Here is a 144,179-nt window from a genome sequence, read left to right as displayed (position 1 = left end):
CAGGTTGTCCCACGTGAGGCTCACAGTTAATCCCCATTTTACAGATGAGGGAACTGAGGCACAGAGAACTTAAGTGACTTGCCCACAGTCACACAGCTGACAAGTGGCAGAGCCAGGAGTCGAACTCATGACCTCTGACTCCGAAGCCCAGGCTCTTTTCCACTGAGCCACGCTGCTTCCCAAATCCCCAAGAATACCACCTTTTGTTTTCTCTTTGAGATAGCTGGTGCCTCATGGTTACCTAAATGAACTTTATGGAGGCATCCTGTACCTGGCTTTTAGAAAACAATGATAAGATAATTTCTTTCTTTAATAGAAGTGGGTGTATAGTAATCCCTCTCTAGTTAGCCGTAACAAGCCATTGCCAAGATAATGGTACAGTCTGCTCTTCTGTAAACCTATACCCACTACAATGTGTGTGATTTTCCTGATGACTAAAAACTAATAAAAATTACTTTAAACGTGTTATCTGTTTCTGTGATGCTTCTCTTTAGATTCTGAACAGTCATTTCCTTAAACATATGATAACACTGCTCTGTTAGTGAATCATTAAATTCCTGTAATTACTCTTGATCATACCATATTACACTGAGTTCAAGTGCAAAATGAGTTCACAAGCTACTTGAATACTTTGCTTCATGTGACATTTGAAGTTATCATTTTAGGTACACCCGGGTCCTGAGTCATTCTCCTAGGATATTACAAATCTTGAGAAACTGCAGAGATACTTTATAACCTAGGGCCTCCTCATGTTAATATGTTAATGGAGGAGAGCTTAGGCACAGCCCAAAAGTGAAACACATCCCTGAGTTTGAGATCTGTTCTGAATAACCAGTACAGGAATCCTAGACAAGAAGATGGAAGCAATCTGAAACATACTCAAGCCCCAGAAAGAACCTACACCCTAAACTCTGGGTGGCATTTTAAAGTAATCCAAAATATTAACAGTGCTATTGTCAATGAAAATAACTCAGGAATATATACAGAGAAGATAAGCAAGCGGTGTCAGGTAGAGATAAAAAATGAAAAATGAAGTATAGTCAAGTAAAAATGCTTAATAATGAGGTGGGAAGGTTCAGGACATACTAAAACATCTTGAGAAACTTTGGATTCATTTTCTACTGGCCTCAGATCAAAAAATGATGATATCTGTATATCTTTAACATCCCAGGAGGCTTCCTCTTAACAATAACTTATGATAATGTCCTATGATAATGCAAATAAACTTAGAATGTTGTAAAGGTCAAATAAATCTGGGAAACAGTAATAACGTTGATGAGCTAGAATCCACCATCCACTCTAAGTCATGTACTGGAGAAGGATCTCCATTTCACCTCTCTCTTCTTCTTCATATGGAGTTTAAACACCCCTGCTTCAGGTGGCAAATAACTAACTGCCCAGGCAGAAGAGTTCAGCATTGTCCACCCATTCTGCTGCCACCCACTGCTGCTCCTTAAGCAATGTCCAAGAGCTGATGATGAGACCTTCAGGTCTGCCTGATAGGAAAATCTATGCTCCTTGCTGTCTGGAATTTCCCCAAATAGGACTAGTCATTCCCAGGTGCTTGACTTGCACAAGGAGGAGCCCTAGAACTCTTTTGATGATATGCATCCCACACCAAGTCTGTGGACACTTCTCTACTTGGAATTAAAGAACATGAGGGAGGACTGGCTTTAATAATGACAATGGGGATGCCTTTCGTTTCTAACCTCCCAGTGCACCACTAGGAACTATGGAGTAGATAAGGACCTAGCTCATTCCTTATCAATCAATATCAGTACTGTCATTTATTTAGCCATTTCCTTCTGCAAAGCACTGGAAAAAGCACAAGAGTAAAAAAAAAGGGGGGGCATTAAATCAAATGTGGTTTCTCATAATCTAAAGAGGTCAAGAGAAAAGTCCAAGCATAATTCTAGATAGATATCTAGAGACGCATGAAAGATAGGATGTAAATTCCCTGAGAGTAAAGATCAAATTTATAAACTCTATGATATTTTACTCTCCCCAGTGTTGTACACACAGTAGGTGCTCAATAAATACCATTGATTGATTGATTTTTCATTCTAAGTAGGCAGGAGAACAGGAGAACTGAGGTACCAAGAAGTTAAGTGATTTGCCCAAGCTCACATAGCAAGCACTTGACAGAGCTAGGATTAGAACCCTGGTCCTCTGACTTTCAGGGCCATGCTCCTTCCACTAGGCCATCATGCCGAGGGTTGATGGCATGTCACTAACCTGGTGATTAAGGGATTCTGTTTGATTCTGAGAAAAATGGGCAAACACTGGGGAGTTTTGAAGAGTGGAGAGATGTATACAGAAGGATGTTTTAGAAAAATGATCTGTGCAGTGGAGTATGGATGGTGGCAGGATTATCAGCGAGAGAGCTGATATAACAGTCTCGAGCAATTTTGAATTTCACTTATTTATTAAAGACCACATCTTCTGTCACTCTCTTTCTTGGTGGTCACCTTTATTTGAAGAATCCCAGCCAAGAAGGTTACTTTTGAATGAGCTTTAATAATCTCTCTAGGCAGCTTTATTCAATGGTTATATTTTAAAGACAAAAGTTGAGCAAATGTTGGGTTGAATATTAACTATCTCTATGGGATTAATTTCCTCAACCAGACTGTTTAATTAAACTACTTGCAAACCTCTGTAATTACCTCAACATACAGGTGTCATTTCTCTAAAGAGGAAGAATTTAGAGCCAATCAGTTAATTAACTCTACCAGGTGGAAATAAAAATGCCTATCTTTCAGGGAATATAGAATAGGTGAAAAATGATGTTCTCTTTCAGTTTGTCCAAGGTAAGCGTGCTGTGTGCTTTTGTACTCTGCCAAGCCCTTAGTACTCTGCACATAGTAAGTACTTAGTAAATGTGATTGATTCACTGATTCATTCAATTTCTTGTCTGGTCTTATGCCATTGAGTCGTCTCCGACCCATAGCAACACCGTGGACACATCTCTCCCAGAACACCCACTTCCATCTGCAATTGCTCTGGTAGTGTTGAAAGCCACTGCCCAAGCTAGAAATGGAATGGATATGCCTCTGCTTGACTCTCCCTCCCATAGACTAGACTGGTAGAGTCCTGGAAACTCTCCAGGTACAACCCCGAGAGGGGTCACTCAACTTACTGAATGTTTTTTATCACATTCTGGACCCCGGGACTATTGGGAAGCAAAGACCAGGAGAGGAAAAAAAACAGCGTAAACAAATCCAAAGCCAAAGAATAGTAATGGGGAAAAGCTACCGCGGCTATCATCTCTCCATGCATGCTTCCAGAAAGCTGTGCCTTGAGATTTTCAAATGCAAGCCATTTAGGGTCATGATTAGTATAGTCAGAGATGTGAAGTGTTGCTAAGAACTCACTAATCATAGTACTTTTAAGAAGCTGCGTGTGGGGAGGATAATTAACTTGTAGTTTCCTTAAGCGTGAAGGTCAGATTAATCAATGAATTAACCAACGGTATTCACTGGGCACCTACTGGTAGAAAGAATTATTTTAGACATTTGGGGGAGTACAGTAGACTTTGGAAATTTCAGTGCTCTGGAAGATGCTGTTGCACGTGGTCAATTTGATTCTCCATTTCTGTGATCAGAGAGGAGGAAGATGTCACCTCCACCCTTCAGAATTTCTCTTTGAAGCATTAAGCACATATTATGGCCAAAGCAAGTCTCTCGCCACACTCTGCCATTCTATCCTGTTTAGAGACTGTGACAGCCTACGATTGGACTAAGTCTACATAGAGTTGCTTCCCAAATCGGGAGCAAATTGGATCAAGGTTTGGAGGATCAAGCTTAGTAACTTTTTGCCTTGTACTTCGCAGGCTCCAAAGGACCTAGGCCTGACACTCAGAAGAGACTGGATCAACAAATTGGAATCATGTCTATCAAGTAATCTTTCACTGGGCTATCAGCAGCAACTGGGGAAGTGCAATTCTGACAATAAAAACATAAATAAATAAATCCTGGTATTTCTTAAGCACTTACTATGTACCAGCCACTGTACTAAGCACTGGGATGGATACAAGCAAATCATGTTCCAACAGTTTCTGTCCCACATAGGGCTCACAATCTTAATCCTCATTTTAACTGATAAAGTAACTGAAGCCCAGAGAGGTGAAGTGATTTGCCCTAAGTCAAACAGCAGACAAGTGGTGGAGCCGGGTTAAAACCCATGACCTTCTGACTCCCAGACCCGTGCTCTATTCACTGCAACATACTGCTACTTGGAGTGATGAAACACTTCAACACTAAAGACTGGGGAGGATCAGAGTGGAAGAGAGGCAAAAAAAGGGAAAGTTGTGGATAAAATATTGGATGTGGGGCTGGAAATCTTTTTAGATCAAAGTCCTCAGCAGGAAACAGGAGATGATGTCTTTTCGGGTAAGCAAACTGACTAATGGGTTTCCTGCTCTGACATGGTGCAGTCTATGTTACCGGTGTTGCTTAACATTATCATATTTTCCAAAAAGCTATTCTTACTAATTATAAGCTCAATGTGGGCAAAGAATGTGTCTGTTTGTTGTTATATTGTATTCTCCTAAGTGCTCAGTACAGATCTCTGGACACACTAAGCTCTCAATAAATACAACTGATGAATTATCATGATACATAAAACAACTTGAATAGGTGGAATTGCTGATCCATAACTTTCATATGTGAACAGACAAGAATGTCTTTGATCATTTCAATCTTGGGCTAATCTCAACCAGTCCTTTCTGAAAGTAGGTGGATGGAATTGCCAACTTCTAAAGCTTTCTTTTGAACCTGGCATTATCTAAATGGAAAGAGTTTCACCAGGATGTCCAGGACTTCCCAGTTTTCCTGCTCCTGGGTATTTGTTAAATGCTTACTATGTGCTGAGTACTGTTCTAAGCGCTGGAGGAAATACAAGGTAATCAGGTTGTTCGTCTTGGGGCTCACAGTCTTAATCCCATCTTACAGATGAGGTAAGTGAGGCACAGAGAAGTTAAGTGGCTTGCCCAAGGTCATGCAGCAGAGAAGCGGTGGAGCCGGGATTAGAACCCACGTCATCTGACTCCAAGCCTGTGCTCTTTCCACTGAGCCACGCAAGCATTTTCAAAATGTCACCAATTAGCACAGTGAAGGAAATGTGCTCAACCTTCCAAGGCTGGATAATTAGAAAGAATGTGTTCCAGTGATTACTGGTGTTGTTTCAGTTACGAATAATTGACATATTTATATATATTCAAGGGGGTGAAGACAGCCACTAAAGAGTTATTGACTCCATATGACATTCCTAAAATCATGCCTGAATGAAGTATAATGAGTCTCATTAAAGAGAAGCCTCAATCATAGAAGAGCCATTTAGAATTCATCTAAAGCATAGATGGTACTCTGCTGACTAGCTAAAAATCTTGCCAGATTTTAGAATTGCTGAGTGATAGGGCAGGCAACATGTATGCTGAGAAATTGGGAATTATCATCATCTCTGTCAACGTTAACATCATCGTCACACATGAGATGCACCAACTTCCAGATTAGGCATTCTGCGAGCAAGTGCTAGTCATATACTTACAATAGTAAATCAATCAATCAATCAATCATTTTTATTGAAAACTTACTGTCTGCAGAATTCAGTACAAAGCATTTGGATGAATACAAAAGAGTTCACAGATTCGTTGCCTGCCCAGACTACCTTTCCTTTTCACACTTTTTCTTCTATTCCGTTTCTTGATTTCTGTATGCTTTGACTAAGATTGCCTAAATACCTTCTTTTAGTAAATATCTCAAGTCTCCTTTATAGGTATCTTCCCACCAAAAAATAATTGAAAAGCAGAGTGTATCAATCTATTTAGTGCCTAAAGTGTAAAGTTGTTTTGACTAAGATTGCCTAAATACCTTCTTTTAGTAAATATCTCAAGTCTCCTTTATAAGTATCTTCCCACCAAAAAATAATTGAAAAGCAGAGTGTATCAATCTATTTAGTGCCTAAAGTGTAAAGTTGTTTTACATAGTCAAATTTCTTTAACTCAATCATTAAAGATATTATTAATTATATGTATGTCTATTTCTAGTGGGGAATAGCATTGCTTATATTCTAATCTAGGTGTGAGTTGGTATTTTGCTTATGTTGACCTAACTTTTCTTATCAAAAATAGATCCATTGCTGTATTGGATTAGGTTTACTGTACAGGAATTGTTAAAACCACTCTAGATTTCTTATAATTCCTTGCCTCCAAATGTCCCTCTACATGGAATCAGGACTGGCAGTCCAAACCTTCCCATACCCACAAAGAATGTTCCTTGTACTGATGATTGTATGTGTGTGTGTATGTATGTATGTACGCATGCATGCATGCATGTCTTGCCATCACTATATTAAAAATTTCTTGTGGTCAATGACCACAAGAGCAGTGTCATCTAGTAGAAAGTTCACCTACCATGGATTGTCTTTCTCATAGCTGAGCCCTTGCCTACGTCTTGGGATGCAGCATTGCTGAAGCTTTGTTTTAACTCATCCTTAAGTTGTTACTTCTGCCTTCCTTGTTTTTTGATTTCTCTATTTCAGCTCTCCATAAAGTAGCTGTTTGAGAATCCTGCTCTCATTTATTCTCCTCACATGACCCACCCAGTGTAGCAGTGTTAAAGTAAACCTTGCTTTGGTGCTAGAAGACTATGTTCCCAAACACCATCATTCATGATCTGTTTTGTCATTTGATATTGAGGGTGGCCCATAAGTGATACTGGTGAAACTGTTGAGAGCTGGATGTGGTCCTTGTATTTGGTCCAAGTTTCACAGCCATTGAGAAAATTGGGTGACACTGATCAATCGGTGATATTTATTGAGTACTTAATGTGTTCGGAGCAATGTAACATGCAACAGAGTTGGTAGAACTGCTTCCTGCCCAGAAGAAACTTTCCAACTACAGTATGCTACACTAGGGAAGTAGTGTGGCCTTGTGGGAGAAAACATGGGCCAGGGAGTCAGAAAGATCTGGGTTCTAATCCTGGCTCTGCCACTTGTCTGCTGTAAGAGCTTGGGCAAGTCACTTAACTTCTCTGAGCCTCAGTTACTTCATTTTTAAAATAAGGATTAAGACTGTTAGTCTCATGGGCCTAACCTGATTTCCTAGTATCTACCACAAAGCTTAATACAATGCCTAGACTATAATAAGGACTTAACAAATACCAATCATTATTATTATTATTAGAACTTTAGTTTGTCCCCCTAAATTCACTGCGCCACCAAACTCTGTGGGCAGTCTTTCAAAGGACATGCTGACCTTTTTTATTCTGCTTTTTATTTCCTTGTCTATCACATAGGTGCTCAATAAATTCTTCTTGATGATTGTCTCAGAAACCCATCTTAGTAGAGCCTGGTTCAGTGTTCCAAATCAAGGAAACTTTACATCAGGTCCAGATATGCCCTACCCTCCTCCTGCCTGCCTCACTCCCCAAATCCTGACCCAACTATACCAGTCAATGAGTATTACTGAATGTTGCAATGTGGAAAGGGATAGGGATTCTAAAGGGGAGGTGTTCTGGGTCTCTAAATCTGCACCCACGTCCTGGATCCTTGGACTTGGAATCTCCTATGACCCTTTAAGAGACTCTTGGTTGATGGCAGATTTTGAACGAGGATCTGCATACTTTTCACCTTATCCTCAATTATCTGTAACTTAACTCTAGACTGTAGACTGTAAATTCCTTGTGGGTAGAAAATGCATCTATCAACTCTGCTGAAGTGAAATCTCCCAAGCACCCAATCTCCCAAGTTCTCAATAAATACCTTTGATTGATTGATTAATTGGCAAAAGGAGCCAAATTTACATGCGAAGGAGCTCAATCCAGACCTGTAATTACCTCTAGACTCAACTGATACAAATATAGTTTGTCTGGAAGGAAGAGCAAGCAGGAAAGGATGTAAGACAAGCAGATTCAGACTAGATGGCTGAAAAATGATTTTAAATAGCTTTTTAAAGCATATGAAGTGTTCTTTGTACACATCAGTGATAGGCTAGAAATATGGGAAGAAATGAATATACCCTAGGGAAAATATGAATGTCAACAATCGATAGCAAATCTAGGTTAGATTTGGGGTGAGCAGGGGTTGGGGGTGCATGATTAACACAAATAAGTTCTAGCAACACCACCACTTCCCCAAAAAACTTAACTCTTCATCTCTGTGCCTCCAGTGGAATCTTACTGATATTTTCAGGGGTAGGGCTTGGTGGAGTGATGAAGCAGATAGTAAGTAGGGAACAGAAAAGTGAGTTTGACATTTAAAAGGCAGCTTGGGGATTAGGCAGAGAGTCAGAAATATCCCTGCAAAGTAAAGGTGATGCCTGAGTACCCACCTGTGCCTGTATGTATTTACAAATTGGGTGCAGTAAAGCTGCACTTTAGGAAATCATTCTGATTGGGGGAAAGAAGGAAACTCTTTACCCTTCCCCTCCCTGCCACCACCTCTACTTTCAAAAGAGGAAGATATAGATTGAATGGTGGATGACGCAGGGAGAGAAGAGGGGCATCAGGAAACACCATTCAGTTTTGTCCAACTGATTTCTTCTCTTCCCTCCTTTGAGCAAAAGGCCTCCCATCCTTGGCTAAGAGGGTACACACACCTATTTTCCATTTATGTCACCATTCTGGCTGGTGATGCTGGTGATGTCACAGAGGATCATGTGAGGATAGGGGCTCCTTCAACCATCCAGCCCCAGACCACACTTATGTTAAGGTAGCCCTACATTCAGTAGTAGTTGTCAGATGGATGTGAAAATAGAAAAGAGAAAAGGCTATGAAGTAATGGAACAGGTTTATCTATTATAAGCACAACCAGCTCATATGTTTCAATGGGCAATGAAAAGGAATGGGAATTCCCATCAGGAATGACAGATATACCTCAGTCCTAAGGCTTCGGGGCCAACGACACGACCAGAGGAAGTGATTGTAGTGCTAAGAGTTTGTGTTAAGAGTTCACAGAGTTTCTTGCACTCTCTCACTCATGCCAGGCATGTTCTCACTGGGGCAGTACAATGAGCTACTAGGTAGGTAGGATGTAACATATTGCAAAATGCATGTGATACTCACCCACGTTAGCCAGCTGTAAGCAGAGCAAGGAATAGAACCCAGTTCTCCTGATTTCCAGAGAAGTGTTTTTACTATTGGACGAATAACAGTACTATGAAAAGAAGAATAGACAGTAGAGAGCTAACTAGCGTGCAAGAGGTAAATGCAAAAGTTGTATCATGGAATGAAACATGCAGGTCACATTTTTGCAGGTGGGTAAGATATGTGCTTTGAAATATCTGCTGAATATCAGATGACAGGATCTTTGAGGCAGGGGCCATGTCTTTCCATCAGAGAACCTTAGTATTTAGAATAGAGTTTGGCATTATAATGAATGTTTGACATATTGCCCCAAATTAGTCACTTGTTTTCCTCAAAAGGGCTGATAGCCTAGGTTTTAGAATACAGATCTGTTCTCCTTAGAACTACAGGCACACAAATAGCATGGAAAAGTCAAGACTTCAGGGACATGGGAAAAGTACGTGAAACTGGATTGATGCAAGCAATTTTTCCCAAGATTCATGGTATTAGGGACAGTGAGACACAAGATTAATGTTGGATGTGCTCAGGATTTCAAAGAGGCCATTAAATTTAAAGGATACTGAGTGGAATGTGTTCTGTGCTGAGGCAGTTGATGGATCAAATTCTTAATTCTGCAATGCTGGGATTGTGTGAAGTTTTTAAATGGAGGGAGGATATACTGTTGATAGATGCCCTTTGTCCAGACTGGGTGGTGATTTGAAAGCCTGAGAAACAGCAAACAGAAAAATTGTCAAGTTTGAAAAGCTAAACATTTGCCAAAGAAGGCAATAGGGAGCACAAAATTCATCTCAACTCACTTTATCCTATACCAAAAGGCAAAAATCCTGCCAGAAGATCACCTCATAAAACATAACGACTTTTGAGAAGTTTCTGCCTCCACTCCCAATATGTCGGGGTAAAGGTGGGTGATTTTGACTTTGGTAAAAAGATGACCTCTTTTTCTTCATCAATAACTGTGGGTTTGAATTTAATCCAGGTGTTAGAAACCCTGTTCTAAAGATGAATTGAAATGAAATATAGCCAACATTCTATTAATTCAGAGACGAGATGGTGCTATATTGGATTTTTAGTCCTCTTCTTCCTTTTTCCCTCCCTGGTCTGACCACCCTTTGACTATTTCACTACTTAGTAACACCTCACCCAGGCTAGGCAGAGAGAGAGGAAATGATTTGACACTCAGCTGGCCTGATCAAGAGTTTTTAGGGGAATAAGTTAAAAATATGCAGTACCTTTTTTATAATGGGCCATTTTTAAAAATTCACTGCCTTGCCAAGATTAGATAGACTCAACCCTTCACATTATCTCTCCCTTTCTGTTTTTCTTTCTTTTTGTTTTGTTCCCTTCCCCTCTTCTTTTCCCCATTATATAAGGCTCAGTTCTGGATCCCTTTCTACTCTCCTTCTCTGTCCACTCCTTTTGGAGAACTCAAGCACTCAAATGACTTCAACTACCATTTCTATGTGAATGAGTCCCAAATCTACAACTCCAGCCGTGATCTCTCTCCTTCTCTGCAGTCTTATATTGCCTTCAGGACATCTCTACTTGGATGTCCCACTGATACATCAAATTTAATAGTCCAAAACAGAACTCTTCATCGTCCCATCCAAACCCTGTCCACCCCATTTCTTTCCCATCACTGTAGACAGCACAGCCATCCTTCTTGTTTCATAAGCCCATAACTTTGGCATTATCCTCAACTCATCTATTTCATTCAACCCACGTAGTCAATCTGTCACTAAATCCTGTTAGTTCCACTTTCACAACATTGCAAAAATCCACCCTTTACTCTCCATCAAAATTTCTACCATTTTGTTTCAATCACTTATCCTACCTTCCTTGACTATTGTATCAGCCTTCTTGCTGACCTCCCTGCCTCCTGCCTCTCCCCAATCCAGTCCAGACCTCACTCTGCTGCCCGAATAATTTTTCTAAAAAAAAAAAAATAGTCTATGTTTCCTCACTCCTCAAAAATTCTAGTGGTTTTCCATTCCATCTGAAATGGAAATACTTCATCAATGGCTTTAATGCATTCGATCAGCTTGCTTCATCTTACCTTACTCTGCTGATTTTTCTACTAGCACCCAGCACATTCACTTTGCTCCTCTAATGTCAACCTACTTGCCGTACCTCAATCTTGTCAATCTTGCCTCTGACCGTTGCCCATGTTCTGCCTTTAGCCTGGAACTCCCTCCCTCTTTATATCTGAAAGACTATCACTCTGCCTACTTTCAAAGACTTATTAAAATTACATTTCCTCCAAGAGGGCATCCCTGACTCTTCCCTCATATCCTCTATTCTCTCTCCTTTATCACCCGTGCCCTGGATGTGTACCCTTTCTTCATTCCATCCTCAACCCCACAGTACTTAAGTACATATCTGTAATTCATTATTCATACTGTCAGTTTCTCCCTCTAGACTGTTTACAGTCCTTGTGAAGAGGGAAACTCTCTATAATGAACACCTCCAAGCACTGAGTACAGTTTTCTGCACTGTACTTATAAATATGATTGAATACACATAAATACAATTGACAAAAAACAACAATAAATCCCAGTACTAAGCCCACAGCAGTATGTTCAAGTGAAAATTTATCTTTGTTATAGTAGTATAACTATCTAAATTACAAGCCCTGAGTGGATGTGTCTGATTTCAGGGGCTATTGTTGTGGGAGATCTTTTAAGTTTGCACCCTTTAAATTCCCTTTTCTAGAGAGACAGACAGCTTTTATCAATATGTCTCCTCAAGAAAACATAGAGGAATGAGCAATCCCATGCTGGGCTAGATCAATATTCTTTCCAGTTCTCCAGTATTCTGTCACCAACAATTTTTTCTAATGGCATTTGGTAAGTGCTTACTATGTGACAAGAACTTATCTAAGACTGAGATAAATACAAATGTATCAGGTTGGACAAAGTCACTGTCCCCCTAGGGCACATAGTCTAAACTGGAGGATTTAATCCCCATTTTACCAATGAAGTATTCATGGCACAGAAAAGTTAAGTGACTTGCTCAAGGTCACACAGCTGGCAAGTACAAGAGCCAGAATTAGAACCTAGGTCCTTTGACTCCAAGGCCCATGTTTTTTTTCCACAAGGCCATGCTCCTTCTCAAAGGATGACACCAAAGGAGAAGCAGTAAAGCCTGGGAGTCAGAAGGATAAGGATTCTAACCCCAGCTCTGCCCCTTGTCTCCTCTATGACTCTGAGCAAGTCACTTCACTTCTCTGTGCCCCAGTTATGTTATCCGTAAAATGGAGATTAAGTATGTGAGTCCTCAAGTGGGTCATGGACTGGGTCCATCCTTGTACCCAGGACTTACTACAGTGCCTCACAAATACTAAGGACATAAGAAATATCATAAAAAGATAATGGTGCTTGGAAGAACTGAGTGTCTACAAGCTGATCCCATAGTCAGTCAGTCAACCATATTTATTGATTACTTACTGAGTGCAGAGCACTGTACTAAGCATTTGGAAGAGTACAACATAGCAATATAACATTGTGAGCTGGTATGGATAAGAAAGACAGACAAGAATGGATGGCTTAATGTAGTCTTGTAAATAGCTACTCAGAAAGGATGAGTAACAATTTCTACCAAGCAGATATTGTAGAAGACAGGTACCATGTCATTTACCACATGTTGGGAAGGCCATTGTATAAAATGGTCATGGGCTGCTAAATATTCATGAACATTTGCAAGGCTGACGTTAATTGGCTGCTGGAATGATTTATTCAATAAAATACTAGAAAAATAGAAAATAAGCTATGTTTTTATTCATTCATTCAGTCATATTTATTGAGCACTTACTATGTGCAGAGCACTGTACTAAGCACTTGGAAAGTACAATTCTCCTTCAAGGATCATTACTTCATTTTTAAGCTAGCATTCTTTATCAAATGATTTACCTAAGGGAGATATTCTTGAACAAATGCTTCATTCCATATGTAAAAGAATTATAACCTTCTGTAAATAGAAACAATATAGTACATCAAAAAGTTTGATAACTTAAAGGAAAATTTTGGAAATGTGTAAAAGAGAAAGAGGACACTTAAAATGAGTATTTTATTCTTATTTATGTCTTGCCTAACAGGATAGCTCCCATTAACTGCCTTCTAGTCCTTTAACTTGCCACTAACTGTTGACATATCTCAAATATAAAAGCATTAAGATGGCATGCACCAATACCCCAAGGGGCTAGAGGAATCTTTTATTGAAAATGGTACATTTTGCATATTTGAAAATTTGTCCCAGAATGAGAATGATTCTGATCCCTTCACATCAATTCCAAGGTTGTGTCTGGTATAAGCCCTAAATCACATTTTCTTCCAAAACAGTGTTTCTTTCCGTCCTCATAGCCACTTAAGGGGACTGTGGTGGAAGGACTAATTACAGGTTGGTTCAGATCTCAATTTACAACTGTCTACAAAATTACATTTCTCTACCCTTCCTCTCTCCTATTCCTCCCCTGCCCTTCTGCTTTTTCCATTCTGAAGATCCATAAGCTATTTTCTACAAGAAAATGCAACTATTTTCTTGTCCTTTGAAGAGATGCTTCTTATGGCTGTGCATCTCTCCTACTTTCTGAAATCTATTTTTCTTTTGATCTTCATTTATCTATCTTGCTTTTTAAAAGTGTGTGTTCAAGATTTTGATGCAATCTGACCCACAATCTTCAGTGAATTCAAGAGGAAAGGGAACATTTCACTTGGGCTGCTTATCATGTGACATCTGGCTTTTAAAAAGTTCTATATTTAGGTGGACTTTGGGGTGCAGACCACCCACATGAAGTAAAGCTATGGCAGGCAGCTGACTTTATGTATTGTGAAAACAGGCCCTGAAGTCTGGAAAATACCACTGACTATTGCTACATGTTTATGATTCAGCTCAGTTATTCCCTTTGAAATTGAGCAGCAAAAAAAACCAGCTTCAGTCTCACTCCCACACTTTTTAACTGGTGTGAGAAGAAATTATGTTTCCAACTCTTCCTAATCTGGCATTGCGACCATCAGAGAGGACTTTGAAGGATGAATCTTCTCCCACCATTGTGCATAAGCTTCTTATTTGGGGCATAATGGACAGGAGAGTTGGGCTCAATAATTTACTTGGAAAGGCATTTGGACTGGGCTCCTACCATGAGTAGAATAGGGACTGTGTCTGATCTAATTATCATGTATTTGCCCCAGCTTTTAGTAAAGTACTTGACCCTTAGTGAGCGCTTAACAGATACAAAAATAATAATAATACCACTTCTTTGGATCATTAAAACTTCAAATCCCAATTTTATCTTGGGTATTAGATAGTCTGAATGATCCTGACAATTGTTTCAACTTTTTATTTCACACTGGTAGCAGAGATGTGGGTTTAAAGCATAGTTGAATGTGCTACTGCTATCCTACCAGATGCAAGTGGATGATACTGAATTTTTTAATTAATTAATTCATTCAATAGTATTTATTGAGCGCTTACTATGTGCAGAGCACTGTACTAAGTGCTTGGAATGTACGAATCGGTAACAGTCCCTGCCCTTTGACCGGTTTACAGTCTAATCGGGGGATTAAATGTTTCTTGAATTCCTTGGGAGATTGTTGAGAGCCATGACCAAAAGGTTTGAGTTGTTAAACTTGTTTAATCTGACCTTCTGACCATTATCTTTTAATCCTGATTGCGCTTAATTAAAATACCACTTTCATTTTACTTAGCTTTCTTATTGATTCATTCAAATGACTGAAAATATGCTGTATGCTTCTGGCCTATAACACCCTTTCAAACTGCAACTCTTCACATCAGCAGATTCTTAATGCATGAAGAAATGAGTTCAAAGGTTCTAGATTAAAGAGATAGGTTAGAGTTTCAAATTATGTCTATACTATGTAAAGTGAGCAGATACGCTACATGACTCCAAAGTCAATATTCCTCCTTTATGTAAGGTGAGATACACATTTGGTACCTACAGATTGTTGTGAAGGTCAAGGCATTAAGCTATTGGTGGAGTAAATTACCCATAGTCCTTTTGGCAAGGCCGAAAGCCACCGAAGAACTATAATCAGTCAATAGTATTTATTGAGCATTTAACATGTAATAACTTCTAGGGAGACTACAATACAACAGAGTTGATAGACACATTCCCTCCCACAAGACACTTACAGCCTACAGAGGGTAACAGACATAAATACAAATAAATAGATTACAGATACTTGCAAAAGTGTTGTGGGGTAAATATCAAGTGCATGTGGGGTTAGGGTTCTGTGGGGTACAGATCTAAATGTATAGGTAATGCAGAAGGGAGAAGGGATTGGGGAAAAGAGGGCTTAACTGCGGAAGTCTTCCTGGAGGAGATGATTTGAATAAGGCTTTGAAGATAGGGAGAGTGGGGATCTGTCATAAATGGAGGGGGAGGGAGTTCCAGGTCAGAGGTAGGATGGGGGTAAGGGATTGGTAGTTAGATAGATGAGTTGGAGGTACAGTGTACTCAGTGATGTTAGAGGAGCAATGTGTGAAGACTGAGTTGCAGTACGAAATCAGTGAGGTAAATTTGGAGGGGGTGAGCTGAGTGAATGTTTTAAAGCCAATGGTGAAGAGCTTCTGTTTGATGCAGAGGTGGATGGGTGACTGTTGGAGGTTTTTGAGGAGTGGGGAGACATGGACTTAATGGTTTTTTTTTAGAAAAATTATCCGGAAGCAGAGGGAAGTAAAGACTGGAGTGAGGAGAGACAGGAGGCAAGGAGGTCAGTGATAAGGCCAATACAAAAGTCATGGTGTGATACAATAAGTGTTTGGGTAGAAAAATAAGTAGCTAATGAAAAAAAAAAGCAACATTTCAAGGTACATTTGCAAGGAAAAAATCAAATTAAGAATTAAGACTAAGAGATTGAACAGGAACCGTATCTACTGGTAGAAACAATAAAAATTAGATATGGGCAACTGGCCAAATAGGAATTAGATTGACATAGAAGCATATGCACTAACTCAAGGGCATCACAGTTATTTTAAGCTTCATTCAGCTACTGGTCTACTTAATGATTATAATAGTTTGGTCCCTTTGTTATCTTGCTTTATTCTTTATGTCTACCTCTTCCATTTGATGACTTCCTTCCCTGCTTTTGTTTTGGTGTATCCATTGACATAGCTCCAGCCTCAGCCCATGTTCACTATGATTCAGTTCCAGATACTAGATATTCTGATGGTCTCCTGGTTAAAATGGCCAGTTTGTGAACCTAAGTAATTCATACCTCAGCGTGGCTCAGTGGAAAGAGGCCGGACTTGGGAGTCAGAGGTCATGGGTTCTAATCCCACTCTGCCGCTTGTCAGCTGTGTGACTTTGGGCAAGTCACTTAACTTCTCTGTGCCTCAGTTTGCTCATCTGTAAAATAGGAATTAAGATTGTGAGCCCCACGTGGGACAATCTGAACACCTTGTATCTCCCCTCCCCCTGTGCTTAGAACAGTGCTTTGCACACAGTAAGCACTTAATAAATACCATCATTATTATACCTGCCTCTCAGACAGGGTTTCCTTTAACTAATGGGGCAAACATCAGACACAGTTATGTCAGGGACCAAGGAGATTTTTATACTATCCAGGTGGTGATCTTTGTTGAAGAGTCCTTTAGATTTCCATTTGAAGTAGACATGAGGCAGATAATAAGCACGAAGGTTTAGGGAAGTGGAGGGGTGACTTGGGTTACTCCTGTTCTAATTTCCTTTTTTGAGACTAAACCAGCTATTTCATGTCAAACTTGTTTCACTTGAAAAATAATATCCCCAAAGACATTTCTAGTGGCCTAAAAGGAGGCTTTTTCTGCATCATGAGGTCTGGTCAGAGAAGGAAAATTGTTTTTTTACTTATTGGTAGAAGAACAATTTTTCCTCTATGGTTTCATTCTCATTTGTATGGATCTATAGCTTTTCTCTTCCTAGGTGCTACCCCAAAGTGCAATGGCTCAGATAAATAAACCCCAGGACAATCCTAACCCCTCTCTTTAACACTCATTTAGAAGCCCCAGAATAGAGAATGATAGGGGCATTTACACACATATTTCTCCTTTACAATCTCAGATAGAAAAAGGCAAGTTTGGGGTCATTTCGTGGAACACAGTGTGAGGAAAACTTGGTGTGGGTTTACTTAATCCCTCCCCTAATGAACCCAAATCTGGATCATCTTTTGTAACATTATCATTCAACAACTGATGAACTCTTAAGGTGGCAAAAACACTGTTCCAGGGACTTGGAATCCATTTAAAGAATAGATACATGAGAGAGAGAGAGAGAGAGAGAGAGAGAGAGAGAGAGAGAGAGAGAGAGAGAGAGAGAGAGAATCAGACAGGGAGGGAGAATGAGAATTTAATATGGGGAACTAGCTTTGTTAAGCCCAATTTTGTCCTGACTCCTTAAATATGTGAACTGTGGGTTAGATACAGTGCTGAGGCAGAAAGAGAGAAAGAGAATAATAGAGAGAGGAGGAAGAGAGGGAGAGAGAGAGAGCATGTCCTGCCCTATTCATTTTTCATTAGAGGTATCCATGGAGATGTGGCCTTATTGGTATTTTAAGATTTGCTTTTGATTGAAGTAGAGACTAATTAAGTTAGCCTGAGAATGATTATCCCTAAGACTCTTCTGGTGATGGCTCAGCTATCTTTATGTTACAGATGGCAACTACCTGAGTTCCATGGTCAACCAACATTGAATACAATTTTTCTAAGCTAATGACTCTAAACGAATACTTCTCTATAGAAACCTAAAAGAACGGATATCTTTTTCATCACTCTTCTAATAGCCATAATGATTAGAAGGAGCTCTTTCTCATTAGGTCAAGTAAATAGAGCTGGGATTGTCTAATATAATCTGAATACTTTTAAATTTTTATTTCCTAATCTTGTTATGGATGCTTGTGAGAAGATGCAGTGGTGCTTTAATGCTTGTTTAAAATCACAATAAGAGAAATGAAACCCTGCATTCAGTGGTCTTCCTCAATCAATTCACATGCTTATGCATGAGTGATTTCTTCTTTTAATAAGTACAGATATTTTTATCACCTTTACTGTGATCCAAAAAATAATTAGAGTAATTTTCCATGAATTGTACTCATTAAGAGACTGTGAACATACACTGGTTTTGCTTTAAGCAGTTAAATCAATTGATTCACCAGCTAAAGGAAAAACAAACAAGCATATGTGCATTCATATAAACATAAGGAAAATGAAAACAAAAAGCAAAAATCAGGATTGCTGTCCAGTACTATATGGAGATTTTGCACTGAAGTTGTGATATTCATCCGAGAAAAAATCTTGCAGAAAAAGAGAGAAAAAGACCATAAGAGAGAAAGCCTGAAATGGAATAGTGTCAGCTGGCAGCTTAGGCAAGAAGTAGGCGGGGGCCGGAATATTACTAAAGCAATCTGTTCCCAGTAAATATGGAACCATCAAGGAGAAACTCCTGCTGAACGGCTTTAAGGCACTCAATCAGCTTTCTTCTCTCCTTGTCTTCACTCCTTTTCTACTGCAACCCAACCTGCCGCTTTGGTCTTCCAATAGTGACCTACTCACTGTGCCTCACTCTGCTGTCAAGCGCTTTCTGTTGCTCTCCCTCCTGCCTGCAAAACCCTTCCACTTTGCATTCTACTGGCCATCACTCTTCCCATCTTCAAAAGCCTTCTAAAAGGATGATTCCTCTAGGTAGCCTTCCTGACTAATCTATGATCTCACATCCTATTCTATGCACCCCAACCTACTGCCACTTAAACATTTCTGCATAACCTATGCCCTATGTCCTCATCCATATAAAAGGGTCATGACAAGGGGTGTAATTTGCCTAAGATGAATTTCTTGAGATTATGAGTGTATCTGGCCATCCTAACATCTTTCGATCCCTAGTAAAAGGGGTGAACTCTGACCCAACATGGTGCCTTCTCCCCCTTGCCAGCCTTACGATGCGATCTGATGCCTAGCTGTTTCCCGCCCTGCTGTGTGCCTCTGTGCAGCCATAATGGAGGCATGGGCATGGGCCTGTTGAATGCCATGCCACGAGGTAATGAGGTATGGGCCAGTCCTCAGCAGGGGCAGCACTGGCCAGATGTTGGAGGAGCCTAGGTCACCCAGGAAGAAAGAACAGACTGCTTCCTCTGGCTGGGCCAGACCAAGGCTGCACTGCTCCCTGGTCTAGGGGTAGCCACATTTAACAGAAGAGGAAGTTGTGGCACAGAGAAGTGAAGCCTCTTGCTCAAGGTCACACAGCCAGCAAGTAAGGAAGCTGGGCTTAGAATCCAAGTCCTCTGACTCTCAAACCTAGATTCTTTCTACTAGGACGTGTTCCTTCCTTGAAAAGGGGCAGAAGCAGCACTTTGATACCTCAAGGTCAAGGAGTTCCCCTACTCCCTCGCTGGTAGTTCCATGGCCCAGCAGAAGAGCCCTGCTCTCTGGACCCTGCTCAGAAAGGGGGAGTCAAGATATGATATTAGGGAACAGCTGCTCTGAAGTCCCCCAGAAAAACCAGGATCTCTCAGGTCCACTGACCATCACCACTTCAACCCCTGCCCCTTAGGAACAGCTATGAACACCAGCCCAGAAACAGACCTCCAAGGCTGAGATTTCAAAGTGGTATAACAGGAACCTCAAATGACTGTTTTCTCTTTCCCTATTGTCTTTCCCCTCTCAGGAAAGACCTTCAATTATAAAGTGAAAATAATCAGGCAGGCAGGGGAGCAGAGATCAGGGCAAGTGGGCAGGGTAAGGGGTGGAGGGCAGGACAGTTGGACAGAGAGATATGGAGATGGGGAAAGGGGCAGGGCAGAGGGTAGAAGCAGTGGAGTAGACAAGGAGCAGGGAGGCAGGGCAAGGTGGACAGAGGACAGAGCAGGAGGGCACTGGAAAGGGCAGGTGGGCCATTCGTCTGGGCTGGGGGAGGAGACAAGACAGGCAGGCAGTTGGTACAGAGGGAGCATAGGGGACAGGGCAGAGTGAAGGGCAGGGGGCAGTACTGTGAGGCAGGGGCCAGGACAGGAAGGCATAGCAGATGGTGAAAGCAAGGGAGCAAAGGAGCAGGGAAGGTGGGCAGATGGGACAGGGGAGGGGACAGGAAAGGGAAGCAGGGAGCAAGACAGGTGGTCCAGGGGGAGTGCAAAGTGCAGGGCATAGGGAAGATCTTGAGGCAGGGCAGGTTGGCTGGAGTCAGGACAGAGGGGCAGGGGCAGGGCTCGTGGCAAGGGGCAGAGGGAGGGAGCAGGGAATGGGGAAGGACCAGGGGTCTGCCTCACCAGCAAGCTATGGTTATAGGATCTCTTACTCTGGAGACCCCTATAGTCAGAGCGGTAGTAGTCATAGTGTTTATTAGTGCTTACTGTATGCAGAACAATGTACTAATCACCAGGAAAGAACACACAGGTGGGACTAAAAAATGGTCCCTACCCCTCGGGGGACTCAACATCAGCTTGAGTCTCATTCTTGTGATTCTTCAGTAATAATGAAAAAACGTTTGCCAGTGGTTTTAGTTATTATCATTAATCAATCAATGGTATTTATTTAGGTCATACTGTGTTCAGAGAGTTGTATGAAGTTCAGTGGAATGGTAGACACATTCTCTGTCCACAAGGAGCTTACAGCCTAGAGGGATCCTTAAATGTGTAGTGATACAAATGAGTGAATAATTCAGATAATTATTCAGTTATCTGGATATATCAGATGGGCTGGTATGGGAAGTGAGGGCAAGACAATTGACCTAAATGGATAGGCATAAATTCCCTTGGAGAATGTCAAATTTATTAAAGTTTCTATCTTCATCTCTGTTTTTTTCCAATGTAAATTAAATTTCAGATTAAAGAGTAAAATGGTCAAAATAAAAATGATAAAGATTGCAAAATTACCAACTTCATTCTTAGGGACACTGCCAAAGCAGTAAGAGAACACTTTGCCAATCAATCAGTTAATGAGCAGTATGTGAGTTGTTATATGACAGTAGTTGAAGCCAATGGACCTTAATTTATCTATCTGGCTATTACCTCATCAATAAACAGGTTAGTGGAAGAGAGTATAAAATTGTTTCTATAAATCTCAGTTATGTTACTATTAAAATATTCAATTAGTTTGCTAAAATAATTTACTTATCACTGCAATATAATCAGTGTAATTTATCACTCATGTTTCACTTCAGCTGTACTGGCCTAATAAGAAGGTTTGTAGTTAAGCACAGTGGTAACTAAGGACAAAATGGAGCGATTAAAAACTCATAGTAATAGTTTTCACTCAGACTGCACATTGACTCCATTATTAATGTTTAGTTTACAATTTATTTGCTGTTCTGTATTTGATTTATCAGAACAGTTTGCAGTGAATTAGGTTAAATATCAACACACTGTACAGCTTTAGAGATAATAGAAAATTTAATTTGAATTCATTATAGGATGTTATAGCTAGAATAAAATGATCAGATTAGGTTTGGACAGTAAAAAATTGATCTTACTTACCTTCAAGTAGGACATTTAAGAGGTGTGCTTGGATAATGGTAACAAAAAAATCCACATAAAAACATCATCAATCCCAAACTGGTTCAGACCAAGGGAGAAAATGAAATGAGAAGTAGTGTATACCGAATTGCTGAGGGAGCTGACCCCTCACCTACATCCTGCCTCTGGCCTGGAATGCCCTCCCTCCTCAAATCCAACAGACAATTACTCTCCTCTCCCCATTACAAGCCAAACTGAAGGCACATCTTTCCAAGATACCTTCCTTGATTAAACTCTCCTTCCCTCTTCTCCCACTCCCTTTTGCATCTCCCTGACCTGCTCCGGTTATTCATCCCCCCTCCTAGCCCCACGACACTTATGTCCATATCTGAAATGTATTTATTTATGTTAATGTCTGTCTCCCACTCTAGACTGTAAGCTTGTTGTGGTCAGGGAATGTGTCTGTGATATTGTACTCTCCCAAGCACTTAGTATAGTGGTCTGTCCACAATAATCTCTCAATAAATACCATTGAATGAATGAACATTTGAAGGTAATGGGAAAGGAACCATCAGAAAGTGAACAGTTAAAGATGGGGGTTAGGGAGGAAAGAATCAATCATTCACTCATTCATTCATTCAGTAGTATTTATTGAGCGCTTACTATGTGCAGAGCACTGTACTAAGCACTTGGAATGTACAGTTCGGCAACAAATAGAGACAATCCCTGCCCATTGACGGGCTTACAGTCTAATCAGGGGAGACAGGCAGACAAGAACAATAGCAATAAATAGAATCAAGGGGATGTACATCTCATTAACAAAATAAATAGGGTAATAAAAATATATACAAATGAGAGGACGAGCACAGTGTTGAGGGGAGGGGAGGGGAAGGGGGGGAGGAGCAAAGGGGGAGGGGGGAGGAGCAAAGGGAAAGGGGGGAGAAAAAGGGGGCTTAGCTGAGGGGAGGTAAGGGGGGGGCAGAGAGACAGCAGAGGGAGCAGAGGGAGCAGAGGGAAAAGAGGAAGCTCAGTCTGGGAAGGACTCTTGGAGGAGGTGAGAAGAGCGGAGCGTGCAGGGTGGGCAATAGAAAGAGAGAAGGGAGGAGAGGTAGGAGAGGGCAAGGTGATGGAGAGCCTTGAAGCCTAGAGTGAGAAGTTGTTGTTTCGTGCGGAGGTTGATAGCAACCATTGGAGGCTTTTAAGAAGGGGAGTGACATGCCCAGAGCGTTTCCGCAGGAAGATGAGCCGGGCAGCAGAATGAAGAATAGACTGGATGGGGGAGAGACAGGAGGAAGGGAGATCAGAGAGAAAGCTGACACAATAATCCAGCTGGGAAAGTATGAGAGCCTGTACCACTAAGATAGCTGTTTGGGTGGAGAGGAAAGGGCGGATCTTGGCAATATTATAAAGGTGCGACTCTCAGGTCTTGGTGACGGATTGGATGTGTGGGGTGAATGAGAGAGCTAATATATATGTTATATATATACTGAGCATATATTGAGTATATATTATACAGTCATATATATTGAGCTTTAATTGTGTGCACAGTACCGTACTAAGGCCTTGGGAGAGTACAGTAGAACAGAGTTAGTAGATAGGTTCCCTGTCCACAAGGAGCACACAGCTTAGAGGAGGAATTTATAATTTAGAAGAACAGCATGACAGTGGAAAGAGCCCGGACTTGGGAGTCAGAGGTCATGGGTTCTAATCCCAGCTCCTCTGCCACTTGTCAGCTGTGTGACTTTGGACAAGTCACTTAAATTCTCTACGCCTCAGTTACCTCATCTGTAAAATGGGGATTAAGACTATGAGCCCCACGTGGGACAACCTGATTACCTTGTATCTATCCAGTACTTAGAACAGTGCTTGGCACATAGTAAGCGCTTAATAAATATCATCATCATTATCATCAAGAAGATTAGACTTTGCACCCCTAGTGGGACAAGGACTCTGTCTGCCCTGATCGACTTGTATCTACCTGAGCAGTTAGAACAGTCCTTGTCAAATATTATCAATAATAATAATAATAAGGTTTTTTAATAAGGATGGATATAAGGAAGGGATAGATTTTGAAATCTGAGAAAGACCTCTTGAGAGTTGCCTGCAAAGGATGAGAGAGAATTTAGGGGTGGGAGGGAGTTTGGGAGACAAGGGAGAGTTTTAGAAATTCATCTCTTAAGCACTTCGATCCTCATCCCAGGGCCAGAGCTTTGTGTTCATATCCTTATACATTACTATTTCCCCTAACCATAATGCATTTCAATATCTTTTTTTCTATGGATACTGTAAGCTTCTTGTCAGCAGGGAACATGCCTACCCACACTATTGTACTGTACCTCTCCAAGCACTTAGTACAGTACTCTGCACAAATTAAGGGCTCAATATATACCATTCATTAATTATAACTAATGCTTTCAGTTTTCTCAACAATGTAATTGGAAAGGTCATCAGTGTGAGAAATAGGGTAGATGGCGTGCCTGGGGATTCTTTACAATATCGCCAAGATCCGCCCTTTCCTCTCCACCCAAACGGCTACCTTACTGCTACAGGCTCTCGTTATATCCCGGATAGACTACTGTGTCAGCCTTCTCTCTGACCTCCCTTCCTCCTCTCTCGCCCCGCTCCAGTCTATTCTTCACTCCGCTGCCCGGCTCATCTTCCTGCAGAAACGATCTGGGTATGTCACTCCCCTTCTTAAACAACTCCAGTGGTTGCCTATCAACCTCCGCTCCAAACAAAAACTCCTCACTCTAGGCTTCAAGGCTCTACATCACCTTGCTCCTTCCTACCTCTCCTCCCTTCTCTCTTTCTACCGCCCACCCCGCACGCTCCGCTCCTCTGCTGCCCACCTCCTCACCATCCCTCGGTCTCGCCTATCCCGCCTTCGACCCCTGGGCCACGTCCTCCCGCGGCCCTGGAACGCCCTCCCTCCTCACCTCCGCCAAACTGATTCTCTTCCCCTCTTCAAAACCTTACTTAAAACTCACCTCCTCCAAGAGGCCTTCCCAGACTGAGCTCCTCTTCTCCCTCTACTCCCTCTACCACCCCCCCTTCACCTCTCCGCAGCTAAACCCTCTTTTCCCCCTTTCCCTCTGCTCCTCCCCCTCTCCCTTCCCATCCCCTCAGCACTGTACTCATCTGCTCAACTGTATATATTTCCATTACCCTATTTATTTTGTTAATGAAATGTACATCGCCTTGATTCTATTTAGTTGCCATTGTTTTTACGAGATGTTCTTCCCCTTGACTCTATTTATTGCCATTGTTCTTATCTGTCTGTCTCCCCCGATTAGACGGTAACCCCATCAAACGGCAGGGACTGTCTCTATCTGTTGCCGACTTGTTCATTCCAAGTGCTTAGTACAGTGCTCTGCACATAGTAAGCGCTCAATAAATACTATTGAAATAAATACTATTGAATTCAGAAGTGTTGTAAGAGTCTGGAATAATAAAGTGGAGGAAATAGGTGTGGGTGGCGATGAGAGAGAAGCACCGCTGTTGAATGAAAAAGAGAGCAGAGTTATAGCCAATAAAGAGAAATGTGAAGTGGTAGAAGATAGGTGGATACACACCAGTCAATAATAATAATGCTATTTGATAAGCACTTATTATATGCAAAGTGTACTAAGCACTGGGGTAGATATAAGATAAACAGACTGGGCATAGTCCCTGTCCCTTATCAGGCTCACAATCTAAGGGAGAGAGAGAGAAAGAAAGAAAGAGAGAGAACAGGTATTCAATCCCAATTTTACAGATGAGCAAACAAAAATATAATAATTTAAGTAACTTGTCCAAGGTCAAGCAGCAAGCAAATGGTAGAACCAGGTATAGAATTCAGGTCCCTTGACTCCCATTCCTGTGCTTTTTCTACTAGGCCGCAATGCCTCCCAGAATTGAGGCAATACTCAAAACAACAGTTCACCAAGTGAGGACATAGGACAACGGCAGGATTCCTAAGCACCTACCAGATGGTGAACTAACTTAGGCTTCATAGAACTAGACCATGTAAATCACATATTTGGGCCAGTATTATGAAACTCATTTATTCAGATTGCTGCATGGAGCCATAAAGAGGTGAAATGATGTATTCAAAACCACACTGGAAATCATTAGCAAACTAGATACTAGATGCTTAGGGTCTCAAACTTGAAACTCTTTCCATTAAAAGTAATTAATCTCTCCATGCCCCTTGCAAACTTGCCTAATATTATTAAAATATGGGTATCATCTGGCAATATAAAGAAGTTTGTGTTTTTAGTTAAAAAGCCTGACATTTCGCACTGAATCTCTTCTTATCAGTTTAATCCCTAACACCCCACACTATACAAACCCACAGAACATTCCGGTACTCATATATTTACCTTAGTCTCTCAGATGTACAAATTTCTTTCCATTTCATTTCTTTCATTATTTCAAATGTAATTTTTTTTTTATGTGTCCCCCTTCATAACCTATCAGTAGTATTTAATGAGCACTTACTGTGTACAGAGTACTGTACTAAATTCTTGGGAGAGTACAATATAACAAAGTTAGTAGATACTTTCCCTGTCCAAAATGAGCTTACAGTCTAGATGGAGCTTAATGAAGTTGCTTAATACTCTCAATAAGTACTATAAGTATTATTCATTCATTCATTCATTCAATAGTATTTATTGAGCGCTTACTATGTGCAGAGCACTGTACTAAGCGCTTGAGATGAACAAGTCGGCAACAAATAGAGACAGTCCCTGCCGTTTGACGGGCTTACAGTCTAATCGGGGGAGACGGACAGACAAGAACAATGGCAATAAACAGCATCAAGGGGAAGAACATCTCGTAAAAACAATGGCAACTAAATAGAATCAAGGCGATGTACAATTCATTAACAAAATAAATAGGGTAACGAAAATATATACAGTCGAGCGGACGAGTACAGTGCTGTGGGGATGGGAAGGGAGAGGTGGAGGAGCAGAGGGAAAAGGGAAAAATGAGGCTTTAGCTGCGGAGAGGTAAAGAGGGGATGGCAGAGGGAGTAGAGGGGGAAGAGGAGCTCAGTCTGGGAACGCCTCTTGGAGGAGGTGATTTTTAAGTAGGGTTTTGAAGAGGGAAAGAGAATCAGTTTGGCGGAGGTGAGGAGGAAGGGCGTTCCAGGACCGCGGGAGGACGTGACCCGGGGTCGAAGGCAGGATAGGCGAGACCGAGGGACGGTGAGGAGGTGGGCGGTGGAGGAGCGGAGCGTGCGGGGTGGGTGGTAGAAAGAGAGAAGGGAGGAGAGGTAGGAAGGGGCAAGGTGATGGAGAGCCTTGAAGCCTAGAGTGAGGAGTTTTTGTTTGGAGCGGAGGTCGATAGGCAACCACTGGAGTTGTTTAAGAAGGGGAGTGACATGCCCAGATCGTTTCTGCAGGAAGATGAGCCGGGCAGCAGAGTGAAGAATAGACCGGAGCGGGGCGAGAGAGGAGGAAGGGAGGTCAGAGAGAAGCCTGACACAGTAGTCTAGCCGGGATATAACGAGAGCCCGTAATAGTAAGGTAGCCGTTTGGGTGGAGAGGAAAGGGCGGATCTTGGCGATATTGTAGAGGTGAAACCGGCAGGTCTTGGTAACAGATAGGATGTGTGGGGTGAACGAGAGGGACGAGTCAAGGATGACACCGAGATTGCGGGCCTGAGAGACGGGAAGGATGGTCATGCCATCCACGGTGATAGAGAAGTCTGGGAGAGGACCGGGTTTGGGAGGGAAGATGAGGAGCTCAGTCTTGCTCATGTTGAGTTTTAGGTGGCGGGCCGACATCCAGGTGGAGATGTCCTGGAGGCAGGAGGAGATGCGAGCCTGAAGGGAGGGGGAGAGGACAGGGGCGGAGATGTAGATCTGCGTGTCATCTGCGTAGAGATGGTAGTCAAAGCCGTGAGAGCAAATGAGTTCACCGAGGGAGTGTAAATGGAGAACAGAAGAGGGCCAAGAACTGACCCTTGAGGAACTCCAACAGTTAAAGGATGGGAGGGGGAGGAGGCTCCAGCGAAGGAGACCGAGAATGATTGGCCAGAGAGGTAAGAGGAGAACCAGGAGAGGACAGAGTCCGTGAAGCCAAGGTGAGATAAGGTATGGAGGAGGAGGGGATGGTCGACAGTGTCAAAGGCAGCAGAGAGGTCAAGGAGGATTAGAATGGAGTAGGAGCCATTGGATTTGGCAAGAAGGAGGTCATGGGTGACCTTAGAGAGAGCAGTCTCGGTAGAGTGGAGGGGACGGAAGCCAGATTGGAGGGGGTCTAGGAGAGAATGGGAGTTAAGGAATTCTAGGCATCGATTGTAGACGACTCGTTCTAGGATTTTGGAAAGGAAGGGTAGTAGGGAGATAGGACGATAACTGGAGGGGGAAGTGGGGTCACTTATTATCAAGTATTATCACTATGGGTAGTGACATTTGGGGGGGGGGGGAGGCATTACTTTGCCTAAAATAAAAATGACTGCATAACTCAATCTTCCTTCTCTGAAAACTTTAGCAAATCAAGTACAAATCTGTGTGGAAGCCGAAAGAGGACCTGATGACCTCTCTCAAGACCATTTCCTGTCTTATGATTCTAAGGATGCTATTTCAAGCTCTACCCTTTCAGAGCAACTGCATGTATAAGGTCAGAGAAACATGACATTGGCAATGTGAGATTTGGATCTTCACCTAAGTGTCAATATGTGAGTCTCTTGGCTGATGTGATGGATGAGAGGAGATCCTTTAAAGGGTAGACTCATATTTCAAAATATACTCTAGCTATACACGTCACTGCATGGATTATATTTAATAGGAAAACCAGAGAATGCCTTCATTTGTGAGACTGATGGATTAAATACTACCTGCTAATCACCTCCATATGGTTATACAATCTGTTTAAGCTTTCCTTCCTTCACCTTTCCTTTCAATCTGTGGATACTCCAGTCTCTGGTTGTGTAATCAAAAGGTGTAATTGCTTGGAAAAGTTGCTCACTGGGGATTCACTTATATGAGGAGACACAGAAGTACAATCCCCAAAGTTTTGGAGCTTCAAATCTCAGTGGCAGTATTTGCTTTCCAGCTGGCAGCACAGAGAGAAATAGTTGAGAAGTAGAGGGAAACTAAGGGAGTCTTGAGTTTTCCAGTCCCTAGAGGGTAGAGATTCTATGTTTTGTTTCTGGTGTAATCTTCCAAAAGCTCAATACAGTGCCTGCAGACAGTAGGTGTTGAGTGAATACCTTTGATAATGATACTGATTAAGTGAGGGGTCATGTGACTTTTCCTGTACTAAATTCAGGGTCAAATGTACACTGGAGGAATCATCCACTCTTTCTAAGTGACTCCTCATCCACGTTCTGCCTCAGGCCTGGAACTCCTTGCAAACTGTGGACAGCAATTGTGCCTACCAATTCTGTAGTACCATACTCTCCCAAGCACTTAGTACCATTGTCTTCACACAGTAAGTGCTCAGTAAATACCATGGATCAAAATCTGAGAGATCCTCATTCTCTCTCCACCTTCAAAGCCTTGTTTTTTATGGTATTTATTAAGTGCTTACTGTGTGTCAAACACACCTCTAAGCACTGGGATAGGTACAATTTAATTAATAGGATGTAGTTCCTGCCCTGCATGGGGCTCATCAAGTAGGAGGACGACAGGCATTTAATCCCCATTTTACAGTTGAGGGCACTGAGGCACAGAGAAGTTAAGTGACTTACCCAAGATCACACCACAAGAAATTGGCAGAGCTGGGATTAGAACCTGGGCTGAGAACCCAGGTCCTTTCACTCCCAGACCCAATGGGCCTTGTTACTTCTCCAATTAAAATCATATCTCCTCTAAGAGGCCTTCCCTGAGTAAGCCCTCATTTCCCCCAAGAGCGTTACCCTATCACTTGTATCTATACCCTTTATTCACTCCACTTTCAGCCCCATAGGATTTATGTGCATATTATTAATGTCTGTCTTCCCCTCTAGACTGTAAACTCCTGGTGGGCAGAGAATGTGTCTAGCAACTGTCATGTTGTACTCTCCCAAGAGTTTAGAATTGTACTTAGCATGCAACAAATGCTCAATAAATACTATTGATAGTAGTTTTTGTTAGCAGCACTGGTAAAAGGTAGGTAAGTATTGGTTTTGGGATAATCTGGGTATTTCAACTATCAAGCCTATCTCTGTATTCTGTGGCAGTGGATAATTACGAATAGATAGAAACAGCTATCAGAAATGTGCTTGAATAAGGGAACATCAACAGAACTGAAAATTTTAAAATTGTGTTAACCTTTGAAATCTCATTCCTGGAAATGGACACTTACTATTATCCTTACGCTGTAATATGTATAATGTATAATGAAGTGACATGGCCTAGAGGAAAGACCACAGACCTGGGAGTCAGTTCTTCCACATGTCTGCTGTGTGACCTTGGGCAAGTCACTTACCTTTTCTGCACCTCAGTTTCCTCAGATGTGAAATGGGGATTCAATCCTACACTCTCCTATTTAGACTGCGAGCCCCATGTGGGACAAGGACTGAGTCCAACCTGTTTAACTCGTATCTACCCCAGTGCTTAGAACAGTGTTTGGCACTTAGTAAATGCTTAAAAAAATAATGATAATAATAATAATAATAATAACAAGAATGTACTGTATAATGTAAATAGTACATAAGGTTGAATGACGTCTTGGGAGATGAAATAGCGTGGTCAGTTACCGAAAGAGGTGAGTTGACCAGGGTGAAGTATCAGTAATGATAATAATAATACTAATAATAACAATACTTATAAGAGTAATAGTACTTGTTAAGTGCTTATTATATGTCAATCATTCTGCAAAGCATTAAGGTAGATACAAGATAATCAGGTGCTTCATGGAGCTAACCATCTAAGTAGAGGGAGAACAGGTAATGAATCCCCATTTGGCAGATGAGGGAACTGAGGCATAGAGAAGTTAAGTGATTTGCTGAAGGTTACACAACTGATAACTGCTGGAGCTGACATTAGAACCCAGGGCCTCTGATTCCCAGGCCCATGTTCTTTCCACTAGGCCATGCAGGTTCCCAAGGGTAGAACCAATAGCAGGAGGTTCTAAAATGATAAAGACACATCACTTGGAAAAACTCCAGCTCCATATTCACCATCCTTCCCAAGGTGGCAGAGGAAAGAAGTGTAAAATAATTATTGTATTTGTTAACTGCATGCTATTTTGAACACTGTTCAAAATTATGTGACAGATACAACTTATCTGCCAACTCAGTTCTACTGTATTGCACACCAAGAGCTTAGTGCAGTGCTCGGCTCATAGTAAGCAGACAATAAAAGCCAATGATGATAAAGTTAATCAGGTTGGAGGGAGATGAGGTATTGAATCTCTACTTTACAGATGAGGAAACTGAGGCACAGATAAATTAAATGACTTGCCCAAGGTCACACAGCAGTCAAGTGGCAAAACTGGGATAAAAACCCAGGTTCTCTGACTCCAAGGTCTGTAGTCATTCCATTAGTCCACTCTGCTCCCCCAAACCTCAAATCTACCACTGAAAATAATGGGAATTCTATCTCTCAGATGCTCAAGGCAGAAAGGCATCAGGCCCAAGAGAACAGGCAAGTTTCAGTCTTTTTCTGAAACCTATTAACATGATATGAAAAAGTTAAGGTTTTCAATAATACACTCGAAGTAAGCTAAAGACGGTGGGTGGAACACCAGTTAATTTTAAGCAAGTGAAAAATATGATAGGATTTAGAAGCTGAATAGATTTAATAAGCAACCATACACTGTGAAAACTTTAATTAAAAAGCTTGCACAAAAATCAACTAATTTTTTAATTAAATCTGACATGCAGTTGTAAATTGCTTTCTTCTGTCATTGCCTCTTGTAGGTGTAATGCACAATTTTTAATAGCCAATTAGTCAGTCCTGCATAATCAAGACCTTTCCTGGTGTCTTGAATAGTTCACTGAATAATGTTGTAATTTGGCACATTATCTTCTAGATTTTAGTGACCAAAAAAACAAAAATCACAAATTATAATAAAGAAGTCCTTGTCAGATGCATACCTGAAGGGTTTATAAGAGGCTTAGCCCACAAGAATTAAGTTCCAGCTGTGCTTGTGTGATGCTTTAATCCTTAGTCTACCCACATGATTTGTTTGGATGTGAATCATCTTCAACGCCTAGCCAACTTTCAGTTCAAGTCTCAGTCAACACTGAATGGATTAAGCAACAGCATGGAGTACTGCACAGCTAGCTTAAAATGGGTGTAACTACATAATTTCATAAGTGTGCCATACTTGTTCACTTCAAAGAATTGCCCAGCTTAATATTCTCCCCTCTGAAAGCAGTAACTAGGAGTGAAGATAATTGGGTTCTCTTCCCAGACTTTATTCAAAATGAAGAAACCTTTGCTTGTATTTAGGTTTTCTGAGGGCAAAAATTGCATCTGTAATTTCCACTGCATGTTTCTCAGGGTCTAGTACAGTGGCCTGCATGTAGAAGGTGCTCAATGAATGCTGTCGAGAAAATGCTGATTTCTGCCTACTGTTTTGGGAAGGAGGAAAAGGGTTAAGAAGAATGAAAGGGTGAACACTGGTGTTGATAAACAGGCTGTGTAGAAAGTGGAGTTTCAGATTTATGAGGGCAAAACAAGATTAGGTGTTATGTTTGAATGTAAGCTCATTGTGGGCGGGGATTGTGTCTGTTATATTGTTACATTGTACTTTCCCAAGCATTTGGTGCAGCGCTATACACACAATAAGCTCGAAATAAAGTATGATTGATTGGATGGGAAACTGTCAAGGGATGTGAAGAGGGGTAGAGACAGAATAACACAGAAATATAAAGCTAGTACATGTGTACTGAGGTGTCATTATGAAAACTAGTGCAGACAGAGTAGAGAAAGTAAGACAGAGATCACTGAAAACTCCATTAGCAAGATATGATCTTGACTGTGCACTGAACGTGCCCCAGTATATGAACCTTAAAAGGGATGACCGAGGAGGAATGGGAGAGGACAGGCTAGGATGATCATAAAGGACTAGGCAAGGCCAAAAAGGTTGTTTGGGTCTGAGAAGGGATCAAATTAAGAAATTGGGGTCAGTTGTCAGTCAGTCAATCTTATTTATTGAGTGCTTACTGTATGCAGAGCACTGTACTAAAACACTTAGTATTAAGTTTTTAAGGGAAGGGAGAAGAGGAAAGGAGGGCTTAATCAGGGAGGGTCTGTTGTCTGTGCACCCTTGGCTCATCATGATGACCAATTAGTATGGCAGCCCAAAGTGGAGTTGCGACCAGGTAGTATCCAGGGGTTGAGCAGCATCTCAATATAGAGTGGGGAATGAGGGATTCAATAAATACTGCTGAGGTTTCTTTTGTCAAAGATTGATCCTTTAGAAATGTTAGATGGATTCATGATCGTCAGTCAGTGTCATTTGACTGAGCAGTTACTGTGGCTTAGTGGAAAGAGCATGGACTTGGGAGTTAGAGATCATGGGTTCAAATCCTGGCTCTGCAACTTGTCAGCTGTGTGACTTTGGGGAAGTCACTTATCTTCTCTGTGCCTCAGTTACCTCATCTGTTAAATGGGGACTAAGACTGTGAGCCCCACATGGGACAACCTGACAACTTGTATTTACCCCAGTGCTTAAAACAGTGTTTGGCACATAATAAGTGCTTAAGAAATACTTTTTAAAAAATGTACTAAGTTCAGGGGAAGTATAATACTATAGAATCGGTAGACAGGATCACTGCCCACAAGGAGCTTACAGTCTTCAGGAGGAGACAGACATTGAAATAAAATATGGGTATGGGAGATGGTAGAATACAAAGATATTTACACAACTGCCATGTGTCTGGGACCAGGATTAAAGTGCTTAGGTGATATAACAGGGAATCAGAACAGCCTAGTGGAAAGAGCACAGGCCTGGGATTCAAAGGATCTAGGTTCTAATCCTGGCTCTGCTATTTACCTGCTGTGTCACCTTAGGCAAGTCATTTAACTTCTCTAGACCTCAATTTTCTCATCTGGAAAATGGGGATTCAATACTGCTCTCCCCGCTCCTCTTACTTAGAATTTGAGCCCCATGTGGAACCTGATTATCTTGTATCTACCCCAGAGCTTAGTTCAGTAACTGGCACATACAAAGCACTTAACAAATATCTCTATTATTCTATACAACCAAGTAGTTAATTGATTCAGAAAGGAAGGCAGATAGGGGAAATGAGAGCTGAGTCAGGGAAGGTCTCTTGGAGGTGATGTGATTTGTGGAAATGAGCTCAATGAGGAAAATATTATCCAAACTACTAACAATTCATATGAGGTGTATAATAATGAATAGAGACTCTCATTTTTGACACATTATGATTCTAAACAAGCTGGTGTTTGTGTTAATGAAACAATACATGGAGATAGAGGACTGAAATCTGGCTATAGAACTAATGCAGGTCAACAGGTATGTGACTGCACTGACATTACTACTAACTACACAGTTCGGTCCTCAAAATTTGTTGCATTTTGCCAAAATATTTTCTGCACAAATAATTAATAAACATGACTTTGCCTCCAGTATAATTGTGGTTAAAAGGAAAAATAACATGGACAACACTATTTCTTGAGTTCTCAAGAAACTCTACTTGGTTACAGAAGAAAAAGGCACATCTGCCTTCAAAGAGATTATAGTTAATGGAGAGAAAGGCAAGACACAACCATAAATAAAGATACAGAGTAAATAACTATTTTGGGAAAATGGACCAATGCTAGGGCAATTCAAAGAATTCTCTTGAACAAAGCTCCTAAACTTACAACACAGCCCAACTCTAACATGAGATTCCTCTTTGGCTGAGAAACTGGTGTGGATGAGGTTTTCCTACCATAGTTCTATCACTGTCATCCTAAATGTTTCTCTGCTATGGAAAGAGGAATTGTAGCACCATGATCTACTCATAAAGGATACCAAATTTAGCTGTGCCAAAAATCCTTGGTGCAAAGAAGTCTCCTTTCCCTCTTTCCCACCTCATGGATCAGGTTCTGGTTTTTTTTTTTTGGGTTCTGATTGCAGCATATAAGGTACAATGGTTCATGAGCACATTTTGAAAATGTAATTTTTTTTTTACATATAAGGCTTACAGTTCTATAAAGTCAGACTATATAATCATACATGTTGAGGTGTTTATGATTACCTTTATCACAACACTTCCAGGAATTCAATCCCCAATTTTCAGATGAGTAAACTGAAGCATGGAGAGACAAAGTGGCTTGGCCAAGGTTACATAGTGGTCAAGTGGCAGAGTTGGAATTAGAGTCCGTGTCCTCTTTCACCCAGTCCCATGCTCTTTCCATCAGGACTCACTACTTCTGTGTGTCGGTGTCTGAACCCCTTCAATTTTTTTTATTTTCCTTTGGAAAAATGGAAACTCTTATTTGTCCAAGAGGGTAAGAGATAGTGAAATTATTCATAGCTTCTGTGAGTTGAAAAGTTGATTTCTTGAAACAATAAACATTCTACCAACCATACAGAGAAGGAAAAGGAGGAGGTAATTACAGAAGTAGTTCATTGGTGAGGCTGAGGTTACTTTTATCTATGTATTAATTATGCATTTGGAGTTACATGTTTCTAATAGGAAATAATTCAGCATTACCTGGATTTATCCAGATAAAATAATTTTCATCACTCATACACAGGATAATTGTGATGTGGCCAATATTATAGGTAGAGATAAAGAAATGGAAAACGGACTTCTTTTAATCACTCTCTAATGAATTTCTGTTTGTTACTGGTCAAGACTCCTAGTCCCAGGGTACCCTTGAAACATTTCATTTGCCTACTGTGTGGAGCACTACCCAATCAAAATAATTTTGCTAATAGAACAGCAGTGAGTGATCTTCACATTCAGGTTTGCCAATGATTTTTTTCTTTTTTTTTTTCCTTTTTTAAAGTTGAAAATTCTGAAACTCCAAACTCTCTCAGATCATGGAGCCAGAGGGAAGAATGCAAGCAGAAGTTTGATGAACTTTATGAGTCCACTTACCATAGTATTCATTAAAATGCCAATATCAAAGGAGCATATTTTACTGCTTCCTTTGGGAGAATTGTAGCTCATTAAACATGTAACGGGAGTTAGCCTATGAAATTTCTTAATATGCATAATCTGGCTAAAGGGAAAGCAGTTCAGTGTAATAAGCAGGCAAATTTTTCTCAGTTACAAAATATTCAATCCTATGTGATCATGCTTCACTGTGTGCTTCTCCAGAATATGAACAATAGAATCATATTGGGGAAAAAGAAACATGATGGAAATGGAGGGCAAGAATGGTTTACAAAAGTAATAATAATAATAATATATTTGATAAATTTTTTCTTTATCAATTAACCAATGGGATTCATTGAGTGCATACCATCTGCTGAGCACAATACTAACCATTTGGAAGAGTAAAATACAATAGAGTTGGTATTCATAGTCCCTGACCAGAGTGGACTTACATCTGTATGCCAAACACTGTTCTTAGTGCTGGGTTAGATGCAAGATAATCAAGTCAGACACAGTCGCTGGTCCTCACTGGGCTCATACACCAAGTAGAGGGGATACTAGTCATCTAATGCCCATTTTACAGATGATGTAACCAAAGCACAGAGAAGTCAAGAGGCTTGCCTAACATCACACAGCAGACAATTACCAAATCTTGGATTAGAACCCAGCCCTTTGACTCCTAGCCATACTTTATTAATGCAGTAATGCAGTTGGTTGGTTATCAGAAGCTTATAGACAAGCAGTAGGGCATTTTGATCACAACACTCATCACGTCACTGTTCCTGGGGAGGGGAAATTTCCTACAGGTACAACTCTGAACAGTGCTCTCTCCTTCTTAGGCCTAAAGATTCCCTAAGTCAGCTTTCATTCTGCCACAGCTCGTTCTCATCTTTCCATACACCTGCTTCTAGATTACTTAATGAGGATCAAAATAGTAGTTCTTATTTCTTCTAAAAAATCTAATCCCCTCCCAGTTTTCTCAACAACTACACTTCTCACTGGATCACTTGACCAATAAAATGTCTGAGGGGGTTATAAACTGGCTTCTATCATTTGATGCCCAGAGTTCACAACTTACAGGGTAACCCACAAACCCCAGTGCACTTCAGGGTCTTCCTCCTCCACACATAGCCAGCCCAAGGAAATGGATCTGATATACTGGAGTCTTGCAGATACACTGCCTCCCCCTTTAGCTTCCCTCCAATCTACATCCCTATCTCTCCCACCCCCATGATTCATATTGGATCTGAGGACCCTGAGCCAGGGCTAGTTACTTCAGCACTGGACTCCTGGAGTCACAGTGGCAGGTTGGCTGGAACCCTAATGCCATCCAAACTAAGACTTTTCTAGTTTATAAAAGATTTTCCAATTGCCAGCTTTTTATCAACGAGACCCAACATTAGCCCCTCAGGTAGTGAAGTAAAGAGAAATGCTAGCTTAGAATTTGGGATACGGTCTGGACTTCTACTAACTTTTGGGAGATCAGCTGCCCACAGTTAGCTGTCATGTGGCTCGTGTTTAGACAGGGGTTTATCAAGTCTCTGGTATATTTCTATACCTCTGGCTTCCGGGACACGTCTGCAGTAACAGAGACATTGGACTTTCTCATTACTGTTGACTCTGTGAACTATGCAGCCTTAGGGAAATCATGTCCTGTGTCATGTTTGAGGAATATGAATAGAAACCTCTGGGTTTACCTAGCAGAGTGACACATATTAAACCATTTAACTTATTATGGAATTTAAATGTTCCACAAATAGCTAAGTGCCATTTTTTTGTTTAGTGGTTGGCACCTATCACCAATTTTCCAAAGAACATGATCTTCTGTGTACCTCTGGTGTCCTATTTTATGGAAAGGGAGAAACAGCTAACACATTAAATTTGAATCACAAAATATCCTTTGATGACTATCGGGCAAATAGGATCATTTCTCATTTTACTTGTTGTCAAGCTATTTCTATTACATAATAGAAGCTGCTTCATATTTTATGTGGGAAACTTTCTGAATTCTATTACATTCTAATATGCTCCAGTTGTACTCTGTGAGACCTTGGCATTAAATGTTGATAATTCAGGTAAATTCATCTTCTCTTTCCAGATCTTCGGGTTTTAAGCAGATGGAAATTTTCCATTTTAAGTCTTTTTGCAATTTCTCAAGTGTACTCTAATTTAGGTTTCTCTCAATGACCCTTCCAAGTTCAAGATGCACTGAATAAATACTGATCATTGAAGACTTGAAATAAATAATGAGAGAGTATGTCTAGAAAAGGAAGTGATGAACTCAAGTGATTTTTAAAGGTCTGTCCATTGTACCAAGTAAAGAAAAAGAATATTTGATAGAGGACAATTGGCAAAAGATACCTCCAGAATCAGAAGGAGTGTGTGTGTGTGTGTGTGCGTGCTTGCACACGATTGTGAGTGTGTCTTTGTACATATGCATATTTGTTCTTATCATGTAGAAGCCCTTCATTTTGGAAGTCAACATACTAACAGAAAAATCTCATCACTGTGCAGGCGAGGCTGTAAAGACTGACACACAGCTAATCCTATTGGGTATTGCACGAGTGTTAACAGAATCTCTTGCTGTTCTGAGACACTTGTCCCCTACAGTGCCTGTCTCACATGTCAAGACTAACCCTGGGTGTCCCAATCTTCACTCAAGAGCAGAAATCCCTCTTGGATTGCTGCTCAGCAGACTGGTTTGTCTGACACAGAAATCACTTTCATTCATTCAATAGTATTTATTGAGCGCTTACTATGTGCAGAGCACTGTACTAAGTGCTTGGAATGAACAAGTCGGCAACAGATCACCTAACATAAGGTTCACCACTATGTCACATTGTTGAGCAGTCAATCAGTCAAGCATATTTATTGAGTGCTTACTGTATGCAGGGTCTGTACTAAGTAATAATAATTGTTATGATTGTTAAGTGCTTACTGTGCACCAAGCACTGTACTAAGCTCTGGGGTAGATACAGGATAATCAGGACCCACAGGGGGCTCACAGAGTAAGTTGAAGAGAGAACAGGTATTAAATCTACATTTTGCAGAGGAGGCACAGAGAAGTGAAGTGAGTTGTCTAAGGTCTAGCTTCTCTTTGTAAGAACGATGGACAGTAGTTGGATGGGAAAAGCAGCCAGTGGATGAAAGGGGGCACAGTCAAGGCAAGAGGTCAGAGTAAAAATACAATGATTTAATAAAGCGTAACATTTGGGAATTCAAAATATAAGTGAACTGTTGGGCAACCACTACAGTGGACCGGCCAAGCTGATGGCCAGCACTAAGGAGAGGGATTGTTCTCCTGGAGCAAAGCCTTCATAGAGATTAGGATGCCAAAAAGGAAGCTCTAAAATATAGAAAGTAATGGGACAAATCCATTAGTGTAGCAAGTGAGACAGGAGGAGTGAGTTTTGCATAGATTGTAAACCCTTTAAGGGAAGGGATCATGTCTAAGAAGCTTATTATCATTCTCTCATGGGCTTTGGATAGTGCTCAGGCCATAGCTAATGTTGATTAAACATTTCTGATTAATCACATTGATAATTTCAGCCATAGTCACATGTGAATAGTCTTACCATCATCATCTCAGAAAACAAAGAACAGACATTTATGTATATCACTTTCTTAGTGAGCTATCTGGCTTCTTTCTGCCCTCCGTTAACAGTCTCAGATTTGCCTTGATGCTGACAAATGGAAGAGAGATTTTGCAGATTAGTTAATAACCTTTTCTTACCACCTCCTGTTCTCCACAAGGAAATCTGGTGATACATTCTGGGAGTCAGACTCCTAAGAACATATGTTTGTGATCAGAGTTTGCATGGGAAATCTGGATAATTTTCAAATCCTATTTGAAGCAATCTTTTGCTTGGGGTCATATCATGTTATCAAAATCCCTCTTAAAATATGGGGTGATCAGAACTCATCAGGGTGTGTGGACAATAATAATAATAATGTTGGTATTTGTTAAGCGCTTACTATGTGCCGAGCACTGTTCTAAGTGCTGGGGTAGACACAAGGGAATCAGGTTGTCCCACGTGGCGCTCACAGTCTTAATCCCCATTTTACAGATGAGGTAACTGAGGCACAGAGAAGTTAAGTGAATTGCCCACAGTCACACTGCTGTCAAGCGGCAGAGCCAGGAATCGAACCCATGACCTCTGACTCCCAAACCCGTGCTCTTTCCACTAAGCCATGCTGCTTGGGAAAGAAACCAAAGTGGGATCTGACTTACAGGTAGCGAATGTCTTCTTTTCAAGCTCAAATTGTCTATTTTCAGGCCTCGAAGAATTTAGGTAGAGAAATGAAATAATAGGAGATTATTTGCATGAAGCAAATATCACCTCTTCTGCCTTAAATATTTAATGAGAGAAATGAAAGCAGGAGCTGATTTTCTTGACACAATTTTCTCCTTTTAAGCCATAAATTTTTGCATTTGAGGCCTTGAAGACCTGAGGTAGAGAAATAAAAGTAGGAGATTGTTTGCATGAAGCAAATTTCTCCTTTTGAGGCCTCAGGTATTCTTTTTCCATGCCTTGCAGACCTTGGATGGACACATGAAAGCATGACATGGTTTTCATAAGGTCAATTCCTCCTTTTGAGCCTCAAATCTTTGCTTCAGAGGCCTTGAAGACCTCAGAGAAATAAAAGTTGGAGGTTGTACAGATGAGACCAATTTCTCCATTTTCACTGCCAATGTTCTCTTTCAGAGCCTTGAACTTCTTAGAAAAAGTAGGAGAAGCTGGAGATGGTTTGCATGAAGCAAATTTCTCCTTCCTCACCTTAAATAGTCTCTTCTGAGGCCTTAAAGACCTTAGACAGGGAAGGAAAAACTAGACACAGTTGGCATGAGAAAAATTCCTCCTTGTGCACCTCAGAGATTCTCTATTCATTCTCAATTAAAAGGCCTTGAAGGGCTGGGGTGAAGTAATGCAGAGGAGGCAGTATCCGCATGAAGCATATTTCTCCTTTTGATCACTGGAAATAGTCTCTTTTATGTTCTTGAAGATATTAAGCAGAGAAACGACAGCAGGAGATGACATCCAGAATACCCGTTTTTCAATGCAAATATTCTCTTTTCAGGTCTTGAAGTCCTTAGGGAGAAATACAAAAGCAAAAGATTGCTTGCATGAAGCAAATTTCTCCTCTTCGCATCTCAGATCTTCTCCACTCACAGGCCTTAAAGGCCTCAAGTGGAGTAAGGCACAAGAGATATTTCTGCGTGAAGCAGACTTCTCCTTTTTCACTTCAAATCTCTTTTCAGGCCCTGAAGACCTTAGGTAGAGAAATAAAAGGAGGTTTTTTGGGGGTTGGGTTTTTTTTGCGTGAAGCAAATTTCTCCTTTCCACCACCCAAATTCTCGATGAATTGTCTTTTAAAAGTTACTCAAGTGGATTGATGCACAGGAGACGTTTCTGCATGAAGCAGACTTCTTTTCCACTTTGTATATTTTCTCTTCAGGTCTTGAAGACCTTAGGTAGAAAAATGATCAGATGAGTTTTTCTAGGAGGTAGATTTTTCCTTCTTTGACCCTACATTCTACTCTTCCCGACCCTTAGGTAGAAAAACAAAAGCAGGAGATGGTTGCACAAAGAAATCTTGTACTTTTTGGACACAGGTATTCTCTTTTCTGGTCTTGAAGACCTTCGGTAGAGAAACCAAAGTGGGAGGTGTCTTAAATGAAGCAGATTTCTCTTTTAAGCCCTAAATATTTTCTTCTGAAGCCTTGAAGACCTCAGGTAGAAAAATAAAATAATAGGAGATTGTTTGCCTGAAGTAAATTTCTCCTCTTCCGTCTCAAATTTTCTCTTTTCCGGGGTTTAGGATGATAAGGTGAAAGCAGAAGATTATTTTCAGGAGGCAGATTTCTCCTTTGAAGCCTTAAATACTTTATTTGGACGCCTTGAAGACCTTAGAAAAATCAGTCTTGGAGATTGTACACAGAAAGCTATTTTTCTCCACTTTCACCGCAAATGTTGTCTTTCATGGCCTTGAACACCTCAGAAAAGAACATAAAAATGGAGACTGTTTGCATGAAACAAATTTCTCTTTGTCCCACCTCAAATATTCTCCTTGAAGGCCTTGAAGACCTTTGCAAGGTAAATCATGGTTGCTGGTGGTTCGCATGAAGCAAATTTCCCCTGTTCCACCTTAAACACTTTTCTTAAAGGCCTTGAAGTCCCTGACAGAGAAATACAAGCTGGAGGTGCTTCGCATGAAGCCTACTTCTCCTCTTGCCACTCACATATCCTCTAGTCACTCTCAATTCAAAGGTCTTGTAGGCCTGAGGTGGGAGAATACATAGGAAGTATATCTGCATGAAGCAAATTTCTCTATTTTTTCACCTAAAATAGTTTTCTTTTAGGGTCTTGAAGATCCTTCCTGTATACACAAATACAAGCTGGGAATGGTTCGCCTGAAGCAAACTTCTCCTTTCGCACCTCACATAGTCTGTTTACATTCTCAACTCAAAGGCCTTAAAGGCCAGAAGTGGGGGAATGCACAGGACCTATAGCTGCATGCAGCAAATTTCACCCTTTTTTCACCTAAAAAAGTCTCTTTAAAGCCTTGAAAACCTGGTATAGAGACCTAAGAGCTGGAGATGGTTTGCAGGAAGCAAATTCACCGTCTTTCTTCTCCTATATTCCCTCTGATGGCCTGGAAACCCGTGGGTTGAACGATAAGCAGCACAGCTTTTGCATGAAGCAAAATTCTCCTTTTTTAATGCCATATACTATCTTCTCAGGCCTTGAAGATCCTCCTTAGAGAAAGAAAGCAGGAGACTGTTTGTATCAGGCAAATTTCTCCTTTTTCACCTCAAATATTCTCTTCTGAGGCCTTGAAGGCCTTAGAGACACAAAACCTAGAGTTCCTTCACATGACGCAAATTGCTCCTTTTATACCACAAATATTCTCTTTTCTGGCCTTGAAGACCACATTTTCAAGAGTAGGAGCATGGCCCTGTGGATAGAGTACAGTCCTGGGAGAAGGAGGGACCTGAATTCCAGTCCTGCCTTTGCCACTTTTCTACTGTGTGACCTTGGGCAAGTCACTTAACTTTTCTGGGTCTCAATTACCTCATATGAAAATGGGAAATATGACTGAGATCCCCATTTGGGACAGGGACTATGTCCCAACAGAGAAGTTTATATCTACCCCAGGACCTAACATAGTACCTGTGTTAGTGAGAGCTTAACAAATAAAATAAAAAAAATAAATAAAAGAGTAAGAGTATCCTGGAAGAGTTAATCAAACAGTCAGGAATCCATACACCCAGACTCTAGGAGAATCTGGCTCATTGTGTATTTTTCCTGCCAGGCCTTTTCCTTCTGAAGTAAGCAGGTTTCCCAGAACACAGAGTCAGTGAGTCAATCATATTTATTGAGTGCTTACTCTGTGCAGAACACTGTATTAAGTGCTTGGGAGAGTACAATAAAACAACATAGCAGACACATTCCCTGCTCCACAATGAGCTTACAGTCTAGAGGAACAAATATACATAATGACCACCAATTCAGAATGAGGTCATCATTTAGGGATTTCAGTAGAAAGAGATTTTAATTCAGTCCAAATACTTGACATTATTTGGATGAGGGCTATTTGACTTCTCAAGAAAAGTCTCAGATAAATCCAACGGTCAGATAAAAAGAAACTCCCAAGATTGCTTTGACCCCCAGATTTCCCAGCTTCCCTCTTTCAGGACAACAGTGATAATAAGACCAAAAGAAGATTAAAACTAAATCCCCTTGCAAAATCCTGTCACTCAGCTGTGAGCCTCAGCTAAATGCCTGTCTTGTAAATGATCAGTATCTGAATACACAAACAAGAAATCTGTACATTAATACCATATTCAGAATAGGGCCCACTGTTTTTACCAACATATTTTTCATATATTTAAAGAAATAGAATGGACATAAAGCAGATAAAGAAGAATCATGGGCTTCCTCTGAAATTCAAGTTGAACCAATTTAAATTCATGAAGCCTACTTTTAAAGCCCACACATTCCCAATATTTGAAATTATTCTGATTGTCTAAATAATACAGTTATCAAGCCAGTCATGATGTCATTACTATTTCCTGGAGCAGACTCATTGTGAGGAAAGGGTTTATATTCTATTATAGACATAGTACTTATTTCTCAGAAAGAAATTTGTGGCAATGACAATTCTCCTTAAGAATAATATTGGGTTTTAATTAAAAACATTACTGAAATGTACTTGAGAATGCTATTTCTTATAGTGAATGTTCTGCTTTCTGATTTCTGAAAAGAGGGCTAAGGGAGGGTTCATTTTAGAGATAAGGTGGCCTAATAGATAGAGCATGGGCCTGGTTGTCGGAAGGACATAGGTTCTAATGCCAGATCTGCCATTTGTCTGCTGGGTGACCTTGGACAAGTCATTTAACTTCTCTGTGCCTCAGTTCCCTCATCTGTAAAATGGGGATTAAGACCATGAGCCCCATGGAGGACAGGGACTATGTTAAACCCAATAATCTTGTATCTACTCCAGTGCTTAGAACAGTTCCTGGCACATAGTGCTTAACAAATACTCCATTTATAATAATGAATATTATTATATGCATTTCTTTTTTATATAGAGAGAAGATGCCTGTGATGATGAAATTCACCCATAGGGAAAGTATAGTCCCAGCCACTCTAAAGGCACTAAAAAGAGTCCCTCGTCATACCGCCATCAATCAATCAATAATATTTATTGATTGCTTACTGCATGCAGAGCAGTGGACTAAGTATTTAAGAGAGTAAAATTTAACAGAGTTGGTAGACTTGTTCCCTTCCCAGAGGGGCTCATGTGTTTGATGTTTAGAGTGCCTTTCCTCACAACGATTCTGTTCTGTGGACTAGTAATGACATCACAACTTATAATTATATTATTTAGACCATCAGAATACTTTCCAATATTGTGTATGTATGGGTTCTAAACTAGGTATAATGAATTAAAATTTGTTGAACTTGAATTTTGGGGGAATGCCCTCATTATATCCCTTTTTGTTTTTTGTCCATTTTATGTCCAGTTCACAGTTACAATGCCAGTGTCTGGTACTCCTTTCTTTTTTCCCTCTTTGTCTCCTGATCTTGTTCAGTGAGGATACATTACTTCAATGCTGATGAACTGCCCATTTTTTAGGATATATTGCATATGATTATGTCTTGGCTTTCTTTTAAAGTGTGGCTCATAGATGGTATTGATGAAATTTTCATGAAAGTCAGGTATGACATTGGAGGTAAATCCAAGGATCGAAGTAATATTTAGTTTTGGCAATGTAAAATAGACCTTCAGGTGGTCTGAAGCTCTGCCAGTCTTGCACAGAACAGAATCAATCACTAGTATTTATTGAGCTCCCAGCACTTGTTGAGCAATAAACTAGGCACTTGGAAGAGTGCAATAGAGGTAGAAGACATTATACCTGTCCTTAGGGAGTTTGCAGTATAACAGGACAAACAGAAACATACAAAAAAAATGTACATGTTGGTTGGTGTAAGAAGTGCTTATAGTAGAGCATGTACCTAAAATTGCTACAAGAGGTTATAGGTCTTCATAGGCTTTTGTGGGGCAAAAGTCCTAAGAGGTTAGTTGGAAAGATGGGGCAGAGGAGAAAAAAGATTAATTGAGAAAAATTACATTAGGGAGGTAGGATTTATAAGGGATTTGAAGATGGGGAGAGATAAATTCCTGTGAATGTAAAGGGAGTGTATGTTCTGGCAGGAGGAAGGGAAGACTTGAGAAAGAGGCACAACGACAAGGGGATCTTGGAGGACATGGTAGTGTGAGCTGGGCATAATAGGAGAAAGGGAGAAAACTGACTGAATACCTCTCTCTGAACCAGACAGTCAAGAGAATCATTCACTCATTCATTCAGTCATACTGAGCACTTACCATGTGCAGTGTAATATACTAAGCCCTTAGGAGAGCACAGTACAACAATAAAAGGACACATTCCCTGCCCACAGTGAGTTTACAGTCTAGGGGTCAGGGGATACAGACTTTAATATAAACAAATAAATTATAGATATGTACAAAAGTGCTGTTGGGCTGGGAGGGGGAAGAACAAAGGGAGCAAGTCAGGGCAAGGCAGAAGAGTGTGGGAGAAGAGGAAAGGGGGACTCAGTCAGGAAAGGCTTCTTAGAGATGTGCTTTCAATAGGACTTAGAAGAGGAGGAGAGTAATTGTCTGTCAGATTTGAGGAGGGAAGGCCTTCCAGGCCAGAGGCAGGATGTTGGTGAGGGGTTGGCCATGAGATAGATGAGATCAAGGCACTCTGAGAAGGTTAGCATTAAAGGATCAGCCCTGATGCTTTCCCCCATGACATCCATGGCCCTTTGCCTCCCTCTGTACAGAATAGCCATGCTGCTTCCCAGGCCCCCTGCACTGCCTCTCTCCTCTGTAACACCGATTTTCTTGAATCTAGCCCAGCATTTAGCGTAGTGCCTGCCACATAGTAAGGGCTTAACAAAAATCATTAAAACAAACCCTATCCTGCACCATCCTGGCAGCCACAGCCTGGTGCCACCTCCATAAAATCTCAGGGAAACACTGGAGGCTACTGCTGTAGCAGTCTTTGTGGCCACAGGTGCAACTGTTTCATTCTGAGCCTTGAAGAGCCTAAATTCTTCTTCCTCTATCCACAGAACCTGAGTTTTGTTTTGGATTGTGCTTTTGTCAATCAATCACTGGTATGTATTGAGCCCTTCTTTGTGCAGAACATGCTTGGAAGAGTGCAGTACAATTGAGTTGTCTATTTTGTTTTTGTTTTCTTTCTTCACCATTCCTTATATATCTGTCAGCTGAGATGGGAAAGTTGGTTGGAGATAAGAAAATGAAGAGTTCATTCTTCAACATATTGAGGCATCATCCACGTGGAGTTATCCACGTGAGTTTGCAATTGCTGGCAAAAGAAAATAAGAGACTGCAAAGAGGGAGGGAGACTGGACCTAGTGATGTAGATTTGGTAGGAATCGAATATGAGGTCATAGCTCAAGTTGTAGAGGAGCTGAGGCACACCCTAAGCAGAAAATGTAAAGTAAGAAGTCTAGGGAACCCTTAAAAAAAAGCTGAGAGGGACATCCTTTGTCAGGGGGTGAATGGCAAGAGAGGAGCCATGGAAATAAAGACAGACGTGTCAGAATAGCAGGAGAAAAATCAAGATGGAACTGTGTTGGTGAAACCAAGATTAGGTAGTACTCCAGGAGGAGTGAGTGACCTATAGTGATAAAGTAGGTTGAGATGTGATGAAGGAAAAAGAATAGAGACCGTTAGATTTGGCAAGGAAAAGCCCATGGGTAACCTTGGACAATGCAGTCTCAGAGGAGTGAGGAGTGATATTTCTCTGGAATGAAGGGAATCAGCGTGACTCAGTGGGAAAAGCCCAGGCTTGGGAGTCAGAGGTCATGGGTTTGAATACTGGCTCTGCCACTTGTCAGCTGTGTGACTGTAGGCAAGTCACTTAACTTCTCTGTGCCTCAGTTACCTCATCTGTAAAATGGGGATTAACTGTGAGCCTCACGTGGGACAACCTGATTACCCTGTAAATCTACCCCAGCGCTGAGAACAGTGCTTTGCACATAGTAAGCGCTTAACAAATACCAACATTATAGTGAGTCAAGAAGGGAACTAGAACACAGGAGGTGGAAACAGATGAGGTTTCCAAGGTCACCCATGGGCTCCTCCTTGCCAAATTAAATGGTCTCTATTCTATCTATTTCCTTGATGACATTTCAACCTACTTTGTCACTATAGGTCACTCACTTTTCCTGGAGCACTACTTAATCTTGGTTTCACCAACACAATTCAGCCTTGATTTTTTTTCCTGCTATTCTGACCAGTCTTACTTACTTTATTTCCCTAGGTCCTCTTTTGCCGTTCACGCTTTGTTTGGAGAGGAGTTTGGGCAGGAATGGGACCAGCAAAATGGGGCGAAAACTAAAGGATGCACTGAGATACTGGTAAAGCTTTATTTTTTAGTATGAGGGACACTTGAACATTCTTGAAAGCCTTCTTAATATACTGGCCTTCATTTCTACCTCGTACTCTATTTTACTCCTACCTCTAGTCTACCCTTTAATCTTTAGACATTATATTGCCTATGTAAAACAGTGTAGTCCTAGAAATCAACTCGGGGCTTGTCTTTTTTCAGAACTTTAGCTGTAGTAGTATAAGCCTAAAAATATTGCAACAAAGGCCATATTTTCACATGTTTTCAAATGTATTATCTTTTACAGAGCCTTACCCTCAATAGTGGAATGTGGATTAAGGAGTTTAACTGAGGTGTTGTTGCTATTTTTGCTATTTAAGGTAGAAGAACCTCCCTTATCTGCAAGGATGGTGGAGTCATCTATATAAACTCGAGATACATAAACTCTCTGGGGATGCACAGACCTCAAAGATGAATCTTCACCCTTCTACTTGTTGCTGAGTCATTTCCTACCACAAAAGTTTCAGTAAGCATACCTTTTGTCAATGACTGAAAGAACTGCGAGGAGATGTCAATTAACTGTGTTTAGACAGCAATTAACTGTGTTTAAATAGCGGTTTGCTTCTGGAGAAATCTTCATCAAAACTGTCTCCCTGTTTTCTACAATCTTAATGATTGTTAAACTACTTTGAATAGAAGTTTGGATAGAACTCATTTGGATAGTGCTGCTTTGATGTGGTCACAAAGCTGTTTTGCACGCATTTTTATTCTTCAGTGTCTTGACATTGATTTACTGAATCTATATAGCCATTGTTTTTGTTTCTCCAAATTTTAACCTTGTTGCCTACATGGATCTTAATCTCCCATAACAAATCACCTTGTACAACATCTCTTTCTGCTCACTGGTGTCATTCATAATAAAGGCATATTCACTAATGATCAGAGCAGGGTATTTTTGCATTGAGTTTTTAATTCTAAAAAATGTCAACATGGACCTAAGGAAGTGTTCTCTCCAAAACCAGACCTTCCTTCTCCAGGCATCAAAGTAAAATTTTGGAAATGACACAGCCCTAACTGAAATTTCCCACCTTCAAAGCGTTAGTCACAATAGTAAAGTTTTGAGATGGGTGAACAAGGAATTTGCTCCGGCCAAAGTACAAAAGACCAATAAATGGTTTGGTCATGAGCCACTCTTTGATCGTACTCTACCAGTTGAAAGGATTGCTGATGGGAATGACAGCAGTGAAGTGATCAGGAGGGGCTGCTGGACCTGGCCTCTGCCAAATTGAGTGGACCCTTGGGCAAGCACTGTTGGAAGTGTGTCTGGAAGTCCTCCAGCTGGGGTTGAGGGTGTTTTGCTGGGGGCCCCCAATATGGGGTGGAGGTGTCTACATAAGGGACCTAGCAACAAGCTCTGGTGCTCAGAATGTGGAAAGTTGGGAGGGAAGAATTTCATGAAGGGAATGTGGGCCAGCTGGAGAAAGCATGGTTCTAGACTTTAAGCTCATCATGGGCGGGGAATGTGTCATTTATTATTGTATTCCAAGTGCTTAGTACAGGGCTCTGCACACAGTAAGTGCTCAGTAAATATAACTGAATGAATTGCCCCACCGCACTATAAACTCGGTGGAATCTGTCTTTTGGAGCGGTGGAGTGAGGAGGATGATAGTTTCAGTCAGTGCTTTACAGTTTACATTTGCTAAAGCTTTATTAAAGTTCACATAAAAGAACTTAACAGACCCCAGTGTGCCTCAAGTTCTCATCTAGTTCACCCTCCCTCAAGTGAACATAAACCACAAACCCCACAATCCTCACCATCACCATTGCAGTCCTTGGCTTCCAAACCCATGTCTGATTCCACAACCATAATCCCACTCTGGCCTGCCACACTTTCATTCATTCATTCTATCGAATTTATTGAGTGCTTACCGTGTGCAGAGCACTGTACTAAGCACTTGGAAAGTACAATTCAATGCCACATCTGTCACTTTCCTCCTCTAATGCCAACCTCCTCACTGTACCTCAATCTTGTCTATCTCCCCAATGACTCCTTGTCCACATCCTGCCTCTGGCCTGGAACACCTTCTCTCCTCAAATCCAAAAGACGATTACTCCCCTTCTCTTCAAAGTCTTAGAGAAGCAGCATGTCTCAGTGGAAGGAGCACGAGCTTGGGAGTCAGAGGTCATGGGTTTGAATCGGTATTGTCAGCTGTGTGACTGTGGGCAAGTCATTTAACTTCTCTGTGCCTCAGTTACCTCATCTGTAAATTGGAGATTAAGACTGTGAGCCTCATGTGGGACAACCTGATCACCTTGTATGCCCCAGCGCTTAGAACAGTGCTTTGCACAGAGTAAGTGCTTAACAAATACCACAATTTATTGAAGCAGCGTGGCTCAGTGGAAAGAGCACGGGCTTTGGAGTCAGATGTCATGGGTTCAAATCCCAGCTCGGCCACTTGTCAGCTGTGTGACTTTGGGCAAGTCACTTAACTTCTCAGTGCCTCAGTTACCTCTTCTGTAAAATGGGGATGAAGACTGTGAGCCCCACGTGGGACAACCTGATTCCCTTGTGTCTACCCCAGCGCTTAGAACAGTACTCGGCACATAGTAAGCGCTTAACAAATACCAACATTTTTTGATCTTGGACAAGTCACTTCACTTCCGTGGGCCTCAGTTTCCTTATCATTAAAATGGAGATTAAGGGTATAAGCCCTATGTGGGACAGGAACTGTGTCCAATGTGACTTACTTGTATCAACCCGAGTGCTTAGAACAGTGTTTGACACATAGTAAGCGCCCAAGTACCGTAATCATAATTATTATTAATAAGTGCTCAATAAATGTGAATGAATGAATGAATGAATGAATGAATGAATGAATGCTGGGAGCTTGCTGTATGAGGTCAGTGGAAACCCAAGTCTGTCTCACTCCCCACCCCACCATTCTGCAAAACATTTGCTGATCCTAATCATAAACAGTTTGGATTAGCTAGGAGTAGTTCACCAAATATTTGGCTTGCTCTCCATAAAGATAGGCTTCCTACCTAGACCCTTGAGATTAGGTGGAGGTTCTTATTTTGAGACCTCTATTTTTGCCAGATTTATGTTCCACCCTGTCAGAATGCAAGAGAGCACTGATGAGATTTTTCAGTTACTGCCTTTTCCAGTATGTCTCACTAGAGTTCTATGCACAGGAGCACCTTGATGCATGTGATTTCAGACCTCCCTCTTTGCTCACCTTCATTCTCTTCTTTAGGCTATCACTGTGACTTCAGGTCACTTTCTAATCATCTTTCTAATGACAATATTTACTACAAAGATATCCTAAAAGGGAAGATTCAAGCGTCTTTATTGTAGTAATCATAATAAAATGGAATTGTGATAATTCAATAAATATTTATATGGTCAGGATAGCAAATAAGTTCATGATAATTTGAACAATGCTATAAAATGAGAGATGAAAATGTATGGGAATGGATTAGTGCTTTTTATAGCCATACATTCATTCCACATAATTCAAATAACTTCAAATCATTGAATTTAAGAAACAATTACTTTATGTTATATATGTAATCATTTCAACATCTTAATAATATGACAACAAAATGCTAATTTATGGGTGATAACTGTCTCAGAAAGAGGATGATTCTTCTTTGATTCTAAGAATTTATGATATTTTTTCTCTGCCAAAAGATGTTAACCTATGTAGGGTTGTCCCTCAGTTAAGACAAATTTGGGCAGCTACCCCAGGTCCCACACATGACAAGAGCCCAGAGAAAGAAAAAGAGAGAAAGAGAGAAGGGCATAAGATGGAAAGAGAAAGACAAAGACAGGGAAAGAGAGAGTATTTTTTTTTTTTGGCGGTGGGTCGGTATTTGTTAAGCACTTACTATGTGCCGGGCACCGTTCAAAGCACTGGGGTAGATACAAGTTCATCAAGTTAGGCATAGTTTGTATCTCACATGGGACTCACAGTCTTAATCCCTATTTTTAAAATAAGGCAACTGAAGCACAGAGAAGTGAAGTGATTTGTCCAAGGTCACACAGCAAATGGTGGCTGGGATTAGAACCCAGGTCCTTCTGACTCCCTGGCCTGTGTTCTACCCACTAGGCCATAATGAGTGAATGTGTGTGTGTGTGTGTGTGTGTGAGAGAGAGAGAGAGAGAGAGAGAGAGTGAGAGCAAGAGTGAGAGAGAGAAGAGAGAGAGAGAATTTGGTGCTAGAACAAATGAGGATTCAGAAGAATGTCTCTGGAAGTTCATTAATTGGGGAACTCTTTAAAAGTGAAACCACTGGTTTGGCAATTACTTTACTCTTTCTCCCCATCCTTTCTCAGTGGCTCTACATTGGGTGGCTTGCACCTGGTCCCAAATCTTGGTAGGGGTTGCCTTGAGCCGGGAAGGAGACATTGGGCACCCCAGTAGATTGTAAACTCCTTGAGGGCACGGTTCATTTCTCCTCACTCCATTATGATGTACTCACTTAAATCCTTAGTACAGTGGTCTGCATACAGGTAGCGTTCGATCAATATCATTCACTGACTGATTGATAATCTTACCCTTTGCCTATTTAAATATACCTCCATCATAGTAGAATTATAAACTCTTACTGTTTCCTGAGCACTCTATTAAGTGCTTAGGAGAGTACAAATTCAACAGAGTTGGTAGGCACTTTCCCTGCCCATAGTAATATTATACAATTTCTTTCTCCATTTGAACAATCCTAATCCCATAAATCTAAACTGTCACCTTCTGTCTCCCTGTCCAACACCCATGGGTCCCAATCTGATCTTTTTCTCCAAACTCATCATAGCTATCTTAATTTTGGAACCCAGGATTAAGACAGGAATCTAGCAAGGCTATGGCCAGCATTGATTACTGCTGAATATTCAAAATAATAATAATTGTGATATTTGTTAAGCACTTACTGTGTGCCAGGCACTGTACTAAGCACTGTGGGTAAGACAAGCAAATCAGGTTGGACAGAATCCCTCTCATGTGGGTCTCGCAGTCTCAATCCTCATTTTACAGATGAGGAAACTGAGGCCCAGAGAAGTGAAGTGACTTACCCAAGGTCACAAAGCATTCATTCATTCATATTTATTGAGCGCTTATTGTGTGCAGCGCACTATCCTAAGCACTTGGAATGTACAATGTGGCAACAGATAGAAACAATCCCTGCCCAACAATGGGTTCAGACAATTGGCAAAGCTGGGATTAGAACCTACGACCCTTCTGATTCCCAGGACCATGCTCTATCCACTAAGCCATGCCACTTCTCCAAGGGATCACCTCATAAAACCGAAATACTGCATTCATATCTCTGCATTTTAACATCTAAATCTACACAGCACAAACCACAATTATTTGTGAATCCATACTTTTTAATCACTCCAATAAACTGTGTTCTAGAAACCAGCAGTAGTTTAATACTTTACTCACCTATTTTATCACAATTCTGCTCCGGAGAACTGCAAAGTATTAGGTTGAGCTCATTTACAATGTTTTTTCCTCTTAACCCCCATAACTGCTGACCAAATAACTCTACCAGGGACATTGTTCTGTAAACTCATTTGTTCTAGCACCATATTATTTTTCTTTTTCTTTCTCTCTCTCTCTCTCTCACACACACACATTCTCACTCAGCAAGAGGAGCAGGAAGAATAGTGGATAGACCACTATGGGCTATGAGTTAGAAGGTCACTAGTTTGAATCCTGTGTCTGCCACTTGTCTGCTGTGTAAGCTTGGGTAAGTCACTTCACTTCTCTGTGCCTCAGTTATCTACTCCATAAAATGGGGATTGAGACTGGGAGCCCCAAGTGGGACAGAAGCTGTGTACATTCTGATTTGCTTGTATCTGTCCCAGCGCTTAGTACAGTGCCTGGCACAAAGTGAGTGCTTAACAATTACCACAAATACTACAATTATCCAGTCTTCTTGTTATCCATGGCCTGGATCATAAAGGACTCCACACTTGCCAGGGCTCCTCAAATTGCTGTCCCCCGCAATCACCCTAATATCCTAAAATACTACCACAACTACTTCACTGCCACCAGACTGGTGGGTGACCTTAGGCATGTCACTTAAACATCTCTGTGCCCCAATTTCCTCACCTTTAAAAATAAGGATATGCTGTCTGTTCTAGCTTAGATGGTGAGCCCTGTGTAGAACAGGTACTGTGTTCAGTTTACTTATAATGAATTTATAAGTGCTTGCTATCCAGTGCATGGCACACATCACACTTTACAAATATTATCATTATTATCATTATTATTACACCAGCCTAGACTTAGAGAATGTGTGCTGAAGCATCAAATGCTATTAGCAGAGTGGGGACAAGGCTGGGAAAAGCTCCAAGATCTACATATCAAGCAAGTGGATGTCCATTGCATCATCATTATTATTATGCTATCATTGTTGTGGTTATCATTATTATTATATTGTAGTAGTTATTTCTTACATTTGTTAAGCACTTACTTTGAACAGCACTTACTAAGATACGGGTTTGAGAAATGAGCACCAGTAGTGGTTCCAGAAAGAACATCTCAACTTCAGGGAGTAATCCCTTCTTGGCACTTAAATGTAGATTTGTTTTCTGCAGATCAGGTCCAGGAAGAAATTTTCCATAGGAAGATTCAATTAAGAAAAATATACTTAGCTCCAGGAAAATATAATCCTATCTTTCTTGGAGTTTTAATTGTACTGTAATATTCCTTACTCACCTGGGAACATTTTCAGCTAATTAGTCAGGACAACACATTACAGAGTGTGGAACCACTGCCTGCCTCTTCACTTGTTACAATCTGTGCCTCAGTTGAAATGCAAGTGGTAAGGATGAGACAGAGTGCAAGTGATTGCACTGTATCTGATTGTGTTGTATAATAATAATAATGATGTTGGTATTTGTTAAGTGCTTACTATGTGCAGAGCATTGTTCTAAGCGCTGGGGTAGATACAGGGTAATCAGCTTGTCCCACGTGAGGCTCACAGTCTTAATCCCCATTTTACAGATGAGGGAACTGAGGTACAGAGAAGTTAAGTGACTTGCCCACAGTCACACAGCTGACAAGTGGCAGAGCCGGGATTCAAACCCATGTATCTGGCCCAGTGTTTAATATGGTGTTATCATTATTACTATTATCATTATTATTATGCACAAGGTAAAGCACTCTATAATTCTTTTGGACAGATCCTAAATCCCGAGGTCTCAGGACTGAAGCTTGTCTTTTATGCTTGTTAGAACCCTCCATTTTATAATCAGTTAGCTTCTCACCATCAAGTTATGGAACACTGAATCCCTAACTTCCTAGGCCATAAAAGAAGGAATTATTCAATCCACTGCCTCATCAATTCTATGCTGTAAAAGTGATTATGTCTGGTGGCAGTTGGAGAATTAACTGGTCACTGGCATCATCTAGAAGGGAATTGAAAACAAACCAAATAAAAGCATAGTTTGGCCACTATATCAAACCAAGCTATATCCATACCTGGAATATTGTGTGTCACTGTCAATCAGTAATATTTATTGAGTGTTTACTGGGTATTTAGCACTATACTAATCTCTGGAAAGAGTACAATGGAGTAAGTAAACACAATAGCTGCCCTCAACAAGTTGACAATCTACTGGGGGAGGGGGGGAATAAATTACAGGTAAACGAAGTAACCAAGTATAAGAATATGTACATATCTGTGGGGTTGGAGTAAGTACCTAAGTGGTTAGTTGGTAAAAACTCTAGTGTGGGGAAGCAGCATGACCTAGTGGAAAGAGAACAGGCTTGGGAGTCAGAGGGCCTGGGTTCTAATGCCTACTCTGCCACATACATGCTATGTGACCTTGGGCAAGTCACTTAACCTCTCTGTGCCTCAGGTTTCACACCTATAAAATGGGGATTAAGGCTGTAAGCCCTTAAGAAGCAGCATGGCTCAGTGGAAAGAGCACGGGCTGGGGAGTCAGAGATCATGAATTTAAATACGGCTCTGCCGCTTGTCATCTGTGTGACTTAGGGCAAGTCACTTAACTTCTCTGTGCTTCAGTTACCTCATCTGTAAAATGGGCATTAAGACTGTGAGCCCCACGTGGTTCAATCTGATCACCCTGTATCCTCCCCAGCGCTCAGAACAGTGCTTTGCACATAGGAAGAGCTTAACAAATGTCATAATTATTATTAAATTAGTAAGGGACAACCTGATTATCTTGTATCTACCCCAGCACTTAGTGAAGTCCCTGACATTTAGTAGGTGCTTAACAAATAATAATGACAAATAAAAACAAATACCATAAAAGGTTCCACAACAAGTTTACAGTCTGGAGAAGACAGAAAAAACAGCATTCCAAACTGAATGATTAGCGCCTAGAGAAGTTTCTAAATAAAGGTAGATGGAAAAGAGTAGTACTTCAGACTGAAATGGCAAAAGCTAATGATTGAAAGTATTAAAAACTGAAGGATATGCACAGATGTAATAAAGAATTGTTGCTCACTAAATACCTTTATCACAACAGGATGGGGGACAGCCAATGAAGCTTGAGAGTGGAAAGCTCAAAAGGAACAAAACAATATACTCTACATTGCAGATCAATCAATTGATCAATGGTATTTATCGAGTGCTTACTATATGCAGAGCACTGTACTTACCACTTGGAAGAGTACATTAGCCAGCTCAAAATGCTTCAAAGATCAAAAATATTAGAAGAATGAAGAAAGGGTTGGATAGATAAATTGAATGAATAGCTTATAATGAGTTCACAGAGGGAAAATTAGCAAGGCAGAGTGAAAATTTATATCAAAGAAGGAAAGTGTCACACAGCTGTGCCAGGAATGGTGCTAGAGGCTGAATACTGTTCTGAGGGGACTATTTGTATTACTCAGAATGGCACTAAATGTTCAAAGCAAGTTGCTGTATTGTACTCTCCCAATCATATAGTACAGTGCTCTGCACACAGTAAGCTCTTAATAAATACCATTGATTGAACATATGGAACCACCCAATGTACGCTTGTGGTCAGCACGGAATTTCTGTTATACTGCTAAATTATAAGCTACTCTGCAAACAATAAGCTCTCAGTAAATGCAACTGAGTGACTGACTTCCAGTGAACTCAGCCCAACATCCAGACAAAAAAAATCAATGTTCTTAATTAAGTGTTTACTGTGTGAAGAGCACTGTACTAAATGCTTAGGAGAGTACAAAGCAACTGAGTTGGTAGACATGTTCCCTGTCCACAAGGAGATTACAGTTTAGAGGAGGTCTATGTCAAGACCCTCGGGTGCAAGCAAGCTAGATGAGAAGCAGCATGGCATAGTGGATAGAGCCCAGGCCTGGGAGTCATAGGGTCAGGTGTTCTAATCCCAGTTCTGCCACAAGTCTGCTGTATGGCCTTGGGTATATCCCTTCACTTCTGCGTGCCTTAGTTACGTCCTCTGTAAAATAGGGATTGAGACTGTGAGTCCCATGTGAGACAGGGACTGTGTCCAACCTGATTTGCTTGAATTCACTACAGTCCTTGGCATATATGAAGAGCTTGACAAATACCATTATTATTATTATTATTGTTATTATTCTAATATTCCTCTACATCCTGTCCCTAGCTATGACTCCTTCTAAAACCACACTTAGGTTTCTAAATGGCCCTCCTGCACATGAGTTCTGTGGGGAGAAACACTAATGTGTCTGTGTTGACCTGTATATGCCGAGGAGAGAGTCACTTACTGCAAAGAAGACTGACCTTGACTTTTGGAGTACAGTGAAAAGTAATGTAGCACTCCATTTGGCTCAGAAAGGTTAAAGAAAATGTCCTATAATGAACTCCTCAAGTAGGCATTCCCATAGGAAACATTTTTTTTTCCTCCAGATTTCAGGGAAAGACTTCGAAGAGCTCCGTGACCTGCACAGTAAACCGTCTTCTAAGGATTCATTTGGAAATTTTATTAATGTAAATTCCATTTGAAAATGCCTCTGCTATTGCTGAATTACATGAATTATCACTGAAAACAAATGTTAACCTTGCTCAAGAAGTAAGGAAAAGATAGAAAGGACTGTGTTTCAGTCAATTTGCCAGAATATAAAATTTTAGAATAACCTTCCTTTCTCCCCATAAATGGAGGAGACAGATACCATCTTGTGAAGTTCTTAAATGCTCAAGACAAATGTTAATTTATATCATGTCTAAACACTCTATCAGAGGGGAAACAAGCAAGAAAAGCAGCATGATCTAGTAAGAAGCATTATTGCCTAGTGGATAGAGCACAGGCCTGGGAGACAGAGGGACCTAATCCCAGTTCTGCCACTTGTCTGCTGTGTGACCTTGGTCAAGTCACTTAAATTTTCTATGCCTCAGTTACCTCATCTGTAAAACAGGGATTAATACTGTGAGCCCCAAGAGGGACAGGGACTATAATCACCCTGGTTAGCTTGTATTTACTCCAGAATTTAGGACACTGCCTGGTACATAGTAAACCCTTGACAAATACCATGAAAAAAAGAGAAAGGGTTGGAAATGCAATGTCCCTTTTTTTCTTTGCTGAAGTAAAATTAATGAATTCCTCCCTGCCATCAAATAATGGCTTGCAGAGCAAATGCTGGCAACATGGCCCACAGCACTTACTGATTCTACCTCCCAAGGCAAACCTGGAATCATCTGACCAGGTGGTCTTTTTTACTTTATTTAGCAAAATGCCTCAGGTGCACATGCACTGCCAGATTCAGACCTTTCTAATGGGTTTCAAATAAGCTTTTTTCAGGTCTTTGTCGATTAAACATGAATTCAGTTTTCGGTTAGAACAATCCTGTCAGAGCCAGCAGAGTAAAGAAAATGGATGGAGAAGTGCAAGATTTTTGTTTTGTGGTTTGTTGTTTTAATCACATTTCTTATGTGCTTAACAATGTGCCAGGCACTGTACTGAGCTCTGAGATTGATACAAGGTAATTGAGATGGACATGGTACCTGCCACAGGTAGGGCTCACAGCCTTATTCCCCAATTTACAGCTGAGGTAACTGAGGCACAGAGAAGTTAAGTTAAGAAGGCTTGAGATTGCTAGCTCCTTTTAGGCAGGGAGCATGTCTGTTATTTCTATTGTATTGTACTCTCCCAAGAAGTTAGTACAGTACTCTGCACATAGTTAAGAGCTGAGTGAATACCATTGATTCAATGATTAAGTGACTTGTCCAAGGTCATACAGCAGACAACAGGCAGAGTGGGGACAGAGTCTTCAGACTCCCAGACCTGTGCTCTTTTCACTAAGCCACCCAACTTCTGATTGGAGAGTCATAAGTTAGGCAGAAGTCAGTAAAATCTCATGAGGCTGCTTGGGCATGGGTTGTTAATGCCAATTTGAAATGAATCCAAGGATGAGCTTTAGGAAAACTGACTAAGCAAATGAGTTGTTAAAAAAGCATCTAGAAGGTATCTATTGTTTTCAGCCAAAGCTTTTATGGTCAGGTCAAAAAGTGTTCCTACAGTGGTCTTTTCCTCACTCAGAACTTGATATGAGAGCAGTAATATATTAAGCTGTAGAGCAGGATTTTGTCTTGGATTTGACTGGCAGTCTAGAGAGTATTTATCTGCTCAACGTGTATTCAATATGGTATGTATGGGATATTAGCAACAACTCTAGCAAAGCTGATTTCCTTAATTACCCAGAAGGACTGAAACAGAAATGAAGACAAACAGAAAAACATATCAGGTGCATCTTAAGGAAATTTCAATTCTTCCTCTCCCCAAACCTGCTTATGTTGTTTAGCAGAGGGTAGGGTTTCAAGATGAAGGGAAGCTCACCCACAGCAGGGAATCCAGTTCACATAGCTAGAAGTAAGTAAAGAAGTCCAGATGGGTGGCCATTCTCTGGGACTAGTGGCAAAATGAGGCCCAAATTTACCTCCTTCCAAAACTTCCCACAAATGCTACTGATTCTGCAGTTGGCTTTTATAAGCCCTGAGCCACAGGGATCTATTTGGCCACCTGCTCAAGAACACAAGTTATTGATAGAAAAATTGCCTCAATCAAGCTTTAGTCCTACAGGACAATTACCAACAGCCTTGGGAAAGCTGAAAGAACAGGTTAAGCCAGTGGCAGAAGGGAGGGAATTTTGTTTCAGTTCACCAAAAAATAACCATATTCAGTGTTGGGGCCAGTGAATACTTTCCATGCCTCATAAACCTTGAACATCTACAACGTTCCATCACTCCCAGCAATGTAGGATACAGAACATTATTTTAGGTAACCCCCATGAGAAAATAAGAGTAAGTAAACATGTTAAAAAATGTGGATGCTGAATTATTCAGGGAGGGAAGGAAATTATCTATTGGGAGCACTGTTCCCATAGGGTTGATCCCCTCTTAGTGAAACACACTGTAATGTCGTTGTTTTTTTCAACTTGCCCTTTCACTTTGTTTCTCATCCAGAAGTGCCAAAAAAGCAGCTGCAACTCAAAATAATCATTTTAATTGTTTGCATGCCATAAAACTGTTAAAAGCAATTTTAATTTTAACAGTAAATAGGTTTTATTGCAGAGTTATATTGTTGCTTATAGCTATCAGATGTAATGGGTGGGTAGAAAGATATTTGAGCCTGTACTGTTATGTCTCCTTTATCCACTGTATACGCAGTGAAGTGTTGCCGTTTTGCCCAGAGGATAACAAAAGAAATGCTAATCGAAGCAATTAAAAGATATGAATAATACTGACATGGCTTTATTCTCTTCCAGGTACCATTGGAACTACTCAACCCATTAAATGGTAATGATGCAGTTACAGTTATTTTCCAATGGACAAGATTAGGTCTAAAACACAGAGGAATTTTCTGTGTGTGTGTGCGTGTGCACTCTTTAAAGTCTTCTCCACTTCATTATTGGATTTGGAAAATAAAGCAGCCCTTATATGGAATTGTCTCAGTCTAATTGATGACGCTGGTATTCTCACAGGATTAAGTCACATGGGAGCTAACTTTTTACACCAGATAATGGAAATTAAACTCATGTTTCATAATGTCAACTTCTGAGTGTTTTTTGTTCTTCTGAGTTCTTCATTTCTTTTATTTTCTTCCTTTTATTGCTCCCTCCTGACTCCCATTCCTCTCATCCTACAACTCTCAACTCCTTTGCTTTGTTTGTGAGACTCTATATACTGCCTCTCTTCTTTGTGCTTCCTCTCCCCCATACAACACCCCCTGTGCTGCCACCCACACCACTCACCCACATAACACACATACGCTACTAATCAGATGCACATTTAATGTCCCTCTTCATGTGTTTGCATTTTAATGTTTCTCTCTTTCTATTTTACCTATGAAGGGCTATTTGTATTTCTCCAGGTTTATTATTTGGGGCAGGGTTGCTAACATTTTAGCAGCAAGAATAACATTCAAAGTGATCTTAATAAATTGGGAAAATGATCCTCCTATAAAAGTGAAGTTGAAATTCAACAGGGGCAAGTGAAAAGCAGTTCACACAGGGACCAAGAACAAATCTGAGTTTAAGCCCATGCATTTTTTTTACTGATGTTGGTGCCTTTCTCAACCTCTTGCTCAATCAATCAATCAATCAGTGATATTTATTGAGCTCTTGCTGTTTGCAGAGCACTATAGTAAGTGCTTGTGCAAGTACAATACAACAAAATTCCCTGCCCACAATGAAGCTACAGTCTTGAGGGAAACACTTCACTGCCCTCAAATTTGGTGCCCATATCAATCAATCGATCAATCAGTTGTATTTACTGCATGCTTTCTTTGTGCACAGCACAGTACTAAGCACTTGGGATCAATCAATTGAGGGTGTCAATATGTTCATCAAGGGAAGGCAGTGTGGGTATGGAGACTAAATGAGGCATGGTAACTTGAGAAAATTGGATTGGGTTAAAGATTGGAGGTCTCTAGGAGGGGCGGGAAGAGGGTGTGTTTGAGAGAAGGAAAGTGAGGAGGCTGTGGTTGGATAGAGAGATTTCAGAGTTGGTAAGGGTAGAGATTGTACAGTGATTAGAAGTAATGAGTTTGAGTATGTATCCAAGTTGGTGAGTGGGAGAGGTGAGGTAGAGCAGGAGATCAATGGAGTTGAGGAGTGATAGAAAGCAGGCAACGTAAGTGTTGTCAGGAACATCTCTGTGGATATTCAAGTCCCCAGAGATCAGTGAAGGGATGAAGAAAGAGAGATGAATGCGAGAAGGGGATCAAAACAGCTCAAAACTTCACTATTCCACACCACTCCACCTATCCCAGGTTATCTGGACCCTCAGGAACTCCATTAGCCCTTCCATACCTACATGTAGAAGCAGCATGGCGTAGAGAATAAACCATGGGCCTGGGAGTTAGAATGTCATGGGTTCTAATTTATCCTTTCCTGCCTTAACTCTGCCCTCTCCTCCGCCAGGCAAAGCTTCTTCTCCTCCCTCATCGACACCCATGCCCGTCACCCCCGCTGACTGTTCCGGACCTTTAACTCTCTTCTTAGGCCCCCTGTTCCTCCCCCTCCCCCATCTCTCACCCCCAATGATCTGGCCACCTATTTCCTCACAAAAATCAACACGATCAGGTCTGAGCTCCCCAAAGTCACCCCTCCGCCTCTCCCCTCCCCCCCACCAACCCCCTCCCCTACTTTCCCATCCTTCCCTGCAGTATCCTCAGAGGAGATCTCCTCCCTCCTCGCAAGTGCCACCCCCTCCACCTGTGCCTCGGACCCCATTCCCTCTCACCTTCTTAAAACCATCACCCCTGCCCTCCTACCTTCCTTAACTTCTATTTTTAACCACTCAATCTCCAAGGGCTCCTTCCCCTCTGCCTTCAAACATGCCCACGTCTCCCCCATCCTAAAAAAACCCGCTCTTAACCCCACTTCCCCCTCCAGTTATCGCCCTATCTCCCTACTACCCTTCCTTTCCAAAATCCTAGAACGAGTCGTCTACAATCGATGCTTAGAATTCCTTAACTCCCATTCTCTCCTAGACCCCCTCCAATCTGGCTTCCGTCCCCTCCACTCTACCGAGACTGCTCTCTCTAAGGTCACCCATGACCTCCTTCTTGCCAAATCCAATGGCTCCTACTCCATTCTAATCCTCCTTGACCTCTCTGCTGCCTTTGACACTGTCGACCATCCCCTCCTCCTCCATACCTTATCTCACCTTGGCTTCACGGACTCTGTCCTCTCCTGGTTCTCCTCTTACCTCTCTGGCCGGTCATTCTCGGTCTCCTTCGCTGGAGCCTCCTCCCCCTCCCATCCTTTAACTGTTGGAGTTCCTCAAGGGTCAATTCTTGGCCCTCTTCTGTTCTCCATTTATACTCACTCCCTTGGTGAACTCATTCGCTCTCACGGCTTTGACTACCATCTCTACACAGATGACACGCAGATCTACATCTCCGCCCCTGTCCTCTCCCCCTCTCTTCAGGCTCGCATCTCCTCCTGCCTCCAGGACGTCTCCACCTGGATGTCTGCCCGCCACCTAAAACTCAACATGAGCAAGACTGAGCTCCCTATCTTCCCTCCCAAACCCAGTCCTCTCCCAGACTTCTCTATCACCGTGGATGGCACGACCATCCTTCCCGTCTCTCAGGCCCGCAATCTCGGTGTCATCCTTGACTCGTCTCTCTCGTTCACCCCACAGATCCTATCCGTTACCAAGACCTGCCGGTTTCACCTCTACAATATCGCCAAGATCCGCCCTTTCCTCTCCACCCAAACGGCTACCTTACTGTTACGGGCTCTCGTTATATCCCGGCTAGACTACTGTGTCAGCCTTCTCTCTGACCTCCCTTCCTCCTCTCTCGCCCCACTCCGGTCTATTCTTCACTCCGCTGCCCGGCTCATCTTCCTGCAGAAACAATCTGGGCATGTCACTCCCCTTCTTAAACAACTCCAGTGGTTGCCTATCGACCTCCGCTCCAAACAAAAACTCCTCACTCTAGGCTTCAAGGCTCTCCATCACCTTGCCCCTTCCTACCTCTCCTCCCTTCTCTCTTTCTACCACCCCGCACGCTCCGCTCCTCCGCCGCCCACCTCCTCTCCGTCCCTCGGTCTCGCCTATCCCGCCGTCGACCCCTGGGTCACATCCTCCCGCAGTCCTGGAACGCCCTCCCTCCTCACCTCCACCAAACTGATTCTCTTTCCCTCTTCAAAACCCTACTTAAAACTCCCCTCCTCCAAGAGGCGTTCCCAGACTGAGCTCCTCTTCTCCCTCTACTCCCTCTGCCATCCCCCCTTTACCTCTCCGCAGCTAAACCCTCATTTTCCCCTTTTCCCTCTGCTCCTCCACCTCTCCCTTCCCATCCCCACAGCACTGTACTCGTCCGCTCAACTGTATATATTTTCGTTACCCTATTTATTTTGTTAATGAATTGTACATCGCCTTGATTCTATTTAGTTGCCATTGTTTTTACGAGATGTTCTTCCCCTTGACTCTATTCATTGCCATTGTTCTTGTCTGTCCATCTCCCCCGATTAGACTGTAAGCCCGTCAAACGGCAGGGACTGTCTCTATCTGTTGCCGACTTGTTCATCCCAAGCGCTTAGTACAGTGCTCTGCATATAGTAAGCGCTCAATAAATACCATTGAATGAATGAATGAATAATCAGCGTGGCGCAGTGGAAAGAGCATGGGCTTTGGAGTCAGGACTCATGAGTTCGAATCCCAGCTCTGCCACTTGTCAGCTGTGTGACTGTGGGCAAGTCACTTAACTTCTCTGTGCCTCAGTTCCCTCATCTGTAAAATGGGGATTAAGACTGTGAGCCCCACGATGGACAACCTGATTCCCCTATGTCTACCCCAGCGCTTAGAACAGTGCTCTGCACATAGTAAGCGCTCAACAAATACCAACATTATTATTATTATTATAATCCTGGTTCGCCATGTGCCTGCAGTGCCTGCTGTTTGATTTTGGGCAAGTCATTTCACTTCCTCTGTACCTTAGTCGCCTCATCTGTAAAATGGGGATTGAGACTATGAACCCCATTTGGGAGAGGGACTGTATCCAACCTGATTTGTTTGTATGCACTCAGCAGTTAGTACAGTGCCTGGCACATAGTAAACACTTACCAAATGCCATAATTATTATTACTATTAAATTTGAAAATACATACACTCTACTCTGCCCTCTCCACCCTCCTTAACTCTCTTTCCCCTTATCCCTTCTTTGCTCTCATACTTTCCAGCCTTCACCCAGGATCACAGACACCTGTTCCTCCATGACTGCACCCTGGGGGCTGAACACAGTCAATGGAAATCCAGTCTCTGGATTGACTTCTCCAGCCTATCACAAATTCACTCCATCATGTTACCCCTCTGCTTGGTTTTCCGCTTGATATCTCTATTTTTCCCTCATTGATTCACATGCCCACAACCTCAGTCAACTTTTCCAACCTTCAATTCCATCCTAAATCCCCCAACCATCCTCTCATCTTCCTCTCTAACTCCTGGTGACCTCTCCAACTATTTTGTCATTTAAATCACAGCCATTAAACAAGAACTTCCTATAGTCTCCCCATCAACTCCTCAACAATCTGATGCTACTTCCTCACCTTTCTCCTGCTTCACAGCTGTTTCTCAAGAGGAGGGCTCCCTCCAGTGACATACATTCCCCACACCTGTGCCTCTGATTCAATCTTTCCCTCTTAAAGTTACTTGTTCTCCTCTCTTTCACTATTTTCAACTTCTCATTCTTCTTGGTTGCCTTCCTCACTATCTTCAGACATAGTTGAATCTCCCCCCATACTAAAAAAAAGCACTCTGTACCCCTCACCCCATACCATCTGTTCCCTAAATCATTCATTCAATGTGTTTATTGAGTGCTTACTGTGTGCAAACACTGTACTATGCTTAGAAAGTACTATTCGGCATCAGATAGAGACAATCCCTACCCAACAATGGACTCACAGTCTAGAATTCCTATGCAAACTCCTACAGTGGGTCCTATACAGTGGGTCACCGAATTAACTTTTTTCCCCTCTTCAAAGCCTACTGAGGACTCATCTCCTCCAGGGGGCCTTCCCCGATTGAGCCCTCCTTTCCCTTTGCTCCTCCTCCCCTCCCCTACTTGCCATTGCCTTCCCATTGCCCCTACTCCCTCCCTCTGCTTTATCCACTTCCCCTCCCCACAGCACTCATGTACATTTGTACTTATTTATTACTATTTATTTTATTAATGATGTCTATATAACTATGATTCTATTTATGTATTTTGATGGTATCAATGCCTGTCTACTTGTTTTGTTTTGTTGTCTGTCTCCCCCTTCTAGACTGTGAGCCCATTGAATAAATGAATGAATGAATATACACCTCCTGCTTTCACTTCCTCTCCACCAATTCTCTCCTTCATCCACTGCAGTTGATTGTTCAACTTCTTAATTCCATTGAAACCACGGTGTCTAAAAATCATCAAAGACCTCCTCTTAACCAAGTTCAAAAGGCTATCCTCCATTCTCAACCCCTTCCACCTCTCAGATGCTTGCTACCGACTCTGGATCTGGAAGAGGATGAATTTGCAGTTGGAGAACTGCTGGACCTGCCTTTTCAGGTCAGTGAAAATATATATACATACTCACATGTGTGTGTATGATTGTGTGTATGACACATATTTGTATGACTTTCTAGTCACCGGCTGATAGGTCACCTTGATTTTCAACGTCTGGCCGATTCAACGAAATGGTTTACAATTATTGCATGTCTTCTTAGATGTGGGTATCTAGGGTACAGTCATCTGCATTCATCTCCCACTGAGCAGCCTGATACAAGGGTTATTCACATATATAGATATATATGTATATACACACACACATACACACACATATAGATGGTTCATATATGCATAACTTACAGTTATGTGGTACATATATACATGTATATGCAGCATATAACTGAGTTGGCTTCTGCTAATTTTGAAATTTTAGTTAGGTCACCATAAAAATAAAGGTAATTATCTAGACTAGAAATAAGCTATCTTGGGAAGGAGAGAGCCTGGGTACTGACTTTGTAGTTTAACCTTAAATGGGTCAACCTTTATTTTAATAAGAGGGAATTTCATGCAGATTTGCAAAGAAATAGAAATTGCTTCTGGACAAAATCTAAAGAGCCTGTGCACTGCAGAGTTAGCCAGTAGTCACGATGGATAACTCAAAGGTCAAACCGAATATATTTGATTTCCAAATATATTCATTCAAAATGATCTTGGAATAAGAAGAATGAGCATTTTTTATCACAGAGAATATTTATACAAAAAGATAAAACTCTGTTAAATAGCATGATCCCAGGTTAGTTAGTCTGTTTAGGTGTAAGGAAATACCTGTAGCTTTGGTAATATTTGTGTACAATCAGTGCATTCTTGTGATACATTTGATTAAACCTAAAATTGCTTCCTTGTGTTTTTTTTACATTGGATGACACCACATTCCACTTTGAAATGAACAGTTGCAAAAATAATTTAAAAGACAATTGACTGTTGTTGTTCTCCCTAGCCAACATCTAATTTTACAGACTGAAGTCATTTAGAGATCAGTTTTTACTTTCTCTGGAAGCTTTTCCAGGCCTGCAGACAAGTTGTGGGAAAGATATAAGGTCACAATTCAGAAACCCTCCACTTTGGAGAAAGTTAGTCCCTGGAGCAAATGGATGAGCAAAGACCTACAAAAAATGTCTACTGAGAATCGAAAGGGCTAAAATGACTAAAGTAGCAACTCTGAAGCATAGATTTTTCAAGGTTTTCTGTGGTATTTTATCATCTGTGACACCCAGGCCTAGACCTTTTCTGTGGCAGAAAGGTTCAGAAAAACTTTGAAATGTTATTTTCCAAGCTAAAAAGTATGAAGGAAGAAAGTTTAAGGTAAATGGACAAATGGCTTGCTTTTTTTCTAAGGCTAAGTTAGGTTTTCCTTCTTCAGTGATTCATTGATGGGTGGAATCAGTGAGGTTTATATAATATCAGAACGATTACAGATAGAAGTGGGGCATTCTGGGAGAGATGTGTCCATGACGTCGCTATGGATTAGAGATGAGTCCATAACATAAGGCAAGACAAAGTAGACAAAAGAACAGTTACGTATTCTCTAACACTTGTATTGCAACAGATACATTGGTAATGGTGCATAATTAACAAGATTAACAAGCATTACAAAATGCATTAATCACAGTTAAGCCCTTTTGACTTTTACTCCCCCAACCATCTTTGGATTGTTAGATCATTTTGAGCACCAGAAAATATGATCCCTTTAGATAAAACAAGGACAGTTAGCTAAATCTCTTAGTATTGTTTGTCTCTCCAAGGGATTATCTGCTTCAAGTCACTGCGGCATGGGATTCAGGAGGTTCACGATAAGTGTTCAGTTTATTAATCTGCAACTACCATGACAAATGAAAGGCTTCCAGGAAACCTCTGTTGTTCAGACCCTTCCTATTCAAACCTTGGTTTACAATCTGTCTGTCCTTTTATTTATTTTGTTTTTTAATGGTATTTGTTAAGCACTTACTATGTGCCAAACACTATACTGAGTGATGGGGAGATACAAGGTAACCATGTTGTACAAAGTCCATTGCCCACATGGGGTTCACAGTCTTAATCCCCATTTTACAAATGAGATAACTGAGGCACAGAAAAGTTAAATGACTAGAATGATTGAATATTGCCAATATTTATTTTTGGCTGTTTGTCTGATTTCCTTGTGTTTGGTTGATATATCACCTTGGTTTCCAGTGTCTTGCTGATTCATTGAAATGGTTTATAATCGTTGACATGTTTTCTAAGGTGGGGCTGTCTCTGGTGCAGTCATCTCTGTATGGTTTCCCAATGAACAGCTGATATAAAAGTCAAAAAGCATGCCAGGGAAGAATAGACCAACATGAGTGAGCTGGGTGGTAATTTCTAATCAGTGTGACTTGGAGAATTCACTTCAGCATATGTTCTGTCACAGTGAGGGGAAGCTTCCAGCCAAAAACATTCAGTGGGAAAGAACTGAGGCAGCTGTAATATTCCTTTGTTTCTGACTCTTTCCCCTGACTGGCCCGATGGATAGCTGTCGACAAGCCATATGTAACGGTGAATAAGCCGACAGGCTGAAGACAATGCATGAGTCCTCTGAAATAAAGTGTCAAAAGAGGTAAAATAGTGGGTCTTGCCATTGCATTTTGAGACATATTATCTTTCCCTCCCTTCCTCCTTGAAACCCATTTCTTCAAACAATTATAGATGGCCCCTACCCAGTTGGTAGCTGGGACAATTAGACTCACTGATATCATGAGCCACAGAATAGGAATGGGAGAAGGGCCTGGTGATACTAAGATGGAAGGTGTTAGGAAATCATTGGGATAGTAGAAGTAATCACTCCAAGAAAAGTGAGTTCTTTATGGGCAAGGAACCGGTCTTTTAATTCTGTTGTGTTGTATTCTCCCAAGAGCTTAGTACAGTGCTCTGCACATAGCAAGCAGTCAATAAATACTGTTGATTGACTGATTGATTGATTTGGGCATTTGTTTTCTGGTATGGAACTCACTTACACACACACACACAAAAAAAAAAAAAACTTCTTGGAGCTCACCTAGCATGTGGTGTCTCTGATGGGGCTAATAGATTGCATACATATCCATAATTCATTTATTTATATCAATATCTTTCTCCCCCTCTAGACTGTAGGATCCCTGTGGGCAGGGAACCTGTCTGCCAACTCTACTGTACTGTATTCTCCTAAGTCTTTAGTACAGTGTTCTGCAAGTAGTAAGCACTCAGTAAATACCATTGATTGATAAAGCAAATGTTATAGATTCACTTTTAATTCTAACCAACAAAGTATCATACACACATGAAGTTAGATACCTACCCTATCAGCAAATCCTCCCTTCACAATGTCTCCAGAACTGCGCCTTCCTCTTTATCCAAACTGCCACCATTCTAGTACAAACACTTGTTGCATCCCAACTCTATTACTGCATCAATCCACTCATAGACCTCTCTGCTTCTAGTCTCTCCCCTCTCAGTCTTCAGATCATTTTTCTAAAACTTTTTTTGGCACACATCTCACCTCTTTAAAATTTCCAGTGTTTTTCCATTCCTCTCCACAACTTGCAGAAACCACAAACACTGATTTTATGACACTCAATGGTCTATCTCTCTCTGATCCTCTCTCTCCCCTTCTCTCTCTCCTCTGCTCATCTTTTTCCTTTCCTACTACTCACCAGCTCACATACTTTTCTGCTCAAATCATCCTACTCACTGTGCTTCACTCTTGTCTCTCTCCTCCCCCTCCTCTAACTCATCATTTCCCTTCAGCTGGGAACTCCCTCACTCCTCACATATGACAGACCACTGCTCTCCCCACCTTCAAAGTAGTTCTGAAATGTTCTCTTCCCCAGGAGACCATCTCTGATTAATCTCTCTTCTCACCAACTGTATCCCCCCAATTATTGTTACTTCAGTACTTTCACATCACAAGCACATGAGCACCTACACACATCCCTCTCTGCCTCTAGTAGTAGGCATGTAAAATGTACATGTCTTTAAACTTAATTGCTTGCCACTGCCTGACTTGTATTTTACAGTCTCTATCCCACTAAGTTGCAAGCTCCTTGAGGGAAAGGGATTGTGTCTATTAACTCTATTGTACTTTACTAAATAAACATTACATCACTCTCAATGAGTAATACTGCTTGATTAATAGTTTACTCCCAAATGCTAAAAAATTAACTTCTGGTGTTTGATTTATGGGTTTTGGGAATTACAATTCCTATATAGTTTTTCTAGAGGGAGATTGATCGATTCCTTAAGGTAGGGTAAAGAAAGCAACCATAAATGAGACCACGATTTTACATGGTCCTTCCTGTTAAACCCCACAGAGCTAATAACACACACCATTCAAAATAGGGGAGAGTCAAGCTCATTACTAATTATTGTCTAAAGTATCATACTAACTGATTGGGTTTAAAAACCTGTGAGCATTCATTAAATCATTTCATTTTCTCAGCCAAGTTCACCGGTCTTTGCTCTGGTTGACCTACCAATGTTTTTCCAAGCAGACTTTGCCCATCTAGTCATCAGAAAGCCTGAAGGCCAGCAAAGCAACAAAATCAGTACTGAAAATCATTTCACACTTTCAAGTGCCCAATTCGTCTTTTAATAAGAAATATAGATGAGCAAACTCCCAAATCTCCCCTTGTTCTAATAGTTTTTCTTTTCAAAGGGCAAGGTTTCATGTGGCTTAATAACTCTGTAGATGTAGCCTGTGGTTAAGAAGAAAATTGCATTTCAGACTACAACATACTATCTAAGTTTTCTTTGACCGGAGTAAATAAAGTCTTGCTTTTATTCACTTTGGAAGGATTTTTTTCCCCACTAAAAGCTCTATGAATGGTCACTGGAAGGTTCACCAACACTGGTTGAAATGTACATTATAGGAGAGTCTATTTTCCCCATAGGTCCACTATGATGACATTGTTTTCAATTACAAAACATGTATTTTACATCAGAAGTATTATTAAGAGCATTCTGAAGAATGTGCTTATAAAAGATGGATCAAATTTAGTCACCTTTTACCCCATTGTTATGAATCTGAATTAGTGGTTGTTTCAAGAAAGTTAAAGACAAAAGGATCAATTAGCATTTACTCTGAGAAGACAAAAAAAAAAAGAGAGAAACTTCCAGTCACTAAATATGCACAACAATTTGTTTCCCCCAGAAGACTTTTACCTCAGTGGCCCAAACTATTAATGATTATCAGTTTCCTCGTCAAGGAAATAAATATATGTCCACTGTTAAGATGACATGGTGACTGACAAGCTTTATATAATTGCTCATGGTGTATTTCTAATCTGTTATTTAAAACAATTCAAAAACATTAGCTCTATTTCATCATGTTTAACAATAATATGTCTTTTTTAAATTTTTCTTATTTCTCTCTCTCCCATTCATGTTTATTTATTTCATGTTTATAAGCCCACCAATGTCATTTATTGAGCACCTACTATCTTGAGAGTACTGTACTACACTCTTGGGAGAGTGCAGTCTAACAGAGTTGGTAGACAAATTCCTTACCCACAAGAAGCTTACAGCCTAGAGGGTGAGATGTCTGCACACTCTAGCAATAAATAAGTGTCTTATTATCAGTAAATCAGTGGATATTATCCCTGACAGAGGACAAGGTTGAAGTGCAAGGCCTGTCTCCTTGGAATTTGCTCTGGTCATTGCCCACGTACAGCCTCTTCCTCTACTAGCCCTTCTCCTGCTTTTGGTCATGGGGCTCCCCACTGAAGGGCTATTTCACCTGGGGAGAGTGTCCAAATTACCACTTGCCCCATCACAGTATACCTGGGAATCTTCATATTAAAGTTTTTCAGGGCAACAATCACTTTTGGTCTTTGACAGAGACCTGTAGAAGGGTGACAATGATGGGGATGCTGATGATAATAAGTTGATAACAATGCTAAAGAAGAAGAACTTCATCAGTCCAGATTGTCACTGTAGACTTCTCAGACTTAAGAATTTTTTTACAATGAGAAGATGATGCAACATTTTCAAAAATAATCAGAAAAATATGCACAGTCTCTGCCAGGGTCACCTTAGACCCTTGAGTTTTCAACCTTCATTTTAAGCTAACAAAAGCAGGATTGGCAGCTGGTGATTTGGGTCTCATTTGGGAATGTACCTACCAACTCCATCAAATTTTACTCTCCCACACATTTAGTACAGTGCTCTGCATCCAGTAAGCACTCAGTAAATACCACTGATTTGAATCTAATTCGCTGAAACTGTTATATTAAGTATGTGAAGGAAAAAGAGAGGTGCTGTGGTAGAGATTTGTCATGTAGATTCCTAATTAGTCAAGACTATGTGATTGACAGCAGCTGTCCAGTGGGGCTGTTGACTTTAGCCCCAACCTATCCTGAGTCTTTCTCCACTTTAGAAATGACCTAAAACTTTCAAACCTTGCAATGTGGTGGGAGGACAGTGTGGTGATGGCAAAGGCTCAAAATTTCACTAGTAGTTAGCTAGTATCTGAAAGGCTGTTGAGGAATGCTCAGAGGTAGAATTAAATGAGGTCATCTTTGAAAACATACGTGGCATCTTAGCTTTTCAGCCATTGTGTGTTGGGTACCTTGAGTTTCAGGCTTGTCTTGGAAGCATAAAAAAAAACAAAACTTTCTATTGAATGGTTGTCAGTTAGTATACAGTTATTTGATGCAGAAAGAATATCTTAAATTCTCAGTAGCATATTTGGCACTTGACCTAACAGGATAATTGTCTGTACATTTCATTAAGTCTGTGCAGATAAAGTCCTAATATAAAGCAATTTTAGAATCATCTACCCAAACACGAGCCTAGTCGGTTATTTTCCTCCCATACTCAGAGAAACAGACCTTTCCTAAAAACGTATTCAAGACCTTTCATCTGTAGAACCAACCTTATATGCTTGTAAACTGAGGTGATAATTGTTTGCTTCCCCTCCATAATTTAACCCTAGAATCAACAAATGTCTAACTTTCTAAAAGAAAGATCATCATCTTAGCTCTATATAGCTGTTATTGTATTTTGTCATATACAAAAAAGAAAATCAGTTTAACTCCACTCACAAGCACACTAGAATGTACACTATGGAAAAATAGCCTGATATGAAAGCAATTTTCTATGTCCAAGAGCACAAACATAAACTGCAATCCAGGGCCCCACATATTAAGGCTTTCAAAGTCTAGCAGAGGTTTAAAAACCAGATAATCCTCTCATGACATTATTCAAAGGTGGCCAATTCAACATGCATTTACATCACAATTCTTTTTGGGTAATGTAATCCAGAGGAGAGTTACCCAGAGAGGAAGTTATGTGATATTGGAAAAAACAAGATATTGAATTGAGGGAAAAAAAAACCCAAAACTAGGCAATCACGGTATCAACATTTCAGTGACTAAACTGAATTTTCAGCTTTGAAAGAAAGTTGATACTATCACTCTGTGCAGGTGCATAACCTCTCTTTCCTATGATGGTTTATGCTGTTGTCATTGATGTGGCAACTTTTCAAGATCAGCTTGTCCCCAGGAAATTTTAGAGCTGTAATTGGAGATATCATAGGAAAAACCAAATCAGGAAAACATGTTAAAATTTATGGTGCATTTCACAGACCCTCAATATATCTTTTGGAAGAAATGGATAAAGGGAACAGTGAAATACTGATGATAATGATTGATGATGGTGGTGATGGTGGCTGTGATGTTAATGGTAGTATAACAAAGATGGAGTTTCTCATCTATAATGAGGATTGAACTTTGGTCCTGATGTGTCAGAACCAAGAATTGGTGCAAAGGAATTGATCATAGTGGTAATCAATTAATATGTTCAAAGCTCTGCACTAGGCACTTGGGAGAGTACAATAGAATTGGTAGTCATGACCCCCTGCTTACAAGGACCTTACAGCCTACAGGGAGAGACAAACACTAAAGTAGATTACAGATAGGGCAATATAAAAATACGAACATAAATGCCATGGGGCTGGGTTGAGTAATCAAACTGCTTAAAGGGTACACAGCCAAATGCATAAGTGACACAGAAGGAAGGACAGGTAGGGGAAATGAGGGGTTAGTCTGGGAAGTCCTCTTTGAGGGAATGTGATTTTAGAAAAGTTCTTGAAGGCAGGGAAACTATTGGTCTGTCACATATGAAGTTGGTGGAAGCTTCAGGCCATGGGGGTGTTGTGGCTAAAGGGTCGGTGGAGAGATAGATGGAAGTGAGGTTCACTCATTCCCTGTCATTTATGAACATTTATGGACAAATGACTGCAACAAAATGCCAATACTATGCTGTAGCTTCATAAGCACTGAGTGCAATGCTCTGCACATTGTCAGAACCCAGTAAATTCCAGTGATTGATAACATTGCTGGTGGTTCCTTGAAAAAGCACTGCAGCCTTTGCTGAACATGTAAGACAGGTATTTTTCAGGCTTCCTTCTGATCATATTTACCTCACAGAGCACCCTGGGTGGTTTTGTTCAAAAATTTTCACCACTAAAGGAACAACCCCAGCAAATACTTTCCTGCTTTAAGTACTGGTCACAGAACACAGTTCTCCTGATTCCCAGAGCTAGGGTCTTTCAAATACAGTGCTGATGATAGCATAATGAGTGAAATAATAGTACTTATTAGGTACTTCTTGTGTCCAGAGCACTGTACTATGTACGTGGGAGAGCACAGTAAAATAGGTTTGGTGTACACGATTTCTGCCCTCAAGTAGTTTACAAGATACTAAAGCTCTGAAAGGTCCAGGGAAAATGTGGAAGAGGCAGACCAGCAGCTAGATGGATAGAGACCATAACAACGATAATGGAAGAATTGTTAGAAAGGTTGTTTATTATGGTAGAAGACAGAACGTTCTGGAGAAAGTATATCCACGGAGTCTCTATGAATCAGACATGCAGTATGGCTGCTCTCACCACAGAGCACTGCATATAATGGGCACTCAGTATCGGTAGGATGATGTGATGATGATGATACATACATGGACCACCCCACGTCCCATCCCACATGCTTGCAGATATTCTCACTGACACATATCGTGCTGGGAATAGGAGGGGTAGAAAAAAGACGCATTGTTCAGGCCAGGAGATGGAATGAAGCCTGTTCAGCAGAAGGTTGGGAGAAAGAGGTCAGGAGAGGTCAGAACCTTGCATCAGAGAAGTTAGTTTAAATTGATGCTACCTAGTAAGGTAAATGTCAGAGGGAATCTTTAATACCTTTACTGTACAGTATGACCACGAGCAAAAGTGAAACACCACATTGTCATGGGGTCTGTTGTATTGTACTCTCCAAATCACTTAGTATAGTGTTCTACATACAGTAGATGCTCAATAATTACCATTGGTTGATATACCTTCAGCATCTCTGTTAATGTCTTTCAGTGTACACTGAAGAGGAAGAGGAAGGTGGACTCTATAAAGTTTCTGGGTTGTGCTTATTACAATTTTAATTAACTTGATTAAAAGGTATTTTCTCCATGTGGACACAGGATTTCTGGATATTTTGGCTCAACAGCAGGCTGCTCATTGCTCTAAATTGCAGAAATGAAAATGAAGCTACCGGGAAATAAGGGAAGCCATCTGGACCCTAAATCTTCCCTTTCCTTTTTTTGATTTGTACCTGTTCTGTAAATGCAGTACTGGTACTGAAGCATTATCTCTAAACTGTGTTCTAAGGGAATAAGATTAGAAATCAAATATAATCTGTAGTTCAAATCAATCATATTTATTGAGCACTTGTGTTCAGAACACTCTACTAAGTGCTTGGGAGAGTATAATATAACAGAGTTGACAGACATGTTCCTGCCCACAATGAATTACAGTCCAGAGGGGGAGACAGACATTAGTCTAAATAAATCACATATATATACATAAGTGCTGTGGAGCCAAAGGAGGGTAAATAAAGGGAACAAATCCAAGTGCACGGGCAATGTAGAGGGAGTGGGAGAAGAGAAAATGAGGGATTAGTAAGGGAATGCCTCTTGCTGGAGATGTGCCTTCAGTAAGGCTTTGAAGGTGGGGAAAATAACTGTCTGTTAGATATGAAGAGGGAGGGCGTTCCAGGCCAGAAGAAGGACATGGGAGAGAGGTTAGCGGTGAGTTAGAGGAGATCAAAGTACAATGAGTAGGTTGGCATTAGAGGAGGGAAGTGTGTGGGCTGGGAGAGGAGTTGGAGAGTAGCGATTCTGTTTGATGCAGAGTTGGATGGGCAATCACTGGAAGTATTTAAAAAGTGGGGAAAACATGAACTGAACACTTTTGTAGAAAAATGTTCTCGGCAGCAGAGTAAAGTATGGACTGGAGTGAGGCAAGACAGGAGACTGGGAGATCAGCAAGGGGGTAGATATAGTAATCAAAGCCAGATAGGAGAAGTGCTTGGATAAATGTAGTAGCAGTTTGGATAGTGTGGAATTTAGTAATGTTGTAAAGGTTGGACCAACAGTATTTAGTGACAGATTGAAAATATAGGTGGAATGAGAGAGATGAGTCAAGGATAACGCCAAGGTTATGAGCTTAAGATACAAGAAGGTTGGTGTTGCTATCTACGGTGATGGCTCAGTGGGAAGAGCACAGGCTTGGGATTCAGAGGTCATGGGTTCGAATCCCCCTCTGCCACTTGTCAGCTCTGTGACTGTGGGCAAGTCACTTAACTTCTCTGGGCCTCAGTTACCTCAGCTGTAAAATGGGGATAGAGACTGTGAGCCCCACGTGGGACAGGGACTGTGCCCAACCCGATCTGCTTGTATACTCCCCAGCACTTAGTACAGTGCCTGGCACATAGTTAAGCGCTTAACAAATACTTAAAAAAAATCAGGGCAAGGACAGGGTTGGATAGTTAAAGAGTTCTGTTTTGGACATGTTAAGTTTGAGGTGTCGTTGGGACATCCAGGTAGAGACTTCTTGACGGCAGGGTAAGCCCCCTCTAGACTGTACGCTCATTATGGGCAGGGAACGTGTCTGTTCATTGTTGTATTGTACTCTCCCACACACTTAGTACAGTGCTCTGCAGAGTGTAAGCACTTCATAAATTCAATTGAATGAATGAATCAGGAAATGAGAAGCAGCGTGGCTTAGTGGCAAGACGACGGGCTTTGGAGTCAGAGGATGTGGGTTCTAATCCCCCTTCTGTCACTTGTCTGCTGTGTGATTTAGGGCAAGCCACTTAACTTCTCTGTGCCTCAGTTACCTCATCTGTAAAATGGGGATTAAGGCTGTGAGCCCCACATGGGACAACCTAATTATATTGAATCTGCCCCAGAAATTAGAACAGTGCTTGGCATATAGCGCTTAATAAACACCATTATTATTATTATTAGCAGGGTGGCTCAATGGAAAGAGCCCGGGCTTTGGAGTCAGAGGTCATGGGTTTGAATCCCGCCTCTGCCACTTGTCAGCTGTGTGACTGTGGGCAAGTCACTTAACTTTTCTGTGCCTCAGTTCCCTCATCTGTAAAATGGGGATGAAGACTGTTAGCCTCACGTGGGTCAACCTTATTACCCTGTATCTACCTCAGCGCTTAGAACAGTGCTCGGCACATAGTAAGTGCTTAACAAATACCAACATTATTATTATCATTATTATTATTATCATTATTATTAAATGCGAGACTAAAGAGATGGAGACAGATCAGGGTTGGAGATATAGATTTGGGAATCATCTGCATAGAGGTGTACTGTAATTGACAGTAGAAACAGCTAATCAATTCTAAGTTTATTTGAAGTGCTTGGTTCCATTCCTTTCCAATTTTCAAATGGCTTTCAATGAACTCAGTGGTAGTTTGGCTGAAAAGCATTCTTAAGAAATATCTGAATAAAATGTAGAAGAATCTTCATTTCACTAGAGCCATATTGTTTAAGTGTGCAGAAATCTTGACTTCTTCAAGTCCTTGATGATGCTGGTTGGTCATCATGGAACTGAATATCCAGCATTCAGGTCCAGTGGATGGTAAATTGCTCTAGAGGGCACAATATTTCTCATATGTCTTCTGCATGCCCTTTGAGAAACTAGTTCCATTTCATGAACCCAGAAAGTGGTGAAGAATATGACCAATACTGATAGTGATAATGCAGAGACCTTTTAATAACTTAGAAATGAAGCAAACACAAACAGAATTGATAATGTGAGACTAATTATAACAATATTTGTTAAGAACTTACTATGTACCAGGCACTGTACTAAGTCTTGGAATAGATACACAGTTATCAGATCAGACACAGTCCCTGCCCCACATGAGCATAATAGTCTAAGGGGGATGGGGAACAGGTATTTAATCCCCATTTTATGAATAAAGTAACAGGCACTGAGATGTGAAGTGACTTGACCAAGGACACACAGTAGGCCAATGGTAGAGCTGGGATTAGAACCCAGGTCATCTGACTCTCTAGTCTGTCCTCTTTCCATTAGACCATGATACTTCCAAATAAAAAGATCTCATAGTGCAGTCAGAAGCAGTTTTGGCAAAATGCCTTGTTTATTCAAACGACTAATCAGTGGTATTTACTGAGCACTTAAGATGTGCAGAGCACATTCAATATTAACCATTTGACAGGTAAAACATTGAAAATTACTAAGTGATTGTCTTCCCTTTAGAATGAAAACTCTCTGAAGGAAGGAATTGCACCTAATTCATTTTCTTGTTCTTGCCTATGCATTAAGTACACTGTGAAGGCCCAAAGTGTGTAATAGGTTCATATTAATGGATTGATTTCTTTGCAGAACGATTTAAGCTTGACTCTTCCTGGATGGGAAGAACCATGATCAGTTAGAAGAATAGTAGGATACCCATTATGTGATCGATAATTTGGGGAAAATTTCTTAAAACCTCCCTGATCCATATTTACTGATATTTTCTGATAGTGTTTCAGAAACCATCCCAAATATGAGAACATTAAAAGGGAAGATTAACCTAGAGGGAAGCGGTGCAGCTTAGTGGAAAGATCATGGGCTTGGAAATCAAGGGACATGCGTTCTAATCCTGGCCCCACAACTAGCTGGCTCTGTGACTTTGGGCTAGTCACTTGACATCCATATGCCTCAGTTTTCTCATCTGTAAAATGGGAATTAAATACCTGGTCTCCTTCCCACTTAGACTATGAGCCTTATGCAGGTCAGGGACTGTGTCCATCCTGATTATCTTGTATCTAACTCAGATCTTAGGACAGTGCTTGTCACATAGGAAGAAATGCCAAATTATTGGTATTAATGAATAGCATAATTATTAAAATAACTTTTATCTGAAGGCAGGGTACGGGAGATTTTATTCTCCAGCCTTCAGGCTGAGCCTAAGTGGTAGTTAATTATATGATCTGCTTAGCATTGAGAGAACATAAGATGAAATGCTTTAATGCAAACTCAACCAATGAAGAGTGAGCAAGGATGAGGGGAGAATGCTTTACACCATCTATAGCAGGCTGGGCACCTACAGCCTGGATGGTTTTGACAAAGGATTAGATGATAATGATGGGGTATTTGTTAAGCGCTTACTATGTGTCAAACAGTGTTCTAAGCACTGGGGTAGCTACAACCTAATCAGTTTGGACTCAGTAGATTTGCCCTTTGTCAGGAAACAAACATATTCCACGTGACCCCTGAAAAGCAATGTTGCCCAGTAGATAGAGCATGGGCCTGGGAATCAAAAGAACCTGGGTTCTAATTGTATAGCTTTGCCACTTGAGTGCTGTTTGCCTCTGGGCAAATCACTTTACTTCTCCATGCTTCAGTTACCTCATCTATAAAATGGGGATTAAGACTGTGAGCCCCCTGTAGGACAGAAATGTATAACATGATTTTCTTGTATCCACCCCAGCACATAGTACAGTGCCTAGTACATAATAATTAACATATGCCATTATTATTAACAATAATAAAATGACTAATGAGAAGTAAATAACACTTTCATAGCACGTTGCTACACTCTCCTTGGACAAGTGGCAGAGTCATAATTAGAACCCAGGTTCTATGACTCCCAGGCAGGCCCAAGCTTTTTCCACTAGTCCACACTGCTTCTCTGAGTCCAGCTTCCTCCACAGGCTGACGTCCCAACTAATATATCTCCAATCATCCACTCTCCATATTCTAATCCCTTCTATTCTCTGTCCCAAGAAATCTTAGGGTGCAGATTTAACACTAAGATACACAGTAGAAGTGTGATGTTCTGAAACACAAATGAAACATTTCAAAGCTACTCTTCTCACCAAAATAAAAACATTGAATTTGGGGGTAATGATTTCCAAAGATAAGCTGCTATTTTGAGAACTAAGCAATAATTACAAGTGACCATCTGTTTAGGCTCAGAAATACTACTAAAGTTATATTCATTTTATCAGATTGTTCATGCCTCTCCAATTACAAAATATACAGCCTGTTTTCAGCAACCCCTTCAGGAATACAGTAGATGAAGAATTTCTATTACTTTGGGCCATCTCCATCATTTTCATCATTCTCAACAAGTAATATGTCAGCTGTTAGAAGAACAATATGGTCTAGTGGAAAGAGTACAGGCCTAGGCCGAGGATCTGGGTTCTAATTTTGCTTCACTATGTGTCTGCTGTGTGACCTTGAGCAAGTTATTTAACTTCTCTCTGTCTCAATTTTCTCAATTGCAAAATGGGGATTCATTCCTAACGTCTCCCACTTAGACTGTGAGCCCCATGTGGGGATGGGAATGTGTCCAATCTGATTAACTTGTATCTACCCCACCACTTAGAACAGTGCTTGACACATAGTGTTTAATACAAAAACAATAATAATAATAAACTTAAAAATATAATAATATTATGTGTTAAAGGGGATGGCATAAGGAAATAACTTGTGGTCTCTAACACTGAGGACCTTACAATATACCTGAGCACCTATTATATAAAAAGGGAAAATGGTAGCCCCACACAACAGAAGCATATAAATAACCAAAAGAAATATACAATAATTACCAAGATTGCATACATTCAGAATGAGCTGGAGTAGATTGCAAAGTCATATTTAAAGAGAGTATTCCGAAAAGACTTCATGAGGTGGGAAGGAGAAGGTTATGATTTTTACAGAAAGAGGAGTATTCCGGAAGAGAAATAGTGTAAGGAAAAGCTCAAAGAGTAAAAAGTCATTTTTCAGAACTCATATTGAGAAGGTCTGCTTGGATGAAAAGGTACATGAGCTGGAATATACTGTGTTTAAAGAGCAGGCATTTAGTGGAGAGTTTGACATCTGTAGTTTAGAGTTTTAATTTGCTCTGAGTGGCTATTGTACGCTTTTTGAGGAGGCCAAGGGAATCATCAGATTGATTTTTAAGAAAGATGAGTTATGTGTGGAATAGAGTGGAATTGAAGTTGGAAGCAGAGGCAACCATTAAGAGGATGTTATAATGTTTTTGAAATAATCAAGGACTACCCTCATCAAATATATATATATATATATATATATATATAATAAGTGGAGAATTGATAGAATTGTCTATATTATGAAGATAATAAAACCTAATTCCACCTGAAATCAGGAAGAGAGAGCAAAACAGGTACCATATGGCATCTATTGTATGGTACTCTCCCAAGAGTTTTGTCTAGTGCTCTGCCCATAGTAAGCATTTAATAAATACCATTGATTGATTCAGTTTTCTAATTCTCCTAGAAGTATAAATCTAGTGAGTTGTTGGAATTTAACAGACTCTCCCATATGTACTGTGGGAGAAAGATAATGTTTCACACTTTATTTTGCTACTCTTACATTTCCCCTTGAATTCCCTTGGTTTTAAGTGACATCATAACCACATGATTTGCTATTACAATCCATACTCATTGCAATATGTCTAGCAAAAATAAACAGCCACTCTAAATTTCTTTGACACCTGTCTATTATTCTGAAACCAAATTGTTCCTCCTTTAAAGAAAATTACCCCAAAACTGACATGGTCTGTCTTTAATCAACCTTATACGCTGTATTATGAGTAGCCCAGACCTTTTCTGAAAGGGAATGATGTGTTCATGGCATTCAATATAAGTGTACGCCCCGTGCCATGAAAGGTTTGTTCTCAGAGAAAAGGGGAAATATGGAAACATAAAAATCTTCCAAAGAAGTGTCTGATCCTACAAGGTGGGCCCTAAATCACTCTTTTGACATTTTGTCATAAGTAAATAATGGCTGAAACTCCCTAGTTTGGAGTTGGGGCAGAGCCAGTACATCTTTTCTCTGTGGGTCCTTAGGATCAGAGATTATGTGTGGCCATTCCAGACTTTCAAAAATCAGTGCTCAGAGGAGAGGATATTCTATCTGCTCTACATATTCCATGACTGCTTACCCTTGTAAAAGAGTTAGTGACAATTCCAATTAATATAGATTATATGATTTGAAATGACTTTGATATGATGCTCATATCTACCCAAGCGTACTGTTTGACATATAATAATCCAATTTATTATTAAATGCAATTTATTATTGCACTAAAATGTAGTGATAAAAAAATGAAAAATGTCTCTAAGAAAATCACTATATCTAAAAAAGTTCACTGTCATCCATTTATCGGTTCTAGTTATGGCTCCTACTACTAATCACACTTCCAGCTTCTTGACACCTTCATCAGTGTAACCTATGAGCCTTCTCAACATCAAGCAGTAAGTCAAGAATACCAACAACAATATTTTGGAACAGTCAGTTCCTTGATTTCAAACAAAACAACTTCACTAAAGAAATACATGTAGAGAAGAGATGCTATCAAAATACCCACATCTACTGGAGGGTAAACTAAAAGGACACATATGCATTCATTTTTTTCATTCAATCTTATTTATTGAGCACTTACTATGTGCAGAGCACTGTACTAAGCACTTGGAAGAATACAATATAACAAGAAACAGACACATTGCCTGCCCAAAACGAACTTACATTGTGCAGAAAATATGACCTAGAGGCAGCCTGTCAGGAAGCCACTATGGCGATAGAACAGAAAGGCAGCAATCAAAAAAGAGGTTACTCTCCTTGAGCAAAGATTTTACAAAAGTGGGGTTTTCAGAAAGTCAGTAGACTTGAAAAGAGAGACAAACCTTGTATGGGAAAAACACTTCAGCACAGCAAGAAATTATTCATACACTGCAGAAGAGAGAGTGTCAGACATGCCTGCATGCATTGACAGTTTCTTCCCATCATTAGCATCAACTTTGTAAATGTGGGACAGCTATATAGTGTTGTTTCAGCTACAGTGATTACTGCATTTGTTCAGCTAGTAGAGCCACTTGGCAGTGGAGGTTAGGAGAATTTTAATTTACTCCTTCTCACAAAACCTGGTCCCCCAGGAATCCGAGTTAGGGAAAAATGAAAGAATTACTTTATTAGAAATCTAAATTATGTAGCAGGTCCTAGGAGAGATCTGAGATATGATGGCTTTCTAAGACTATATAAGAGATCATGCAACTTTCCTCAATTGCATCTGGTAAACAATAAGAAACATGTTTTGGAGAAACATGTTTGTTCATGAAAATTGGTGGTTGTTGCCTTAAAGAATTACCTTACTTTTTAATTCACTAAAATCACTACTGACATACTGTTCCAAACAATCTGAAGGACCTAAATTAGACTCTCAGCCCTTGTGTTACTTTTCAGAACAGTTTGTTCACTTATAACAGAGCCACATCATTGCAGTCTGGTCCGAAATTGCGATCTCACCTGCTATCCCCCTACATACAGTTCCACAAAACTCAGGAAACATTTTCTTCAGCACACTCTTCACAGTTAGCCACAGTGGATTTCTCTGAGAAGAATCCATCTCTGCTTTTTGTCTCTAAAGAGCTACTGCCACTTTCTATTTATACCCTATTGAAAAATCACAATAAATTCAGATGTCATATTGCCACCCTATGTTTTATTTCTTCCCATTAGAATATTTCCCTCCACCTAATCCCAGTTCTCTCCCAAGTGGAAGTTGGAATCATGATCCAAGTAATGGTGAAAAATACAGGAACAGTGGGCCAAAGTGACATCAACATCTGTAGTGTGCTGTAATACTGATAGCAGCCTTTGCTCATTTGATCCTGTACATCTTAAGGCTCACTGAGTGTTCCAGAGATACTGACCATGAAAGAGAGGACAGCCATCTGATGAGAAGGTATGATGCTTCCAGTCACTTTCTACACCTACTTTCCAGCACCAGGTCCTATGCCCAGGGCCATTTGCAGGTGAGATAGGGAATCTCTTGATGCTTCTCCTTGAGCCCCAGGAGTTTGTTGTCACCATCCTGTGACTCTCACATTTGGAACCCCTAAAAGCCAAGGGAAGTATCTTTGGTTCCACCAGCCAACCAACCCTGCTTCTAAAGGCCTGGCTGATGAGGTTCGGATGAATGCCAATTGCCCACTTCCACCTGTGACAAAGATTCTCTACTGCATGATAACAACTGTTATGGTATTTGTTAAGCCTCAGTGTGTGTCAAACCTTATTCTAAGCACTAGGAGAGATACAGGTTAGGTTGGACACAGTCTCCATCCCAAATGGAACTCACAGTGTAAGTAGGAAGCCGTACAGGTATGGAATCATTTTATAGGTGATGAAACTGAGGCACAGAGAAGTTGAGTGACTGGACCAAGGTCACACCACAGAAAAGTGGCAGAGCTATGATTAGAACCCAATTCTGCCTAAAGTGGGATGTCTATTGAGCGTAGTCCATTGAGCTTTGGTGTTCAGGAAGTGAATGTTGGTTTGCCATCAGTGTATCTTTCCCTCTGCCTTCATTTTGGAGGTTGGAGATTCTCCCTAAAAACTGGTTTTGTGAGAGAATCACTGTGACCAGGGAGAACTGATCAGTAATGTTGTTGGGTAGATCAATCAATAGTATTTATTGGGGATTTATTGTGTGTGGAACACTTTACTAAGCACTTGGGAGGGTACTCAGCTGAAGCCCCCTTGGATGCACATGGAAATTTCCTCATGATCCAGTTCTAATAAATGACCATTGTAGTTCTAAGAGGTAATGCACATTGGCCTTGGGTTTCTTTGAACTCAAAGAGATAGGATCACTAATCATCTCTAACAATGTCTGGGTGCTTGCTAAATCAAAAATACAAAACTAGACCTTGGATATCACTTGTTGGTATTCTGGACTACTCATTTAAAGCAAATATTACATTTCTATGGATGAAAAATCTCACTCTTTTGAGTTTGACCCCAGTGGAATATGCTAAGGGGATCCACTCATCAATCAATCAAATAAACCAATATATCAGTGGTATTATTTAGTACTTGCTGTGTGCAGAGTGCTTGGAAAAGTACAGCTAAGTAGACATGATCATGCCCTCAAAGATCTTTCAAATTAGTAGGGGGGACAGACATTACTAATCCTCCTTGACCTCTCTGCTGCCTTTGACACTGTCGACCATCCCCTCCTCCTCCATACCTTATCTCACCTTGGCTTCATGGACTCTGTCCTCTCCTGGTTCTCCTCTTACCTCTCTGGCCGGTCATTCTCGGTCTCCTTCACTGGAGCCTCCTCCCCCTCCCATCCTTTAACTGTTGGAGTTCCTCAAGGGTCAGTTCTTGGCCCTCTTCTGTTCTCCATTTACACTCACTCCCTCGGTGAACTCATTCGCTCTCACGGCTTTGACTACCATCTCTACGCAGATGACACGCAGATCTACATCTCCGCCCCTGTCCTCTCCCCCTCCCTTCAGGCTCGCATCTCCTCCTGCCTCCAGGACGTCTCCACCTGGATGTCTGCCCGCCACCTAAAACTCAACATGAGCAAGACTGAGCTCCTCATCTTCCCTCCCAAACCCGGTCCTCTCCCAGACTTCTCTATCACCGTGGATGGCACGACCATCCTTCCTGTCTCTCGGGCCCGCAATCTTGGTGTCATCCTTGACTCGTCTCTCTCGTTCACCCCACAGATCCTATCCGTTACCAAGACCTGCCGGTTTCACCTCTACAATATCGCCAAGATCCGCCCTTTCCTCTCCACCCAAACGGCTACCTTACTGTTACGGGCTCTCGTTATATCCCGGCTAGACTACTGTGTCAGCCTTCTCTCTGATCTCCCTTCCTCCTCTCTCGCCCCGCTCCAGTCTATTCTTCACTCCGCTGCCCGGCTCATCTTCCTGCAGAAATGATCTGGGCATGTCACTCCCCTTCTTAAACAACTCCAGGGGTTGCCTATCAACCTCCGTTCCAAAAAAAACTCCTCACTCTAGGCTTCAAGACTCTACAACACCTTGCCCCTTCCTACCTCTCCTCCCTTCTCTCTTTCTACCACCCACCCCGCATGCTCCGCTTCTCCACCGCCCACCTCCTCACCGTCCCTCAGTCTTGCCTATCCCGCCGTCGACCCCTGGGCCACGTCCTCCCGCGGTTCTGGAACGCCCTCCCTCCTCACCTCCGCCAAACTGATTCTCTTCCCCTCTTCAAAACCCTACTTAAAACTCACCTCCTCCAAGAGGCCTTCCCAGACTGAGCTCCTCTTCTCCCTCTACTCCCTCTGCCACCCCCGCTTTACCTCTCCGCAGCTAAACCCTCTTTTTCCCCTTTTCCCTCTGCTCCTCCACCTCTCCCTTCCCTTTCCCACAGCACTGTACTCGTCCGCTCAACTGTATATATTTCCATTGCCCTATTTATTTTGTTAATGAATTGTACATCGCCTTGATTCTATTTAGTTGCCATTGTTTTTACGAGATGTTCTTCCCCTTGACTCTATTTATTGCCATTGTTCTTGTCTGTCCATCTCCCCCGATTAGCCCGTCAAATGGCAGGGACTGTCTCTACCTGTTGCCAACTTGTTCATCCCAAGCGCTTAGTACAGTGCTCTGCACATAGTAAGCGCTCAATAAATACTATTGAATGAATGAATGAACATTAAAATAAATTACAGGTACAGTCATAAGTGCTGTGGTTACAGACTCACCTCCAATGCATCTACTTTTGCAGTTACATTTAGTCTTGTATTATATATCCTGCCTGTAGCTTTGTCACTGGAAAACATCCATGCCAAGAAGTTTCCCATGGAACCTAAGTCCAAACCTTTAGATTTTTCTGATGGCTCACAGCTGAGATTTTCATCGAATCGAAATGAAATATGAAAAGGCAGTCATATCAGAATACCACATACTGAGAAATACTATTTATATACTAATTAGAACTCTAATTAGTTTTCAATAATAGGAAATGTAATCGAAAGCTTCATTTCTCCAGAGACTCTTGGGGAAGCATTAGAAACAATATACTTTAGTTCATTTATGTGTCTCTGTTCTGATTGAAATGAAATAGAGAAATAAATAACATTTCATCTAGAGCTAAGGGTGGGAATTAAAGTCCCAGTAATTACAGTGTAATGGAAATGTTAGTCATAACTGTCCAATCAAGCTGATCCAAATAATAACATTGTTCAGACGTACACAAATAAAATGGGTCGAAGCGAAGGTCAGGGCAAAATGAGGAAAACAGCATCTTATACATTTTATGGCAATTATCAAAAAGATTGAACTCTCCTCTCCTCTAGATTGTAAACTCCCAGAGGGCAGGGACTATGTCATTCAATGTTGTTGTACTCTTCCAAGTGCTTATTAGAGTGAACTGCATATAGTAAGCACTCAGAAAATACCTTCGATTGATTGATTGAAAAGACTGATGGAAAAAGACTGAGTTAATTGAACTCCTGAAAACAAATAGAGAAAAGAATGAACAAGAATTAATGGTGTTCATAAAACAGTAGTTCTTCAGCAAGATGTAGGGATTGCCTGAGAGACAGTTGGGAAAGTTTAAGGAGTCTGACAGAATGGGGAACCTGGAACTGTGAAATTCTGAAACTGCTTTGATGGTTGCAGCAGTGAAGCATGAAAATAATATGTTCTCCTACTACACACTTCTGATGCTCTGGATTCTCTTTTCACATTCATTGGCTTGGTCTTCTATGGACCTCTCATCATCATCATGAACAGCATTCACTGGGTGCCAAGCGCTGTACTGGATATTTGGGAAACATAAGGAAAATCCCAAAGATGCAATCACTGCCCTATTGCTTTCAAAATGTTCAGTATACAGGAAGATATGTGTGGAAAATAATTTCAAATAATGTGTGAAAAATAAGATAATTTGCCAAATATATGATAGGATAATATGACATAACAGAGAGATCAAATTTCCCTTTTCATTTTGATGAACTTCTTAAATATTAGTCCAAAAGAAAAAAAGAGACTGCTACATCATTAACTGACCTAGGTATACATCTAACTCTGAGGGAGACATATGGGCAAAATTGACAACAAGAATATATACTAGCTATCATATAAATATGATTGAATTAACTAGTTCAATAGTTGAGTATACAAATAAATACGCAGATGAGAAAAAGTGTAAATGCTAGAAATAAGATATAACAGCCTCTTATGGCCTCTTTCCCATCCAATTCACCCTTCACACAGCAGCAAGAATCAGCTTCCCCAAGTGTCACCTCCATCAAGTGGCAGACCATCTAGGAAGCTACAGTGACTCCCAACTGACACTTGAATCAAATTCTAACACAATTGTAATGAACTTTAATCTGTCCACCACTGGTCTTTGCTCATAACTAATCTCCCTTATCTCCCAGAACACCAATGATCATGTTCTCAACTTCAGCCAAGCCAAACAAATCTTTCACGATTCTCCAGACATGTCTCATCTACCTTTGAATGATTTCCTGGGGGATGCCCTCCTTTCTCCTTCTTCCCCAGAATGACCTCTCCCCTCTTTCAGAGGATTGAGCATTTGTGACTAGTATGGAGTATTGCCTCTTGTGAACATTGTATCGATTCTTAAAGATGATGGTGTTGGCCAATGGCTGTGACTGCTCAGACCACACATTTTATATAAGGAATTCTATCAATCCACTCAGTCCATGCTTTACTTTCCTTACAGACTTCCAGTGGTTGTCCATCCATATCCACATCAAACAGAAACTCCTTACCATATGCTTTAAGGCAATCAGCTCACCTCCTCCTACCTTACTTTGTTGATTTACTACTACAACTAACCTGCACAATTTACTCATCTAACACCAACCTACTCACTGTTATTCTATTTCTTTTATCTTGCCACCCATCCCAGGCCCATGTCTTTCACCTGGCCAGGAACTCCCTCCACCTTCATAACCAAGAGACCACCAGTCTGAGCCCCTATCTTCAAAGTCTTACTAAAAATCACATCTCCTCCAAGGGGCCATCCTTAACTATGTCTCCACTTCCCTTCTGCATCACTTATGCACTTGTGTCTGTACTCTAATTCTTAAGCACTGTGATTTTCACTTCATCCCACAGCTCTTATGTACATATCTAACTGCAATTTATTTAAATGTCTGTCTCCTCCTCTAGTCTTCAAGTTCCTTGTGAGCAAAGATCATGTCTACTTATTCTATTGTGTTCTGCCAAGAACTTAGTACTAAGCTTGGCATGCCAATAAACTCTCAATAAATTGATTAATCCTTTGGAAAATTCCTTTTTTAAATGCACAGACAGGTCTAAACACCATAGCAGCAGAGTAAGAAGCAGTGGGGTCTAGTAGAAAGTGCTCAGACTTGGGAGTCAGGAAACCTGGGGTTCTATTCCTTCATTGTCACTGATCTGTTTTTGACCCTGAGCAAGTTACAACTTTCATTCATTCAATCATATTTATTGAGCGCTAACTGTGCAGAGCACAGTTTCCTCACTTGTAAACTGAAGATAAAATACCTGTTCACCTTTAGACGCACACAGAACAGGGATTGTGTCTGATCTGACTGGCATGTAGTAAGAATTTAACTAAGAGCATGGGCCTGGGAGTCAGAGGACCTAAGTTCTAATACTTACTCTGATAATTGTCTGTTGTGTGACCTTGGGTTAGTCACTTGTCTGTGCCTCAGTTGCTTCATCTGTAAAATGAGGATTAAATGCCTGTTCCCTCTCCTATTTAGAAAATGGCCAGAACAGAGAAGCTTTGATTACCAGTCAATGGCAAATCACAAAGCCCTTCTTAATCTTCCTAGGTTATGAGTGGCTTATGAAAGACTTCTCCAATGGTCCAGTGATATATTGCCTGACTCCACCTGTAGCTTGTAAGCTTATGGTGGGCAAAGATCCTATCTTCCAGCTCTGATGTACTGTACTCTCCCAAATGCTTAATACACTACTCTGCACATAGTAATCACTCAATAAATAGGACTGATTTATTAGTTGCTTGCCAGCCCCACTGGGTAGCAGTTATCAATCAGGTAGACTCCTCGACTCTCTCAGGGAAACACCTCAACCTCACACTAATATTTTTGAACCCTATGCTGGATTAAGGAAAAAAAGGGCTTCATCTCCAATTTTCCTAATGTTAATGGGCTATTCTGGGAACAGTGGAGACCTTTGAGAAGAATGGTATCCATTATTTTTCTACCATTAAGTATGTTCCATTCAGATGCAGCCAGTGAGAAAGAACTGGCTTTTGAGTTCCTTCTCTTCCTTCCTTTATTTCCCATCTGTTGTTTGTTCTTGAGAGTGCTGTTAAGAAAACTTTCTTTTTTCAGTTTACTCCACATAACTAATTAATGGCCTTATTCAAGAAACAAAAGAGCTTCATACTTGAGAGAAAGCAAACATCTTCACATAGAGAATAGGACTTAGGGAAAACATTTCAAACACAAAGTAGGTTGTACAGAGAAGAAAATGGACAGAACAGAGAAACACTGATCACCAATCAATGACAAATCATAAAACCCATCCTAATCATCCAAGGTTATCAGTAACCTATGAAAGACTTCTCTAATGTTACCTAAAGATGAGTAAAAATTAATGATAGCATGTCTGACAGGAGCCAGAGGTACACTATGAAAAAGAAAATTTAGGGGAAAGTTCATTCATTCATTCATTCAATAGTATTTATTGAGCGCTTACTATGTGCAGAGCACTGTACTAAGCGCTTGGGATGAACAAGTCGGCAACAGATAGAGACAGTCCCTGCCGTTTGATGGGCTTACAGTCTAATCGGGGGAGACAGACAGACAAGAACAATGGCAATGAATAGAGTCAAGGGGAAGAACATCTCGTAAAAACAATGGCAACTAAACAGAATCAAGGCAATGTACATTTCATTAACAAAATAAATAGGGTAATGAAAATATATACAGTTGAGCAGACGAGTACAGTGCTGAGGGGATGGGAAGGGAGAGGTGGAGGAGCAGAGGGAAAAGGGGAAAAAGAGGGTTTAGCTGCGGAGAGGAAAAGCGGGGGTGGCAGAGGGAGTAGAGGGAGAAGAGGAGCTCAGTCTGGGAACGCCTCTTGGAGGAGGGGAGTTTTAAGTAGGGTTTTGAAGAGGGGAAGAGAATCAGTTTGGCAGAGGTGAGGAGGGAGGGCGTTCCAGAACCGCGGGAGGACGTGGCCCAGGGGTCGACGGCGGGATAGGCGAGACCGAGGGACGGTGAGGAGGTGGGCGGCGGAGGAGCGGAGCATGCGGGGTGGGTGGTAGAAAGAGAGAAGGGAGGAGAGGTAGGAAGGGGCAAGGTGATGGAGAGCCTTGAAGCCTAGAGTGAGGAGTTTTTGTTTGGAGCGGAGGTTGATAGGCAACCCCTGGAGGTGTTTAAGAAGGGGAGTGACATGCCCAGATCGTTTCTGCAGGAAGATGAGCTGGGCAGCGGAGTGAAGAATAGACTGGAAGGGGGTGAGAGAGGAGGAAGGGAGATCAGAGAGAAGGCTGACACAGTAGTCTAGCCGGGATATAACAAGAGCCTGTAGCAGTAAGGTAGCCGTTTGGGTGGAGAGGAAAGGACGGATCTTGGCAATAGTGTAAAGGTGAAACCGGCAGGTCTTGGTAACGGATAGGATGTGTGGGGTGAACGAGAGAGACGAGTCAAAGATGACACCGAGATTGAGGGCCCGAGAGATGGGAAGGATGGTCGTGCCATCCACGGTGATAGGTAAGTCTGGGAGAGGACCAGGCTTGGGAGGGAAGATGAGGAGCTCAGTCTTGCTCATGTTGAGTTTTAGGTGGTGGGCCGACATCCAGGTGGAGACATCCTGGAGGCAGGAGGAGATGCTGACCAGAATCCATCCTAATGTTAATCCTAAATTACTGTTACCAAAGACTGACTGGAAAAACAAGACATGATTTTGTACACACTGATTTTGTAGACACAAACAATTCCTAACACCTACAGAGTTATCTTTCATAGTCGTGACATCTACTCTTCTGCCCATTCACATATGATACATTTTCTGTATCAATTATTATTATTATTATTATTATTATTATTAATGTATCAAACCATCCTGCCACCTACCCCGGTCCTTTCACCTCCCACCTTCAATCACCATCCTGGAGGGGCTATGGACAAGTTCAAAACCCACATAAGGCAAGGCAAAATTCAGGTCCTTGCCACCCTCAAAATATAGGGGATAGACCCCACCTCCTGGTGCCTTATTAAAACACTTGCTCCCTCCTTTCTTCCCTCCCTTACTATTGTTCATTCTCCATTGAGGCCTTCACCATTGCTTTCAAACATATCAAAACATTCCCTACCCTAAAAAAAAAAAGGCTTCATTGACCCTGCAGCACCCTCCAGTTATCACCCCATTTCCCTTCTATCATTCTTATCCAAACTCTTGGGGGTTGCTGACACCACTCATTGTCTCCTCCTTTTTTCCTCCTACTCTCTCCTTGACTCCTTGCAATACCACTTGTGCCCCTCAAATCCACTCAAACTGCCCTCTACAATGTTGATGGCCTCCTTCTTGCCAAATCCCAAAGTTTCTACTCTATCTTAATCCCCCTATAATTCTCAGTTTCCTTTAACACTATCAATCATCCTCTTCTACAGGAAGCACTATCTAACTTTGTCTTGAATGACACTCTCCAGGTCCTCCTCCTATCTCTCTGGCCACTCTTTCCCAGTTTCTTTTATTAAGACCAATAATTTAAGTGCTTACTATGTTTCAGGAACTGTTCTAAGCATCGAGGTAGTTACAAGATTATTAGGTTGGCCACAGTCCCTCTTCCACATAGGTATTAATCCCCATTTTACAGATGAGAGAACTGAGGCACTGAGAAGTTAAGTGACTTGCCCAATGACATAACAGACAAGTGGTAGAGCCAGAATTAGAGTTCAGGTCCTTTTGACTCCCATGCCCATGCTCAATCCACTAGGCAAGGCTGAGACTCACAGTCTTAATCCTCATTTTTACAGATGGGGAACTGAGGCAAAGGAAGTTAGGTGACTTGCTCCTGGTCACACATTAGGCAAGTGGCAGACCTGGTATTAGATCCCAGATCCTTTGACTCCCAGACCCATGCCTGGTCCTTTAGATCACTCTGCTTTTCTTCCACAGACTCCTCTTTGGCCTCCCTTTCCCTTAAAATGTGGCTCCTTCAAGGTGCAATTTTGGATCTCCTATTCTTGATCTTCACCCTTTCCCTCAAAAACCTCATCTGCTCACATGGCTTCAGCAACTACCTATATGAAGATGCCTGCCAAATCTACCTCCACAGCTCCAGTCTCCTGTGAGATCTTGCTTTTTCTTTTGCATTAAGGAAATCTCAATTTGGATGTCCCACCAACATATCCAAATTGAATTCCTCAATTTCCTAATTTATTCCCCACCTTTCACATCATTATTGATTATATCACTATCCTCCCTGTCTTACAAGCCTGTAAATTTTACATGATCAGTGACACATCTATCATTCTACCTGTATATAGTCAGCCAACAAATCCTTTCAATTCTACTTTCACAATAGCTCCAAAATCCACCCCTTTCTCTCCATCCAAACTGCTACATTGCTGGTCCAAGATCTTGTCATTGCACTCCTTGACTGCTGCATCCGCCTCTTCTCTGTCCCCTCTGCCTCCATCTTCTCCCATCTCCAATCCATATTTTACTCTGCTATCTGGATCATTTTTCTAAGAATTGTTCTGTACGAATATCCCCTCTTCAAAAATCACCAATGGTTGCCTATTCATCTTCACATCAAAGAGAAACTCCTCACCATTGACTTAAACACACTCAATCAGTTCTCTTCCTCCAATCTAACCGTGGTCTATTCCCACTAGAACACAGCCTGCATGCTTTGCTTCTTTAATACCAACCTACTTAGTGTGCCTCAACATTCTCTATCTTACCCTGGAGCCCTTGCTTATGGCATCCATCTTCCTTGAAATGCTCTCCCCATTCGCATTTGACAGATCATCACTTTTCCCATCTTCAAAGCCCTCATCTCCTCTAGGAAGTCTTCCTTGCCTAACCTTTCATCTTCCAACCTATGGTATTTATTGAGTAAAATACAACAGAGTTGATAGACATCTTCTCTGCCCACAGTGACTTCCAATCCAGAGCTACACTCATTATACTCTGTGACTTTATTGAATGTCTCTCCTCTTCTGCTATTTTGTAAGCTCTTTGAGGTCAGGGATGCTGTCTATCAACTTCATCATACTCTCCCAAGTGCTTAGTATAGTCCTCTGCATACAATAAACATTCAGTAAATACCACTGATTGACTGATTGATTAATGGAATTAAATAGCGACACTCAAAGGCAACTGTTATCAGACATGTCTGGGTCAATCAGGAATCAACCCGAACAAGGAGTTAAGCCTTTACTATGTGTCAAACACTTTTCTAAGCACTGGGGTAGGTACAAATTAATCACGTCCCCATGAGACATGGGGCTCATAGTCTAATAGGTACAGAGTCCCCATTTTATAGATAAGGAATCCAAGCCACATAGAAGTTAAGTGACTTGCTCACAAATAAAGAAACTAAGGTTCAGAGAAATTAAGTGAGTTGCTCAATTTCACTCAGCAGACCAGTGGCAAAACCTGGTTCGCAATTCTTCAACTTATTGGATATTAATAATTTTTTCTATTCTAAAATTGTGATTATTTGATGCTTTCAAGAATATATGCTGAATTGTTATAAGTATTTTCACTGGGCTTTCAAATTGCTCTGGATAACTCAGCCCATCCTGAGCTAACACTACTTTAGCTCTCAATAGAAGAATTTACCCACATCAATCTTTAAAACAATTAATTAAAACAGTATCATTCCCTCCAGTGACCACTGAGATGGGTTCAGTATCATGTTCATCAAAGTCTTGGGCTCACAGATGTACACCAGTTAGCTACCTTGTTAGAAATGCAAGTTGGAAAAATATCATCTACAAGAGTGCAAGAGATTGTATCAGTAAATGGTTAGAGAGTTTCTAATTTTTTTCTCTTGGAGTAACTTTGATTTTTTCCTTTGTTTTGTAATGGCAGACTATTGAAATCTATAAAAGATGAAAATTATCCTGTTTTCCAGATATTAGCCTTATATAATAGAAGAGTAGGTAAATTCCAGGAAGATGCATTTGTTGGTAATAACCAAGCATTTTTTCTACACCTACATTACATTTTTAACTGAAAAGAAAATGTGATTATAATGGATAGACTCTTGCTTTTGCTATCTAGGTAACCATTTTAACTTCAATTGCCTAATTTAAATAGGCTATAGAGCTAATGAGAGCTGTGAGATGTTGGGATAGCAAAATTGCTTCCAAGTGCAAGACTTTTTTAAAGAACTCCTTTTAAAAGCTCATCAAGCTTGTTATCTTCAGTTTGCTTTTTATATCACGAATTAAAATTCTGAAAGGAAAAATTTGGTAAAGTTTAACAATATCTACAGATAGAATGTATCACTACATCTCAAATTTTCTATATCTTTGAATTAAAAGTCACTTATAGGAAAGCACATCTTCATTAAGGGACTTTTGTCTTATACCAAACCCTGATTTATGTTTTGTTGGTCAATTTTACCATCTTGACTTTTTTTCTTTTTCTTCTCCCTTTTGGCCCCACACCATCCATTGTCAACCGAATGCCAATTGACATTATTTTTAGTGATTTCCTTGAATATCCTCTTGGGTTATAAAGCAGCTTAATTTTTGTAAACATTTCACATCATTGAATGAGATAGCAATGGTTACTTTAATGTTGTTCTCGCTTTCTCTTTCCTTTCCTCCCTCTCTCTTCCTTCTCTCTCCCTCTCACCCCGACTGGGGAAGGAAGGGAGTAAGATCGTGCATATTCAAAACTGAAGATTCACTGGAACCCATCCTTATACCAAATATGGTGACTCTGTATTGACCTAACATGGTTCTAAGTACTCAAGACCCCCAGTGAACCCACTGACCACAATAAATTCAAGCATGACTATGATGCATATGTATGCAAATTTGGTAGATTATCTGAATGTCAAGTAATTCTAGTGAAAACAAGAATGTTAAAAAAAAGTTTTAATTAGCTAGTTATGTACCTGTAAAAGAAAGTCAATCCCAATTATATTCCCTTCATCTGAAATTTTGAATATCTTTACCATCTTAAGCCCCGGTTAATTTATATAATCAACTTCCCCTGACTATAAATGAAAATGACTTGTTCCAAACTCTCAGTGAGCCAAGGCTAAATAATAGAACCTAAGTTTCTTCACTTCAGACCTACTAGTTTCACATATACCCATTTTAGTTGGAGTTCAGTATATTAATGATTGTGGTATTGGTTTAGTGCTCACAATGTGCCAGGCACTATACTAAGTGCTGGGGTGGATACAAGCCATTTGGGTTGGACAGAGTCCCTGCCCCACCTGGGATTCACAATCTTAATCCCCATTTGACAGATGAGGTAACTGAGGCATAATAAAGTTAAGTGACTGGCCCAAGGTCACATGGCAGAGAAGTGGTGGGTTCAGAATTAGAACCCATATCCTTCTGACTCCCAGGTCTATGCACGATCTGCTAGTGCTAGGCTACGCTGCTAGTTAGGAATCTACTTTGGCAAATGGGAGAATTTACATGGGATGGGATTCTTGAAATTGAATTAGGCAGCTAAGAATACCTAGTTCGGGGCAACAGAAGAGAAATTTGCACAACAGAAAGAGATAAGAACCAGAAAAAATGATGGAAAAAGACTATTTGGTCTTTTCTGTCTTTCTTGTTCATAAAGTCAAACATGTCAGTTAAAGCTTTTAATTTACTATTGTACTTTAGCATGGGAGGCAGAAAAAAGTTAAGCATGAGTCTTTCTCAAGGTTCTTTTCAGTTAGCAGAATGAAACTTTTTGATTATTTGTTGTACCTTGTTTCTGTCTTTTACTCTTTAACAATAGCAAAGAGAACCATTCATAATAGTGCACTGGTATCATTGTTACACCCCAGTGACAACTTCTAACAGCTCTTTCCTCTGGGTATTTTGTATGCCATTTCTCTTCTGAGCCCTTCAGAGACATTCACTGATGAAAACAATTTCATAAAAGGAATCTCTAATGTTCCAGCAGGGGAGTCACAAGACACAGTCCCTTACCAGTTGAAAACTATTTTAATGAAAGATTAAAAACTAGTCAAAGTTGAGAGTCCTGGACTGAGTACTGTACTCTCCCAAGTATTTGGTATGGTGCCCTGCAAACCATAGGCACTCAAAAACTATCTTAAGCACTTATAAATATCACTGAGTCTTTTCCATATGAAAAGAAACTCAAGAGGTCACAAGATCTAATCCCCTCCCTTCAGGCCAATCTCTGTCAATTGCCTTCTATAACTGTAAGCAACTTTACCTGGGTTTAACTGGGATGGTGTCACCTTAATAAATCCAGAATGAGGAAGAGAAAGAAGAATCTGGGGGATGCTTGGGTTCCTGGGAAGATTTGTGCCCATTCAAGGTTTTATTTTTTGATGATATTTGTTAAATACTTACTATGTGCCATTTACTGCACCAAGAACTGGATCAGATACAAGCTGCTCAGGTTGGACACAGTCCATGTCCTACACAGGTCTCACAGTCTTAGTCTCCATTTTATGGATGAGGTAAATGAAGCACAGAGAAGTTAAATGACTTGCCCAAGGTCACATACGTTTTTTGCTACATTTCATCACTCAAAGCCTCAAACACAGAGAAAAAGATTGGTCAGTTTCCTTTTTCCTGGTCTCCCCGGCCTATTTTGGGGAACTGGAAACTGCCTTTTCCCTGTGGATAAACTAGGATGGATCACAGCTTTCTAAGAGTTTTAATATATTCCTGGAGAATAACCTATATCCAAAAAGACTCTAGAGTTTGCTGTTGAATTTAGGAATTCTCCAGAACATGCTTTTAAAATTCCAATAATTCCAATTTTTATTTTACAATTGCAATTCAGTAGCCCATTAATTAATAGTTCTCCTATGAATTCTGATAAAGGACCTTGATGTAGAGAGTAGCTTTCAGCATTCAAAGACCAGCTGGCTTGTGTCCTTGACTTAGACAGTGACCTTGTTCCAGGCAAATGTGACAAGAGAGATATTGAGGAGGGAAACTAGCAGATTTTTCTGACACAGAGAACTAACTGAAAATAGGCAATTAGGATTAGCATCTGGGAATTGTCAAATATTAAAAAACCAGCTAAAATGTGCAATTAGAATCTTAATTTTCACTTCATGTTCACTCCACATTTTGTTGGACTATAACTTAGTAGGGCAACTACATTTACGAAAGGACATAAAAAAAAAATATTTTAATGAAAGTTGAATTGCATTTGTTAATTTGAAACTGTGTTTTTTGAAACTGGTTCCCTTTTATTCTGAAAGAAAACAAGACAGGAATGAAAGATGAAAGGGAGCAAGAAAATCTACAATTTCATTTTGCCTCTGTTTCATTTGGGCCAGCACAGCTAATATCGGTAACAAAGACAAAAATGTTATCACATGGAAAAACTGCCACTGTAAACTTTTACAAGTGATTCTTTTATTGTCCTGCTCCAATTCCATTCTTCTTTCATCCATCTTGCTTCTTGGTATCCTTTCCCTTCTCTCCTCTCATCAAAATCCCATCAACTTTAACATCAATGAATATTGCCTCAGCATCCACAAAATTAATATCATTTTACTAACTCTTGTGGAATGTGTTGGGGGAGGGAGTAATCACATCAGAAGATTTGATTCACCCCACCTTCTGTCCCTCAGGACCCATGTGCATATCCTTAATTCATTTAATGACTATATCCCCCTCTAGACTATAAACTCAGTGTGGGCAGGGAATATAACTACCCACTCCAGTATACCATACTGTCCCAAGTGCTTAGTATAGTGAGCTGCACTAAGTGCCCAGTGAATATGATTGATTGATTGACTAGATCCTTGAACACAAGAAGCAATCTCCTTGTTGCAAGTGTGGAGGAGAGTTGGTGCCAAGATTAGAGCAAGACCAAGGTCCAGTAAAGATGGCTATCTGAAAGAGCAAGATCAAGAGGACTGGCATCAGATATTAAGAGAATCAGGAAGGCAGGGTTGGCCTAGTATCCAAGGATGCAAAGCTAAGATCTCCAGAGTCATTATGCTCATTACTCTTCTATATGGTTTTGAGACCTAGATCATTCTTTAATTGAACAGCTGGCTTCTGAAGCATTTCTGCTTAGTATTCTTCAGAGGCCATTCTCAATAACCCGGTAGCAAGAAAGCATGGCAAATCGTCAATTCCAGGAGCAATTTGAAGCCGGGCTTACCAGAACATGAGGAAAAGAGATAACAGAATCCAAATACTTGTTGTATGGTGAGGTGAAACAGAGATTTGAAAATGAGGAGACAGGTGGTTTGTTGGATATGAAGGGGAAGGGAATTCCAAGCAGGAGGCAGGAATGAGTAAGGGGCTGATGGTAGGAGAAAAGATGTTGAGGCAAAATGAGTAGGTTTGTTTTAGAGGCGCAAATTGTGTGGGCTGGATTGTAGTGGGAGAGGAGCAAAGATAGGTAGGGAGAGACCTGCTTCTCCCAACCTCTCAAATAATTGATGTGAAGGCATCTTGATAAAATGAAAGCACTACACATGCACAACTTGCAGACAGCTGCAGCAAATGGATCAGCTTGGTGTACTGCAATAAAAAAATGGTAACTTTTTAAACAGAAACTACTGGAGAATTGTGAAAGACAGAAATTAGCAAAGCAGTTCAGAAAGGGACTGTCTGTACATGTGCGTAGGATAATAATAATGTTGGTGTTTGTTAAGCACTTACTATGTGCAGAGCACTGTTTTAAGCGCTGGGGTAGACACAGGGGAATCAGGTTGTCCCATGTGGGGCTCACAGTTTTAATCCCCATTTTACAGATGAGGGAACTGAGGCACAGAGAAGTTAAGTGACTTGCCCACAGTCACACAGCTGACAAGTGGCAGAGCTGGGATTTGAACTCATGACCTCTGACTCCAAAGCCCGTGCTCATTCCACTGAGCCACGCTGCTTCTCACTGAGCCATGCTGCTTCTCACTGAGCCATGCTGCTTCTCGTGGCTCATCCAGATAATCATGGATAATCCGGTTTGTCAGTCCTGCCTCCACCTTTTTCATCACACTTTCACCTCTGGTGAAGTCATATTGAATATAAACAGATCAAACTACAACTTTTCTAGCCTAAGTCTCCATTAAGCTGCTAGAGTATGCTAAGCACTGAACCAAGATGTGGATCTGGCCTCTCATGAAATCATGTAGATTTAATGTCTCTTCAGTTTTTGCTATCCAGAATGGAATGACTGTGGTGCCCTTGTAACCACAGATCTTAACAAGTGTTAATGTGTACTCAGAAACCTGCTTTGTAAATGGAGTTAATGGTGCCATGAACAGTGGCTTCAAAGCTTTGAAATTGGTAACAAGGATTTGAAAATAATATCCCACTGAAGCTATTTGAACTATTCAGTGCTCACCTCCTGCTTCCAAGAGATTTAGCTAAAGCATGGCCTACAACAACTTCTTTCAGAAATGGAAAATGAGCAAAGCCAAGAATAGAAGGGAGATTATTGTACAGCATGGCCTAGTTGATAGAATATGGGCCTGGGAGTCGGAAGGACCTGGGTTCTAATCCTGACTCTGCCACTTGCCTGCTGTGTGACCTTGGGCAAATCACTTTACTTCTCAGTGTCTCAGTTACTTTATCTGTAAAATGGGGATTTAGATTAAGAGTTCGATGTGGGACAGGGATGGTGTCCAAACCGATCATCAACTCTACCCCAGTGGTTAGTACAGTGCCTGGCATAAATGCTTAAAACATACCATAAAAAATTGTGGAAGTAGCTGAAAGCACCACAAGAAAAATAAGCTTTCACTTTCTGTGTACTGTGTGTTTTATACTGTTTCACTTAATTTAGAACTGGAAGTGCCTCATTAGGTGACTTCCAAGTTGGGGACATTTTTCTCACTTTCAGGACTACATTTCCCAGGCACTCAACATTCTACAGAGAGCAGAGAGCTGCACAAAAATCCATGGAGTAGAGATGGTTTGGTGGCACTGTGGGGAATCATTGGTAATATCTCTTTGAGGAAGTCGGTGTGATCCATGATTCAAAGATTATTCTCAGATTATTCTCCCCTATCCTACAGCATTTATGTCAATATCCTTACACTCTGGCTTCCCCTACTGCCATCTTATTTTGATTTCTGTCTCCCCCTCTCACCTGTAAATTCTGTGTGGACAAGGATCTTTTCCACGAATTTTGTACTCTCCCAAGTGCTTAGTACAGTGCTCTGCACGGAGTAAGTGGACAATGAATACCATTGTTTGCCTGGAATTGGCTGTACTTTCATATCTTAAGCTACCCTGCTCTGCCCACTATATCTTCCCTGACACAGCCATACAGCTCTCTGAGTGCTTCAAAGGCCAATGAGTAGGTCTTCGGTTGAAATAACTAGACAGCATTGTTCTAAGAGTAACAGTGATTACTTATACACAAGTAAGGCTAATGAAATGTCTAGTAGAGGGGGTACACACTTCCCATTCTCACTCCTGTCATATTTATCTCTAACTTGATAGGTCAGTAAGCTTCTTGTCAGCAGAAATTGTGTCTACTACTTCTATTGTGCTCTTCCAAGAGCTTAGTGTAATGGTCTGCAACACAGAAAATAAAGAGATAATCCATAAATACCATTGACTGATTATTAGAATTTCTATAGAGAGTAGGTCTAAATTTTGTGTGTTTAGAGTTTGGTGTCCTCAGGGCAGGTGGCAGCAACTTTTTGCTGGGGCAAGAGTGATCTTTTATCAGATGCCAGGTAGATAATAAGAATAATAATTACGGTATTTGTTGTGTTTATTATGTGCCAGGCACTGTACTAAGCGCTGGGGTGGGTACAAATTGGGTTGAACATAGTCTCTGTCCCACATAGGACTCACAATCTCAATGCCCATTTACAGATGAGATAACTGAGGCACATAGAAGTGAAGTGACTTGCCCAAGGTCACATAGCAGACAAGTGGCAGGACTGGGATGAGAACCCACGACCTTCTCACTCCCAGGCCCATCCATTACGCTATGCTGCTTCTCTATTTGTATGTGTATATATGTCCCTTTTTTAAAATAAACACGGTATTTGTTGAGTGCTTACTATGTGCCAAGCAGTGTAATAAGATCTGGGAAGATACATTCTAACAAGGTTGGACCCAGGCCCTATCTCATATGGGGTTCACAGTCTTAATCCCCATTTTCATTAGTCAATTGTATTTATTAAGAATTTACCATGTGTAGAGCGCTGTACTTAGCACTTGGGAGAGTAAAATATTCCAACATACCTGTCATTCTCTGTCCACAATGAGTTTATAGTCGAGATGGAGCTTACAGATAAGTGACTTGCCCAAGCTCACACAGCAGACAAGTGGCAGAGCTGGGATTAGAAACAAGATCTCTCTCACTACCAGCCCTGTGTTCTCTCCACTAGGAAAGTCTGTTTCTATAATTACAGTGTTATAATTAGTGATGCACAATTACTTATTACAGTGATGTTAGCAACCTCTTTTTTCCTTTGATCTATATTTAGCATGATCAAAAAAAGCAAAAGAGGAACTGAGTCTCTGTTACACCATATTGTCCTAACAATGTCTGGCAACTAGCACAGTTCCATCCCTCCATAGAGTAGGAGTTAGGCATTTGTGCTAAGCTAATATTTCTCAGAATTACACTCTCAGAATGCAGCCCTGGGAACATCAACATATACTGTAAATGTTTACTCTCAGCTTTGCCCCCATTTTGTCCAAGATTTTCAGATTAAATGTTCCAGGAACACTTTTATGTTTTTCTTTTATGGTATTTCCTAAGCACTTATTATGTGTCGAGTAGTTTTCTAAGCATTGAGTTAAGCAAATGTTACTCAACATAATACAGGCCTGGCCCACATGTAGTTTACAGTCAAGTAGGAAGGAGAACAGGTTATAAATCTCCATTGTACAGTTGAGGAAACTGAAGCACAGTAAAGTCAAGTGACTTCTCCAAGGTCACACAACAGGCAAGTGACAGAGTCAGGTTTGAACAGAGGAACTGAGTTTTAATGTGCACTTTGCTGCTTGCTTGCTGTGTGACCTTGGGCAAGTCACTTAACTTCTTTGTAACTCAGTTTCTTCAAACAGTGAGACACAAACATTGTCTGATTTAAATTTTTATTTTACACTATTACAGTATTATTATCATTAATATTCCTAGTTTTGCTAGAAGCAATCTGTGAAGTCATCCACAAAATAATCTCCATAGGGCTCTTGATCTAAGAAGTGGAGAGATCGTATAGTTCATTGTCATTTTACAGCAAAAGCAGGAGCTCTCGTTTCTGGATGAAGAAAAGTAAATCTGGAGAGCATACACATTTTCTTTGTCCAGAAAGAGAGGTGGGATGGTGTCTGGATAAAACTTATAATAGATACTTTTAAAATCACTGGGAGATCCAGGAAAAACCCCACCACAGAAAGGTTTCATGTGGATCTTTTCTTTAATATGACACACCTAGGAATAAAAGAAATCTATGGTGTCCATGATTCACTAGACATTCTTTAGTGTATTTCCGCATTAACCAAGCTTTCTGGCTGCTATGGAGACGTGATAGCTTTGTGAGTTAGCTAAAATTAGGAATCAGCACAGACTTTATCAACTCAAATTATTCTATAATACCTTAAACCCCCTAAAGACTACAAAACCGGGTTATTCAGAAAAGCATGCCTCAAACCTCAAACAATTTCCCCATTAATATATTGGATGGAGAAGAATTATAAATCAATTTTCCCATCTCTGTAATAATGGGGCACACAGAAGATGTTTAGCTTAATCCTCCCTAGTGTAAGTGGAAGAACATATTCTCCTTAAACTAGAATAGTACCTGTAGAGAATACATAATACCTATCTAGTCACTCTGAAGTCCAGTATCTTAATGGTTCAACACAATGCTTTCCTGAACCAGCAAAAGTTTTCCTTTCTATCTGGCTGGACTCCACTAGACCTCATGATATTTCTAAGGTAAATGGAAAGACTTGCAAGTGTTAATAAAGGGCAAAGTTTCCTTTGTGTGGGGAGGTCAAATGAGAAGTGCTCAACCAGGATAGAGCGAAGAAACCAATTCACAGGTACAGTGAATCACAGTGAAGATACTCAGAGGGAATAGGAAAAGACTGGTTTGATACTTAACTATTGGAAACGGGATCATTTTTGGATATTAGACTGTGCACAGAGCCAGTCTCTTGAAAGAAAGAGTCAAAAACAGTACAGTGGACCAGTTCTTAAAATGTGGACATGTCATTGCTGCCCCAAAAACTTTATCTTCTAATGAAATCCTGGGTTTTATCCCTCAAAGTAAAAATTAAAAAGAAAAGGTCTTAATTAAAAGTGTCTATCCTTTCTACATGCAAAAGGAAAAAAACACAATTACAAATGTGCAGTGCATGCAGTCCATTGTCAAGTGATCACTTCTAACCCTGTTTAAGGAGTCTATTAATATGAATGAATATGTTAAAGATGTAAAAGTCTATCAGAGCAGAAAGGAAACTGAAGTCCTGCTCATTCAAGAGCAAAACTAGTCCCAATTTGTTACAGGTGAGGCAAAAAGTGGCATTTATGGGTTTGAAAAAGCAGAAACCACCAATGTCACAACCCATTTCGCAAGAGTGTTGACAATTTTTGGCTCCTTGGGAAGCTCGACCCAACAGCTCCCCCCAATTCACAAGAAGCAGTGAAAAGAGCACAGATCTTTCATATACGCCTAATCTCAGCTTTGCCTCTTGCCTGTTGTATGACCTTGGGCAAATCACTAAATTCCTTAAGCCTCAGTTCTTTCAACTGTAAAATGGATATTGAAAATTTAGTTGCCTTCTTAATTAAACTGTGAGTCTTCTGCGGGGATAGGGACTGTGTCCAACTGGATTAATTGATCTGCACCCCAGTTTTTGGGACATAGTAGGTGCTTAACAAATACTGAATATTACTTTGCCTCCCTACTTATATGAGATATCCTCAGACAATGAGTGAGGCAGGGACAACAATCATATCATTGAGACATTGGGAAGCAGCATTGACTACTGGATACAGCACAGGCCTGGGAGTCAGAAGGACCTGTATTCTGCCACTTATCTGCTGTATAACCTTGGACAAGTCAGTTCACTTCACTGTGCCTCAGTTACCTCATCTGTAAAATGGTGATTAAGACTGTGAGCTCTGGGTGGGACATGGACTGCATCCAAATTGATTAGCTTTTATCTACCTCAGCACTCAGAATAGTGCCTGGCACATAGTAAGTGGTTAACAAATACCATTTAAAAATAAAAAAAACTGAAATCTCATCCCAGATCTACCACTTATCTGCTTTGTGACCTTGGTCAAGTCACTTAATTTCTCTGTGCCTCAGTTCCCTCATCTGCAAAATAAGGATTCAATAAAGGTTCTTCCACTTTGACTGTGAGCCTCATGTGGAACCTGATTATCTTGTATCTACTCCAGCATTTAGAACAGTCTTATTAGAACTTAGAAGAGTACTTATTCAATCCATCACCAAATCTTGTCGGTCCCACCTTCACAGAGCTACTAAGGATCACCCTTTACTCTCTATCCATACTGCTACCACATTAATACAGTCACTCATCCTATCCTACCTGGATTACTGCATCAGCCTCCTTCCTGTCCTCCCAGTCTCTTCCTGTCTCTCTCCACTCCAGCCCATACTTCACTCTCCTGCCAAAATCATTTTTATACAAAAATGTTCTGGAAACGGCACCCCGCTGTTCAAAAATATCCAGTGGTTGCCCATTCACCTCCATATCAAACAAAATCATCTCTCCATTGACTTTAAAGCATCCATCACCTTGGCACCTCCTACCTCACCTTACTTCTCTCCTTCTGCAAGGCAGCCCACACACTTCACTCCTCTAGTGCTAACATTCTCACTGTGCCTCAATCTCACCTGTCTCACCTCCAACCCCTAGCAAACATCCTGCCTCTGGCCTGGAATGCTCTCCCTCCTCTATTCTGACAGATAACCACTCTCCCAAGCTTCAAAGCCTTATTAAAGGCACATTTCCTCCAAGTGTTCTTCCCAGTCCAAGCCCCACTTTTCCTCATCTTCCACTCTCATCTGCATTACCCTGACTTACTCTCCTTGCTCTTCCCCCATCACAGACCCAAAACACTTAGATATATATCTGTAATTTTATTTATCCCTTTGCTCTTCCCCTTGCCCAGCCGCAAAGCACTTATGTACTATTTCTTATTTTATTTGTCTTGCTGTCTGTCTTGCCAATTCTAGACTGTGAGCTCACTGTGGGTGGGGAATATCACTGTTTATTGTTATATTGTACTTTCCCAAGCACTTAGTAGAGTGTTCTGCACACAGTAAGCCCTCAGTAAATACAATTGAATGAATGAATGAACAGCGCTTGACACACATTAAGGGCTTAATTATTAGTATTGTCATCATCATCAAGAAGGAGTGAGTACCAGGTCCACACTAAATTCACATACTATGGTCCTAAAATACATTGCAGGTAATTGAGGAGAGGAGGGATGAAAAGAAAGGGAGTAAAGATAGTAAGAGGGGAAGGAAGACAGTGTTGGGATGGGGTGTGATTGGGGACCAAATAAGAAGTGGTATGGGAAAAAGGGTGTTTGGGCATCAAGCAGGAGGAGTGAGAGAGCTCATAGGAGAAGAATGGAGGGATATAGGAGGATTTGGATGAAAACATATAGAAAACCTTGGTGAGCCCTTTCCCACCCCCTCCCTCCTGCCTGGAACCCAATGCTCTTTCCTATAGGGCAGATCACTGCTTTCCCCATCTTCAGCACCCTACTTAAATCACATCTTCTCCAGGAAATCTTGCCTGACCAATAATTTCATCTCCTCACCTTACATTCTTCCCTAGTGCATCACCTATGCACTTGAGCCCTCACCTCCTAAACACTTGGGCACAACCTCACTCCAAACCACATATGTACATATCTTAAAAATTGGTTCATCCCTCTACATGTAATTAACGTTAGTGTCTGAGGACTCTGTTGTATTCTCCCAAACAGTGCTCTTCATAGAGAAAGCACAAAATAAATGTTATTTGGTTGATTTAGGGAATGAGAAAGGGAGAAAAAGAGTGTGAGAAGTGGATAGGGGGAGAGAAAAGTCATGGAGGAAATGGTAGTTCAGGAGGTAGTCTCTGTTAGTAATAATAATAATTATGGTATTTGTTAAGCATTTACTATGTGCCAAACACTGTTCTAAGTGCTGGGATAGATACAAGGTAATCAGTTTCTCCACATGGGGCTCACAGTCTAAATCTCCATTTTATAGATGAGGTAATAAGCACAGAGAAGTTAAGCGGCTTGCCCAAGGTCACACAGCAGACAAATCTTGGATTCAGGATTAGAACCCAGTTCGTCTGACTTCCAAGCCCATGCTCTTTCCACCAAGCAAGCCTGCTTCTCATCTTTGTAAGAGTCAACTGTTAGCTAGCTTGATTTTTGGAGCTGAAGCTTCTTAGTACTTAGTAATTCAACCTTGGGAGCTAAAAAGGACAGGATTTTCTCTCTCCATTTACTATGATTCAACCAGAGAATTGCTACTAAGCCAGCAGGTGTCTGTGATTCTGCCTGCTCCACTCCTTCCCAGTGAGATACTTTAAGGCTTTTTGCGGAGAGATCACAAAGAAGTGAAGAAAGGAAAGCCACATTAAAGGTACAATGATCTCATGATACAAGCAACTCACTAACCCAGCCTGCAGCAAAACAGAGCCAAACAACTCAGGTGCACCTTCTGCATGGTACATTGCATAGCACTTGAAGTAGATTTGGGAGTCGGGGGGGGGGGGGGGGGGGGGGGGGGGGAAGCATTCTCTCTTGCCCGTTAATTCCACTCAATTGCCCCCAGACGGTATGTTTCTCTACTTATTTCTCCAGAAGGGCTCTAATATCAACCTCCTCCAAAGATGGATAGGAGACTCAATGATGTTCATTGAGAGTTTACCATGTGCAGCATACTCCTGAATTGTACTTTCCAAGTGATTAATACAGTGGTCTGCACATAGTATATGCTCAAAAAATATGCTTGAATGAATACTGCAGTAAGTGCTTGGCAGAGTACTGTACAATAGAGCAGATAGACATGACTTATGCCCACAAGGTGCTTACCAGAGGAACAAACAGCTGGAGAAGATTCATTCATTCAATCGTATTTATCGAGTGCTTACAGTGAGCAGAGGACTGTACTAAAAGCTTGGGAGATTACAATACAACAAAAAACAAACACATTCCCTGCCCACAACAAGTTTACAATCTAAATGGTGGGGTGACAGACATTAATATAAACCAATAAATTACAGATATGTGCCCAAGTGCTGTGGGGCTAGGAAGAACAAAAGGAGCAAGTCAAAGTGACGCAGAAGGGAGTAGAAGGAAAAGAAAGGAGGGGCTTAGTCAGGAAAGGCCTACTGGAAGAAACGTGCCTTCAATAAGGTGGAGAAGTGGGGGAGATTAATCTTCTGTTGGATTTGAGGAGGAAGGATTCATTCAATAGTATTTATTGAGCACTTACTATGTGCAGAGCACTGAATTAAGTGCTTGGAATGTACAAATCAGTAACAGATAGAGACAGTCCCTGCCCTTTGACGGGCTTACAGTCTAACCGGGGGAGACGGATGGACAAGAACAATAGTAATAAATAGAATCAAGGGGATGAACATCTCATTAAAACAATAGCAAATAAATAGAATTAAGGTGATGTACATCTCATTAACAAAATAAATAGGGTAATGAAAATACATACAGTTGAGCGGACAAGTACAGTGATGAGGGGATGGGAAGGGAAAGGGGGAGGAGCAGAGGGAAAGGGGGGAAAAGAGGGTTTAGCTGCGGAGAGGTGAAGGGGGGCAGTAGAGGGAGTAGAGGGAGAAGGGGAGCTCAGTCTGGGAAGGCCTCTTGGAGGAGGTGAGTTTTAAGTAGGGTTTTGAAGAGGGGAAAAGAATAAGTTTGGCAGAGGTGAGGAGGGAGGGCATTCCAGGACCGCGGGAGGACGTGGCCCAGGGGTCGATGGTGGGATAGGCGAGAACAGTGGATGGTGAGGAGGTGGGCGGCAGAGGAGCAGAGCGTGCAGGGTGGGCAGTAGAAAGAGATAAGGGAGGAGAGGTAGGAGGGGGCAAGGTGATGGAGAGCCTTAAAGCCTAGAGTGAGAAGTTTTTGTTTTGTGCGGAGGTTGATAGGCAACCTTTTTAAGAAGGGGAGTGACATTTCCAGAGCGTTTCTGCAGGAAGATGAACCGGGCAGCAGAGTGAAGAATAGACTGGAGCAGGGAGAGAGAGGAGGAAGGGAGATCAGAGAGCAGGCTGACACAGTAATCGAGCCGGGATGTTACGAGAGCCTGTAACAGTAAGATAGCCGTTTGAATGGAGAGGAAAGGGCGGACCTTGGTGATATTATAAAGGTGGGACTGGCAGGTTTTGGTGACAGATCGGATGTGTGGGGTGAACGAGAGAGCCGAGTCAAAGATGACACCGAGATTGCGGGTCTGAGAGATGGGAAGGATGGTCGTACCATCCACAGTGATAGGGAAGTCAGGGAGAGGACAGGGCTTGGGAGGGAAGATGAGCTCAGTTTTGGTCATGTTGAGTTTTAGGGGGCGGGTAGACATCCAGGTAGAGATGTTTTGGAGGGAGGAGGAGATACGAGTCTGAAAGGAGGTGGAGAGGACGGGGCAGAGATGTAGATCTGTGTGTCATCTGCATAGAGATGATAGTTGAAGCCGTGAGAGCAAATGAGTTCACCAAGGGAGTGAGTGTAGATGGGGAACAGAAGAGGGCCAAGAACTGACCCTTGGGGAATCCCAACAGTTAGAGGATGGGAAGGGGAGGAGGAGCCTGCGAAGGAGACTGAGAATGACCGGCCAGAGAGATAAGAGGAGAACCAGGAGAGGACGAAATCCATGAAGCCAAGGTGAAATAAGGTGTGGAGGAGAAGGGGATGGTCGACAGTGTCAAAGGCAGCTGAGAGGTCAAGGAGGACTAGAATAGAGTAGGAGCCATTGGATTTGGCAAGAAGGAGGTCGTGGAGGGGACGGAAGCCAGATTGGAGGGGGTCCAGGAGAGAATGGGAGTTAAGGAATTCTAAGCAGCGAGTGTAGACGACTTGTTCTAGGATCTTGGAAAGGAAGGGTAGTAGGGAGACAGGGTGATAACTGGAAGGGGAAGTGGGGTCGAGAGAAGGGTTTTTGGGGATGGGGGAGACATGAGCATGTTCAGAGGCAGCGTGTGGGTGAGGGGTTGGCGGCAAGGTACACAAGATAAAGGTATAGTGGGAAGGTTAGCATTAGAGGAGTTAAGTGTATGGGCTGGGTTGTAGTAGGAGAGTAGCAAAGTGAGTTCAAGGGGGCAAGGTAGTTGAGTGCTTTAGTGCTTTAGCCAAGAGTAAGGAGTTTCTGTTTGATGAGGAGATTGATGGGCAACCACTGGAGGGTCTTGAGGACTGAACTGAACTTTTTTGTAGACAAATGATGAAGGCGGCAAAGTGAAGTATGGACTGGAGTGGGAAGAGGCAGGAAGCAGGGAGGTCAGCAAGGTGGCTGATTCAGTAATCCACTTGGGATGGAATGAGTGATTGTATTACCATGGTAGCAGTTTGGATATAGAGGAAAGGGTGGATTTTAGCCATGTGAAAATGGGAGTGAGCGCTCAATAAATCCATTTGAATGAATGAATGAGAAGAGTGACACCAAAGTTAGAGATGGTGGAGCCATCTACTGTGACAGGAAAGTCAGGGGGAGGACAGTATTTGACTGGGAAGATAAGGAGTTTTGTTTTGGACATGTTAAATTTGAGGTGATGGGAGGACATCCAAGTGGAGATGACTTGAATGATAGAAGATACAAAGTCCCTGTCCCACACATTGGGTTCACAGTCTTAATTCCCATTTTACAGATGAGGTAACTAAAGCACAGAGAAGTTAAGCAGTTTGCCCAAGGTCACACAGCAGACAAGTGGTGCAGGCGGGATTAGAACCCAGGTTCTTATGATTCCCAGGCCCATGCTCCATCCACTAGGCCATGTTGCTTCTCTACTTCAGAGCTTATTTTGCCTATGGCAGAAACTGAACTTTAGCTTTTGAAAGATGGATTCTCTCACTACATATAGGATGTAAAGAACAAGTCTTTCGATTCACTTTGAGGTGATGCTGCACCCACACACCACATGGTGTGTAGCCTTGGGGGAATACTGTAAGGAAGGTCTGACTGTCTACATTTATTCTAAATCAGAAGTTACCATTTATAATTATCCTAAATTAAGACTGTTTTGTGTTCAGTTTTGGGGGAAGCTGCACCCACATCCCTTATGGCACAGATTTGGGACACTTGAAAAAGAGAAATATTCCCATATGTCTATTTTAATATCTTTTAAAAAATTGCCTACAAAAATAAGCTTTGTTTCCAAGCAGGGAATATGTCTACCAACTCTGCTATATTGTATTCTCCCAAGCACTTAGTACAGTGCTCTACACACAGTAAGCACTCAATAAATTTGATTGATTCCTCCCATTTATAAGCATGCTGAACACATCTAAAAGTTCAATGGATTAAAATCACATATTTATGTGCCTGACTCCCTTGGTGGGTGGTAAGGTTCCTGAGGGAAGGGTTCATGTGCACTGCGATTGAAAAAGAGAGGGTATGAATTTCACAGTGTCATCTAATAGCTTGCACTTACTCCCCACTCAGTCACTAAGAATGAAAAGGGACATAGGCAAGGTTGGAATAGTGTCCCAGTTTCCTAGTTTACTATGAAATGAACATGTTCAGTCTAACAGACAAACCATAGGCTCAAGGTACAGAGGTGATGTTAGGCTTCGCTTAGTGGCTTCAATGCTGTCATCCTCCTTGTTCAAAAAGCTCATTCCTCCTGAGGCATCTGGTCTTATGTTATGCTGTCAAATTGTTTCTGACCCATAGTGATTCCACAGACATCTCTTTCCCAGAATGCCCCATCTCCATCTAAAGTAATTCTGGTAGTATCCATAGACTTTTCTTCGTAAAAGTACAGAAGTGTTTTACCGTTTCCTTCTTTGGCGCGGTAAACTTGAGTCTCCACCCTCAACTCTCTCTCATGTCACTGTTGCCCAGCACAGGTGAGTTTTGACTTGGAGCATATTGCCTTCCACTCGCTCACCACTGCCCAAGCTAGGAATGGAATGGGTGTGCCTCTGCTTGACTCTCCCACCTATAGCCAAGACAGGTGGAGTACTGGATACTCTCCAGGTGTTATCCTGAAGGGCTACTCTATGGATTATCTTCGTAAAAAATAGTTCTGAATACATCCAGGTCCTCATAATAATAATAATAATAATAATAATAATAATGGTGGTATTTGTTAAGCACTTACTATGTGCAAATCACTGTTCTAAGCGCTGGGTGGATACAGGGTGATCAGATTGTCCCACGTGGGGCTCACAGTTTTAATCCCCATTTTACAGATGAGATAACTGAGGCCCAGATAAATTAAGTGGCTTGCCCACAGTCACACATCTGACAAGTGGCAGAGCCGGGAGTCGAACCCATGACCTCTGACTCCGAAGCCCAGGCTCTTTCCACTGTGCTCATCACAAACATCCAGTGACTACCCCTTTCCCTTTGTATAAAACAGAAACCCAACCACTGTACAGACTTCACAAGGCTCTCGACTCCCTCCTTCTTTCATTTCTGCTCTATTCACTAGCTACACTCCACCGCACACCCTTTGCTTCCCCCAAACAACCCTTCTTGCTATACTTACCATACTTCGTTCTTGAGCCTCCCATCTCTGACCCCATTATTCACTCCCTTCCCTCCTGCCTGGAACTCTCTCCTCTTTCAAATATACCATGTCCCAAGTTCCTTCAATTTCACAGCCCTCCACAAAGTCTTCCTCCTTGAAGCTACGACTAGGGTTTTATATATTTAGTGATTTATAACATTTCACTTATTTACTGCATTTATTTTGTCATTCATTCACTCAGCTTTTCGGAACACTTGCTATCTATATTTTTGCATAGGTAATTGGTTATACTGTATGTATGGTTGTATTTACATTTTCTCCCCTGTTTCCTTTGGCTAGGCAAAATTCATGTCTGTTTGTCTTCCCAATTAGACTGTAACCTCCTTGAGGGCAGAGAATGTGACTCATGCTCTCCCAAGCTCCCAGTTTAGTGAATGAATATAAGCATGGGTCACAATGTGCTCAAAACAGGAAAATCAATTACTTGACAGTATTTATTGCATGAAGAGCACTATACTAAGCATTTAGAAAGTACAAAAGAACTAAGAGACACAGTTCCTTCCCCTGAGGAGTTTACAATGCAGTGAAGGATACAGATGAATGACAGATGCAGGAGTAAGACAGTATATAAAATATTTAAGAGTAAGTATCATATGTAAGTACCTATGTGTTTAAGTGGCATAGACATATCAAACTAGCACTTGGGGGATATAGGGTGGGATGATGAGAGAGTAATCATGGCAGAACTCTTGGAAGAGATGTCATTTTAGAACGGTTTAGAATTTGAGGAGAGCAGTGGTCTGGTGGATATGAAGTGGAAGAGAGGTCCAGGAAGGAGGGAGGATGTGAGCAAGAACTGGTGCGTAGTGGGAGAAGAGAAAGGATAAGTTCAGAAGAGAAAGCTAAGTGATTAAAGGCAATGAGAGCGATTCTCCACCTCCACTCCTTCCAACTTTCTCTTTCCCTCTCCTGTTTATATTAGCATTCATTCCATCAAGGAGAAGGAGAGGGAGTAGGAGTGAGTAGGGATTAAAGATCAGTTCAATCATCTTCTAAAACACATAATATAATCCAAGTTTTTCAGATAATTAAATGGACAAAGAGGTTTGTAAGATAAAACTCAGCTGATCAAGATCATAGTTTGGGTGGATACAGGCTCTCCAACACTCAGGATTTACATTTCACTGAAAACTGAGAAATACCAATTGAGGGTGACTTTAGTAAGAAGTTCTCTATGCCTCACACAAAAAGCAGCGTGGCGTAAGTAGGAAGAGCAAGGGCTTCCGAGTCAGAGGTCGTGGGTTCTAAACCTGGTTCCCGCCACTTATCAGCTATATGACTTTGGGCAAGCCACTTAACTTTTCTGGGCCTCAGTTACCTCATCTGTAAAATGGGGATTAAGACTGAGCCCTACATGGGACAGCCTGATTACCTTATATCTACCACAGTACTTAGAAATGTATTTTGCACATATTTAGTGCTTAACAAATACCATCATCATCATCACACTAGCAAAACATAGTTTTAGGTCTTCAGCAGGCACAAACTGGTTCCAATTTATAACATAGCCACCACATTGCAGCTGGGAAAGAAAAAAAAAAGCTTTATCATGTCTGAACTGCAGGGATTACCACAATACATTTTTTATCTGCTAATTGAATTTACCATGTTATCCAGTGGATTGAACCAAAATCAGAACTTCTCTGTTAAAAGATGTGACGAGGCTTATTGCAGATTGAATCTTAGTCATCAAATGAAGCAAAACAGCAGTACTGAGGTTATGGGGAGAATTTTGATTGATAATGAAAAATATACCTAGAGCTTAACAGCATGAAAAAAGTCAGTTTTATTATTAATAGGGGTTGTAGCATATAGCATAACAGAAATATTCTATTTCTCCACAAAGTCTTACAGGAGTATTAAACTTTTCCATTAGCAGATCAGATTAGGCCTTCAAGTTAAGCCACGGACTTCATCCCTATTAAATGAGATACTTGAGGCTGCAGCACTCTTCTCTATGATATTATTCCAATTAAATACCCTTTTTTCTCATTCAGCAGCTATTGAGTGAAGGAGACACATTTCAAAATACCGGAAGCTTTACTGGGTAATGACTGATAACGAAGTGGAAAGCAACCAGAGGAAACTTAGTGATCATTTAACTTTCCTTAATTGAGAAAAATGCATGTGTAAATAGAGGATCGAACAGAATTCTGAAAGCCCAGTGAATGACTTGGTAGATTTTCATTGCTGACCGTGACTTGATACTCTTTGAATGTGGACAATTTAATTTTTCTCTTGGGCCCTCAAGAAGATCAGTTAGCTCCTCCTCAATGAGAGGCTCAGTAAACTCAGTGTTTCAGCATTTTGCCTTGCCCCACCTCATTCTCTTTTCCCTGACTGATGTTTTTGTCTTTTGGAAAGAGTGGCTAATTTGCCCTGAGTCCATGAATAAGACAATCTGGAGGGATAAAGAAGTGGAAATAGCAAAAATGAAAGTCAGAATTCCAGTGTGATAAACCTATTGGAGGCAAAGACATACATCAGTCAATCAGTGGTACTTATGGAGCTCTTACCATGTGCAGAGCACTGTAATAAGTGCTTGGGACAGGATAATGCAATAGAGTTGATAGACATGGTACAGAGATGACAGCTTTAATGAGCAAGCCCATTGGAAACACAGAGAAAACAAGTCTGCCCATTGTCTTGGAAATCATCTATCTTTGAGGTCATCTGGCTATTTTTAATTATTAATGGTATTTTTTAAGTGCTTATTCAGGGAACATATCTATCAACTCTGTCAAGTTCAATTCTCCCAAGCACTTAATACAGAGCTTTGTAGACAGTAAGGGCTAAATAAGTACGATTGATTGATGTGTCGGGCACTGTACTAAGCACAAGAAAATCACATTTGACACAGTCCATGTTTCACATGGAGTTCACAGTTGTAATTCCCATTTTACAGGTGAGATTAATGAGGCACAGAGAATTTAAGTGATTTGCCGAAGATCACACAGCAGACAAGTGGCAGAGGAGGAATTAGAACCCATGTCCTCTCTCAGGCTCAGTCTCTTTCCACTAAGCCAAGCAGCTTCACATCTATGAACCCTACATGAGAGAAAAAAAGGGAGCAAGAGATCCTTTTTAAAATCCTCTGCATTGTCATGAGACGTCCCATATCAGCAAAGGGATAAACCAGGAACATCTCCAAACTACAATACTTATTAAAATAAGGCTTTTCCCTGATATATATACCCAGGGCACTCCTGTTTTCAAAGAACATTGCCTATTCCTGGGTGTCCAAGTCTGTTATTTGAAAAACAGTTTGTTTTCTAGGTCACAGGAAACACACAGAGACTCAGTCATTTTCATAGAAAAAAAATCATAGAAGTTGACCCAATTTTACAATTCGGATATTAAAAATCAGCCTAATTTCCTAAAAGGAAGTACCACCTCTCCAAGCTGTGAGCATCTGAACAATGTACCCTTCTGTTAAATAGCTTATGACCTCCCATTAACTAAACCTCCTCCCCTCATAACAGGTGAAGAGTACTGTGGTGACAGCAAACTGAAAATTTAGCTCTTCTGCATCTAATGGAAGATACATGGAAGAACTGAACCTCTGATGCTCTAGGAGAGATTCATTCATTCATTCAATAATATTTATTGAGAGCTTACTATGTGTATAACACTGTACTAAGCGCTTGGAATGTGCAAATCTGCAACAGATAGAGACAGTCCCTGCCCTTTGACAGGCTTTCAGTCTAACCGGGGGAGACGGACGGACAAGAACAATAGTAATAACTAGAATCAAGGGGATGAACATCTCATTAAAACAATAGCAATAAATAGAATCAAGGTGATGTACATCTCATTAACAAAATAAATAGGGTAATGAAGATATATACAATTGAGTGGTCAATAACAATGCTGAAGGGAGGGGAAGGGAGAGGGGGAGGAGCAGAGGGAAAGGGGGGAAAAGAAGGCTTAGCTGAGGGGAGGTGAAGGGGGTAGAGGGGGAGCAGAGGGAGTAGAGGGAAAAAGGGAAGCTCAGTCTGGGAAGGCCTTTTGGAGGAGGTGAGCTCTAAGTAGGGTTTTGAGGAGGGGAAGAGAATTAGTTTGGCGGAGGTGAGGAGGGAAGGCATTCCAGGTCAGCGGGAGGGTGTGGCCCAGGGGTCAACGGCGGGATAGGCGATAGATGCTTTAGGATATTTCTCTGCTCACATCCCTCCCCAGATACGTACCACCAAAAGTTTTCATATCCTAGAGAGAGGTCAGAACAGGGGAATGAGCTGGGTCTTCAATTCAGCTGGCTTGGCTACAATCCTCCAGAGAGCAGAACAATTGCTTTCTGGAAATGGGCCAAGGTCTGTCTCTTCTGGCAAGCTCACAGGCTACTGGCACTAACTGGAGATTCTCTACTCTAGCCGGGCATAAGCCAGGAAGGGGAATGAGGCAACTCTCCTCTCTGCAAACCAAAAGGTCAACGGGGAGTACTCCATTGGACTTAATGGGCAGGATCAAACTGGACATATGTTCACTGATGACTGGTTTGGTTTAAGTTGACAGCTGTCATCATAACAGAAACTTTCCTTCCATTTTATTATGTGCCATTTCACTCCTTTTACCTATAAATTCAATAGAGATCTGTGGAGCCGTGTCAGTATTAAGACCAAAACATCCAGCTCAAATTGCCCCCAAATAAATCTGCCTGTTTTCATAAACCTGTTTATTCTCCCTTGTCTAGGTGGAAGAGTTACAGTGCCCCAAAGCTCTTCTATTTTTTAGTGTAATTAAAATCCACAGAACAGTTCTTCAGTTCATCAACCTCAGTATCAGTATGTATCTAGATGACTCGTAGAGAACTGATGATTATGGATAATATTTCTCTAAAGTCATTCATTTCAAAAGCACAACCCAGAGTAAGTTTAATTTGTATCTTATGTGCTGTAAATATAAACACAACATTGAAAAGGCTTGCATTGTTTATGGATTCATAAAAACATATTCACTAAACCTGAAAGCCTTGTGATTCATGCTTTTCACTTGGAAAGAAAAAAAGATACATTTGTTTATACTGCATGGTAGGATTCTTCCCCTTGATTTTTCTCTTCATTATTTGCAGCTGAGACAGCCTCCAACATTCAAATATGAATCTTTTAAGGAGAAGAAAAATTATTTATCTAGAAAATAACTTAAAGGAGCACCACAGAGAGATTAAATAGATTTTTTAGGTAAGGAATAAATAGATAAAATGAAAACTATGTGATGAATGTACAGATAAAATAATAGATAGGCAAATGGCAGAGGAGAGGACAGGAAAAATTATGAAAGAGGAGAAAGAGAAAGTGAGAGAGACACAAGAGGAGACAGATGAAGAAATATGTATGGAAGAAAAAAATATGAATGGCTGTATAATACATGAGGGTGAAGCAAGATGAAAGAAATAGACTTTTACTGACAGTCTTCTTGAGAAATGTGTGTCTTTTGACTCCACATGGAGCAGAGTGGCCTAGTGAATAGAGCATGTGTCTGAGAGTCAGAAGTACCTGGGTTCTAGTCCTGGCACTGTCACTTCTCTTCTGTGTGACCTTGGGCAAGTCACTTCATTTCTCCATGTCTCAGTTACCTCAACTGTAAAATGGGGATTCCAACTGTGAGCTCCATGTGGGACATGGACTTTGTCCACCCTAATCACCTTATAATTATCCCAGTGTTTAGACTAGTGCCTGGCACCTATTAAGTGCTAAATAAATACCATGAAAAGCCTGCAAGGAGGAGAACTAATCCCAACCTTTCTGGGAATTATTCCAGGGCAGAAAAGGAAAAGAAAATTAACCCCTTGATAATTGAACTCATTGAGAGCAAGGATCAAATCTAAAACTTGCATTCTTCCAAGAGTTAGAGTAAGATTAATAAATACTATTGATTGATGGATTGATTGACAGTCCTACATATCCTCAGATCTGACTCCAAGAACATGACTGCTAATTGGCCATTATTTGTTCTGTGTATTCTAGGGCTCAACCAGGCAATTTTCAGAGTCTGGGCAAGCTTCTGTTGAGGGGAAGGAAACAGTGATGAACCTACATCACCTCAAGGAATCAGCTGGTGATCTGATCAATCAATCATTGTATTTATATAGCACTAACTGTGGGCAGAGCACTGTATTAAGTGCTTGTGGGAATACAAGACAAAAATCTAGCAGACACATTCCCTTCCCACAACAAGCTTACAGTCTAGAGGGGGAGCTTGGTTATTGGGAAGTCCCTCCCCCCATATGGCCAATCTAGCGGTATTTACAAGGCTTCAGTCCAACAAATGAAACAACCCTATCCTTACAGCTTCAGAAAAACAGATTTTAGCTATTTGCCAGGTAAAACAAAAACCAGTAGTCATAATAATAATTATTATGGTATTTATTAAGTACTTAATATGTCAGGCACTGTACTAAGCACTGAGGTGGATACGAGCAAATCAGGTTGGACACAGTCCCTCTCCCATGTGAGGCTCACAGTCTCAATCCCCATTTTACAGATGAGGTAAGTGAGTCCCAAAGTGAAGTGGTTTGCCCAAGGTCACACAACAGACAAGCGGTGGACCTAGGATTAGAACCCATGACCTCCTGACTCTTAGGCCTGTGCTCTATCCACTACTCCATAGTTGTAAACATCACTTGCACTGTTTGGAAAACAAAACAGCTTTTGTTTGGGCCATTCAGAAACCTGCTGAAGCTATTTCTGACATATAGTAAGTGCTTAACAAATACTATAATCACTACTATTACCTCTTCTAAAACACATTCTAGAATCTACCATGTGGCATTTTAGAGCTAAAATCACCCAATTGTCCTAATCAGTTACGGTTCAATGGGGAATTTCAATTCATGAAACATGGCATAGTTTGATCACATGGCTACAGGGGTTGGTGAAAATAGAATGAATAGTTCCCACTTTAAGTTGTGGATCAGAGCAGTAATTCAGCTTCTCACTTGTTTGCACAATTTTCAAATATAAACACATGCTGTGTGGATAAAGAATGACTTACCATGAAAGTAAGACAGGTTTATCATAATCATTATCAGAGGGTCAATGCAAGAAATCATACGGCCTAGTGAAAAGACCATTTTCCTTGGAGTTAGAGGACTTAGGTTCTAATACTGGTTCCAGAAACTTGCCTGCTGTGTGACAAAAAAGTCACTTCTCTGTGTCTGTTTCCTCATCTGTAAAATGAGAATTAACACACCCATTCTCTTTCCTACTTGGACTGTGGACCTCATGTGGGACAGGGACTGTCTGTCCTGATTATCTCATCTCTACCCCAGTTCTTAGTACAGGGGTTTGACATAATAATTATAATCGATAACAGGACTGACTGAGCAACTTGCTTCATGCATACCAGTCAATCTCCCTAAGCTCTTGGGAGAGCACAATTCAACAATGAGCAGACATTCCCGGCCCACAACAAACTTAAACAACTCTCTTAAGCATTCAAAGGAATTATAAACAAAGGGCCATACATTATCTCTGCCCATAAGGAGCTTACATTAGTTCTATCTGCTGCAAATGAAGAAACAACTACTTTAATAAAGCATTCAGATATATGATGGTTAAAAGTTTAATTAAATGGTTATTATATAGATTTGCATGGTACAGTTTCTAAGTAGCTATGTGTTAAAATTGGAATTTAACTTTGTGTTTAGGAACCAGAAACATAAGGTATATTATTGGTCTAAGGTACTTTAAAATTCAAGAGAGCTGCTTGTCCAAAAGATTAATGTTGAAACTTGAGGTGGAGGAAAGCTAATTTGCCAACATCTTCAAAGGAAGGATATTTATGTGCAGACTTCTAGAAGCTATTTCTTCCTCCACTAAGAGAGTCTTTGGATAAAGGGCACCACTAGACAATAGCATAACTGATTCAGGCACTTGAGTGTAATATTCAGTCATTCATTCAATAGTATTTATTGAGCGCTTACTATGTGCAGAACACTGTACTAAGCACTTGGAATGTACAAATTGGCAACAGATAGAGACAGTCCCTGCCCTTTGACGGGCTTACAGTCCTAAAGTACCACAAAACCATGTGGCATAGATTCTAAAATGAATTTCAGAAGAGGTAATAGGAATAATTGTGGTATTTGTTAAGCACTTGCTATATGTCAAGCACTGTCTTTTGAGCTGGGGTAGATTTAAAATAAACAGGTCCCACATGGGTAAGATATTCAATCCTTATTTTGCAGATGAGGAAACTGAGGCACAGAGAAATTAAGAGACTTGTCCAAGGTCACACAGCAGGTAAGTGGCAGAGGCAGGATTAGAACCCAGGTTCTCTGATTCCCAGGTCTGCACTTTTTCCACTAGGCCACAATTTACTGACTTGGCTACTTTAAGTCCTACGGTTTGCAATTATGAAGACCAAATTTAAATGAAATAAAATCCATTTATAAAAGAAAACTTATGTTCTAATATGATACTAATAATAATAGTATTTGTTCAGCACATTCATTCATTCAGTTGTATTTATTAAGCATTTACTGTGTGCAGAGCACTGAACTTAGCACTGGGGTGGATAAAAGCAAAATGGGTGGGACTCAGTCTCTGTCCCATGCAGGGCTACGTTCTCAATCCTCATTTTACATATATGAGGGAACTGAGGCACAGAGAAATAAATTGACTTGTCAAAGATCATGCAGCAGACAAGTGGTGGAGCCGGGATTAGAACCCATGATCTTCTGATTGTTGGGCCCATGCTGTAACCACTACACAATACCGCTTCCCCTTTGTTCTCTAAACTGAAATAGAACACAAGTCAAGGCATTTATATCTGACATTTTCATTTCTGACACTCACTCTACTCACCTTCAAAGCCTTAATAAAAGCCCATCTCCAAGAGGCCTTCCCCTACTAAGCCCTCATTTCCACTTCTCCCTCCCTTCTGTGTTACCCTTAACACTGGTTTTATGCCTTTATTCACTCCTGACATCCTCATAGCACTTATGTATAAAGCCATAATTTATTTCTCTAAATGTCAGTCTCCCCTTCTAGACTGTAAATTTGCCATGGGCAGGGATCATGCCTACCAACTTTAATATACAGTATTCTTCCAAGGGCCTAATTCAGTGCTCTGCAAAGAGTAGGCACTGAAATATGACTGATTGATTGACTGGAATAAAAGTTGTAATATTCCTTTCTTCCCATTTCCATGTGGGCAGAGACTGTGTCTGTTATATTTTCATACTGTACTCTCCCAAGGGCTTAGTACAGTGCTCTGCACAGAGTAAGTGCTCAGTAAATATGATTGACTGACAGCCCTTTCTAGAGGGCAATACATTGATACAACACTAGACTATAGTTGCTTTACAAGCAGCATGGCTCAGTGGAAAGAGCATGGGCTTTGGAGTCAGAGGTCATGAGTTCGAATCCCAGTCTGCCACTTGTCAGCTGTGTGACTGTGGGCAAGTCACTTAACTTCTCTGTGCCTCAGTTACCTCATCTGTAAAATGGGGGTGAAGACTGTGAGCCCCACGTGGGACAACCTGATTCCCCTGTGTCTACCCCAGCCCTTAGAACAGTGCTCGGCACATAGTAAGTGCTTAACAAATACCAACATTATTATTATTATTATTATTTGTGCTTATCTCTAGGCCTGGATGGAACAGAAAAGACCTATGTATTGTCAACATTCAACACCTTCCTCTTTGTCATGCATGATAACGACAATGATGAAAGAGAAAATGATTACCATACGATGGACGGCAAGGAGATCAGTCACCACAAAGTTCTGCCATACATCCTGCTGCTCCTGTCAGGGGCAGAATACTGAGCTAGGTATACCATTGCACTGACTAAGAATGGCATTGTCTATGGTCTTTTGAAATGTTACGAGTAAGGAGGAAGAGAGGAATATCCACAGCAAGGAGGCCAAATTTGGCCTGGGAATATCATGTTAGTGTATAATCTATCCTTTTCCTTCCACTTCAAAGACCACCTGGCTGATGGTATAATTTCATCAGTAATAGTAATAATGATATTTGTTAAGTGCTTACTGTGTGACAGGCACTGTTCTAAACCCTGGGATAGATACAAGATGATACAGTCCCTGTCCCATATAGGGCTCACAGTCTTAATCCCGCTTTAAAATGGGGGAACTCAGCCCAGAGAAGTTAAGTGACTAGCCAAAGGTCACACAGCAGACAAGAGGCGGAACTGGGATTAGAACCCATGACCTTGTGACTCCCAGGCTCATGATCTATCCATTAGGCCATGCTGCTTCTCACTGAGTTTGAGTGTTGCCAGTAGGACCATTGCATGAGTGATGATCCCTTCTTTACTCATTCATTCATTCAATAGTATTTATTGAGTGCTTACTATGGGCAGAGGACTGTACTAAGCTCTTGGAATGTACAATTCGGCAACAGATAGAGACAATCCCTGCCCAATGACAGGCTTACAGTCTAACTGGGGGAGGAGACAGATGGACAAAAACAAGGCAACATAATCATGATAAACAGAATCAAGGGGATGTACGCCTCATTAACAAAATAAATAGGGCAATAAAAATATATACAAATGAGCACAGTGCTGAGGGTAGGGGAAGGGAGAGGGGGAGGAGCAGAGGGAACGGAGGCTTAGCTGAGGGGAGGTGAAGGAGGGAAGGAGAAGGGAGCAGAGGGGGGAGCGGAGAGGGAGCAGAGGTAAAAGGGGAAACTCAGTCTGGGAAGGCCTCTTGGAGGATGTAAGCTCTCAGTAGGGCTTTGAAGAGGAGAAGAGAGTTAGTTTGGCGGAGGTGAGGAGGGAGGGCTTTCCAGGTGAGCGGTAGGACATGGGCCAGAGGTTGACGGCGGGATAGGCATGAAGAGGGGACTGTGAGGAGGTGAGTGGCAGAGGAGTGGAGCACACGGGGAGAGCAGTAGAAAGAGAGAAGGGAGGTGAGGTAGGAGGGGGCAAGGTGATGGAGAGCCTTGAAGCCCAGAGTGAGAAGTTTTTATTTCATGTGCAGGTTGATAGGCAACCACTGGAGGATTTTAAGGAGAGAATTGACATGCCCAGAGCAGGAAGATGATCTGGGCAGCGGAATGAAGAATAGACTGGAGTGGGGAGAGACAGGAGGATGGGAGATCAGACAGAAGGCTGACACAATAATCCAGCCGGGATATTATGAGAGCCTATACCAGTAGGATAGCCCTTTGGATGGAGGGGAAAGGGTGGGTATGTTGGGATCTCCTTACCGTACATTGGGATGAATGTAAGATGCCTTTTGGCGCATTGTTGCATTTTTTCCCCCAGAGTGTTTTCATTTTCCTCTCTTAGGCTTAAGGTCAAGACCATATCCCACTTTTTCTTCTGCCTCTTCATGCTGACCCATCATCTGTGGCTGCCTCTCAAATACTGTGCAATAGGAAGAAGGAAGGATGCAAAGAGAAGGTCCTTTCTGCTGTAAGATCTAAAAATTTAGCCAGTACTATTTCTTACTTTTCTTTCACTATGAAGACTTTTGAACTGTCCACTACAAGCTTTCTGTTAAGGCAGCACCATTAACAGAAAGCACCAGTTTCATTTTATTGGTAATTTGTGAGTTGTTTAAAATCTCATTTAAATGGTCAGGTTTTATTGACCAAACTGTTTTGATTTTTTTCAGGATCACACTAAATATTCCTTGTTTTCCAATAGTTATTGGCAAGAATTTAATCTAAAGCCATTCTGATGAGTAACCTTAATATGCATAGTAATAGTGCATTACGTATGGGTATTAAAAGGGCAAGTTGCCAAAGTATCTCTGTCATTTACCATTCCACCTCCCCCCCGCCCAAGCCCTGCTTTCCTCTCTCCATCAAAAGGACTCAAAAATAGTCCAAAGAACATTATAGATTTGTAAGTTCTTTGTGGGCTGGGAATGTGTCTACCAACTTTGTTATATTGTACTCTCTCATGTGCTTAGTACAGTGCTCTGCACCCAATATGTGCCCAGTAAATACCATTAATTGATTTAAATTTCTTTGAGACACCAACCCGGAGGTACCTTTAACGTTTTGTTAACTTCCTTGAAATAATCTGTTATCTTCTGGAGACAAAAGTGTCACAAAGGTAGAAAGATAACAGCCTTTTCCATTAGAGAAATCTGACATCACATTTCATTATCCCTACAGGAAAAGTCGACTAACAGCAAACAACCTTCTTAGAGGTAGAAGATTGGAATAATGTCATAATATTAACACAATCAACCCAGATCTCAGATAACACTACAGTGAAAACGCATGAATGATCCTAGCTTTCTTTTCTTGACATAATAGGGTTTTAAGAATTATTACTTCTAAGAGACTGGATATTTGTCTGGCCTTTGTCTTTCTAAGGAAAAAGAAAATACTGAGTCCATCACCTGGAAATGATATTATTTTTGAAACAACCATTTTTCATTTGAAATTTGTGCTGTTTGGTTTAGTTCTTGACATAGAGACAGTTCCCGTGTTATAATTGCTGGGGGCTGTTCAGATTTCTAAAACAGGATTGTTCTATCCTTAATAACCTGTATTTAGGGCTTTGATAAAAAAAACAGAAAAATGAGTTCTCTTCCTCAGTAATTCTATGTTTATAAACAGGTTGGATCAAATTTAGACGAATGACTAAATTCACAAAATGAAATTGACTTTATGCTTGGAAATGGCTGTTGGCCTTGAACTAGTCTTTTTAGTTATATATAGGGGTGAGGTGTGTATGTGCATATATATATGAAAAACATATATAGGGATATATACACACACATATTTGTGGATATATACACATACGTGTTTATATATGTGTGTGTGTGTGTGTATATATATGTATATGACATATGAGAAGCAGCATGGCTCAGTGGAAAGAGCACAAGCTTGGGAGTCAGAGGTCATGGGTTCGAATCCCCACTCCGCCACTTGTCAGCTGTATGACTGTGGGCAAGTCACTTAACTTCTCTGGGCCTCAGTTACCTCATCTGGAAAATGGGGATTAAGACTGTTAGCCTCATGTGGGACAACCTGATGACCCTGTATCTACCCCAGCGCTTAGAACAGTGCTCTGCACATAGTAAGTGCTTAACAAACACCAACATTATTATATAGATGCAAAATGTACAGTTTATTCTAAAATAACAGTTCTCTAGCCTTGGCTTTACTTGCATAGTCTTCTTCTCTTCTGTTACCTCTCTGGTCCACATTAGCCTCTTTCTACTGATTCATTCTCTTCTTCTCACTCCCTACGGGTGTTTCTCAAAGCTCTATTCTGTATACCATTTTCTTCTCAGTCAATCAATGGAATTTATTAAGCACTTACTGTGTGCTGAGCCCTGCACTAAACACTTGGGAGAATGCAATATAATAGAGTTGGAAGGCATGATCCTTGTCCACAAGGAGCTCAATTTACATTCACTTCCGTGGGGAGTTCATCAACTCCCACAACTCAAACACACTCCATGCAGATGAGTCTTTAGTTAACACTGCTAGGCCTGACCTCTCTCTTTCTTTGCAATTTCACATCTCCTCCTGCCTCCAAGATATCTGTACCTGCCTTACCCATAGTCACATTAAGCTCAACATATCCAAACCTGAAATTGTCATCTCTCCAAAATGCTCTTCTTCACAAAAAAGGTTTGGTTGATAAAAAAAAATCCTGTCTGTTTTTACCCAAAACTAATTTCAGAATCTGCCCCTTCTTGTTACTACAAATGGCCACCACACTGGTTCAGACCCTCATTATATTTCTGTTTGACTAGAGCATTAGCCCTCTCACTGGTCTCCAGTGGGGGGGGGGGGAGGAGGGGGAGAGGAAGGTGGGGGAGATAGATCAATGCTGGAGATGTAGATTTGGGAATCATCTGCATAGAGGTGGTAGTTGAAGCCATGGGAGCAAATAAGTGAACTCCACTGTCAATGTTGCCTTTCTAAATTATCATTCTACACAGATCTCCTCACTTTTCAAAATCTTCCATTAGATACTATTCTTCTCTGTTTCAAGCAGAAATGTCTGATTATTTCATTGTAGGATCCTCAATCAACTCTTTCCCTGCTCTGTACCCACCCTCCTTTTCTACTGAAAACTAGCTCCAACTCTTTGTTTCTCTAATTCTAACCTATTCAACTTTTCCTCCTTTCTCTCTCTCTCTCCTATCACCAACCTCCTACATATGTCCTCCATCCTTTCTGATACTCATTCCCTCTTCAAACTTAACGGACCACCCTTTTCCCCCATCTTCAAAGTCCTTCTTTAATCACATCTCCTCCAGGAAGCCTTCCTATTTAATCTTTTGTCTTTCCTGCTATTACAAGTTTAATATAGAGCTGTCCCTAAGTTGACTTCCACACAACAGTATTTACTATGCCTAGATGCAACACCTCTCCTTCTCCAAAGCAACATACTTAGGATACCTCCATTTCCCCACACCTCTTGCCCTGGAAGGCTAGAATTCAGCTTGGGGATTCATATAGGATATCCCCTTGGTTGGGAAGAGTCCTCTTGGTTAGGAGTGCCCAGTGGTTAAGGGGAACCTCCTTTTTGAGGGCAGCAAACTAAGTCACTTGACTGTGGTCCCTTGCAGGAGAATTGCTTCCCTGGCTTTTGGAAGCAAAAGCTTATCAGGAAAGCAGACATCAATTCAATTGCCGGCAAGGTACTGACGGTGCATAAGATGATGATATTGAAGCGATGCTTAACAATCTGCAGATGATACTAAATTAAGTGGCATGGCAATAATGAGAACAGTGTATTCATAAACATAAAGCCTTCAACCATTTAATTACCTAGCTGGACTAACATGATAAATGCACCTGGATGCAGATCAATGTTAAATAATGATTTCTGGAACAAAGGATTCATGGAAGCAGGATTCAGTAAACAGAAGGTGGTTTGCAATACAAAGCAGGAGTCCATGCTGGAGTTACTGCATTGTACTCAAACAGCTAAACATTAATGGCATATCGAACTTCATCAAAAAGGAAAAGAAACTGTTATTTCTTCTATGTAAATTAGGCATTTTAAGAGATTATATACTCTTTGAGAGCACTAGAAGACTAGTGCCCTGCTACTGGCCAGAAATAATTGATTTAATTTACACTGAGGATTAATTCCCCCACACAATCTGGTCTGTTGTACATAATTTAGTCTAGAGAAAATAGATCATAATGAAAGAGTCTATTGGCCTTCCAATAATCCATTCATTACTCCTCATGGTCCATCTCCCAACCTCCTGTCTCTCCCCACTTCAGTCTATACTTCATTTTGCTGCCCAGATAATCTTTCTACAGAAATGTTCTGGGAATGTCACTCCCCTTCTCCAAAATCTCCAGTGATTGCCCATCAATCTCCATATCAACTATTGGCTTCAAAGCTCTCCATCACCTTGCCCCTTCTTACCTCACCTCCCTTCTCGCCTTCTACATCCCAGCCCATACACTCCGCTCCTCTGGTGCTAAGCTTCTCACTGTGCCTCCTTCTCACCTGTCCCGCCATTGACCACTGACCCACGTCCTACCTCTGGCCTGGAATGCCCTCCCTCCTCAAATCTGCCAATCAGACTCCTCCCCACTTCAAAGCCCTATTGAAGGCTTACCTCCTTCAGAAGGCCTTTGCAGACTAAGCCCCCCTTTTCCTCTGTTCTCCCTGACTCCCCATTGCCCTGATTCTCTCCCTTTGCTCTACTCCCTTCCCCACCCCACTTGTGTATATGTGTACATATTTATAATTCTATTTATTTTATTAAAGATGCATATATAGCTATAATTCTATTTTTATATCAATGCTATTGTTGCCTGTTTACTTATTTTGATGTGGGTCTTCCCCCTTCTAGACTGTGAGCCCACTGTGGGCAGGGATTGTCTCTGCTGAATTATACTTTCCAAGTGCTTAGTACACTGCTCTGCACACAGTAAGCGTTCAATAAATACAAGTGAATGAACACTGTACAAGGATATATGTCCTGCCTGCATTCAAGGGCCTAAATATATGGAACATTAGAATACAAAGAGATGAGTAATCTAGAGAGAGAGGGAGAAAGAGGGGGGAGTGCTTCACAATCACACTGGCTAGCCAGTTCAGTGCCCTGCCATATTGATAGTCAACAGACTTGACTAAATGACAGTTGACTGACAGTTCTTCATGCCAGTTATTTGAAATTGGAGTTGTTTGTTTCATTTTCTGTCTCCCCATTTCTTTAACTACCTATAGGTATTCAGTTTTGCTTTCTTATTAATGCCTACTATAGCAGAATCATATTCTGGTTTCTCCATTAGTTTTTTAGGCTCTTTTTGTGGGGAGAGTGTATTTTATTTCCTTTTTTCTAGTTTTTTGGGTTTTTTTTTTTACAAGAAAGTAGAAAACCCCCTCAACCATTTCTATGTTCAGTATAAGTACTACACTCCATAAAAGACTAATGAAGTTGGTCCTGTGGCCTCTAGCTGTATACACTATCTTTGCCAGCCATTTCTTACTAGTGGAAAGAGTACAGGCCTGAGAATCAGATGATCTGGATTACCATCCTGGTTCTGTCACAAACCTGCTATGTGAATTTGAGCAGGTCACTTAAAATTATCCAAGCCAGTTTTCCTCATCAGGAAAATGTCTATGCAATACCTTTTCTCACTTCTACTTAGAATGTGAGCCCCTTTGGGAATAGGAACTGTGTCCAACCAGATTACCTTGTTTCTACCCTGGTGCTTAGTACAGTGATTGATATACATAGTACATGCTTAACCAAAGTATTATTATTACATTCTGTGGGGGAAAGAGGACTTGGCCTAGTGGAGAGATCACAGGCCTGAGGATCAGAAGGACCTGGGTTCTAATCTCAGCTCTGTCACTTTTCTGCTGTGTGACTGTGAACAAGTCACTTAACTTCTCTGTGCCTCAGTCATCTCATTTGGAAAATGCAGGTTGAGACTATGAGCCCCATGTAGAGACTGTGAAAAATCTGATTGGCATGTATCTACCCCAGTGCTTATAACATGGTGCCTGTCACACAGTAATCACTTAAATACCATTAAGAAAGAAGAAGGGGAGAAAATGGATAGCTCAGCAGTCCCCATCACCGTCATTGCATATATAAATCAAGAGCATGTAGTATATAACATCTTCCTCTCCACAACCTTATGCTAAAAAATCACATAAAGCATAGGTGGTCCCATTTGGTCATTTGCTGATGGCACTTACCAAGAGAAATGACTTGGGATCTGATCATTGCTTCAAAAGCCTGATCCTTCCCACCAAGACCAAGTGATTTTCAAAAGGGAGTCACAGTCTCCTGCCTGCAAAGAAGGGACAGGGACAGGCTATGCAAGGGAGAAGGATGAAATTCCCTCATCCTTCAAAGCATAAGCACTCTCACCCAACGAGGGTAATTGGACATATAGTCAATCCTTAGCTTCCTAAACATGCACTCCGTTTTACTTTTATGACATCAGTTTCACCTGAATGACAGCAGCCTATTCCCTAGCATTAGCTCTATTATCTGTTTCAGGTTGGTAGTTCTTTCTCCCCTGAAAGGAGATGCATGGAGCCCCAGAGAACTGGGGAGACAATGTTACAAATCACATTAGAGGGGAAAGGGAGGAAAGTATAAAGAAGTCCCTGGGGAATAGTAGCATGAATGGCCAGTGTTGGGAAGTGGGTGAGGATTATTTGAATTCCAAGCAGAGCTGAATCATCTGAAGGTAGTTCAAGATCTGGGCATGGTTTAGGCCAACAAGAATTTCAAGAGCAATCTGAACAAAATCTTCCAGCTCACTCTGTGCATGCCAACTTTGAAGCAGGAGAACAAATTTTTTCTCTTTGTTGCTGCCCAAGCATGCTACCTATTTGGCATTCATCCAGCACTTTATAGTTCCAGAACGCTTTATGACCATTTTCATTCATTATTCATGAAAAGGCAGTGTTTGATTGGTGGTTTGAAGCTATTACCAAAGTCAAGTTACTAAAAAGAGTTTATCTGACAAGTTTTGGGGTTTTTTCAGGGGTTTTTTTATTGCTTAGCATCCATTTTTCCTTTCTCTCCCAATAGAAGCAGCTGGCCCTCTAACCCAAGACAGAAACTCAGTCCTAATACACCCGATTGGCTTTGTTGCTGAGTTTTCTACAAGAACAGCTTGCTCTTGATGACCATATGTGCCTCAGTACCTGACACAATGAAATCTGGAGAGTCAGCCTGTTTCTATTCCTTGGTTTAAAAATAGTCATTTTTAAATGAATTCCATCTAGACAACATTTACATCTGTCATGCTACACATTTAACTGCAGATTTTAAAATGTCTCTGGAATCTCGACTCCTCAGACTAGAAGGGTTTTTAAGAGATCTGCTGGTCTATTCTCCTGTCCCCAGACAGAACTATGCTTAAGCTTACACCATAATATCAAGCAGAAGCAATGTTGCCTAGTGGAAAGAGCAGAGGCCTGGGAGTCCATGGACCTGGGTTCTAATCCCAGCTCTCCCACTGTCTGCTGTATGATCTTGGGCAAGTCACTTCACTTCTCTGTGCCTCATTTTCCTCATCTGAGATAAGGGGTTTAAATCATAGGGCCTCCTACTTAGACTGTGAGCCCCATGTGGGATAAATACTATGTCCAAAGTATCATCTTCTATCTACCTCAGTTTAGGACAATGTTTGGCACAAAGAAAGTGCTTAACAAGTACTTTAAAAACAGGTATATTGTCAAATCCTATATTGTGTGGGTGAGTGGAGAAGGAGGGAGGAGGTCTGAGAAGGAGAGCAGAAGGTTTAATGCAATGATGCATAAGATTCCAGGATTCAAGTGATCATGCTTTCATTTCTATATGCAGCATTGGCTGCTGGCTGATAGATTGGCTGGTGGGGTGGCATTATCCCTGCATTACCCTTCCCACTCTGAGTCCTCTCCCACACCCAATTCCACTCGAGACATCCATCTCCAGTCTCCCTATCATTCTTCCAGTCACTCTGCTTTTAAACTCCAAATGTCCCACCCAGAATGAGCTTGCAAGGTTGAGTATTTTATACAAATTCATTCATTCAATAGTATTTATTGAGTGCTTACTATGTGCAGAGCACTGACTTCCACCAGTTTCATCCCCAGTGTAAATTTGTGACTCTTCTCTGACAAGCCTTTCTATTCTATTTCAGTTCTTGCAACCTCAAAGACATGATATCAACTCTTGATAAGAAAGTCTGAGCACTAAGCAAGCCACAAAAGAATCAGTTCTGGTGCCTTGGTCTTAGTGGAGAATCAAACAGTTGTTTGAGGACTAATCTTCCCTCCTTACAAGTGCTGCTTCATAGGTCATGATGAAAAAACTGCCCCCTGAAACCTATTATTGAAGATAGAGAAATCTGCTCTTTGGCTATGCAGCACTATCTTGCTTCAACTACTACATCAGTCTCTTCACTGATTTCCTTGCCTCTTGTCTCTCTGCCCTCAAGTCCTTACTTCACTCTGCTGCCCAGATCATTTCCCTAAAAAAAATACACTCTATGACTCCCCGAAATCCTAAAGAACCTCCAGTAGTTACTCTTCCACCTCTACATCAAATAGAAATTCTTTACCATTAGCTTTAAAAGTACTCAATCAGCTTGACCTCTCCTACCTAACTTCACTGATCTCCTACTACAATTCAAACCACACACTTTGCTTAACACATACCTATTCTTTCTGCCTTAATCTCATCTATCTTGCCCATCCATATCCTCCCTCTGGCCTGGAACTCCAACTCCCTCCATATCTGACAGATCACCATTCTCCCCACCTTAAAAGCCTTATTAAATTCTCCTCCAACCAAGATGTCTTCCCCAAAAAATCCCTTACTTTCCCTACTTGCTTTCCCTCTGTCTATGCAATTGGGTCTGAACCCTTTAATGATCCTACCTTCATGTTAAGGCCTTTATGTACATGTCCATAATTTAACTTTTCTCCCCATTTAGACCCTAAATTCCTTGTGAACAGAGAATGTGTCTACAAATTCTATTATATTGCACTCTCCCAAGCATTTAGTACAATGCCCTGCACATAGTAAGTGCTAAATAAATACCACTATTTGACTGATTTAGTGCAGATCTAGACCCCCGGGAAAATCAATGAGACAGGTTTAAGAAACAGAATGTCAGTGTAATTTGACTGACTGTGAGGCCAGATATCTGCATTCGTATCAACATTCAAAAAACAGAGACAATGTTTAGTTTTATAAACAAAAAAAGAGCAACTACTCCTGCTTATCACTGACTTGGAAAATGGCCTGGATTTTTGGTGTGTGAAGGATATAATTGCAAATTTAAATTTATTAGGTTAGGCTCGTATGAAACAGCTTGTGGTCCTTCTCCTTATTACTGACATATGCTCTATCAGATGTAAACTACTATTTCGTTTCCTCTGCCACACTAAAGTGAGAGTTACCATCCATCAGTTGGCACTTGAGCTAGAGTTGAGTTGATATTTGTGGTAGTTTTTGGCTGGTTAGAGCCCTACAATGGCAGACTGACAGTCCCGATTACTACTTATCTTCAGAATTGCCAGTCCCACAACTTCAGTTTGGAGGGGATGAGAAACGTCCAGAAGTAGGGTGCATGCCCGTTGGAGCTGTGCCATCAGTGATCAAGGTTCTGGAGGAAAAAACATCTACTCTGTGTGTTGTGAAATGTACAGACCAGCAGGAACGCTGCTAATAGCTGACTAATCCTGAAGACAGAGGTTGCTATGACTACCGAGGCAGCCACTCTGACAACTGCCTGGATGGTCTGTGGTGTTCCAGTATAGGGTCTGTTGCAGTCACTTTGGTCATAAATTGCTTTTGCATGCAAAATTCCTGCTTGCGTTTGTGACATTACTGGGGGGTTTCTCTCCCCTAAATCCTGTGTGAAAGAGCTCCAGACTCACTTTCTTATGAATAACAACAACAACAATAAGAGCACTTGTAAACTGTATACTATGTGTCAAGCACTGCTCAAAGTGCTGGGGTAGATACAAATTAATCAGGTTGGACACAGTCCCTGTCCCATTTGGGGCTCACACTCATCCCCATTTTGTAGATGGCATAAATGAGGCACCGAGAAGTGAATTGACTTGCCCAAAAGCACACAGCAGACATGTGGCAGACCCAGGATTAGAACACAGGTTCTTCTGACTCCCAGGCCTGTGCTCTATCCACTAAGCCACATTATTTCTCATTAAATGTGTCCAGGTCCTCAGCAGACTCCACTGGATCTTGAAGCCCTTCAGATATTCTGCTCTTTAAATGCAAATTTGGAGATGCTCTGCTCAGTGCTCCCCAAGTCACTGCACCCCTATCACTGCCGCTATCCATAGACCCAAGTCCAGGAGTCTTCCCAAAGGTGAAGGGGTCATCAGAGACTAGATGACTACCCCCTCCATAGGCTGGATAGAGGAAGTTCATGGAAAAGAATACCGTTTCTTTTCAAAGGTATTTTAAATGCTTACTACGTGCCAGGGACTGCAGTAGGCACTGGGGTAGATACAACCTAATCAGGTTGGACACAGTTCTGGGCCCACATGGAGCTCACAGTCTTAATCCTCATTTTACAGATGAGGTAACTGAGTACAGATAAGTTAAGTGACTTGTCCAAGGTCACACAGCAGTCCCCTAATGGAGCTGGGATTAGAACCCAGGTTCTTCTGACTCCCAGGTCCATTCTCTATCCACTAGGCCACCTGCTTACCATACTTCTTACTTCCTCCCATGACTCTACTCTCTCTTGGGCTGTCTCCCCAGCAGCCCAAGCTTCTCCTCCAGGTCTACAACAGGCAGTCACCAAGGTCTGAGATCTCAATAATGTTTTATAGTTTCTTAATTTGGTAACAGTGAAAATAATTCCTGTTAAAGCCATCTTTCCCTCTCCTCAAGAACCTCTGAACTTTCCATAGGCATCAGAGGGCTCATGCTTTCTCTGGTCCTTCCCTTTTTCTCTTAGGATGTCCTAGGTTCCAGTTTCACCTGATTTAAATCCTTCAGAATCAAGGTGTCTCAATGTCCTTTCTCCCCTCAGGGGCAGGAGCCTTCCTCCTCTGACTTCCTAGTCGCCAGATTCCTAACCTCCAGGGCAACCCAGTCCTTACCCAGGACCACATCCAATCTCCTTCTGTGGCCTGTGTCCATTGTCAACTCCGAATGACTTTTTCCAGCATCCTGCTCTCCCAGGAACACAGCTCACAACCTCTCATCTCAAGATGGCTGAGGTTCTTCCTCCCCAACTACCTGGTTCTACTAGTTCCTCTCCAATCCTTTCCTTTGATTGGCTCAGCTCAATCTTTACACTTCCATCATGGTCAGACACCATGGAGTGACTCTCCTGACTTCCTCCTTCTACTCCTAAATGTGAGAGATCAGTGGAACTGGCCATCGCAGCACTTTACAAAGTGCTGCAACCATCTATGCACATGTTGTAACAATAATAATTATGGTATCTGTTAAGCACTTACTATGTGCCAAGCAGTGTTTTAAGCACTAGGGTAGACACAAGGTAATCAGGTTTTCACAGCCAAGGCTCATGGTCTTAATCCCCATCTTACAGATGAAGTAACTGAGGCATAGAGAAGTGAAGTGGCTTGCCTAAAGTCACTCAGCAAACAAGTGGCAGAGCAGAATTAGAATCCACATCCTCTGATTCCCAAGCCCATGTTCTTGCCACTAGGGTCATGCTGTCTAGAGAAGCAACATGGCTCAGTAGAGAGAGCACGGGTTTGGAAGTTGGAGGTCAAGGGTTCGAAACCCAACTCTGCCACTTGTCAGCTGTGTGACTGTAGGCAAATCACTTAAGTTCTCTGTGCCTCAGTTACCTCATCTGTAAAATGAGGATGAAGACTGAGTCTCATGTGGGACAACCTGATGACCCTGTATCTCCCCAAGCACTTAGAACAGCGCTCTGCACATAGTAAGCGCTTAACAAATACCAACATTTTCATTTTTATTATTACTCCTCCCCAGACAGACTATAACTCTGGGGAGAGAAGAGAATATGAGTGACTCAAGTCCCTACCACTATCACCAATTCCTCTGTACAGGTTCTTAAAGTCCCGAAATCCTCATGACTGGACCAAAGCTCATCCATCATATATCATGGAAGCTCCAATAATGACCAAAATGATTGAGGTTTTGAAAGGGTCTTTTTTCATCCTAACAACATTCTTCCTTCTACTCCTGAGTCAGATTCTTGATCTGGTCCCAAAGATCAAAACTGTTCTTGGGTGCTAGAGACTCTGGTGCTGGAGATGGGAATCTGGGCATGTGCACCATCTCAGTACTCTGTGGACAAATAAGGAGGGTTTTGTATGTTATTTGTTAAGCTCTTACTAAGTGTCAAGCACTGTCATAGATAAAATATAACCAAAGCAGATAAAGTCTTTCTCACAGTCCATGATGGAGTGAGAATAGGTATTTAGTCCCATTTTACTGTTGAGAAAACTGAAGTACAGAGAAATTAAGTATGTTGCCCAAGGTAACAGACCATAAAAATAGCAGAGTTGAGATTATGCTCTTTCCACTAGGCCATGCTGCAAACATTGCCTCCCAGGAAACTAGTTCTGTACACTTTCTTTCTCAGTACTTTGTCACCTAAAGGACTTGAAAGAGGTTTTTGGGCCTCATTTTAGCATATAGTTGCCATAAGCTTGCAAAAATTATGTTACTGACAAAGTCAATCCATGTATGTGAGTGTGGTTGAAAAAAGCAAAATGAGATCCTCATTTGCAGTGACAATAGGGATACTAAAGGATGACCAAGGAATCCCAGAGACCAGTCCAGTATGGGTCAAACCCAAGAGGACTGCAAAGGCAGAGATAATGCATGATCAACACTCCCTAATTTTTTAATGGTATTTGTTAAGTGTTTATTCAATTCATTCATTCAATTCATTCAATAGTATTTATTGAGCGCTTACTATGTGCAGAGCACTGTACTAAGCGCTTGGGATGAACAAGTTGGCAACAGATAGAGACAGTCCCTGCCATTTGACAGGCTTACAGTCTAATCGGGGGAGATGGACAGACAAGAACAATGGCAATAAATAGAGTCAAGGGGAAGAACATCTCGTAAAAACAATGGCAACTAAATAGAATCAAGGCGATGTACAATTCATTAACAAAATAAATAGGGCAATGGAAAATATACAGTTGAGCAGACGAGTACAGTGCTGTGGGGAAAGGAAGGGAGAGGTGGAGGAGCAGAGGGAAAAGGGGAAAAAGAGGGTTTAGCTGCGGAGAGGTAAAGCGGGGGTGGCAGAGGGAGTAGAGGGAGAAGAGGAGCTCAGTCTGGGAAGGCCTCTTGGAGGAGGTGAGTTTTAAGTAGGGTTTTGAAGAGGGGAAGAGAATCAGTTTGGCAGAGGTGAGGAGGGAGGGCGTTCCAGGACCGCGGGAGGACGTGGCCCAGGGGTCGATGGCGGGATAGGCGAGACCGAGGGACGGTGAGGAGGTGGGCGGCGGAGGAGCGGAGCGTGCGGGGTGGGTGGTAGAAAGAGAGAACGGAGGAGAGGTAGGAAGGGGCAAGGTGATGTAGAGCCTTGAAGCCTAGAGTGAGGAGTTTTTGTTTGGAGCGGAGGTTGATAGGCAACCACTGGAGTTTAAGAAGGGGAGTGACATGCCCAGATCGTTTCTGCAGGAAGATGAGCCGGGCAGCGGAGTGAAGAATAGACTGGAGCGGGGCGAGAGAGGAGGAAGGGAGGTCAGAGAGAAGGCTGACACAGTAGTCTAGCCGGGATATAACGAGAGCCTGTAGCAGTAAGGTAGCCGTTTGGGTGGAGAGGAAAGGGCGTATCTTGGCGATATTGTATAGGTGAAACCGGCAGGTCTTGGTAACGGATAGGATGTGTGGGGTGAACGAGAGAGACGAGTCAAGGATGACACCGAGATTTGTGGGGAAGGGATAGTAAACCTCCCCTATGTGTACTATCTGCCAGGCTCTGTACTAAGTGTTGCAGTAGATTCAAGCTAATCAGTTTGGGTCCAGTTTATGCTCCACATTGGGCTCACAGTCTTAAGCCCCATTTTACAGGTAAGGTGCTCTGCACATAGTAGGCACTCAGTAAATACCATGGATTGATTGATCAACTGAGGCACAGAAAAGCTAAGTAACTTGCCCATGGTCATACAGCAGACAAGTGGTGAATTCAGGCCCATGGTCTACCAACCAGACCATACTGCTTCTCAAATTTCTTTTTCTTCCAAAGGCATATCCTTGTAATGCTAAGGAATTAGGCCCATAGAAGACCTTTTTCTATTTTCAAGTCTGCCTCGTGAAATTCTGTTCTTTACAAAGCCTTTGGAAAACAATCCCTTTCATAATTTCTGCCCACCAGTTTGGTGGCCAACTGTCATTTTCTTTGTTTGATAATTTGCTTAATTGACTGTGTTTTGAAATCATTTTGGGACTGTGCCTACCAGTTCTGTTGTACTGTACTCTCCAAAGTTCTTAGTACAGTGCTCTGTTCACAGTAACTCTTAGAATATTCCATTGATTGATTTGTAATTCTTGCTTAGGATCTGTCTCTCAGTTCTACACTAGCAGTTCAACACTGGTCACTGAAGCAGTAGGGATTATATTCATTCCTTCATTCAATAGTATTTATTGAGCGCTTACTATGTGCAGAGCACTGTACTAAGCTCTTGGAATGTACAATTTGGCAACAGAGACAATCCCTGCCCAATGACGGGCTCACAGTCTACTCGGGGGAGACAGACAGAGCTAAACAGAACGAAACAAAAACAAGACAACATTATCACAATAAATAGAATCAAGGGGATGTACACCTCATTAAATAGGGTAATAAAAAATATACACAAAAATATACAAAATGAGCACAGTGCTGAGTGGAGGGGTAGTGGGGGGGAGGAGCAGAGGGAAAGGGGGCTTAGCTGAAGCAGAGATGAAGGGGGGAAGGGGGAGAAGCAGAAGGCAGAAGGGGAGCAGAGGGGGAGCCGAGGGAGCCAAGGGAAAAGGGGAAGCTCAGTCTGGGAAGGCTTCTTGGAGGAGGTGAGCTCTCAGAAGAGCTTTGAAGAGGGGAAGAAAGTTAGTTTGGCAGAGGTGAGGAGGGAGGGCATTGCAGGACAGCGGTAGGACGTGGGCCAGAGTTCGATGGTGGGGTGGGATAGTGAGGAGGTGAGCGGCAGAGGAGCGGAGCGTGCGGGGTGGGCAGTAGAAAGAGAGAAGAGAGGTGAGGTAGGAGGGGGCAAGGTGATGAAGAGCCTTGAAGCCCAGAGTGAGGAGTTTTTGTTTTGTGCGGAGGTTGATAGGCAACCACTGGAGGTTTTTAAGGAGGGGAGTGACATGCCCAGAGCGTTTCTGCAGGAAGATGATCTGGGCAGCGGAATGAAGAATAGACTGGAGCAGGGAGAGACAGGAGGTAAGGAGATCAGAGAGAAGGCTGACACAGTAATCCAACTGGGATATTATGAGAGCTTGTACCAGCACGATAGCCATTTGGATGGAGAAGAAAGGTCGGATCTTGGTGATATTGTAAAGGTGAGACCAGCAGGCGTTGATGACGGATTGGATGTGTGGGGTGAACGAGAGAGTTGAGTCAAGGATGACACCAAGGTTGCGGGCTTGTGAGACGGGAAGGATCGTCATGCCATCCACAGTGACAAGGAAGTCAGGGAGAGGAAAGGGTTTGGGAGGGAAGATAAGGAGCTCAGTTTTGGACATGTTGAGTTTTAGGTGACGGGCAGACATCCAGGTGGAGACGTCCTGGAGTCAGGAGGAGATGAGAGCCTGAAAGGAGGAGGAGAAAACAGGGGAGGAGATGTAGATTTGGGTGTCATCTGCATAGAGATGATAGTTGAAGCTGTGGAAGCAAATGAGTTCACCAAGGGAGTGAGTGTAGATGGAGAAGAGAAGAGAGCCAAGAACTGACCCTTGAGGAACTCCTACAGTTAGTGGATGGGAGGGGGAGGAGGAGCCCGCGAAGGTGACCGAGAATGAATGGCGAGAAAGATAAGAGGAGAACCAGGAGAATGGAGTCCAAGAAGCCAAGGTGAGAAAAGGTGTGGAGGAGAAGGGGATGGTCGACAGTGTCAAAGGCAGCTGAGAGGGCGAGGAGGATTAGGATAGAGTATGAGCCATTGGAATTGGCAAGAAGGAGGTCATGGGTGACCTTTGAGAGAGCAGTATACTTAAGTTCAGCTGAGAAATCAGTGGCCTAGTGGAAAGAGCCTGGACCTGGTAGTCTGGAGATCTGGGTTCTAACCCCAACTTTGCTCTCATTTATTCAGTAGCATTTATTGAGCGCTTACTATGTGCAGAGCACTGTACTAGCGCTTGGAATGTACAAATCGGTAGCAGATAGAGACAGTCCCTGCCCTTTGACGGGCTTACAGCCTGCTGAGTGAACTTACCAAAGTCACTTGGTTTCCTCGGGCCCCAGTTTCCTCACCTGAAAAATAGAGATTTAATGCTGTTCTCACTCCCCCTTGTACTGTGAGCCCCATGTGGTACAGGTAATGTATATACCACACCATCATAACTGCCCCAGTATTTAGCAAAGCGCTTGCCACATAGTAATTGCTTGACAAATACAATTATTATTACTAGGGATTGCCAAACTTGGAAAGTGACAGGATGTGTGTAATGATAGTGTATGCAAGATTTAGATATTTTGCAATGTTTTCCTCTAGTAGTCAAGTCCTCTAATGAGCTTCTCTTTAAATTCTCAGTCCCAGTTTCATCTCTGCTATGCCAAAGAATGCTCAGAAAGGATGGGCACACTGATGCGTGTTGAGATTTAGTTTCACTTGGCATTACTGTCAATTAAGCACCTTCTAGGGCTGTGACATTTTCTACTTGACAAATTGATGAAGGCTGCTATCAACCCTACGCTTTTCATTACCTAATGTCTTTCCTTTTTGGAGAAGCTTTTAATTCACACTCCTTCTAGCCAATATGGCTTTTGCCTTTGATTAAGACAGTCATTGAGATATGTTCAGTGTGTATCACGCTCCATCTGAGTTTAATTAACTTTCTCTAAACGTTTCGGGCATTCACAGCAATGGAATGGGAGGTGAGCATGAAAAAAAAAAACCAGTTAGATACTCATTTTTAAAGTCAGAAGCAAATTCTGGCCGTAAGAGTAAGCTCTGATTGATCAGCAAGTTTTCCATTAGATAAAAGATGTTTCTTCTAGAGTTTGCAGAATAAGACCTGAAAATTTCCTAGTCATCTGTCTTCACCAAGTATGGAATCATTAAGCCTCAAATTAACTATCATATGGTAAATTGCTTTCCTTCTGTCCACAGTAGCGATGTCATTCAGGAGATACAGAGGCAAAACCATGCTTTAACAACAGAAAGAAGGATGTTAATAAATAGTATCAGTGAAGATGGCTTTAAGTTATCCATTTTGAAGAGGAGCAACCTAGGTAAAATGGGATAATAGGTGAAAATAAAATATCAAATGATTTTCAGTTGTATTATTTTCTTCAAAATACAGATTTCAGTCATCCTTTTGCGTATTTATGAACCCTCATGGGTAGGACATTCATTGTCTAAATGGTTCACACTTTGGTTTGGATCTACTTCTGATTCTGTCTTGGAGGAGATGGGTATCAGTAGCTTGCTATCCTCAATACTCCTGTTTAAACCACCCTTCGGCAATCTTAACTTTTAAACCTATTTCCAAGGTTTATTCCTCTACACTTGGATTAAATCAATCGTAGTGCTTTGTTTTACTTTTCCAGATAAAAGCACTGAAAAACAACAAAAGTTCCTGTATACCAAAACCCAACAACTTGGGGAGCCTGGCCTAGGGAAAAAGGCTAGGTGTAGGAGTTGGGAGGGCTGGATTTTAGTCACATTTCTGCCACTGGCACATTGTGTGACCTTGGCCATCTCACATTACCTGTCAACGTCTGGTCAACATCCATACAATGTGGATAGGAAAGACTGTGAACCCTATATGGTACAAGGGAGAGTGTTGAATCTTGTAACTTTGTTTCTACCCCATCTAGCACAAAGTAGGCACTTTATACACTTCATAATTATTAAAATTCCAGAAAGCCTAAGTGGTCAGACTCCCCTGATATCAGCCATTTATATCCAGGGAGTGGAGTGACTCCTCCAGTTTCAATTTGTGAGTCTCCTCCATTCCCTCCTGCCTATCCCTGACCCCATATTCGTCATCTATGTCTACCCTTTCCTTCTCTTCTCCTGGCCCAATCTAGGATTTTGACTTCCTCAGTACACTGCATTCCCAGGGCTATGTGCTCCAGAATAATAATGTGAGACCATGATCCTCCTTGAAAAAACTTAAGAGGGTGACCAGTTTTTCGTCAAGCCATGCCCAATTCTAGCCAGAAAACAATTTATTAATAATAATAATGATATTTGTTAAGCACTTACCTTGTGCCAAGCACTGTACTAATCTGTGGGTTGGATGCCAGACTGAGCCCCCCTTTCCCTCTGCTCCCCATCCCCTACCCTCCCCCCCACCCTCTGCTCTTTCCCCTTCTCCTCCCCTCAGGACTGTGCTCATTTGTATATATTACAATATTTATTTTGTTGATGAGGTGTATATCTCTTTGATTCTATTTATCTTGATGATGTCTTGTTTTTGTTTTCTTCTGTTTTGCTTTGCTGTCTCCCCCGTTTAGACTGTGAGCCTGTCACTGGGCAGGGATTGTCTCTGTTGCCGAACTGTACATTCCAAGAGCTTAGTACAGTGCTCTGCACATAATAAGCACTCAATAAATACTATTGAATGAATGAATAGTAGCAAATCAAGTGGGACACAAACCCTGTCCCAAATGGGGTTTACAATATTAATCCTTATTTTCTACAGAAGAGGTAACTGATGCACAGATCAGTTAAATGACTTCCCCAAGGTCACAAAGCAGTCAATTGGCAAAGCTGGGTTTAAAATACAGGTCCTTCTGACTCCCAGGCCAGTGTTCTATCCACTAAACCACACTGCTTCTCAACTTCAATTTCAGAGGTTAAAACAAAGTTCCCAGAGATATCCTTTTTCTTTAAATATCATTCCAAAGACTGGGAAATCAATCAACTGGGCAGGCTTGGCTTAGAACCTTTTACAGAACTAGTCTTTTTTTTTTTCCCCTGAAAATGCAGCTTGCATGAAGCATTTTTTTGTTCCATCAAAGTATCTCATCAAACTCTGGGCAAGTCACTTAACTTCGAGGATTTTTTCATGTCCCTAATCTAAGAGCACTGAAGTAGCACTCAGAGGAGCATGCCCTAACAACTTGATGGGTTTTATGGCAATAGACAACGAGCCAAACACAAGTTGAGAGATGTCACTCGGTGCAGCTTAGCGTCTATCTGGGTTTTCAGGGGCATTTTCTCTCATAACCAATATAGCCAATACATTTCATATTTAATCAATTTATAAATATTTCATCAAATTATATTCAGAAATATTCACATATATTTCATCAATTTAAAAATCTGAATGTAGGACTGAATTCACTCTGGACATTAACCCAGAAAATGGCCATGAAACCTTGGGTCTCGCCTGCTTGAAGAGATAGTCTAACACTACCACAGCTATCTGCCTCATACATAAACTAAATATTTGATGCCATTATTTATACTACCCAAATTAATTTTTGAGTGAGCAAAAAAGGAATCAGGATGATGATCTAGGTTTTTAAGTTGCCTTAGCCTGAGGATCAGTGATTTTCTTCATGATCAATCAATAGTATTTATTAAGCACTTATTATGTGCAGAGCACTATTCTAAAAGCTTGGGAGAGTACAATGCAACAGAATTAGCAGACACCATTCCCTGCCTATAATGAGTTTACAGTCTAAAAGTCATGATGTGCCAATTAATCCACTTGGAATAGCAATGTTATTCTGAGTCCTTTTTCCCTAATGCAGATTGGTATGCAGATAATCTGAATCTTTAGAAAGTTCCAAGATGACTATTATAAGCACTGGAGTTGACTTTATTAATCTTCCCCATTAGTTTCTCTCTCTCTCTCTCTCTCTCTCTCTCCCCTACTGGGTTTATGGCGATTGGATCCTGACCCGATATAGAATCCTAGGCAGATTAAGAGACCAACTTCAATTTCCAAAGATGAATGTAGTTCAGTTTGGATTGCCTCACCTTCTGAACCCTCCTGGATCTCAAATTTACTTCACTCATAGCTACAAATATCCAATGAATCTATCTGCACTCTGGTGAACAGTGATGCAAGAAGAATGTGGAAGCTTGTTATGGTCAGGGAATGTCTGTGATATTGATTAATTGTATTTTTCCAAAGCACTCTGCACACAATAAGTACTCAACAATTATGACTGACTGACAGAAGAGAGAAGGGTGTTATTTTTCCAAGTCAAACCAGATAGGCTTGATGAAATGTTTCAGCAATATGTTTGCTTGGGCCAGTCTGTTCTAAAAAGGGGTGCAAAGCATTTTCCAGC

Source organism: Ornithorhynchus anatinus, chromosome 3, assembly GCF_004115215.2.
Source record: "Ornithorhynchus anatinus isolate Pmale09 chromosome 3, mOrnAna1.pri.v4, whole genome shotgun sequence".
Classification (NCBI taxonomy): Eukaryota; Metazoa; Chordata; class Mammalia; order Monotremata; family Ornithorhynchidae; genus Ornithorhynchus; species Ornithorhynchus anatinus.
Note: the sequence above shows the minus strand (reverse complement) of the source record.